A 143,742-nucleotide genomic window follows, 5' to 3' on the forward strand; every position below is an offset into this window, starting at 1 on the left:
ATAAGTCTTTTAAATATGTCATGTCAGTTACTCGTAGGTTTAAACTTGTAGGCATTGAAAGTTTGTTATATTTTTAAAATATTAAATATTTTTAGGAGAAAATTATTAGAGGATGTTATGAATTACTCTGCAGTAAATAAGTGGGGCTCAAAGCTAAATAAATTTAACTTATTTGTTAGTGGGCTGATGAAGAAGGGGTAGGGGTATTTTGAGGCGTATACATCAGGGCATAGTTTTGCTTTAATTATGAATATTTTAAAAGAATTTGCCAAATAAAGATGAGGCACATCACATCTGGGTGGGTTATAACCACCGCATAGCAGAATAGCTTGAAGGTGAAAATTCAGAGCAATCATTATAATCATCATGCTGCATCATATCTGTTTGTGACTTTTGGATGGTGGGTTCCCTGAATATTATTTGTCAAAAAAGAGAAGATCAAAAAGGGCCTAAGTTATTGGAGTGATTAACCTCAACATATTTTATATTTTATATTAGACGTTATGCACCTTTCTTTGTTGGATTCTGGGAGATACGCTTATTTAATTGTTCAATCAGTAACAAAGCCACAAAATTCGTGGAATATGATTTCGTTATCATCATTTTATGAAGTATATGCATAGCCCAATTAGTAACATGAAAATTGTCATGTGTCATACGTTTTTTGGTTTCAACAAAGATCTTTGAATTCGACATGTAGATAATTATGTGCACTGCTTTGAGCACCTAAGTTAAATGCGTCAAAGATAATTTCCAAGCCCCATCCCCATATTATTTAATTTGGGAAAAAGAGTGAAAACAAATAGTTGAACGTAAAGTTAATTGGTTTAACTCAAATTAACAAATTACTACAACAAATTGTAATCAAACACGAAAAATTACATTCTCATCTCCAATTACTTTGAGGGAAATGCACGGCTACTAATAAAATTCATGCACCTAATTATGATGAAACAACTTGGCAATTGATGTAACTGAGAAGAGAAACCTGTGACATAATAAGAAGAATTAATATAGCACTAGGGTTATATGCATGCATCTATGCAGGACTGTGTTAGTGATTTGATCACTTGTAGGGACCCTAAATTATGAAATGCTACCCAAACAATCAGGGAAAGAATACGGTTCAAGGATTGTTTTCTCTTTTAGAATGAGATACTATATCACAGTCCAAGTGAAGTATTTATCTAATGATCTTCATCATCATTTCAACATGTCCAAATCGAGTTAAGATGCATAACAAAAGATCAGGACTTATACATAACATTTCTAGCCTAATGGGTAAAAGCAGGTCACCAGAAATATTCGATAATCATAAATTTTGTGGAAGCAAATATATCACTTTCAAACGAAAATCTGAACAAACTGTTTTCTCTTACATTTTTTTTTGAAAAATACATAGTCAATAGTGCAATTATTTTTCAGAAGATTTTCTTGCTTTTTCTGTTCACCTTCGTCGTATGTTATTATATTTTTTTAATAATATCAACCATGCACCTCAAAAATGAGATGTAGGAGATGAAAATATGAAAAAAGAGAGAAAAATATATAATAAATAATACAATATAAATGAATAAATAAAATAATATAGAAATTTTTGAAAATAATTGTTAATATTTTTTTGTCTACAGGTGATGTTTGATTATTTGTATTCGTGGATTATGGTAAATACATATAGTTGTTACGAGAGTATATATATTTCATAGAAATGAAAGGAAAAAGGCTATTTCTTATTATTCTTATAAAATTAAGAATGATAGTTACACGTGCCTATTATTTGAGATGTGTTCAATTTCAATTTATTTTAGAAAGTGATACCAAACAAAATCCTATCCTGAAAGGAAAAACCGACATGATTGAGCTGAAAAAAATGATCACAAATGAAGGGCACATATATATTTTTTCAATATTTGAATGGGTATAATCTTCTTACACTAAATTTAAATTTTTTATTTAGAGTTTAGGATTTAGGATTTATATTTAATTTAAATTTTTTATTTAATTTACATATAACGGGTTATAATTTATTATTTTATTAACCGTTAAATATAAATTAAATAAAAAATTTAAATTAAATATAAAATTTTTAAACTTACACTAATATAAAGAAAATTATCTATATTAGAATCATTACAGTTCAAAGTACTGCAAATCATAAATGATATTTTCAAATTCAATATTTTTAAGTAAGGTACTTAAATTTTAAAGGTAACCCAATAAATAAGAAATGATAACTTCTTTGCCTTTAATTTATTGCATGATATTGTGAAAGGAAAATGTAAAATGGATTCCAATCTTTTCTACCCAAATACTAATCCATGTTCCACTCTCATTTTTTAAAATTTTTTCTTGACTTTTGTGTCTCTCATTAAACCTTAGTATTTCACAATAGAATGAATTGATTAATTTAGGGTAATTTTCAAGCGGACACTAAATTAAGAAGACGCGTTTTCCTCTATATTCTCACGTAATACACCAAATAGAAGTTGGTGGTGCAATGATTGTGAAATGGACACTGGTAATGATTGTGTAGTCTAACTAAAACCAGAGACCTTATACCTCGTTCCTAAATATTAGTTTAACGTAGTATATCCATATTAGGGATGAAAATGAGTTCATAATAACTTTGTTTATTTATTGCTTATGCATTCAAAGTGCAATCAAATAACCGTAAGTTGGAATTGTAAGAAACACAATTAAAGTTAGCAGTTGACAAATTTTAGTAATGTAAATAACTGAGATTAATACGTAAATGACTATAGATAAGAAATAAAATTAGTGGTGTAAGAGAGAAACTTACATTTAACATTTATCATATCGTAAGTTTGAATTTTTATTTGTCTTTTAAAATAAAGTAGATGTAAGGTAAAAATAAATAAATTTAAATTAAAGAGGTTGTTTGTTTTTACTTATAAAATTGTTATTCTTTTCTAATTTTTAAGTTTTACATTAAATAAAAAATAATATTTTATATAAACATTTTAAAATAAATAAAAATTTTATAATTATATATAGATTTTTTTTTTCTAAAACTAGACAGTATCTAAAATTCAATACAAGTTTTTATTATTAGGATTTAAGATTAGCTGCTAATCAAATGTCTAGTGTTATTGTTTATTGAGGGTAAAATCAACTTTTCAATTAGAGATATTTTGTTCTTATATCAACTCAATGTTTTGAATGTTAATTAAGGATAATTCAGTTGTTAAGAATTAAATTTGTAGTCTGTATAAAAATGTGAAATTTAAATTTCATTATAAATACAAAGACCTTTATGAAATATATATTGATCCTGATAAGCTTTCAAGACTCATCTTCCTCAAACTTTAACAACTAAGCCTAAAAAAAACTCACCATTTTCAGTTTTGATTAGCAGAACTATTTTTGGTACATGAATGAGAAATTAACATCTTCTTAGCTAAAGCTGGTGACAGATTAAACTTTTCAGTCACGTCTACAAATGAAACAAGCGAAACCCCAAACTTGAATCATCTATAAATATATCTAAAATTAATATTTTCAAAATTATAATTATAAATTGATATGTTAACATATTTTTAATATATTAATCATACATTTATAATTATAAATGATATATAATTATTTTAATTTAAAGTTGAAAAATATATTTTCTCCTTCAAAATTCTCTTCTCAAATATACACTTGATCATGCATTTTCATATTTTATAAATATTTGAATACTTTAATTTAGACCACTTATTGATATTTTAATTAAATAGAAAACTATTCTACATCTCAATTATAAAATACGACAAATAAAACAGTAAACTAAATATAATATAATAAATCAATTAAAAAATATAATACATGTTTTGGTATTTACAACAAACATTCTAATTTTCGAAATAACTCGAATACAACATAATAAACTTATATGTTTAGAGCTTACAATATCTAATATGTATTAAAAAAAATACAATATTAACAAACATTGATCAGTTATATATGGTGATTTGTAAAATTTAAAAATTATTATTATTATTTATAATTTGGACAATATTAGTTCTATGCTGTAATATGTACAACTATAGTTTTATTTTAAATTTAATATATTAAATGACATAAGGGTATAAAATTGGTTAGGGGTATGTTCGGTAAAACAATAACTTTAGATTTATAACTTTCAATGCTATAAAAATAGCATTTAAGAGAGTATAATTAAAATACTATAAACTATTAAAATAAACTAATTCATCAAACTGATTTAATTGACTAATCAAGTTTTTAAAATAGTCACATAAATTAAAAGTTAATTTTAAATTCCTTGTCAAACACAGTTTGAGTAATAAAGCATCCGCATCTCATACAATGATTATGAGTGTATAATTTTCTAAATAAATAAGAAACTAAAATAAAATTCTCATAAAATATATATAAAAATGCATCTAGGCTTAAATTTTATTTGTTGAATAAAAATGATTTTAAAATATAAACTCTCTATTAAAAATCATTTCTATTTAATATTATTATTTTTTTAAGAGTAGAGATCATAAAATATTTTAAAGTTCAAAAGATTTAGAACATATTTGATTTCTTATATTGTATTTTATTTTTAAAAATAGAAAACTATTTTTAAAATAAAAATTAAAATTACTCTTAAAAACTGATTTTTTTTTCCTTACAGTTCATTACTGTTACTTGTTCCAAAAAAAATGTTTACACAATAAAGTTTAAACACAAAATTTCTTGTCAAATAAATTAATAAATTTAAACATATAACTTCTTACTAAATACATACATCAACACTTTGTGTTCTATGCAGTGTTTGAGTGAGGCTTCAGTGATTTAAGAATTATTGACAAACCACGAAGCTAGAGAGGAATTGACATGAACCAATTTCATTTAATAGGAATTAAAAAATAATGTACTTTTCATACTAAACTTTGTCCTTTATGAAATTAATTTCAGAATCCACAAAAAAACAAATGTATTAATGTAAGAACAATTCCAATGATTTAATGCAAAGCCAAACACTAACAAAACAAATTGGCCGTACGGATAAGAGAAAAATGCCGCTTAGGTCAACGGAAACGAAGCATTTCAGTAATATTGTAACTGTCTAGTTACAAAATTTTAACCTTTATAAATTGAATAAAATTAATTTCAAGAAACTTCACAACCACTCATTTTCCAACTAATCAATATTTTTAAAATTAATTTTTTTTTAAATATGTAAGATAAACATATTAGTTTTTTTAAAAAAGTAGAGTAATTATAAAAAAAAATGTTTTTTTTTGTAGTGCCAAAAGTAAAATTGATTAGTTTTTCTAAATTGAACAAAGCACGTGTCACATGAGAGCATTACCAAAAAATTGACAATTCATGTAGTGAAAAGAGGAGTATTGGGAATTCCACGAATCTAAATCCAATTAACATGTTCTTATTACACGCATTGAAACATCATCTAGTCAAGGAGAGAACATTATATACATTGAGCTGCATTGATTTTTCTGGCTTCAACCATTAATCGCTTTCTAAGTAAAAGCAATGCAGTGTTGAATTCCCATTCTGCTACCACATTAATATTCCAAATACTGAAAAAGAAAATTGAAAGAGTGGGAGTGATGAACAAGTTTGTTAACGTAGAAACAACAGAAACAGTGACACTACAACTACACATACACAAAGTCTCTACAACATGGAGAATACAACTCCATTAATTCAACCAAAAACCAAAAAAACTGGTAATTAATTAGTTAAAAACAAAACAATATAAAATAAAATTCTCACAAGAATAATATAAGAAATTAAGAGGAAGAAAGAGGAGGGTGGTTGTGATGAGTGGGAGAATGCAAAGGGAAAAGGGGCAATAGCTCAGGTGGTTGAGAAGCTCTTGGACTTGGGTGTAAGTAAAACCCTTTCTCTGCAATCGCTCTTTCTTCTTCTTCATCGGGTGACTTTGGTGTTCGTGGACTTGCACGCGCCAAGAACTCCAACGGTGAAACAGGCGAAGCCATCACCATGTTCTCACCCAACAACGCTCTGCTTCGAACCAAAGAACAAGGTGACACGCTCATGTTCACCGCTCTCTCCGACACCCCGATGCTCAGCTCCAGCTTCTTCGCCGCCGCGTTGCGCCGCTCGTGCAGCTTAAAGTTCGGTTTTTTCGGCCCGATTACCTCTGCGGCGGCGGGGCGGTGGGATTGGGCTGCGAGGCGAGTGGGGAGAGTGAGGGGGAGTTTGTGCGCTGAAGGGTCTTCGGATGCTCCGGTGAGTTTCTGAACGACGGCACGGAAGTTTGATGGGTCGGCTTGGACGAAAGTTGTGTTGGGTGTTGTCGAGTCGGATCCGTAGGTGGAGTGAGAAGCCATAAGAGAAAGAGAAAATCGTAAGAATGAATAAAAATGGTAATTGGAGTGTGGAAGCGGGAAGAAGGGAATGAAAGTGTGGGGTTTTATACACTCTAATCAATCACTGTTCTTTCTTTCCTTTGCTTTTATGGGGTGCCGTGTCCACCAAGTGTCAGATATACTATACGGAATGGAGAGAAAAATATGAATCAGAAGGGGATGCAACTAATAATTCTTACTTTACTTTTGTTTAGTTAATACGATACACACGTGATTTAAGGCTCATACTCAAAATTTATTTAAGGCTCATACTCAAAATTTATATAACAACACAAGTACATTATAGTAGGTGCTAAATAGGAAAATAATTTAGGTGTGAACCATTATAATTTTTTTTATTTTTAATATTAACTTTTATTACACTTACTAACGTAAAAGTCTAGCATATATTTGGTTGGGGTAATATTATGTATATTGTTTGTGATTTTAACACAATTTAGTGTATATTTATATTTCACGTTTTATCATGATTTTGATTTATTTTTAAACTGCAATTGAGACTCATGTTCAATGTTTGAGTATTTATTAGCCGTCATCTAACATAAGTTTATTGTTAATATGAAAAGAAACGTAAATGCAAACACGTAGTTAAGGTTGTTTTAGATGCTGAATTACATTTGAAAGTACGTTTAAGATACTTATAGTGCGTTGAAAACGTGAAAGTTAATATTGGTAGCGTCTCAACAAATGTAAATTCAGTGGTAAAATACGTAAACTCAAACATACACTTAATCGCGTGTTTACTGTATAATCAGATGTTGAACTAATCATGCAATTAATTTTAATTAAAAAATAACCCAAAACATACTTATGGTGTTTTATTTAAGTTACTTTCATTAAATAGATGATGATATCGCGTTTATACAAACTAAGAAAACTTTTTTGCTGTGTAAGCCGTAAGCACTGAACTGTTACTAATGAAACTTGAAAAGGTTGGGTGAAAAGTTGTGGAAGTGTGCACTAACAATGCAGGTTTATAAAAAAACGAGGGACTTTTTTTCTATTGAATGAAACTTCGTATCTTTCTTTTATGGGTTGTAAGTAAAAATTCATTATCATGAGGTTAAGTTAGCTGTTTAATGTGAGTATTATTGAAGATTACAGCAAAAGTCACGTGAAAGCTTTGTAATGGAAATGGCGAGAATATGTTATAATTAAATTTACATTTAGAGTGTAATAATGAACAAATAAAAGAGGGGTGAAATTGGTTTGAATTTGAAAAAGGGGCAATGAATGAGGCATTGAATGATGAGTGATGCGGGGTCAGCGGAGCATTGAAAGAAGAAACAATATATGAGAAAGAGAGAGAAAGGAAAACTATTTGCAGCAGAAGAGAAGGCAGAGTCTGAGTTTTGGTCAGAGTCTCAGAAAACCTGATGTGCCTTGTGATTCTCTCTTTCTTTTCTCTTTTTCTAATTTTTATATTAAATTTCACATTTACTTTTTATAACTAATACTTCTTAAATTTATAAATTCTTTATTATTTTATTCAATTTCACTCCTTTCTGCTATAAACTTTATGAATAAAAAATAATGTTTAATTATAAATAGACTAAGAAGTCTCAACCATTAAAAAATATGCTTATATTTTCATATTGTGCTCATGGCATACATAGTGTAAAAATTGAGGTGGTTTCTCTTTCTGGGTAGTTTCCTTTCCTTAGTTTGCGTGAGGAATTGCACTTTGACATCACGACAAAAGTTGTCTGAGGACTTCCTTAATTTTGGCTTGGTTCGTCGCAGTTTCTTTGCTTTACTCTTTCTTCGTCTTAGATTGCTTTGGTGGATGCTTTGATCTTTCCCAATTGTGACCCTTTTTGACATGTTTAGTTTCTTGCCTTTACAGGACTCTTTTCCACCCTTTCTTCTTCTTTTCAACTTGTATGCATTTACAACCACTTCTATTGCTGTTTCCTTTTATCATTACCTATGCATCAACCGTTCCCATTTCGGAATTTTTGTCTACATCTTTAAAACTACATTTAATTTAATACCAATAACATATGATAATCGCACAATGAACATTGCATGGACACATTTTATCAAATACGCTTCATGAAAAACGTATTTCATATTGCTTATTTTTCAATAATTAAATTCATATTAAGCAAACATTTAAGGTACTAAATAAATAATTTTATATTTTTATCAACATATTGATTAATACAAATAAAAAACTCTTATTTATTAAACTATGAATCATTTCTTTGACAATATTACATAACTTGTAAACTCACGTATTTTGCAAGGTACGAAATTTAGTTTTATAAACAAATAAACATTGTGCTAAATAATCTCAAATTTAAAATATAAACAACTTAGTCAATCATTGACAATATAACAAATTTGATGGGGTATTGGAGTTAAAAAGTGAAGCCTTAAAAAATATAAACTACACATCTAGTTAATTAAACCAGATTTTCTTTGTGTAATTTTTTTTTTAATAATGCATAAAGTTAATATATAAAAATTTTATTCATATTCTTTAAAAGTATGTTTAGAAGGAAATTTTTAAAAGAGAAAGACGTATTTTTTTAATTTTAAATGAAAAAATTATATATTATTTATAATGATAAATAAATTATTAATATATTAAGTTTATTTTAATGTATTAATTTTTAAAAAAAAATAATTTTAAATATAAATTTTATTCGCCTCTCTTCTTCCTTCTAAAATTTTTCTTTCCAAATAACTTTTAATAAAATAAAGCACCAAAGAGATTTTTGTGTGTCAAATGTCTCTTAACATGTCGCTCAAGATAAATTATAGGAAATAGAAAAAAATAGTAATTAAAAAAATTAAAATACTCTACAAGTTGATTAAACAGTTATTATGTTAATTATATATATATAATGCCTAATTAAATTGGCTTAACCCATTTAATTTTTAAATTGAAAAATAAGCATTTTATCTTTAGAACGAAGTTGAAATATGTTAATTTTATATAGTTTTAGGGTCAAACAATTAATTTTATTTTTAAATTTTAAATTAAAAAATTATATATTATTTATGATGATAAATAAATTATTAATATATTAATTTTTTAATAAATTAATTTATATTTGTATATTAAAAAATATTAATTTTAAATATATTTATTTAAAATATAAATTTTGTCTTTCTCTCCTCTCGTTTTCAAAATTTTCTTCCCAAACAATCCTTAATAAAACAAAGTACTGAGAAATTCTCTGCGTCAAATAATCATATGCTCTCACAGGCAGCTAAAGATAAGTTATTTAATTTTTTGTTTTTACAATTCACAATAATAATAATAATAATAAAGAAATAATAAGAACAAAATTAAGATATTCTTACGAAGCATGTCTAACCAATTTGGCTTAACCCAAATAATCTTTGAACTGAAAAATAGGCATTTTTATCCGTAAGTTAAGCAACAAACAATTAGATAATGAAGCTGGAACATCTTAGTTTTATACAATTGGATATATTTTCATCTATCATGCTTACGACATTATTAGTATCTTGTCTTTATAAGAAATATATTTAATCACTTCTTAATATAGTTTTTCTTTTTCTTCGATGCCTCAATTGTCTCTGATTATGAATCTTTATGGATAGTTACAGGAAAGATGGATAGCCTTACTGTCCCTGTCTCGAGGAAAAGCCTAGCTGGTGGGAACCATACATAACTTTCTACAATGAGTGGCTATAATTAATCTTGTTTTGTTAACTTTAATCTTTAAGTTAATGTTTAATATTTAAATATTATAATTTTTATTAAAAACAACATTGGTTATTTCTTATTTTTATATAATTTATTTATTTTTAATAAAAATATCATTATAGTTGCTTAAATTTAATTTTAAGTATTGAGATTAATATTTTTAACTAAATTAATTAAAGGATAAGATCATGTTTCAAATGTTCAATCACAGCAAGTATTTTCTCAAATCTTCTTGCAACTTTATTTATAGAGAGAGAGAGAGAGAGAATTATGTTGACCAATCTGAGCATGTCCACCTATTCCTTACAAGCTTTTTTTATACCAATAACATTATACACTATATTTATCTTATCTTTTATTTATACAATATTTTATAATGTAAAATTATTACATATTATTTACATAATTAAATCATTAAATGTATTCATAAACCAATCATAAATATGTAATTTCATCGCAATACGGGTCATTTACTAGTTAGACTACACTGTTTTTATATACTTCAAATTTTTTTTAACTCCTATACTTGATCTTCATGAAAGGACAAGGTGCAAGAATATATACTTGATTAAATTTAGTAATGCAAATTGAGCAAACCAAACAAGGAATAATTGAGAATAAGCTGTCCTGTATTTGTCTGAAAACTGCATGTGAATCAACCTATCCATCAATAGCTATCCATATAGATGATGTTTAATTAAACACCGATCACGTGTACATTTCACAGCCTTCAGATAATTTGATCTCATTGTTCCAATTTCCGATCGAAGGCCCACTTTGAAAAACTTTTGCCATTGCTTAAATTAAGTGAGCTACGTAGTTATGATTCATAAGTTAAAACAATGCCCTAAATATTTATGAAATTGACAAAATTAACACTAATCTTTTCTGTAGTCAAAAGGGGCACTTATATAAAACCATAGTTTTCAATCCATTTAGAGTATGTGAATGATGCCAAGGGAACATTCAATCATAAGAGCCGTCTGTGGAGGACACTATAATTGCAAAAGAAGACTGGGTAACTAGGCTAATGTGGAGTGGTGTGTTAACTAACTAAGAGACCCTAATTCAATTTAATATTTTTCACATTGTTGCCAAACAAGCCACTAGATTGAACAATTAAAAGCGATTTTATGATGTGAACAAATAAAATTATCTATAGCAAATTGATGAACGAGTTTTTTTATATACTTGTGCTTTTTTATTTTTTGTTATCATATGCTTTTAGTTTTATGCTTTTGCTTTGGGTACGGTACAAGTGGAGGGTGTCTAGAACAAAGCATAAAATCATGGGAGCTTGGATTTTAGTGGACTTAGAACAAATGAAAGATTAGCATTTAAGGATAACGCAAAAGAGGTGTTTTGTATTTGAATTGCATATGGTTGATAATTAAACTATTGGTATAAAGCATCTTTCTAGCACTCCTCTTTTATTTCAAGTTTTTCAAGGTGAAGTCGTGAAGGATAACCTAAAACTATATAATATGCTTCAAATGACAGAAACTGGTTTAAAAAACAAATAACATCAACAAAAATTGAAGTTTACTATATAAATATGATATGACAATTCAATTCGATAAGGTCTCATAACTATAAGTATTTATTATGCAATGTGTGTGCTTTTGTTATAGTGAGATTAAATTGTTATTTAGTCATTCATAATTCACAAAATGAATAATACCTGTGAGGTACAATATATAGTGGGTACCTGTGAAAAAAAAAATAAAAAAAATCTGTTTTTGAGTTTAAATTAGACAAGGCCACTTTACCTTACTTGCTTTGCTCTTTTCCTAATAAAAAAGCGTCACATGATGAATGTTTATTTCAGCTTGAGATCCGCTTATTAGAGCTTTTCATGGAGAATTTTTCATTCAATTAGAATATATGCTTTAAAAAATTATAACAATAATTTAAAAAATCAAAAAATAAATAATCAAATCATTTTTTGAATAAATAATCTTTTTTTCCTAAAGGCACTCTTTCATAAAAAGCTTTGTCAGTTACATAAGATGTCAATTTTTCTTAAATAATAGATTTTTGCTTAAAATAAACATGTCAGTTTAAAAGCTTTGTCAATTTTCTTAAAATAAACAAACATTTTCACTTTTTTTAAAAAGCTTAAAGGCCAAGCCCCAGGAAGAAAACTCTGTTTTTGGTTACCCAAGAAGAAAGGTTAAAACAGACCGATGGTTTTTACAAGGTTAAAACAGACCTATTTGAGCCAAGGCCCAATACTTGCTTCTTTTGCCATTTGTTTTTATTTCGATAAAAAAAATTTAAAGATGTGATTCAAAATTAAAAATACAAACAAAAAAAATATAACCAATGCAGATGAAACAAAAAATATGAAAACTATAAACATGTGTAATTTATGAATAAATTTTTGAATTCAAGATGTTTAAAAAATGCTTTCCACTAGTGATCCAGCTAAAGATAGGAAAATCTTTACCTAGTAAACTAGTGTTTTACATATTTTACGGAAATGTTTCAATTTAATGACCTGTTTGTAGCACTTCAATTATTTTACTTTCCTCCTTTCTTTGTCATGGAGATATTTCTTTCTTTTGCTACAAGATTTTAGTTTGATTACTTGTTTCGGGTACATGAATTCTTTATGTAAGACATCCATGAGAAAGATGCAACACTGCAAAGGAAGACCCTTTTTTGAGGTAGATGTGATGGTAAACCAAAAACAGGGTTAGAGAGAGTGTGATGGTAAACCAAAAACAGTTATAGTGAGATTTTCTTGAACCATTGAACATTAACCATTTCAATTTATTTTAGTTCTTTTAATTATGGCACTCATTAAACATTTAAAAAATCACATCCTTTTCACTCAATGACATTGATGTCACTATGTGAGAAATTCTTTATTGAGGAATAAGATTCCCCTGTACCGAAAAGATTAAGAAACTCCCAGTCATGTATTTCTTTTTTTTTTTTTATGCAATGCTATTGGTCTTCAAAATACAAGGAAAAAATGGAAACAAAATGTCAAATTTATTTGATAAATAACATAATTATTCCCTTCATTTTAGTGACTAAGGCTAAAAATAAAAAGGTATACCCAGAAATTGAGTTCATGAAAGAAAAAAAAGAACTGCAAAAGACCTTCAAAGCGTAAGATCAGCTAAGTCAAAAGTTCTACTAACTGCTTTGCACCAAGACTCCACTTTCTTTTTTCTGACATCCTCGGCCATTATGGGACGAAAAACATGAGCATTCTTCAGCTTCTCCCCAGAATTGAAAATATAATCTTCTTTCCAAATCCCAATAGCTAATCCAGCAGCATAGGCAGCTCCAAGTGCTGTTGTCTCTATGTCAGCAGGTCTAACTACTGAACTTCCCAACAAATCTGCCTGAACAACATTATTAACAAAATTTTATCGGTTATGTGAAAATTAAAACAGCTTTTGCATCAACATATTAACATGAACATTTCAGTAACTATTAACATGTATCAGTTTCACAATAGGAAGCAAATGTTAGGAGTTACAACAGAGAGAAGCCAAATCTAACATTTTCACGGCCAATCACCCAATACTTTTACCAATATTTTCTATCACATAAAAATGCAAGGTTTACAGATCTTGAAAGGAAAATATTAGCACTAAAGAAGCATTACAAACCAGAAATCATAAAATGTTATTGTTAGGGCAAAACAAACATGCTAATCAACAAAGTTAAATATATTAGAGATATATGGAATTAGAAGAAAGAAAAAAGAATTGAAATTAGTCCAAACCTGAATCTGCATCAACAGGTTGTTTGCAGTTGCTCCACCATCCACTCTAAGCAAAAATTCCTTCTTCTTGGCTTCACTTTCTCCTGAATCTTTGTGCATTGAATCTAAGACATCTTTCACTTGGAAACACATGCTCTCAAGCACAGCTCGAGCAATGTGAGCCTTGCTTGTAAACCTAGTTATTCCAATACAAACTCCACGAGCATCATCACGCCACCATGGTGCAAACAGTCCATTAAAAGCAGGAACAAAGTAAACTCCACCTGTGGATTCAACCTGCAATGCCAAAGCCTCTATCTCTGGAGCACTAGAAATGATCTCAAGACTGTCTCTAAGCCACTGCACTGCAGCTCCAGCAATAGCAACTGAACCTTCCAATGCATAATTGGTTGGAGCTTTTGGACCAAGCTTGAAGGCTATAGTGGATAGAAGACCATGTGTTGATTGAATTATCCCTTCACCAGTATTTAGCAGTATGAAAGCACCAGTTCCATAAGTGGTTTTAGCCTCTCCTTTACGGCATGCTTGTCCTAACATTGCTGCATGCTGATCTCCTAAACATCCAGCAATAGGAAGACCAGCAATTGGCCATCCAGAACCAATATTTCCAATAACTTCAGAATTACTAACAATTTTAGGCAAAATTTCAGAAGGAATGTTAAGGGTTTTTAAGGTAGATGCATCCCAGTCAAGGGTTTTTAGATTCATCAGCATCGTCCGAGATGCATTTGAGATATCAGTGACATGCAATCCTCCCTTCACCCCACCAGTTAAATTCCATATCAACCAAGTGTCTATAGTTCCAAACAGTGCATCCTTTTTCTTTATAGCCTCCTTCACAGCATCCACATTTTCCATCAGCCACAGCAGTTTCAGAGCACTGAAATACGTGCTGATTGGCAAACCACAACTCTCCACAAAATGGCTTTTACCACCCGATAACTCCTTTTCCAGTCTCCTGTTTCAAAACAATTCAATAACATTGATCTATGAGACCATGGCAATACTGAAAACAAAAAAATAATATACATGGCACTGGATGTGTCTATAAAATCAATACACAAACCGATCCATATCTTGAACATCTAAAATACTTCATTTGAAATGAAATAATCTACAATACAAATCCTGTAAAGGGTGGCAGTATGCACAAATGATCAAATACTTACACGCAAAATGATCAGTACATGAATTGAATTCTTAATAAACTAACAAACATTTAGTACAAGTATACTCATGGAATAGAAATTATAATGATTACCTTTATTGAAGCAAGCGTTCACAAATCAGAAAACAACATTAACAAAGGGAATAAAGAAGGGAGGACCTGCAAATAGAAGAAGTGCGAACATCCATCCAAACAATGGCGTTGTAAAGAGGAGCACCAGTGGATTTGCTCCAAACAAGAGTGGTTTCCCTCTGATTGGTTAGACCAATGGCCTTCAACCCCTTATCAACGTTGAACCCATCAGCGGTAGCCTTATCCACAGCCTTGGCAACACAAACCTTCACACTCTCTAAGATCTCCATAGGATTATGCTCCACCCATCTGCAACCACACCCAGGCGAATAAAACCTACAAATTTTGACAAAAAACAAAAACAAAAACAAAACTTGAAAGATGGGGTTTGGTTTGATTACCCTGCTTGTGGGTACAACTGAGTGAACTCAACTTGGTGAGATCCAATGGGGCGAGACGAGGCATCGTAGATTATGAACCTGCTGCTGCTGGTTCCTTGGTCAATTGCGCCAACAAACACATTCTCCTTAGACATGTTTTAATCTCTTGAGACCAATAATACGATGATAACGTTGTCGTGTTCTTATTGTTGATCAACACAGAAGAGAAGACTCTCCGCCAGTTAACAATTTCCAATGAAACACGATCATATTGATATGATTAGTTTTTAATATTTATATTTATCATTGTTGACCCCTTCTTTGGAAATGTCGATGTTAATCCGGGTAATTCGGTAGTTACTTATCTTACTCATATTTCGGTGATGTTAAATATTACCTTAAATATTAATGGATAAAGTTTTTCTTTTGAAAGCTCCAAAGTCATCGCTCGTTTTTAATCAACAGACTTCCAAATTTCTCCAATGTGCTTCTCCCACGTGGAGTGTTCTCGGAGATAGATGATATGCCTAAACTAATGTTTGGATTCTATCACAAACAACATTTATCCGTTCATTCCGATACCCTCAAATTAAATTTTTTAACTTCAGTTTTTCTAAGTAAATAATTATAATTATATTTTAATAAAAATATTTATTATTCTTTTATATTTTCAATGAAATTAATATTTTTATACTTAATTTTAATATTAATGACCGAGGTTAATAAAATTGATATATTAATATTGTGTCAAAGCTAAAGCAACTGTCATGTTTTTTTTTTATTTTTTCCCTTTTTTACTGGAAGTTTAGTTAGATATGGAGAAATATGAATCATTTAAAATTTTTATTTGTTTATGTTTTTGGAGCAACACGGTTTTAAATTTCATTTACTTATAATTTTGTCTCACTTTTTGGGAGAGGAGTAATTGTACAGATTGAGCATATAATTTAATTAGAAAAATACTATTTGATTTAGAAATTTACAACAATTAAGTAAATTAAGGCAAGACTGTGTATATTTTTGGAACGAAACAATATATAAATTTAATAATTACCATTAGATACATAATAATTAGTGAAACCAATTATCCATGTAAATGAAAATGAGAGATAGAGAGAGAGAAAAAAAATTTGTGAAAATTGATGGCCATATGTTTTTGTAGGGTAGTGAATTTAATAGCAAGTCTGTTCCGTCGTTATTGGTGGGCGATTTTCAACTGCCATATGTATTCTTCACAAAAAGCTTCACCTATGGTTATGGTTGTTGACCTCTTTGCCTTCTACCATTCACACAGACCACGCTCGTGGATCTCACAGACCACACTTTTTTGTTCACCAATCAAACTCTTTCCATTGTATCAGGAAAATGCTGAAAATTATTTTCATTTGGTGTCAGAGTCTTATAAAATTAAATTTTCTATCTTTTTGTGCATTCTTTTTAATTAATTGTAAAGTCGGTCACAGAGAATAGTATTGAAACAAATAAGGGATAAGTTGGTTTGATTTTATAAGTTATTTTGTGTAATGCTTTGGTTGCTTATTTATCTATCTTTGTTAAGATTGATTCAGAAAATCATACCCAATTGGACCAACTAAATGTTTACAACTGCTGACTACTGGTCAATGAATCAAAAGTGAAATAAATAAATAAAAAATATATGATAAATAGAGATCGCCCTTGATTTTGAATACAATTAAATATAAATTTAATAAATTTTCTTATTTTTTTATTTTCTTAATTAATTTACTAAGAATGTTAGTTAGCAAAATCTTTTAATTCAACTTTTCATTCTTTTTTCTCTTTTAATTAGTGTGTATTTAATGTAACAACTGACTCAAACTCCCAAATTGAACTTAACCCGTCTTCTTAATGGACCCTTTTTTGAAAGAAAAAAAAAATCTGCAAAGTGAATACCTTGAATTCGAAACACCACTAAACTTAGCTTAATGTTTGATGAGTGACTTGGGAAACATGAACTTGATTAAAGTTAGTCAAACTAGGCATGCACACATGTTGAACAATATACCTGGCTTAACTAATTACTAGTAAAAACAAAAGACACAAAACTAAAAAAGCCCTAATATAAATTGTTTAAAAGAAATAATGTGCTTGGTCTATTTGTTTGTCTTTTGTGTTATGAATGAAATTTCATTTTCTGTCATCATATGTGGCAGAAGATTTGGAATGAAGAATAACAAAAATAAAAGAAATCGCGTGATGTATCTCATAACTTGTTGCTGTCACCACTCGTCCATTTGTGCATATGCCCTATACCATATCCAAAAGACCCTTTTCCAACAACATTTTTGGGCCCTCAAGTTGTGTGTACTACTGACAGTGTTTGATCCAATTGCAACGTAACCCACCAATCATGTGGGAAAAATGACACAATATCAAAAACAAAAACAGGGGTCACCTATGCCATACTGCACTTTAAAAGAAAAATACTTATTTGGACAATGGGACCCGAATATGCAGGTAATGCCCATCCCAACCATTATTAATTTTTTTAAGCCAAATATCTGATTAGATTAATTTATATGTATCCCTTTATACAAGTCATGCTCTGTGTTTCACCTAAACCTCATTGAAACTAGCTTCTAATGGAGAAAAAAACCACTATCGATATTATATAGGAGAATTTAAAAGTATTTTCTACACAGGGACTGAATATTATTTACACTTTATTTTGTTGTATATATAAATATTAATTAAATTAAATACAAACCTATAATGCTAACAAATATTTCATTCACTGTACTTATGTTTTTAAAAAATACTAAATAAATAAAAACTCTAAGATTATGTAAATGTACCTAGTTACTTAAATTTAGCTTTCCAAATACGAGTTGTTTAAATTTAGAGGAAATTAGGTGAGATTATAAATGATCAATTGAGATTTCAAATGGAATATAAAATAATATAAATATCTTTAATTAATTAAAACTGATATTTAAAAATAGATTCTTAAAGCAAAAAAATTATTTTTAAGATTTTAAATGTAAAAAAATGCTAAATAAATAAATAAAATCACATTATATAATCCACTCAAAATATATAAATTAATAATATTTATTATTTTTTATTAAGACAATCTTTGCATTGTAAAAGCACTTTAAAGTAAGTCACTTAACTTAATATTATTAGATATAGTAGATGAGTTTATTATTAAATTTTTTTTATATATACATAAATTTGAATTCAAAATTTTGTTTAAGCGTGTTGATATTCAAATTAATTTTTATTGGTTTCCAAGTCATAAACTTTGGAGGAGAGGTAATGTTCAAAAGAAAAAAAAAAGAAAAAGAAAAAAGCAAAGAAAGGGATTGTTACCGAAGAGGCGGGAGGATAGGATGCTTTGCACGCCATTCAACGCACGTTGCGTCAATGTCACTAAACTCCAATGATATTCTCTTAATTCAACAAAATCACAATCCTCTGTTACTGCGCACACCCAAACAATGAATCACACACCGTTCTCACTTCCATCACCGACACCATATCATATCCCTTCAATTCCTGCCCCCACTTACCACCTAACCCAAATAGAATATTCTTTTATGCCCACATCAGACAATATTAATACACTTATAATTTAAACTAATTAATATTGCTTTGAGTTGTAACAATTAAAAAAAAAATGCAAGTGATCATTGTTGGAATACATATATAGCTTATTAAGTACATATAAAATAAGTTTTTGATAACTTATTTTAATAAATTTTATAATCAAATTCATAATACAATGGCTTTATTCTTTTTCAATTGTTGTTTAAAGTTTTGATACGAAGATTAAAAATTGATAAATACTTTAATATGAAATGTGATTTATTATTTTATTCTTGCAGTATTTTTTTTCTTCATTAAAATTTGGATCATTGCATCGTTGAACATAGTGTGAAAAAAGTATACAAACACCATATTTTAGAGTGGTTTAAGAGTGAGATGATGCACCTTACTTTTTGAAACAGTGTCTTTTTTATCTTTGGAATGTTCCAACTTATCCACCAGCTGGATGTCTAAAAGCTTGGACTGTGAAGTCTCGCAAGTAAAATGAGGTGAATGCGGAAATATACATTTTTTTAGTTTGTGTAATATTCTTACACAGAAGATAATAAATTATCAATGGTAATTTTTTATTAAAAAATTCAATGTAATTTAATTCATTATTAGTATTAAATGTTATATTTTTTAGAAAATTTATTATATATAACTTATTATTTACATATTAAAAAAGTAAATTTAATAATAAAAATTATTTTAATTAATCTTATGACAACAACCACTTTCTGCAATTTTTTCTCTGTTCAGAACAAAATATTTAATGTATAAAATTCGTAAAAAAATGAAAACGTATATAAACTGGATGAAAGTAAAATATTTTAATAGGAACGGCGTAAAACTTGGGTACAGCATAACCTTCAGGCATTGGATGCACCCTAACACTCTTTCTCCCAATATAAATGAACGTGCACACAGAGCACACGCCTCGCCGCACTCGAGCTCGTCTATACATTCTTTGTGACTGTCTCTCGTTGCATCTTTCCGTTCAGGTCACCGGCGGAGGTAGTTTCCGGCGAGGATGGGTGCGGCTCTATTGTCGGAGCTTGCGACGGAGATAGTAGTACCAACGTGCGCCGTCATCGGGATCGTCTTCTCGTTGGTGCAGTGGTTCCTAGTTTCGCGCGTCAAGCTCATGTCGGACCGGCCCGGAGCTTCGTCTTCCCCGCACAACAAGAATGGTTACGGTGACTATCTCATCGAGGAAGAAGAAGGCATCAACGACCACAGTGTCGTCGCCAAATGTGCTGAGATACAGAGTGCCATCACCGAAGGTAACACTTTCTCGTTTAGATCTGAAGATCTACCTCTGAGATCTGCTTATGTTTCTCTGCGTATTCTTCTCTTTGAAAACTGATGATTTTTCCTGAGCCAACATTTTGTTCTTCTTGTTTAAGCTTCCTGTGCTTGTTCTTGACAAAGCCTTTCTCTGTCACTACGAGGATTCGCAATTTGATTTTCGTGGTTCCATTTGTTGAAAGTTGAAAAGAGTTTATTTATTTATTTATTTTTCATTGTCATGTCATTAGCTTTATCCATTCAAGCCAGGGCTTGTGTACTCTTTGTTTTGGATTTCCTTCTCTTATTTTGTTTTTTCTTTTAACATGCGATCCTTTCCTTTTTCGCCCTGCTTGTCGCAAATTATGTTCGCTAACTATTGCTTTTGAGTGCTACTACTTTTATTTTTAATAAATATTCTATCTTAAGTGGTGAAGATCTACAAGATTTATCATGATAATCTTGAGCCATTCCTGTAAGAAAAACGTTTCGGGGTTTATGCTTGGTTAGATATTCGTTTTTATGTGGACTTTTTGTTGTTATTATTGTTTAACAGGGATACAGTTCTGTCGGCGGTTATACAGTTCTACTTACTAATTTATTTAAATATTTGAAATATTCAGTGTGTTATTATCCACTGCTAGTACGTTCAGTACTATCTTAACTTTATTATTATTATTAAAATTTAATGGATGACATTCCTAGTACTAACTCCAACTTCTTTACTATGACTTAATATATTACCGCAAAATGTTTTGTCAACAGTTATGGATTCTGAATCGAAATTTTTCTAGTGCATGTGTAAGGAGCCGACATTACCATAACATGGCATGTGGTAGAGTGATGGCTCCATATATCATTCATTAATCCATAATGCTGATGTTGAGTGTACTTTCTTTAATTCCTAATGTGACATGTGGTAGAGTAATTGCTCAAATGGCACCTAGCTAATGACCTAATGTGCCTAATTAGAGTCTCGGATGGATTTTTTGGATTTTGTTAGAGAGCCTCTTGACAGTCACAATTTTCCTTCGTTTAAGTTTCTTGGGATTCAATACCCATATTAAGTTCACTGGCTTATGTTTGTCGTCGCTTATTGTATGTCCTGTGGCCTTATCTTGTAAACCCTGGCTGTTGAAAGTGTTTTATAAATTCAATGGATTATGTTGATCTTGTATTTACAAGTTTTGAATGGATTTACAGGTGCAACGTCCTTTCTTTTCACTGAATATCAATATGTGGGGATTTTCATGGCTGCTTTTGCAGTACTGATCTTCCTTTTCCTTGGCTCTGTGGAAAGCTTCAGTACTAAGAGCCAGCCCTGCACATATGATAAGAGCAAGCTATGCAAGCCAGCCCTTGCAACTGCATTGTTTAGCACTGTATCTTTCTTGCTCGGTGCTATAACTTCAGTCCTGTCTGGTTACCTTGGGATGAAAATTGCAACCTATGCCAATGCAAGAACAACCTTGGAAGCTAGAAAGGGGGTTGGAAAGGCCTTTATCACCGCATTTAGGTCTGGTGCAGTGATGGGTTTCCTTCTTGCCGCCAATGGTCTTTTGGTGCTCTATGTTGCTATCAATCTCTTTAAGCTGTACTATGGTGATGATTGGGAAGGTCTTTTTGAGGCTATAACTGGTTATGGTTTGGGTGGATCTTCCATGGCTCTGTTTGGGAGAGTCGGTGGTGGTATCTATACCAAGGCTGCTGATGTTGGTGCTGATCTTGTTGGAAAAGTTGAAAGGAATATCCCGGAGGATGATCCAAGAAACCCAGCTGTAAGATAAATTTTGTCCTTTTGAAAAAAAATGATAAATTGATGTGTATCCATCTCTATTTCAGCCTTTATTTTCTGAGCTTATAATGGTGTTGACTATTGATCCTTTCAATGATCTTGTTAGGTGATTGCTGATAATGTTGGTGATAATGTTGGAGATATTGCTGGGATGGGTTCTGATCTATTTGGCTCATATGCTGAATCATCCTGTGCGGCCCTTGTCGTTGCTTCCATTTCCTCATTTGGAATCAACCACGACTTCACTGCAATGTTATATCCCCTACTTATCAGTTCTATGGGCATTATTGTCTGTTTGATTACTACGCTGTTTGCAACTGATTTCTTTGAGATCAAGGCTGTCAAGGAAATTGAACCAGCATTAAAAAAGCAGCTTATCATCTCTACAATACTCATGACTGTTGGAATTGCAATTATTAGTTGGCTTGCTCTGCCATCATCCTTCACAATTTTCAACTTTGGGGCTCAAAAGGAAGTAAAGAGCTGGTAAGACAATGCTTATAAAAGATTCAATATTGTATGCCTTATGTTGAAGTTTATTATCTTCATTTGTGTCTAGTAATTTCTTTTCTAATTCCCTTAGAGAAACACAATAGACTGGCTTCTCTTTAAATGTTGAGTCCGGTGTTTTTATTTCACCGTGATCAACTCTCATGTCAGTTGTTTTTGCTGTCTTGATATTGGGAAATCTAGCTACTGACATTTTTAAAATTTCCAGGCAGCTGTTCCTTTGTGTGGGTGTTGGTCTATGGGCTGGACTTATTATTGGGTTTGTTACTGAATACTATACAAGCAATGCTTACAGGTAGCTGAATGTTAAGAAAGTTTTTCAATCTTTCCTGTTCTTCTGTCTCAATGGTCTTGACTTGCATTGTTTGCTTGCTTTTCAGCCCTGTACAAGATGTTGCTGATTCCTGCCGGACTGGTGCTGCAACCAATGTCATCTTTGGCCTTGCTCTGGGTTACAAGTCCGTCATAATTCCTATTTTTGCAGTTGCCATCAGCATTTTTGTGAGCTTTACTTTTGCTGCAATGTATGGTATTGCTGTGGCTGCCCTTGGGATGCTGAGCACCATTGCGACTGGGTTGGCTATTGATGCCTATGGGCCTATCAGTGACAATGCCGGAGGTATTGCTGAGATGGCAGGCATGAGCCATCGTATTCGTGAGAGAACTGACGCCCTTGATGCTGCTGGCAACACTACTGCTGCCATTGGCAAGGTACTATGATGCATTTTATTTCTGAGCAGGCTATCAAATTCTCTGGTTCAAATGGTATGTTACATAGATTGCTATGCTAATATCTAAATGCTGAAAGTAAGTTGCGTGTGATAAGAGGTTTGATGAATTTTCCGCTTTTGTCCTGTGAGATTATAGAATATGAAGCTAAGGTTACATTTGTTTCATTATTCTTCTGAGTATGTATTACTGAATTTTCTTTCTTTCTTATACTAGGGTTTTGCGATTGGGTCTGCTGCTCTTGTATCTTTGGCCCTATTTGGTGCATTTGTCAGCAGAGCCGGAATTTCAACTGTTGATGTGTTGACTCCCAAGGTCTTTATTGGACTCATAGTTGGTGCCATGCTTCCGTACTGGTTTTCTGCCATGACCATGAAGAGTGTTGGAAGTGCAGCTTTGAAGATGGTTGAGGAGGTTCGTAGGCAGTTCAATACCATTCCAGGACTCATGGAGGGTCATGCCAAGCCTGATTATGCTACCTGCGTCAAGATTTCTACTGATGCATCCATCAAGGAGATGATTCCTCCAGGTGCCCTGGTCATGCTCACACCACTCATTGTTGGTATCTTCTTTGGTGTGGAAACACTGTCAGGTGTTCTTGCAGGCTCTCTGGTTTCTGGCGTGCAGGTAATACTGTCACTTTGATTACATTATATGAAATTTGGTAGAAGCGATCGTTATACAATTTTGCGAAATTTGCTGAATCTTGTTCTGCTGCATTGATTTTCATTAGATTGCAATATCAGCATCCAACACTGGTGGTGCCTGGGATAATGCTAAGAAGTACATTGAGGTAATTTAACTGGTGCTTTTAAAGTTATCACTCTTTTATTATACGACTGGTTTTGGTTTTTTAACTGATGAAATCTCTTGTGGGTTCACATTTCAGGCTGGTGCAACTGAGCATGCAAGGACCTTGGGCCCAAAGGGATCTGAACCGCATAAGGCAGCTGTTATTGGCGATACCATTGGAGACCCTCTCAAGGATACTTCAGGCCCTTCACTCAACATCCTCATTAAGCTCATGGCAGTGGAGTCACTTGTCTTTGCCCCATTTTTCGCCACCCATGGCGGCCTGCTTTTCAAAATCTTTTGAGGGAATGAAATGCAGTTAGGGCAGAGGTTTCTTTAAATTAATACTATTTTTGTCGGAGGCTGCGGGCATTTTCTTTTTACCAATGTTCTTCACCTTTAGGGGTAGCTAGCTCTTCAACTATCAAGACTGGAAATTTGTTCCAAAAATCTAGATTTTGCCAAAGTGAATTTTCAATTGACAATCTTTAGAGTTTTCCGTTTAATACTTTGAAAATAAATAGTAAACGCATTAAAGATAAGCAGGTTAATAGGTGCAGGAGTTGCCTCAATTGAATTTCACGAAACTACAACACAACCTTCCGCGGCCTCGATGTGATTTTATGAATAATATTAAATAGCTGAAATTTGAGTTTCCCTCATGTGGGAACATTGTTATGAAATTTTGTTATATGACATGACTCAGAACTAGCAAAAAATAAAAGTTTAGTGTATTTTGTCTGCTTAAATATACTTTCCCTAATACAAGAGTCCAATCCATCTTTAAACAATATCTAGGATTGGATTCTATACCTTCAAACTAAAGAGTTGTGCGTAACATTCCTATGCCTTCTTTATCAATGCTTGACCAATATACGGCTCAGGTCAAGATTATTGCTTCACTCAGAAGTCTAGACATTAAAATGAGGTTAGGCCATGATTGTCAACTCTTTTAGTTTTTGAGTGACATGATTGTCTTAACTATAACTGGTCCAAATATACACGCCAATCCACGGGGATATAGAACCCAACACGGGTTGTACCATAAAAACAACCCAAGATAGGATGACTCCCGTAAGGGAGATCGTAAACATAAAAAAAATTAATTAAAATATAATGATAATGTAAAATTTGTTATACTATCGTCTAATTATGAACAATTATATTAAAAAAAATCAATACTTTCAATAACAATTAATTTAAATTTTTTCCTCACTAATTGATAGTGTAAATTTTTTTAAGCTAATCTATATATTCTATAAAGCAAACTTTTGTTTGGAATATTCAATTGCAAAATTAATTTTGACGCCAAAATTGATGAGTTAATTAATCAATTTTATCCTCAATTTTGTCTGTACCTTGTAAGATGCAATGCATATTTTAAACACTTTCTTAACTTAAAATTGTCTCAATTCGTGCATTATTTATCATGACGTCAAATATTGACAAACATTGAAGTAACTTTTGGTCCGAAACCTTCATTGTTTATCTCGTAGCTCTCTTATTCTATATAAAAACCATTGAAAAATCAACGTTCAATCAGAACATCACCTAATAAGCTACAAAATTATATTGTCGAATATGTTCACTGCTGTTAACATATTTTATTAAATTAATAATTCAAACAAAAATTGAAATATCTGTACATAAAAATAAAGTTTTTTTAATTATGTTTTTATAACTATTTAATTTTATCAAATTTTTTCATGCATAATTAGTATAATAGATAGTTATAATTTAATAGTCAAATTGATAAAAATTATATTTTATAAAAAATTATTAATTTTATAAAAATAGTATAATTTATATTGATATAATTTATTTTTTTAATATATATTTTTTATAAAATTAAAGATATTTTTTATTAAATTTAACTTGTGCAACCCACGGGATTACATTCTAGTAATAAAATTAAATTTAAATTTTAAAAAGAAATTATCACTCATAATTAGATTAGAATAGTGATTCATACTCTATAGGAATTTTTGACCCAACAGTGTTCATGGGTCGGGTAATTCGTCTAACTGGACCCAAACGAACGTGATCCAATTACATAAACCCATAGTATAAAATTATAATACTTTAATTAAGTTTTTGTTGGGATTTTATAATTTTCAAAATTAGAACACAAATTACAGGCGAATCTGCAAAACCCGAATTCGTTCCTCTCGCTGACTCTCTAATCTGTATCTGTGTGTTTGGTTGTGATTGAATTTGAGTGTGCCAGCACTGAGCAATGATGGCTTTGGGAACACTAACTAGACAGTTGCGGAATAAACTCTTCCCTCTGTTATCTCCCACTTCCAGGCTTCTACATTCTCACGCCACAAGTTTTGGTTCGTTTTCTCTCTCCCCATTCAATTCTCAATTCATTATTCAAAATAATAATGTCATGTCAAATCAATGCTTTATCTCGTTTTACCGTTTAGGATTCAAACAAGTGAACGAAGATGAAAAAGCACGCATGGTTGGTGATGTGTTTACAAGCGTTGCTTCGAACTACGATGTCATGAATGACCTGATGAGTGCTGGATTGCATAGATTGTGGAAGGATAGGTTACATTACATTTCATTCTGTAATCGTTTCGTTCTTATTGCTATTTCTGTTGGACTTGGGGTGATTCTGTGTTTTCTGCTCAGGCTCGTTTCCAAGCTGAATCCATTTCCTGGAATGAAGCATCTTGATGTGGCTGGTGGCACAGGTCTGCTCCTTTCTCACTGTGTTTTTTACTGCTATACAGGCTTTAGAAGATTGTAATGTGGAGGGAAAAAAAATTCAGTATAAAAAATAAATAAAATTTCTCTCATAAGTTACATAATGCTTCTTTATGTTTTAAGAAAACTCCCTCATTTAACTTCTCTAAAATTTGAGAAGATATTGTTTTTAACTTATGAAAGAAGTTTTATTTATTTTTTATATTAACTTTTTTTCATATGAGGACTTTTTTAAAAGTTTACCTAAACTGGACCTAAATAGATGTAGTTCGAAAAAATATGTGACGTGCCTGAAAGAAGTTAAGGAATTGTGGATTGGTTAAGAAATATGTTTTGGTTCATGAGCTACTTGTTTGACAAAACAAATTCTCCACTTGCATCAAGTTTGCTGGTTCATCTAGCTATATCTTTTGTAAAACCTTTAATTTGGAGCGAATGGTTCCACTTTTGAATACCTAATGGTTAGTGTCTGATGTTTTTGTTGTTGCACATCTGAGTACTTGGATCATGAGAAGCTGTTGTTTATTTAAATATTTAATTGGGGGTTATGTTATTGTTCATATATTGTTGCTGGGATGTAGAACTCATAAGGTGTATATGAGTTGAACAATGGTTAGGCATTGTCATGTCCATTGGGTGGGATTTTAACTTGTGTAAAAGTAGGTTGTATGTGCTTCATGTATATTTAAGTTTCTTTAAAGGAATATAGTTGTGGAATGTATTTGTGTTTTGTATAAAGCTTGCTTCTCCTCAGTAATATTCTCAGCAATTAAAGTGATGCTGCTGCTGCATGTGATCAAGGGTTTTTATATCAAGCCTAAATTTTGGTATGTTACAGGAGATGTTGCTTTTAGAATCTTGGAGAACATAAACAGAGTTAAGCAGAGAGAACTCAGACGTGTTTTTAATGATACTGTAGAGGAAGAAACTCGGATATATGTATGTGACATTAACCCTAATATGCTAAATGTTGGCAAACAGCGTGCCTTCGAGAAGGGTAAATGAGAATGCCCTAAAATGTCATCAATTAGTTCAACCTTTCATAAGGATTTTTGTTCAACATGTCTTCATCTCTTAGGAATGAATATTTTCTGTTTATTATAATAGGTTTTGGTGAAGATGGTTCCCTTGTATGGGTAGAGGGAAATGCTGAAAGCTTGAGTTTCAAAAACGATTCAATGGATGGTTACACTATTGCATTTGGGATAAGGAATGTTACACACATAGAGAAAGTGCTTAGTGAAGCTCATAGGTAAGTATTCTCTTTTTAAAGGGATTGCAGTAACTTGTACGCCTAGCTGCTGATGGCAATGAATTAAAATGTGTGGTGAATCACTGTCAATATTTATTGTTTCTTTAACAGGGTATTGAAACCAGGAGGCAGATTCCTTTGCCTTGAACTGAGCCATGTTGGTATTCCTATATTTAAAGAATTGTAAGTATCATTTGCTTTATTTTGCAAGACTGATACATATAGGTGGTTGACATTTGAGATAGAATATGGAGAGTTGGAGACTGAATGACTGATTATATGCATTCTAATCACATTTGACAAAAAAATGTAACTGAAGTATAGTGCAGTGATAAATATCTGACCCTTTAATTTGAATACCTTTGTCATATAACACAATCTAAGTTTACATTGAAAATAAAAGCTCCTTTGAACCAGCCATGAATAAATGTTAAGAGTGAAGAGATACCATAAAAAATACAGGTATTCCTTGCTGACCAAACTGACCGATGAGCTACATAATTAAATTTCAATTTAATGTTTACTCATCTTCTCTTGCAGGTATGACTATTATTCTTTCTCAGTTATTCCATACATGGGAGGGCTGGTAGCTGGTGACCGGGAATCCTATCAGTACTTAGTTGAGAGTATCCGGCGTTTCCCCTCACAGGTTATCATACTTCCATCATTTGATAGCTATCCATATTTTTTACCTCTTTATGGCTAGGAAAAAAGGAACGACAGTGCTTGCTTTTGAGAACAGACCTATTTGTGATTCCCAAGATTGCTAATTACAGTTTATTGTCACCCCTTTCAATTATGTCGGTGAGAGGTTTGAATTTGAACGGAGTTTTGAGTGAGGAAGATTTGTCCTAAGGCTAAACGGTCGATGCTGACCATCTCCTGTGTTATTTATGATTTAATTGAAACCTGAGAGTAGGAAGCAATTAGTGGCTTTGGTTATTAAGGTGTTGCTAATAGCTCCTTAGTCTCCTGCATTCAGCCCAATAAGGAACCGCTTGGGTGGACAATTTGGTAGGAGTAACTATTATGCTATAACATTTTACTAAAAGCTATAATTGACTACAGAATTTACAACCACCCTTTATCCTGTCAATCATAAAGCCAATTAAAACATTGAATATGAAAAAAATCTAGTCCCAATTTTTTTTACTCACCAATATCGGTCTGTTTTCTACCTTGGTGGATATTTTATTTTATATCTATAGATGTTGGAAATTTGCTTATGTATGCTTGTACAGAAACTTCTCTGATGAGAAATGAAAATTCTGATTTGAAGTAGTGTGTGTCTAAGTTATCATCAATCTGTGTTTTCTTATTGTGTTGATCAATCTATTGTAATTGATGGATTGCAGGAAAAATTTGCGTCGATGATTGCGGATGCAGGGTTCCAGAAAGTTGAGTATGAGAATCTAGTTGGGGGAGTGGTTGCCATCCATTCAGGGCTAAAAATTTGACATATTTATGAGCTTTACTCTCAATTATGTAATAATTCATGCATTTTTCTCGACCGTCTACGGGCATGAAGATCAAGTTTGATATTGTTAGAACTAGGAGAGGAGAGTTTCTTAGAATGTGTACTGTAATTTCTGCCGTTAGATTTGGTGTTTCCAATTCTTTTACCGGGACTTTAACAAATTTTCTCGAAACATGTATATATGCCTCTCATAAGAATAATATTAAATTCTTTTTTACCGAAAATTAAGTTGTTTTATTAATACACATGTTGGTTTCATACTTAGATTGTCATATGATCAACCGTTTTTCTTTTTATTTCAAAAAAGAAAAAACAACCCATTAAGATATACTGAAATGGAATTTATTTTACGTATAATAACCATTTTGATTATCTTTCATTTTTTATTGATATCTGTTATTTTTATTTTGAATAAAAGGAGTAACTACTGGAATTAATCTATTAGTAACTATCAGTAATTACATGTTTACATAATCACTCAAAGGTTTCAGAATTATTTTAAAAGAATACAATCCATCAATGATACCATTTTAAATTTGATGGATTGTTTCTTGCAATAGCGTAAAGGATATATATGCTTAGATAAGGTGAAAGTAGAGAGTGTAATACAACATGCAATACAAGTGATGGCATGATTGTTAATTAATAAATGCAACCACAAGTAATGATAACGCGCAATAACGTGATGATTAAACAAATGGGGGCAAAGATTGCTACATTGCGTGCACTAAGTTCGCAAGGCAACCGAAGTGGGTCCCATCTGCTCTTCCAAATGGATAAAGTCAAGAGAATCCCACCTCTTCTAAACCTACCCTACTCGCCACGTGTCTTCCGATTGTTGGTTCGGACAGAGGCTCGGTTATAAGCCATTCCCCAACCACCACTCTTTTTTCTCGCACTCACTCCCATGTTTTCAACTTCACCTGAAAGACGAGCCACTCGCCGATCGCTTAGCTTCGCTCCTTCTTCGTTTTCCATCTTCTACCGATCGAACTCATCATCGATCATGTCAGGGTACGGTTACTTCCGAGCTATTTTCTTCTTCCTTTGTTTTCGTTACAAACGCCTTCTATTTCTGTTTTTCTTTTTTACTCTCTGAATACCTTGTTTGAAGAAAATCCGTGATTCTGGTGTCTCTGTGGTTCGATCATCGCTTGTAATGAGTTACTATGCCGTTGCTTCTAGTTTTTATTATTATTATTATTATTATTATTATTATTATTATTAACTGTAATTTCTACTCGTAATTTATTTTTTCCTGCTTTTTGTTTGGTAGATGCATGTATGGATTATTTTTAACGCTTATGGCTTGTTTCATATGCATTTGACTTTTTCCTTCATACGCTGGTAGTTATATATGTTAAAAGAAATATGCTGTGGACTGTGGAGTATTGCTTTCGTTGAGACAAAAATGGTAAGTGCTGATTATGGCGTGGTTGCTGATAATTTTTTAGTTGATTTGGCGGTTTTTATTTTTTGTTTTTTAGATGAGGTTGATGTTGCAAATAGAACTGTTACTGGTTTCTAGAGAAGTCGATTCCTGCATATTCAAGTAAGCTGGAAAGTTATTCACTTATACACCTGTGTCTTATTTTATTGTTATTATTATTTTTTTTAACAGGGTGAAGTTGGTTGCATATATTCGTTTTTGGTTATTGAATGGATTACACTAGTGTTCTGCTGCAATTTTTATTATATATATTGATTACGAGAATATTTCCTGGATGGGGGGAGCGTGTTCTAGGAAGCAAGAGCAGGATAATGAAGATAGTCTTACCAGAGGACTATCACGAAAATATTGCAAATGTGGGAGCTTGAAATGGTGGACATCCTCTTTTTCTTATCCAGCTGTAGATTTTCACTTGCGAAAAGGAGAATGTCCATCACTATTGGACTTGTGCATCCAGAAAATAAATGAGGTATTGTTTAAAGATAAAGTTTGATTTGTCCAGATTCTTTATGTTTTGATCCACTGCAATCGTTTTCCAACAGGATATTGATAAATATAACACACTTTCTATGCTGCCAAGGGATATAAGTCAGCTAATTTTTAATAATCTGGTTTACTCTCGACGTCTTACCAGTACTTCCCTTGAAGCTTTTCGAGATTGTGCTCTCCAGGTAAATCATTTTAAATCAATTATGAACCTGGTTAATCATGTGTCGTTGGTCTAAAGGGTTAGAGCTTATATCTCTTTTTTGACAGGATCTTTACTTGGGAGAATATGATGGTGTTAATGATGCTTGGATGGATGTCATCTCATCCCAGGGTTCATCTTTACTTTCTGTAGATCTTTCAGGGTCTGATGTCACTGATTTTGGGCTGACTTACCTCAAAGACTGTGAAAGTCTCATTTCCTTAAATCTAAATTACTGTGACCAAATTTCAGATCATGGACTAGAGTGTATCACTGGTATTCTTTCTTTTCATGTTTGTGTCTGTTAAGGAATCACACTCTATGCATTTGCAATTATTCATTTATTTCCCATATTTGCACTTGGTTGTTAGTCCTTTGCTATCTTTCTTATACAATTTGTTCATCTCAAAAAGGAATAAAAATATTTTGCTACCATTCCTTGGGAAAATTGTGTCTAATCATTAGTGTGGAAATGGGTGTACATATTGCCTTATTTTTCACTCTACATGATAACTTATTGAAAGTCAGTCCAGCATACTCATGCTGCCAAATCATAAAAGTATCTCTTTTGGTTTATTAACATTAGACATTAGGGCTAATTTTAAGCATTTAAAAGTAATAAATTTATTTAAAGAGAAGACATTTATTACATTTTTATATTCTCAATGCAATAAATATTTTTTCAATAAAAAAATATCACTTTTAGTTGCTAAAAATCAGCCTTAGAAGTTAATATCTTCCATATCTTTTTTAATGTTCATAGAATTTTTTTGAGAAAATTTCAAAAAGAAATTCTTGGTAAATGATTTTAAATTTAAGAACATTGGTCATCCAAAGAGATCAATTAAATATGTATTTAGTCATTAATTATATTAAATATCATTAATCACTTGGGCTGGTTAATTCTCCAAACTGGAAATTTTTTAGATTTCTCTACTTTTGGCAAATTGATTTCCTATTGGCACCCATATTTTTAATTTACTTTTTAGTTAATATTGAAAAATGTGCATATGAAAATCTTATGCTGATCATCTACCTAATTATTTTCCTGCCATTGAGGTTTCTTGTAGAGAAAGGAATGACTTCTAAGACCCACTTAAATATTACTCCAATTTGACATAATGAATTCTGCATAGTGAGGATGAAGTGATTTTTATGCATTTATGTATAAAAGGCTGCATATCATTATTTCCGTTTACCTCAGCCATCTTCCTTAGTCTTTTTGCCTCATAACATAACATTTTCCAAATTTTCCTCAGCCAGGTGTCTTCCATATCACCATATTAATATTCTTGTGAAATTACTTCTGTCTAGAAGCTTTGTCCATAAATTGCTTTTACTGAAGATTTATAACAACTCTAATAAAATATTCCAGGTCTGTCAAACTTAACAAGTTTGAGTTTTAGAAGAAATGATTCAATATCTGCTCAAGGCATGAGTGCCTTTTCTGGTCTTGTTAACTTGGTCAAGTTGGATTTGGAGAGATGTCCTGGGATTCATGGAGGCCTTGTTCATCTTCAAGGTTGGCTCTGAGATTAATTTTGTGTGAAATTGAGCTTTACTAACCAATATTCTTTGGTGTACTTCAGCTACCCCAGTTATTATAGAACACTAAGAAAATGATTGCATTTTCTTGCTGCTAAACTTATTTAGTTCTTGAGGGAGCTAATATATCCCATGGTGATGTATTTTGTCTATCACAGTTGTTAGTTATTTCAACTTTCAATTGACATTGTGTTGATAATGAAGTGGAATGCAATTTACAGAGCACCCAAATGGAGTAATATTTTTTGAGCTACTTTTTGACTTTATACAGTAATCAATAAATGACCTCACTTTTTCCTAATATAAGGTCTTTTTCACTTACAATTATAGTAGTGATACAGGATCTACTATGTAACTAAGCAAAAACACTCATAAGAGGATAGTAAAAGATTGAAGGAATTCTATTACAGTATCTGTGTCACTGTAGCAAGTTGCATGAACAGCCATACATAATTGATTTCCATATAGCTTGAATCCAATGATTTGGTCCAAAATTTTCAGGTTTGACCAAGCTGGAATCTCTCAATATAAAGTGGTGTAACTGCATAACAGATTCTGATATGAAGCCTCTATCAGGTTTATTTCATCTTGCTTCCTTTTGATCACAGTTGCTGAAAATTTTTCCTAAGATTAATTGTCTAAATTTTCTTTTATGCAATTAGTGTGTTTCCACTACAGAGTAGTTCCTGTTCTGATTATTGGTATCCTCTATTTAAGGAACTGCACATATTCTACCCAAGTTTATTTACCTTAGTGGAAGTCTATGAATTGTTTTATATCTCTAGAAAGAACATGTCAACAGCTGTATTTGACAACATGTAATTGTCAGTTTGCCTTTGTGTTTATAGAAGTGATCACTAATCATTTCCATCTTATTAGACATATGGTTCAATAATCAACAGTACAATTTATCTAATTCAATTTACTTCCAGAGCTTGCAAGCCTGAAAAGTCTAGAGATTTCATCCAGTAAAGTCACTGATTTTGGCATCAGCTTTCTGAAAGGTATTGTGCCATGCCTTTCATTATTGTGACATTTGAGAGCAATAGGGATTATATGATTATTTTATTGCTGGTACTCTTATTACATGTTTTTGTATTCTGAAAATTTTATATATATCTGTAATAATCCTTCTTGTTGATACATTTCTCTTTTGGAAGAGTGAAGCTTGAAACAATTAGATTCAATCTAGCATTTTCATCTTCGAAGTATTTTCATTTGTATGTAACAAGATTTTATTGAACTAAGTTATAGATAAAAAGCTTTACAGGAATGTATAGTAATGTGTGCAAAATCAACTAATCTTTTTTAAAGATTTGTCTGATTTTGAAGATCAATTAAGTTCCTTTTTTATTAATTTCAGTTAGATATCCTATTTTAGTTGTGCTTCAATTTTTAAATGTAGACTCCAATTGTGTATAAGCCAGAATGCTTTTTTAAAAATTCATTTATAGCAAATCTATTTTTTTATGATGTAATAATTTGTCAAATATCCTTTTAAAGTTGATCTTGTTAAATTGGTTAGTAGAGAAGTTGTGCAGTTGAGTGTACTTCCTAGTGCTGATGTACAAGTGCCTGAGCTTACCAGTTAAAAGGAAATTTTGATTTCATCATTTTACATTCATGCATGTCTCATTTATTCTCAATTTTGTCTTGGTTCAGGGTTACGAAAGCTTGTCTTGTTAAATTTGGAAGGGTGCCTTGTCACAGCTGCATGCTTAGATTCTCTTGCAGGTTGAATTCCTTTTAAGACTTTCATGCTTATTCTATTAGTCTTGATATGGTTATATTATGGCTTGCTAGCGCTAACTATTTGCTAGGATATAATCTCTTGGTTATTGTCTTATTCAGCCATGAATGCTTTAAGCTTGCTCTTCTTCTCCTCCTTGATTGAAGCTGAGTTTTATGTTTATTAGGATGCCTTGAGCATATCACTCCATGCAGATTGTGATTTGATCAAGAAAAGTATACTAATTGTGAAACTTTAAAAAGAAAAAACTTCAGGTGTTGGAATGTGATTCCGAACTTTGAAAGACTTAAATGACTTATTTTGAATTTAGTTGTCTCAGGTGGGAGAGTAATGGGTAGGAACCCTAATTCCAGCAATGACAACAGTGTATTCATCTTTCTGGTTTATTCAGTATTTTTGAGGTTTTAATATTATGTGTCTGCCTGAATCATTCAATCAGAAAATATTTCAGCTTAATGCACATATTATGTTGAACCAACTGCTATTAGTTTTATTATTATCAGTGAACCTTGTTAAATGCAGAAAGTGTAATTTAATCATGTCTTTCTAGTCTATAATGATTTAATGAACCTGAAACATCCATTGAAGTTTTGATTTGATGATATTATGTTTTCTGCCAGAGCTTCCTGCGCTGTCAAACTTGAATCTAAATAGATGTAATCTTTCTAACAGTGGATGCGAAAAGTTTTCCCGTAAGTGGTTCAGAATTGTATAGCCACTTCTTTCAGGCTGTAATTATATATTATACACATTTTGTTTTACTATTTGACACCATAAAAATTATTGAAGCCTTACATTTGTAACATTAACCTTTTTTCTACAGGACTGGAAAATTTGAAAGTATTAAACTTGGGATTTAATGTCATTACAGATACATGTTTAGTTCACTTGAAAGGTTATTTCAAATCTCTCTCTCTATTTGCCTATTCATCCTGGATTACTGTGAATATGTTATATATGTAAACCATCTTTAAACTCTAAGTTGAGAGACAACCGCATATATTCTCTGTCTAAATGCAAGTTTTACATGCCATTTGGGCAGCTAGGGAGAAAAATCCAGCCTTTTCCATGGCTGCAAGATCTGGTTAATAATTTAAAGCAAAATGCTAAATTCTCCATAAATGTATATTAAAATTGTGGTTCCAAATTAAGTGGCAGTCCAAGTGAGCTTTGTCACCCAACTATTAAATTATATAAATATGCAACTCAAAAGTAAATTAAAAGAAAACTATTCACAATCAAATTTAATTTTATTTGTTTTAAATATTATGATCTTCCGTGGGTCTCAACTATACCCTTTTAAGTTTGTTTGTTCATGTAGTACTGCTGACTTGATTAAGTCATCATTTGGGGCTATATTGTACAGCTTTTGGAACACATTGCATTGCTCAAATGTAATGACTATTTGTAACAATCCTACAATTCCAGCAATGATATGGACTGGCTAATATCTAGTTGAAAAAATATTCTTAGTTTCTTACCATCTTATGGAGTGATCTTACTTGCACCTACTGTTCTTGATAAAACTGGTTTACATAGTAACACTATATTAACTTCTATGTGCAGATTGTTAATGTATTATTAATATATATAACTGAAAAAAATATAAAGTTGGTTTGCTAGGACAGAAATATGCATTATATTTGAAAGAAGACAATTGTATCTAACAATGTGATGCATGTTTTCAATCAGGATTGACAAAGTTGGAGAGCTTGAACCTTGATTCATGCAAAATTGGTGATGAAGGATTAGTCAATTTGGCTGGTAGATATTTGAATTCCCTCTTTTTCCCTTATTTCTTAGTGATGACTCACTGGATTAAATTGTTGCCTTAAGATATTAAAAAAATAAAATAAGAAATAAGTAATCTAGCACATTATCTACTTGGCATAATTGGTTGCAAATTGGCATAATTAGTAACTTGGCAAAATGCAATACAACAATCTTCAAATGAATCATTGATTTGAAGAACGATTGTGTTGCATGTGATTTGTCATTGGAAATGCACATTCCTGTCCTAGCGAATGTGTGTCTCATATTTTCTTCACAATGCTTTTAGGCCTTAAGCAATTGATCTGCTTGGAATTGTCTGATACAGAAGTTGGAAGCAATGGGCTACGGCATTTATCAGGTTTGTTATGCCATTTCTTACTACTTCCAAAGTTTGTTCACTTTTGGATGAACTTTGGCTTTAACTTAAATGAGTTTGGCTTTGTCATCCATTTTGAGAGATACTTTCTGGTACTAAAATTATGTTTGGTTATCTGATTTGGGCATTTATAACCACTTCCCTCTCTCTATAGTTCTGTGTTTTGGGTTGTATTCCTTTCTGTTGAAGTTAGCTATATCCCCTTTTACATTGAATGTTCTGGCAAACTTCTGATATTCTCATATGCTAATCTCTTGACTTGGTTAATTGCTGAGTAATGAATAGAACTTGTCAGGGAAAGATATATCCTTTGAATTGTGCTTCATACAATGTAAAGTGTATTATGTGCATAAGATATTTACCATGGACTACAGTATTTCTTTGATTAATTTTATTCTACTTGTAGGATTGTCTTGTCTGCAGAAAATAAATCTGTCATTTACCGTGGTTAGTAATAGCAGTTTAAGGAAATTGTGTGGACTCTCATCTCTGAAGTCACTTAATTTGGATGCTTACCAAATCACTGATGCTGGACTGGAAAACCTTACGAGTAGGTGTTCCTATGAAAAATTTACAATCCCAAGAATGGTTTGCTGCATGCATAATTTTTTAATTTGCTGTGCAGGTTTGACTGGCCTCACTGACCTAGATTTATTCGGTGCACAAATCTCAGATTTTGGGACAAACTATTTGAAAAGTATGGAATATTTCACCTACAATGCAATTATTTTTGGATATATTCTTTACCTTTTTCCAACAATATGATTTTCTTACAGTTTTTGGCCTTTTGTTTTTGTTTCTTTTTTATATATAGCTAATAGAAGAATGTCTGGTTATAACTGTTACAGTTAAATTGCATGAACCTAATTTTATCCGAAATGTAATTGGAAAATGCTTGTATCTTAATTTGTGATGCTGAGGTTACTGAAAATTCATGATTTTGGTATAAGTATAATTTGATCACTAAATCTCCATTTGACAATTGTAATATGCAGTTGTCATCTTTAACTCCCTGTCTCAGTCAACATTTTTGTTAGTCTCGTGTGAAATGATTATGCACCTACCGACTGATATTCACAGTAAATTTGATGAACCTCTCTTGTAAAATAGGATCCAAATTCAATCTTAATTCCCCTTGTGGTCAGCTGTATTATGTAGAATTAATTGCATGTTAGTGTTAGTTCTTTGATTGAGTCCATGTCAGTTATAATTTGAAGTCATTGGTTTGCTAACTATGTTTATTGTGAAACAGAATTTAAGAACCTGAGGTCCTTGGAAATATGCGGTGGAGGATTGACTGATGCTGGTGTGAAAAATATCAAAGAACTGTCTTCTCTAGTATGCTTAAATTTATCACAAAACAGCAACCTTACTGACAAAACCCTGGAGTTGATTTCCGGTACTTTAGCAGACCTTTGTTTTCTGAGAGATATGTGGTCTCATTTTGCTTGCTTTGTTTTCCACTTGATCAAGTTGAAAACAGCTGCTGGAAAATATACTAACGAAATCGTAAGGCTTGGGTTATAGATTAAACTTGAAGAGATGTTTTTCTTTTCAGAGGGTGATTGATTATGAAAGTCCTAAATGCATCAATTAGTTGGCTATTCAAGGAGCTTCTAGTTGGAAAATGTGTGATGATTGGATTTAATTCCTGCAGTTGGGATGTAAATTTTTTGGGTCTGCTGGAAGATAGGCTGAAATTAGGTTACCAATGTTGTGCTGGATGGTTACTTCAGGAAAAGCGGGGCTATCTTAATTTTTGTTGTTTTCTTTTACGTAATACTTGGTACTTATTATGCAATTTCCAACCGCGGGACCATAGCTGATAGTGAGGCTCTAGACACAAATTCCTGAGAATCATAGCTGCAACAAATTTCTCCATTATTTTATTGGTATTTTCAATAATGTAAAACAAACGGTTTGCATTTATTGCATTGAGTAGAGTTCTGAAACTTGCGTGGTTGTAGTTTAGCTATATATCTGTGATCACGTCATTCACATGTTTATGCTCACAATTTCAGGGCTTACTGGGTTGATTTCTTTGAATGTTTCAAATTCTCGCATCACCAATGCTGGACTGCAGTATTTGAAAACACTCAAGAACTTGAGATCTCTGACGTTGGAATCCTGTAAGGTGACAGCAAATGACATCAAGAAACTTAAATCAGTGTACCTCCCGAATCTGGTAAGCTTTCGGCCTGGATAGTCAGCGTGGCACTCTAATATGTGTATATGTATATATTATATATATGTAAGTCGTACTGACGGTGTTAGAAAAGCATGTAAAGGCAACCTCAAATTGTACATAAGCTATATAATAATGGTGTCATTCTGCTTGTGGTGCGAAGCTCTCTTTTATTTTGTTTTTGTTTATGTACAAAAACGACGCTATGGCGTATTTGCTACGTCTTTAAAATTTAAAGATGAAAATTTGGTGATTAAACTTTTTATCGAGCAGTATTTTGTACTCTCTAAGTAAATTATTGATGCTAAAATAATTTATTATTATTGTTTGGTTGAATTATACATATCTTTCATATTCTATGTCAGATTTTGATTTTTATAGTTTTAATTGTTGAAATTAAGTTTCATATGTCAAAATCTTATCTATTAATTAAGAGAAATAAACGATATTATTAATCTGTATAAATTAACAAAAAGATATATAAGATATTTAAATAAAATTTTAGAAAAAAATTAATTTGAAGAATTAAAATTAGGGGGATAAAATTACATATAAGTTAAAATACGAAGACAAAATGTAAAATTAAATCGTTTATTTAAAAAAAAAGTGTAATTAAGTTTTATAATTATTTTAATACCATATTGTTGAAACATTTAAAAGCAAGCTATTTGCACGGTATCCAAAAGAATGTTATATTTCATTGATATTGAACCAAAATATATCCAAACTGACTAAATATTATCTTCATTCGTATTTATTTTTTATAGAGAAGAAATTAAATATACTAAAATTTTAATTATCTTGTTAAAATTATTTAGTAATTTTTAAATTTATCTTTTATTAGTATTTTTTTAACTTTTGAGTTATTTAAGCAGTGTAAATGTTTTTTTTATTATTTTTAGAATTTTTATATAAACAAATATATTAATACAAAGATATTGACTAATGCTGTTCCAAACTTTTATATTAAGAGATAAATAGAAACACTTTTTTAGTTTTTTATAGATAAATAAAAATGGAAGATGTAATTGAGTTTTGATTGTCTTTAGTCACATGCAGGGATTTATCTTGATGGTTGAGTATAGCGGCTAGTGACTCGGCTTCCAATGGATTTTGAGTTAACTGAGTTTTAAAAAAAATGATTAGCAAGCATTAGTTTTATTTAAAAAGTAATAATTTTTTTTGTCTGTGTCAGATATTCGCAGAATTCAACAACGAAAGAGAATCCAAATCAATATTTATTTACATACATGCTTCAATATTTCACCACCTTTGACGTGTAAAAGAAAATTTAAGCAAAGACATTTCGTCTGTCTTGAGCATCTCTGATTCTGATATATCAATTCATAATATAATTGAATTTAAAGTCCATCAGTATTTATTAATGTTATCAATGGGTGTGAACAATTTTACCAATGATCCTATTTTATTATTCGAGAAACTGAAATTGATGTGAACGAGGACCCTGGCAGTGTAGGTGCCAAACAAGTAAAAACAGTAGCAGTAGCTGTGAACGTGGATCTCTATTGTATAATTTGTATGAAAATAAATCATCATATTCGACCCTACCTTAGGTCAGTAGGTCCCAGAGTGAAATGCAGCATTGATGGACCTTAATCAAAATTGCAACCAAAAATTGGAGCGTTGGTTCTGCAGAGACTGAACTGTCTACGAAAATACAGTGACTAGTACCACAACAGTCGTGGCGGATTCCTCGGGACAAAAGCATAGGAGGAAAAAGCCATCCATTAATTTAATCAAATTGAAATTTCGTTTGGACCCAAGAAAATTATATGCCAACGGTTGAAGAGTGGAACGATGCTTAAAATCATATGGAAAAGCATCTATAAGTCTACCGAACTTTTCAACATAGCACATAATTACTGTTCTTTGTCTTTCGTCCTTAGGTATCTTCTACTTTCTTTTTTGGTAGATGGAGAAAAGAAAAGAAACACGAAACAGAGGTAAAATAAATATCAATTTTTCTTTTATGCAATAAGATTAAGTGGCTATTTTTTATTTAAAAAATAGCAATTTAATTAAAAAGTGAGTGAAAACTCCTTAAATAATAAAGAAATAAAAAATATTTTAATATTTTATAAAAAGAACTTTGAACTAATAACACATTCTTTTGTTTACACATTTTGTTATTGGTCGATTTCATGAGAGTTTCACTAAAAAAATAATATATTACTAACATTTTAAAAAAAAATCTTTACAAATGGTCCCTTATTTCCTAAGTTTTTCTTGAAGTCGTTCTTGCAAAGGAGGTAAATACAATTCACTCTCATGAGAATAATTCAAGTCTTCCTAAAAGCTAACCACAAATTATTCTTATTCAACTTTGATAGGCCTCCTTAATCTCCTTCATGGATGAGTAGCATGGCTTGTAAAGAAACCACAGGAGGTATTCTCTTGAATTTGTATTCGTGCAATAGCATTTGAAACAACTCCAGCAATCTAGAACGAAAAAAACTAAAGCAGATTACTCGCTTAATCCTGATCCAATATGATTTAAATCTACTAGTTACAAGCTGCACATTTAAAAACTGTATTTATATTAGATAATATGGGAGCGATGAGTAGTAAGATGAAGACAATATTAGCATAGTAAGTTACATGCAAGATTTGGAATGTGGAACTAACAAAAGGCCACAAGTTAGGATCAACCAATCTAATTAAATAGCCAGAAGCTTTTAAGTACTCAAAAGAACTACATCTGTAGCATTAAACTTAAAAAGAATTTTTCACATCTATTGGCAAATTACAATGAGGTTTTGGCCTTCAGCCAAATGAGTTGCTCCAGAGGTCTGGCATGATGTGATTGTCTTGATTAACTTAAGTACAACACGATGGATCAACTGATTTGGAGAGTGCCCTGCATTAACTTAAGTACAGATTTAGTTCTTAAAATGCCCATCAAGCCAAGTATATAAAAGAAACTTGTCTTAGGCTTGACATGGATCATCTTTGAGCTTGATCTGAAGAAGGTCCAACTGAAGGAGCTGCCACATTGCTTGCTGACCCATTCTCAATAGGAGGAGGCACCCCCCACTTGCTTTCAGACTCAAGGGGTTCAAAGACATGAACTCCACCGTCTGACAGTCCCACAGCAAACTGATTTGGTTCTTGTGGATGTGCCGCGATTACAAGTGGTTGCACGTTGGAACTGCCACATTAAGACAATGTTAGTATTCAACAAAAAAACACGTTATAAAGATTAAAACATAAAACAAGAAAATTATAAATTTATAATAATGCATGATAGCTTCAAAAAGTAATTAATTATAGACCAATACAGTATAGAGATTAAAGCTTGTTAGATATTTTTCTGTGAATTTATAGTCTCTTCCTCAAATACTGGCAGCAGTTTTTGCATAAATACTTACTGTAACCATTAAAAGAAAGCTCAAATGAAAATAGTTGTGTAGCACGTTAAAATATAAAATAAAATATTCATAACATGGAACCAGTATTGTGCCATCTGACACAACTCTAAACAAAAGGATTACCTGACACTTGCAGGAAGATAAGCAGAAGGATTAATACGACAGCGTAATCTGAGGTTTGAAGCACTAAATACACAGATTGTTGCATCTAAAAAGCTGGCATATATCAGCTGGCTATCACATGAGAAAGTTGCATGTGATATTGGTGCAGCAGAATCTCGTGGGAGCCACTACAGTTGAAGCTATTGATATCAGAAAAAAAAAATGAAATTGTTTATTTACACAGCATGCTGAATTAAACTCCAGGAACTAACCTGCTTTAGACCTTCTAGTTTTGTTGCTTCATAAATGATAAGCTGAGTTTCATGCACAACCAAGAATTGTAACTGATCCTGATGAAACTGCACACGGGTATCTGATTGCGCTGATGGTGTCCTCCCAGGAGGAAGCTGCAAGAATCTAGACCTCTGCTTTTCCCATCCATCAGTGTTCCAGACACAAATCTACATAACAAACAGGAAGTAGCTCTCCATATCATAACTACGAAAATTGTATTGCCTTCGGTATAACTAACAAAAGGGGACCTATAGTTGATAAAACCCAATTAAGGATTCAAAACTAGGAAGTTCTTTCAGTGAAACTAAATCATAGAAAAGCCAGATTCTGAAGATAGATCTACACTAGACACCTTACCTGAGCATCTGCTCCAGATGAAACTAATACATTCAATGCATGAGAGAAAGCAAGACCAGTTATTCTTTTAGTATGGCCTTTGAGTTTACTTTTAACCTGCAAAAGAACTTTGCATTAACACCAAAAATCTCAAAACACAAGCATAAACTGTGTACAGAGATTTGTTACCTCATCAACCCGGACATTATATATTTGAATAGAGGAATCGTCCATGCCTATAGCAATAATATTGTTATCCTGAGGATGGAAAGCAAGAAAGGTTGCCGCAGGTGGTGGAGGCATGAAAGTTGTCATTGTCTGCACTTACCCAAGAAGATTGCAATCAGTTAGTTAGCATAATTCCAAACCATATTGTCTTGAATAATGAATAGGCTCATAGGTTACCTTAAAAGTCATCATATTGAACAGAGATATCTTCCCTCCTGATGCAGACATTACATACGAGTCATTTTTGGACAAAGCAAAGCAGGGCACAGCATCCTCAGGATTGCTATCAGCAATGTCATTAGACATCAGGATGCCACTTGTTGGTTGCCACAACTGAGGTTGCACAGTGGCAGTGGCCTACAGGATGAAATATCAACATCAAAGAGCGCATAATTACCATTACCAATTTCTAAATAAAAAATAGTGGTGGTGAAGTAACTACACAAGCTCTCACACCTTTCCAGATGTGTTTCGCTCACTACGCTGCCATTTCCAGAGCAGGTGAATGGCATTTGAAGCTAATGCCAGAATAGCACCACCAGAATTTGTATATATCAACCTTGATATCTGTCAAGAAAGATCAGAACATTTTCATTAAGGGAGAGGAGTCAAAGCAGAGAAACCTTGCAAGAAAGGTCACAATTGTTCGATCATTTTTATAACTTATTTTATAATTTTTTTACCACATTCAGGTATTGAAATAATTTTGTACAAAATGATAAAGGATTCATTAAATTACATGAAAAATTAGTACGGTAATTTCATACTCGACTACTTTAGCACCCTCATTTATGCATTAAGACATAAAACACGTTCTATCTAAATGGTAATGCAAACCGGAATCACGAGTTTGGCTAATAAGAAATTTTACATAGAACAGGACTACTTTCCCTGCAAAAGTAAAGCAAATGGAAGCAAGAAATCCCCAATTCTCCTTAGTTGCATTAAGTAAGTCTGTAAGATACTAGTGTTACCAGATAATTGGAAAAGGCTCCTTTAAAGTAAGCAAGGAAGGGTGTATCCAATCATATAGTGATTAAGATCGTGTTGCTTTTTAGATTAAATGAAGGGTGGATACACTCACTCAAGCGGACCCTTTTCCTTGGTAATTGTAGTTGACTACATGGGTTTGATATATAATTACATTTAATCACCAAAACTTCTATAAAGTTGCTATAAGAGTTTGTTAATAGAACTTCTATAGGAGGGTATATGATAATTTTGAAGAAAATATCATACCTTGGTCACTCTTACATTCTCCGGTAGCTTCAAGGATCTACATTGAGATGGTTCACTGATTTCAGTGAGCTTCCATATCTTGGACTTATCATTGGATTCTTCACTTATTCTAGGTTTAACATCACCCAAGTTTCGGGTATCCCCATTCTATCAAGATGAAATTGACATATAGTTAAATTTATAAACAGTAATAATCACAATAAGTACAATCATTCTTATTTCTCAGTAGAGGTAGAGGAAGAAGAAAATACATTTCTTAAACAAGAGTTCCACAGTAAGCAATAAACATTGAAAAAGAAAGGTAGAAGTAACATGCAAATAAATGACAAGTTCCACTAATACAAGGACGAGATCACGAACCATTCCTGCAATAGCTACTACAGACGAGGCCCTCTCAGCAAGTGCAGCACTGGTTGCGGCGGCGGCAGAAGCAGAAATTGGATTAATTGTAGGCTGCTAGAAACATTGTGTTAGATTAGATTTTACCAATAAAAGGTGAAGAAAGTATAACATCTATAAGTTTACCTTTGCCAAGGCTTCTGATGCTCTTGATGCATCATATAAAGAATTCTCTAGTGTACGCAACAATCGCATACCATCTCCATTGGCTAAAATTTTAATTCCATTTTCATTTGCAGAGACAGCTAAAAGAGTTCCATCCTTGTTGAAACGAATACGTGGGCTTGCCTAGAGTTTAGATCAGGCAACAATTAGCAAGCAACTACTACTTCTAGAGGCTAGCTCTCCAATTTACAGTAAAATAATGAACTTACAGGGAGACCTCCATCAGCATCAACAGTTGTCAAAAGCTGAACACTATCCATATCCCAAAATTTGATGGAGAAATCATCACCAGCAGCCAAATATCGATTTTTGGTAGTATCAAATTGCACAACACCCAAAGATCGTTTACGAAATCCTTGATAACTCCTTTTAACAGCTCCTTCACTTTCATTCCACTCAACAATAGAGGATTCCCCATCTTTGCTTGTCCCACATGAAAAGAGCCTGTAGTATACAGCCATAGCCAAAAACATTTGAACATTAAGTAATGAAAAAGAAAGTATAATTCAGCTACACTGCAAGATTCAACAAGATACACAGCCATGGTTGAGAATATATACCTTGTACCATCAGCACTATAAGCCATGGTTGTGCACCAACGACCAGGAGCATCATAATCAACACGAGATCCCAAATTGTCATACAACCATGCTTTTATTTTTCCATCTAATGCTGTTGAAAAGATGAACTACAACATAACACAATGTGCATCAGCAAGAAATCCAACCATGAAAATAGAAAAAGAACTTCTCCTTGGGGTACTATATTAACTTAGATGAAGGAATCATGCCAACAAGCTCAACAAACAATCCCCAACGATAAGGAAGTCAATCCGTACCTGAATGTTTTCTTTATAATGTGGGCAGACAGAATAAACAGGAGCTTCATGACCTTCAAAAGTATACTGCTTTGCACCCGAAGCAGCATCCCATACCTTAAATTACATAATTTAATTAACAACATATTCACCTCCTCCACTTCAGCAGTCCAAACTCATGTTTTGACAAACTTACCTTAATGGTCTTATCGTCACCACAAGTTATCACACTTAGTAGCTTATTTGGGTGGGAAAATGCTAGATCATTCACTCCACCAACATGAGCATCAATCTAGAAAAAAGGTTCATAAGTAAACAAGTACAAAAATACACATGTATATATGCGAATATATGTTTGTGTGTGTACCTCCAGGTGCTGTCGTATATCATCCCCACCGTGGTAAGAGTATATCTGAACAATGTGCCTTGAGTAAGCAACCCCTGTTCATCAAACAAACTCAAGATATTACTAATCGGTTCTGTTGACATCTCAAGGTGTATATTTTATCATTATCATCATTCCAAACCCAAACATTGAAAAATTAAACAATTCTCAACTTACCAAATAAAGCACCATCAGGACTCCAAATCACACGGTTGACAGAAACACCAGGATCTTTGACAAGAGCAGCCTGAATAGATATTAATTAGTTTTCTCTTTAGTCATTGCAAAATTACAAGTATTGCGGTTCTGCACAAAATTTTATCAAGAACATCCATATATGTAAAGGTAAAGAGACAACCTGAAAAGGCATTGAACATGCACTAAGATCCCAAACTTTGAAGTTTCTTGAGACCAACCGGTCCCTAGAACCCACCTCCCACAAGGCAATTTCCCCCACATTCGTACCAACTGAAATATTGCATCAGATGAAACTAAGTCAAATGGCAACTTGATAGCAAATACTTCCAACTTAAAAGAAAATCAACACTTTTAAAAGACCATGGAGGAGGAGCAGACCAAGTAGTAAAGATTGTTGGACTGGATGAAAATCCATGCTCATAGGAGATGAACCCTGATTAAGAGTTCGCACAACAGCCTTAGGTATGTCATCGGGTGTATTAAAAGCTTGACCATGTTGACCATGACCTGGGAATGTTGCTGACAACACATTGACAGGTAGATTCACCTGCATAAAGTGATGAATACCAGAAAACATGAGGTCAAAGCTTACATATGCCTACCTATGAATTGCTAATGATATGTCCATAAGTGAAGTCCAAATACCTCATCTGAAATTCCCATTGGCCTTGTTCTCTTAGCAACATGATCTGAGTCTCCAGATGGGTAGTCAACAGAAGGATTAGTAGGGGGGGTCCTCGGATGCTTCAAAGCAGCTTACAAGGCAATGTAAACATGTTAAAAATCAATGATAAAATTGGACATCGCCTATAAGATCTAAGTAAGAGGTTACAACTACACAGAGTTGGTGACTAAAAGAAAGTGAAAGAGTGTATTACCAGGGATTGATGGAGCACCGAGACCTATAGCTCCACCTCCAGAAACTGCAGCATGTGCAACAGTGGTAGGATTTGACATCCAACCAGCCAGGGAGGTCTGCACTGGTGCTGGAGTAGGTTGAAAAGGCTGTAAACAAGAAGCACAGCAAAGTCCAGCACCAAAAATAAGAATCGAAACATAACAGACGCAAAATACTAAAGAAGATAGCAAATCAGTTCAGTAACCCACCCCATGTGCACCAAGAGGAGGAAATCCCCCTGCCTTTGGTAAGGATCCTAGTAGTGGATTATTAGCAGGTGAAGGAGCTCGAGCTCCATTCGGTTGTCCACATGAGTGATCAACAAAAAGAGTTTTTATATCAGGATTTGACCTAGGATTCTTGCAAAGTTGATGCTGCCAATTTAAGCTGTAATTTATTTTAAAAAAGAAAAAAAAGAAAAAAAGTTCTTTGTTAATAGAAGATAATTCTTATCAATTGTCAGAAGAGTATCTTCAATGCAAAACCTAGCACCATAGCTACATAATGATCTATAACTTAACAGCAAAGATGCACAAAAACAGACAACGCACAGTCATATATTGCAGCATATTGAACTAGATGCATATGCAGATTAATGATATTAATCTTCTATTATCCTACCCTATTAATGATTAAGAAAATTGTGAATGTAAAAATCGAAATTACAAAATGATAGGATAACAATAACATTATGCAAGTATAAACTGTTATAAACACAGGAATCTTTAATATGACAGATGATCTCCATCAATTGTAAATAAAGATACTAAATGATTGCATTAGGTACCAGAAAACTATTTTCACGTTCAGCACCAATTTTTGTTCAATATTGAGAAATCAGTATGCTTAGAAATTGGAAAAGAAACTACCTTTGATTGATTAGGGTCCGTAACCTTGAGTTTTTAAGGTTGGGAAATTGCAATTTGTCTCGAAACAGGGGATTTGCTTCAATGAGCTTTTTGAGCTCCACCAACATAATTGCTCGTGCAGACTTAGTATCGCCATACTTAGACAATTGTTCATTTTCCCTACAATAACAGAATCTCATTAGCTACATTTTACAGAAGTTCAACAACGAAAACGGGAGTAAAAGTTTAGATGGGCACCTAAAGTTTTCCAATGTCAAAAGCTGTGTGATTTCCTTGAACAATTCTTCGTTAAATGTAGCAAACACTTTCAAATCCTTCACTAATATTTCTACAGCCTTCGACCGGTCATGCCTATCAAAATTTAACACAGTTCAACAGAAGCTGTATGCGAGATGCCTAGAACTAGAATGGCTAAGAGTCAACAACAAAACATAAACATGAACTTTTTGTGAGCTTACTTATCTAATGCCTCCAGATACTTCTGCTTCCTTATCTCAAAAAATATCTTCATAGAATACCTATTATCATCTACCTTTGTGAAACCAGAGAGGTATTTTTCAACCTCATCCCAATTGCCATTGTGCACTTCATCCTCAAAGTACTTCATATTAAAGAAAAACCCTGATTCCTGCTCAAGCCTGTTAATTTTTAAAAAAACAACAAAAAAAAGTAATTAGTTAATTAATGAATGGGGTAAAAACAAATGCAATAAATATACCAAAAATAAGCTAACAAAATAACAAACTAGCCCCACTTGTGAACAGTCTCTTTGAACTTTTCCTCATCCAGAAACTGCAAGATCAAGAACACCAATTCCCTACTAAGAGACGACATCTTAACCCCTCCCTCTTCGATTAGATACGCAATAAAATGAGCAACAGTGAACTAGATCTGCAAAAAAAAATTAAAATTGCACAAGGGTCAGCAAAATAAATCACAAAAATAAAAATAAAAAATACTAATAATTGAAATCCACACCGTCAGTGAAATCATCTAACCAGAAGCATTTATGGAAGAAAACCTTCCATATTTCCAAAATTACATTCAAAAAAAAAAATCGATGCGGTTTCTGTGGCCAAACAAAAACGAAGAAAAAACTAGAACGATTTGACTCTATCTATATATCCCAGACGATCAAGAAAGCAGCTTTAATCTAAGATGCATGAACCAAAAGTGTCAACCCCAAAAAAAAATAAAATTAAAATTAAAAAAAGTTAAAAATAAACAGAAAAAGTTACAGACTTTAAAGCAACAGATTCGGAAACTTGAAAGAGAGAGAAGTTCTCACCTTGAAAGCTAACACATCACACATGGGAAAGAAGGAACAACAAAACAAAGGATGCGAATATGAAACCACCCCACAAGAGAGTCACCCAAAAAGGCCAAAGCTTTCTCTCTCTATCTTCCGATTCTCCCACTTTCTCTCTCCTCACAGAAATGGACTAATCTACTCGCTTTCTCTCTAGAAACTTCAAAATATATATAGAGAGAGAAAGGGGTCATTTGAACTTGCAGAAATAGGCGTATTTTATATACGAGGCGACAGATAGAGGAGATGATAAGCAGTTCTACTTATCAATACGACTTATCTCGTGAATGATAGATTATTGTTGAAGTGAGAGCACTTATCATACAAGTGCAGTTAATTGCGGGGCCCACTAAGCCGGCTTCGGTTTTTTATAAACAATCGGCTCGGAATCTCGAGCTAACAGCTGTCCTTCAGCTCCAGACCGTGAGCAATATTCCTGTGGTGTGCAATCGCAGAGAGTCTATTATCTCCACCGTCAGATGTTCAGGTTCCGCTTATGTAGATGATGATGTGGAGAATCTAACGGTGGCTATAGGAGATTGAAGAATAGGGGAAAGGAGCGGATAGATGCTGAGAAAGCGACTTTTACTCGGTTGCGATCCCCCCGGTAACGACAAAGTTTCAGGAAGCCATGAAGCTTGACCCTATAAATTGCTAAATATTACGGAACCTGCCAACACGAGATGAAGTGGTACCTCGTTTTATCCCGTGACATGGATATGATTGCGATACGAGATGTTTAGGTTTGTTCCAAACGCGCGAGATATGTCGCGAGATGGAAGTTAATAAAGTAAGTGAAGTGAATTAAATGTGTGGTCAGAGAGGTGTGTAGGTTATTGTCCCTGTCAGGTGTGTACGTCTGCCTGTTCTTTTCCACGTAGCAACGATAAATTGAAGAGAAATATACTTTTTTTAGAAAATATTAACCTCGTCCCTTAAATTTAGTAATTAATACAAAAATAACAACATATTATCTCACTTTAATTATACAATATTATGAAAATTAAAAATACCATAATTTAATCAACTAATAACGTAAATATCATATATTGTATTTACAAATTTTCAAATATAGTAAGCAAGTATAAATAAGCTTTTAAATTTTGTAAAAATTGCATATTTTAAATTGATTTTTTTAAAATTTTGTATTTGACAGGTTAAAGAAATAAATAATAATCCATACTTTTAAACCGTCGTTTTCATTAAAAATGTTTTAAATGGTAATATAGTTAACATTTTTGTTAAGTATTTAGTAAATGGAGAAGAAAAAAATCATAAATATTTATTAATAAAAGTTTTAACCCATCGCTATTACATGTCGAGTACCGGGGATTTTATTATCCTGACTAACATATTGTTATTTTAGTCTTTTTAATTTGTGTATGGCACAAGAGCTCATTTAAGAACAATTATAAAAATAATTTTGATAAGAGGGATTAGAAGAATGTATTTAAACATGGGGGAGAGAGAGTATAGGCACTAAAAGTGATATGTTCACATTGGGAGATACAAAAATCTAAAGGATGGCCCTCTTAAAATCGTCCCTATCAAGAGAGTGTTTAAAAATAATAATGGCAGGAGGAACCTCATTGGTGCTTAACAATTTGGAAAATGCGTCCCCCACACATACTTTCTTGTTTTCTTCCCCCCTACCAACATTGTGACTTGTTTCCTTTTCTTCATTCTATAATAATGTCAAATCATCCATCCTTCTTTCCATTCAATGCCCTTACCACAGCATATTTCTTAAATATTTTATTATATAATAAATATAAGCTATATTACAATGTACCATTTTCAAAATAAGCACTTGTTTAATTTCAAGGAGTAAAAAGAGTGGTTAAGAGAGTTTAAGTAATCCAAAAGGGGCAAAAAAGCATAAGAATGAAATGGGCAGACTCCACAAAGGGTAACGGTCACCACTCACCTCCCCACCCACCCACGGCCACGACCTATTGATGAACGACAATGACATCGTACAAAGCCGGTAGTGCAACTTGCCTCCCCTGGGTCCCACTTCTCTCTCTCCTTAACCTCTCTTCCGCTACCTTTTCACAAATTAATTACCAAATATCTTTTTTTAATTTCTAATACCATTTTTTTATTTATTAACTTTTATTATTAAGCACCCTTTATATAAGTATAAAAGAAAACCGCAACAGCTGTGTATCTCAGTAGCTGCCTCTTCTTCCTGTTTACTTCCCAGCGCGTGAGACTCAATTTTCAACTTTTAATTTAACGTTAGTTATAATTTTTCATATGTATTAAAAAATACAATGAAAATTCTTTCAAATATGATATTTAATATCATTGATGTATTAAGTTGAGTTACAATTCCTGAATATTTCATACAAATAATATTAAATAAACATTTATTTATTTGAGGGATTGTGCGTGGTACTTGGAAAATTATTTATTCCTCACCTTAAATTTGTTATAATTATTTATTCTAGTTTTTATAAAAGTTTTATTTATTTTTTAATTCTTAAAAATAAAAAATTGTATAATTTTAACTTATAATTAAAATAAAACTAATCTTTTAATTAAAAATAAAATATAATAATTGAAGAGATAGATAATCTAAATTTAAATACTATCGTCAGCGTGATAACCTGAAGCTGTCGAGCGAAACCAATTCAGGGTGTGGACGGCTTAACTCGATCACATTTGAGTTCAATATCAACTTCAGCTCAATCCCATTTCTGACCAAAAATATGAAATCATAGCTCCAACACACCACGTGCATCTTACACACGAAATATATTATTTTTCAGTTTATAGAAAATTTAAATAATTAAAATTAATATTTTTGTTAAAATTTATTATTATTTGTAAGATATAAGAGTATTATAAATATTATATTTATAAATGACTTTTTTAAAATTTATTACAAGTTAATAACTTTTAAAAAATATTATTATCTTAAAATAATAAATATTTTGTTTGTTTACTAATAACTATGGATAACGATGAATGACAAGGATGACTAAAAATTACTTATACTCGTTTTTATATTTAACTGGATAATAGTTTCATGTTTATCGATGAGTATTTTAAACTTTTTCCATATACAAAAGCCTCTTTAATATATATTTAAAAATTATTATAAATATTAAAAAAAAAAAAAAGAGAGACAGAGAGAGAATGGAGATGACAGCAAATTATGAACCTCACTTTCTCGAGAAAAAGGAATTTCTCGCGGGTCAATATGTCGTGATTTATCAAGGTATAAAAGAGGTTGATAAATATCGGATCGGTGGTGTGATGTGGTGACCGAACAAAAAGATTGACTCCATTTGGTCATAAAAAATTTAAAAGTTTTTTAGTGATTAAAATTATTGTTAATATATTACGAAAACGACGCATCAATGAACATGTATCGATAATCATCACCACTGTCACTTCTATCGTGCGTGCATTCACGCTCTTGTGCCAATTGAGAACATATCTGACTTTTTCTTTCTATTTTGTCTTTTGTAAAATTATTTTAAATAAGACAGATATTAACTAATGCTATAAAAGTTTTAGTTCAAAAATTAAAAATTATTATCAATGTTTTTTTATGTTGTATTTTTTTAATATATTTAGCTTGATTTTCTGTGATCTAGTACTCTCGTATGCAAATAAGACCCTTTAAATAGTTCTATTTTTTTATGTTTATAAATAGTTCTAACTATTAAATAAATAAAAAAATTTAATATCTTTTTATTTAATAATTGTTTTACAAATTTGTAAATAATCTGTTGAAAAATATCAAAATACAGCAAAACTAATTTGTTTCATATAAAATTGATATTTATATGTAATTTTAAACACGGTTTCAAATCGTCAAATCTACTTTCATTTTCTGCCGGGTTCATTTCAAGATTTAAAAATATTTTATTGTTTAAATTATAAAGATTAATAGAATATATAAATATGATTTTTTACATGTTACTTTTCTTTTTCTTTTACATACATGTATATGATAAATATATTATAAAATAATATTTTAAAAAATATTATTTTTGAACGATAAACAAGATATTTATTTATTTAATATGGCGCGTATCTTAAGAAAAAAATATACTTGTATAAAATAAATGTACAAAAACACTTCTCTTTAAGTACATGAATGGACATGAATATTAAAATAATTTTAAAAGAGAAAAGTGAATAAAGACATCTTGAGTCTTACTTGCAAGTGAGTGCTCACAACTTTTGATTTATTTTAATCGATCTTTAAATCATGGGTATTATTCCAACATTTTTTTTCTACCATCACAGGATTAATTTAGGTTCCATCTCAATCGAATATTATTAAAGAAAGAAAAAACACTTTATCTCAAATTTTAACCATTCTAAAATGAGAAGAAAGACAAACTTATGAATAGGATCTTAAGTATTATAATGATTAAGAACAGGATGGTAACTTAATTTTCCATTATTTTTTTATTGAAGGATTAAAATTTTGTTATATAGTATACCTAGAGATTATCATTTTTGTTTGAGTGGTTGGTCGAGGCTCTAATATTGTTTGAATATTGAATTCAATCCATTATCTTTGTAGTTGATGTTGAGCTTCCAGCTTCCATGCGTGTCAACATCATAGTAAACTTTGTCAGTGTTTCCATTACATGGTTATGAAACAAAGTTGCGTAGAAAGAAAGAAAAGAAAAATCCCGGTTACATCACAACTTTATTATATCATACCTTAGAAAACAAAGAAGGAATATATAATCAGTCAATTACATCGGAATAACATTATACGCTAATTTCCTTTTCTTCGTGAAGGTGGAAATCAATTTTTGACTCTTGCTTTTATTAAAACAATTTATCAGTTAATTATTTATAAAAATAAAACTAAATATTCATTACCCGTACACTATATAATAAGATCTCAAGATTCTATGTATTTAAATTAGTCATATAATCACGTGGAATGGCTAATTTGCACGCAGTATGTGTTCAATTATTACTCTAAATGATTGTGTGTTCAATTATTTGAGGTTGAGGATCCTAATTCCTAAACTTGCTTCCGTAAAAAGAATATATTCTATTTAAAATATTTTAATTTCTAAGTCCACTTTTTGATATCTTTATTGAATTTTGATCATATTATTTATTATATAATTTGTATTTATTAGTGACATTATTTTGAGAGTCTAAGACAAATAAAATTTGTTCTATGATTTAAGGAACATCCACGCGTTCAAGTACTATGCTAATTAGTATTATATAGTGTTGTTTGTCACTTTGTCCTGAAATGAATGTCAGCAAGTGGAAGTGAGAAAGCAAAGACATATGCGATGGCTTCAAAATAGCGCGATAAAAACAGAAGCGGTGATTAAAACGCGATACAGTGACGGTGCGTGAAAAAATCGTGGCCGACCCTACCTTTTGCTTCTGTGTGGCGTACATAGAATGCGATGTCAGCTGGCATGGCAGATAAAAGTGTACGAACATCGTTTCGTGGAATAATTCAACATTTTCTTTGTTACTGTCATGCCCTAATTTTTTAAACTATTTTCTTCTCCCAATAAATAATTTAATATTACAATTATGCAACGTATAAATAACATAAATATTAAGGCTTTTAAAACGTTTAACGTAAATATCATAATTCAAATGTGCGCATAAATGGTTAAGTTTTTTTTAACTTACTAATGAGAGTTTGACTCTTAATTTTGTACATAAAAAATATTAAAAAAAGATTATACCCACTTCATTAGATTTTCTGTCTTAGAAAATTTTTTGCTTATTGAATTAAGAATAATTTTAGTATACACTCTGAAAATAAGTGCAATGTTATTTCCAGGAGAGAAGAAATAATTCAATAAACATACAATTCAAAAATATTTTGAAATTTTAAATTTATAATTTTTTTACTCATGTACAATTGTATTTACTTTGAACTTATTAAAGTGGAACATGTTCTAGTTTAGGTTTTATAAGTAGTAAACTTTTGATTGTTTTCCATTTTTAGATTTAGATGTTTTGGGCCTTGTTTTCCTTTTATTGGGTTAGCGTGCTTTTAATTTGAATCTCTTATTTGTGTGCCCCCCAAATTTATCAATGCTATTATTATGCAGTCAATATTTTTGAAGTAACGTAAAAGCGTTTTTTGTTGTTGTAAAAAGTAATGCCAATTACATAAAATAAATCAAAATTGTTTTTCTGAAAAAAATACAACTCCATTTTATTTTCAAATTTTCATTTAAAAATTAAAAGCAGAAAACTTTCTATTGTCCCAAAAAATATCTATGAGAAGCCGTCCAAAATGATATCATATAGACTATAAGTGCCATCTTTCAAATCATTTGATAACTGGTTATTTATATTTTATGATTAGGTCTTTTCTAAGTTGCAAATTATCAAAACAACCCATGCTTTTGTTGGGTTAAAAAGAGTAATCCACTCCAATTTATCATATTCAAATCAGTAAAAAGAAGTCAATCGAGTGGAGTGTAATTATAGCCATAAAATTGGGTGGAATATCATTTAGTGAAACTTGAGGGGGGGGGGGGGTAAATTTTACTATTTATTTATTTTACTATAGATGTGCAATCATGTAAGTTAATGCATTATATTTTCAATTGATAACGACTTTGCAGCTTATTTAATCTGGCATTAATCAAAACAGTATAAAATTAAGTTTAATAATAAAGTATAAATTAAACATCCCCACCGTATATACATGTATTTACATCCTCTTATTGATATAAAAAAAAGACGTATTATATTCTTAGACAAGAAGTTGGTTTATAAAGATATGGAGTAATCAATATTAACTATTTTGTTATTTTGTAATGCTTACGTTCTTAATCTCTTAACAAAAGTTTTTATTTAATTATTTTAATACAATTTAATAGTTTTCAATAAAAACATCTCACTGTTAGGCCAGCAAACAACTAACACCAACCAGCACCTGTTTTAAGCACTAAATAAAAATATGTTGGAAAGTGGATTAAAGAAGTGCAAGAAAGTGTGCCGACAGCAGATGTACGGGTTATTATATGTTATCCAAAATAACATATATAGCTAAGGAATATAGGTTTATTAGTTTAGTGAAATTATTTTATATTTATCCTTAAAGATTTACATAACAATAAATTAATATTTTGTAATTAAAAATAAACATTTTTTTTCATAGTATCGTGCTTTAGTTTATGTGTTCAGAGATGAATACTATACAGTGTATGTACTAACTGCAGCTGTTGCATGCTTGTATCATGAACGTAATTTTCAAGACTCGAGAGCCTTTTGCACCCTGTAAAATAATAAGTTCTATGACATAATTAGTTTTTTAATCTTAAAGTTTATTTGCATTTTTTTCTTAATTTTGAACAATAATATGTTTTTTATGATCAAATTTTTTAAACATATAGTTTTTAAAAATAAATAATATTTTTAGAAATTTTTTTCTGAAAATATAAAAGAAGTGTAAAAATAGAAAGCATTATGTTCAATTTTTGGAGACGGGGATTATGCTTTTGGGTTTCAGTTTTGTTTGAAGATATGTGGCAAAGGGAGCCCAAAACGTTAGGGAGATTTATTTTGTTTGAAGATATGTTGCCATGTTGACCAAAAATGTATATAAAAAAAACTTTTGCCGTCGACGTTAAATATTTAATTTATCATGAAATTAGTTTATTTGAAAAATTAAATTACACATACGTAGTTTTTTAAAAATCAAATCAATGTATATATATCATCACTTTCAAGAACGAAATTAAATATTTACACATTCTAAAATAATTATAAAATTTTGAAAACCACCCATATATATAGACTTTTCCTCGGATCTAACATGAGAAAAGCATCCTATGCTATTTGTTTGTTGACCCACCCTAACGTGCTCTGACCTACTCATATGAAGCAAGTCAAAAGCATTCTAAGTTTTCTATGACTAGACTTTCAATTCGGATCATTAAATTATAAAAATATTGGCCAATAATAATAATAATATCTATTTTATATATAGATACTTGTTTGGTAACATAATTACACAGGTTTGTTATTTTTAGAGGTGTTAAGAGATTTGCCCCTTTTCATCAATTCGATTAATTAACTTAAGGTTAATTTTAATGGGTTTAAATTTTAGAAATTAACTTAACTATACAAAATATTGAATTTATAGATTATGTTAGCATATGTAGTAGATTCCATAATGTTATTCTATATATTATTGAATTTTAGTTAACTTAAGTCAGGTTCAAATAAATGATTCTTTCAAAATTAGAATAAACTCATTCCATAAAACTTACTGAACACCTCTTATAATTAACGTCAATATTTGATCATCGATGTTGCTTTCAAGCTGAGCTCATAGTAGTTGTCACGCTGCTTTCGAGTCCAAGTAAAACCAATTCGTTTGCAGTTCTTATAAGATTATTTAAAGAATGAAAATAATATAATAAATACATATACTTCCATGATTTTTAATATAATTAAACAATTTTTTTAAAATTCATTTATATTATAAACTTTTGGTTTAGTTTTCAATTTTTTAAAACAATGATTTGATAATTTCTTGAAAGATTAGGAATATCTGTCGAGCTTTTCATTATCGCTGGATATCATTTTGATCATGACGAACACCAATTTGGATTATTTTAATTTTAATATATAAAAAGGTACGAACTAAATTAATTTAATATTCGTTTTGGGAGAAAATTTATAATAGAAAGGAAAAGTGACGGATTATAGCTAATATATATGGTATGAAACATTACTGAATTCAACGCACAAACATATATTTTTTAGAAGTTTTCCTTCCATTATATGTCATTAATTTGATTTCAATTTTACAAGTTATTTATTTCTGACCAAACAAATTAGAAGATTTTTTCAACTACTAATTGCTTGTATTTGAACTTCGAGAACACATCTTAGTATTCTGGGGTTTATATAAAAAAAATAAGCAACATGGGTTATCCCATTTTTAATATTAATGATATGCAGCAGTAATTTAGGAGAACTGCTTCAAATATGAGTTATCACACCTCACGTGAGTCACGTGGCCTATATAATTTATAGGCCTATCATGTGCACCAAAATTATCAACTATATATTCTATAGTTTCTAACTCGAGTTCCTTTTTATGCATATTCTCTGTTAGATTGAAGTTAATTAATTTGGAATATAATATGATTTGAAATTTACATGCGGACCAAATGATCATTTCTTAACCATCTTTGCTTGGTTTTGTGTTAATAAAAAGTGGAATATTAGGTTTCGCAAAGCTGATGATTAACGCTTGTTGATACAATAAACTAAATCATCATGTCCACAAACTAACACACCTTTACCAACCAAATGCAATTAACTAATTATTATTTTCTCTTAAAAACAAGTTTGACATAATTAGGGACTCGCCGGCCATTAATACTTATATTCTTTCAATTTTTTATAAAGAAATTAAATATCATCAGTATCGAAGTGAAGTACAGTTTTAGATGTTTCTTTCATATTTATAGTGTAATTTTTATATACGTATGTACACAAAAAAAGATAAAAATTAAATAATACTAATAATAATTTAAATAACGAAATTATTTCCATAATTATGCATGATTTGCCTGTCTCATGGTAGAGGAACCACAGATTCATTTGCTCACGCAAGTTGCATGGTGCTGATATGATACCACACAGAGAGTTGTGTTTAATCTCTCATAATTACACGGCTTTACATGAAATTGAAACTGATACGTATATTATGTTTGGCTTCCCCTCCCTGATTAGGTTGATAACACAAACATCCTTTGAATCAGACAGATAAAAAGACAAAAGACAATTGCTTTCATGAGCAGCAAGTGCCACGTAACTGACATTGAGTGTTGTGAAATCTGAAATAATTTAAGCTGGTTACAGATTAATTCATGTACTTTTTCACTCATGCTTGTATCAAACCGACATAATATTTCATAAATGATCTTAATCAAACATTTCATGGATCGAATTAAAATGAATTATGAATATTTTAGTTCATTTAGAGCAATTTTGTCAATTGTTGCTTATCCAATTTTACAGTGGTATGTCAAGAAAAAGAGAAGCAAGTTAATTACCCCACTTAAGCAAAGTTCTCAAAGCAAAAATGTGAACTTAGTAAAAGAAGAAACAAATTATGACCATATGTGGGAGTATGATCATTAATTATAAATGTTAATTCAGTGGTATAATATTATGATATTTAAATATGCATCCGTGAAGCTGTGTAAAGTGAAATTCAAATTGTGAAGCTAAGGGCAGATTGGGAAACGAATAAAACTAAATTTTGGTGGCCGGGGAGACAGTGGATGGTGCTTGAGCCATTTACTAAGCGTTGTGACAAGCTCTTCTGATTCCAGGAAAAAGTGACTTGTCATGTTGCTAAAGCAAGTCATGGATTACTTTTTGCTCTTATTTTCAATTTCATATTTATTTTGAGAAATGAGCATTAACTTTTGAAAGTTGATGAAATAACTTTAGTTAAAAAAAAAAAAACTAATAATTTAATAACACCGATTAAAAAAAATTGAAATACAATTTTTTAATTAATGTCTGGAATTATTTTCACATGTTTAAATTATTATTGGCACGTTTAAATTTACGTTTAAATAGTCATGAACCATATTTGTTTTAATTGAAATGCATTTGTTAGCAAAAAATATTTGAGCAGGTTTAGGTCGTATTTGTTAAAATTAACATTGGTTGAAACTTGAAAGTTAAAGTGTTAGCTAAAAATTTCAAAAATAAAATTTGAAAAGTTAGTTAATTAAATTTAAAATATGTAATAAAATTAACTGTTAAATTAAATGATAAATATAAAATAATAAATAAAAACATCATTAATTACTGTACCAAAATTAAAAATTTGATAATTATATATTTTAAATAATTATAAATTTATTTTTTCATTTATTTTAAAATAAATTTATTGAATAAAAAAGGATAACACGAATATTTCAATAATATTATTTTAATAAATTTATATCATAATAAAAATAAAATTTTATGCTTTTGTTAAATTATTTATTTTTTAAACGTGACAAAAGTTAAGGTGTTAAACTTTTAAAAATTAATTAAACAACAAAGAAAATACTAAAAACTAACAAGAATGAAAACAAAAAATTACTTTAAACTAATGGTTAAATATTAAAATTTTAAAAATGTTAATTAAAGTGGTTTTAAAAAAGGTTAATAATTGTTTGTTTTAACCATTTTATGATTTGGACCTTTGACAGTTGCAAGAGTTCAAACGTGCAGACTAATCGGGCATATTATCTTATGCTCAAGCTTAACTAAATAGAAAATACATGAAGATTAGAGGCTAATTGGGCGGCGATGGCACACAAAACCAAAGTCAATGAAAATATTATACAAGGCAAAGTCATCACGGATAATGATAAAATATTTCCAAACTCTCTTACTTCTCTTCAGTCTCCATTTTTAATTTCCTCTCAAGTGTCTCAAGAAAAACAGACTCCAATACTGATGTTAAATGAAGCTTTATTTTTAAATGATTGTTCGGTAAGATTAATTGATAAAATCATTATAATTAGTGCTTCCTTAATACCCTTTTATTTATCTCTCTCTCTCTCTCTCCCAAACAGGAGTATAGGACTCGATCAATGGGAGTAATAAGTTGTGGATATTGTACTAGTACTAGAATGTTATCCACAAGCAAAGTGCAACCCCAAGAATCAAGTGTCATAGTTGGGAGAAGTTATGGGATATCAATCATATGTAATTAATTTGATCGCAAAATAATGGAGGCCTCGCTTTTAGTTTAATCAATGAAAGCCACTTCTCAAATGTTGTACATAACGCCTGAATGGGTTGCCATACACACCAACTAGTTCAAGTTCTAACACTTGCATTTGCCACCTTCACCCTCAACTACTTACACCAAACAAGTATTGGGTGGCCCCACCTTGGCCACTTTTCCCTAACCCGTGATTGATGGGAGTAAATTTCCACAGGAAATTCTTATTCTTAGGTCTCACTCAGTCCTCAGAGTTTGATCACATAGGAACTAGTTTTGGAGGGAACATGAGCATGGGTTACCTACCCCACACACACCTCTGCGTACTTTTTCTTTAGTCACTCTCAAGATTCAACTAATAACTAATTTCACACAATAAAAAGAAAAACAGAAAAGCATATAGCCACACCCCAAAAAAGACCAAGTCACTCCACAAACTTAACCACTTTCTTTTCAGTTTCTCTTTACCATTCACCCTTTCTATATATAAATACACCACTCTTGAAGTTCAAGGTGGTATGCACAACACACAGTGACACACACATTTCCTTCAACTCAGCAACTATGGATTGGTTCTCATGGCTTTCCAAAACAGGCCTTGAACCATCCCTAGTATATGAGTATGGCCTTACTTTTGCTCACAACGAGCTTGAAGAAGAAGACATAATCTACTTCAACCATGAGTTTCTCCAAAGCATGGGTATCTCCATAGCCAAGCACAGGCTTGAAATTCTCAAGCTTGCAAGAAAAGTAAAGGGAAAGAGGTCATCACGCCCAGTGGCAAGGATCATGGTGGCGATCAAGAGGACAAAGAGGTGCTTAGCTAATTACATTCGCACGTTCATTGGGTGTGAAGAAGAATCATCAGCACTTGTTGTGGTGCCATCATCAAGGACAAGGCCTAGTGGTTATGGGACAAGATGGAAGAGTGCTGTTGTGAAGAGGAACAAAAGGTTGAGAGTGCCTAAGCAAGAGAGGCTCTTGCTCACAAATGGAAGTCCTACGGTGGTGCCTGCTTTACCTGGTCTTGATGGTTTCACTAGTCCTATGGTGTACCATTTCCAAAAGGAGGAAAAAATGGAAGGTGGTGATGATCATGATGATGGGTATTGGTCTGCTGCTGTTGAAGAGATCAGGTGGGATACCATGTTCCAAGATCTAAAGCCAAATTGAAACCTTTTATTTTTTCAAAATTTAATTTTTCTTTTGGGGGGGGGGGGGGGGGTGTTGTTAGTTCTATACTTATTAGCCCTTATTCTTAATTAGGTGGTGAGAGATGGGTTTTTTGGGTTCTTCCACCAGACAGATTTGAATGTGTTTTTTTTTCAGACTTTTGTTGCTTTTTTTAATAGTATTGCGGGTCACGCGGATGGGTAACTTTACCACCTGTCTGTTTGAGTAATGAGATTGTCTACTTTTGCTTTTGGATGTTCATGCCCTTTAGCTTTTTGATAGGGGAAAATTTGCATCAGATTAGCGTGTTTATGGGGAGAGAATTGATGATTTTCAGTAGATGTTTAGTTGTGTAGAAACTTTGAAGTCCAAACAGTTTGGGCTGGGTCCGCTTGACTTGGGTTTGTGCAATATAATGTAATGTAATGTCTTGTGGTTGACAATACACACATTAACAAAGTATATTTAATAGTTGATACTACCTTACATTCTTGTCTTTGAATTTTTTTTACCAAGTCTTTCTCCCAATCAGCAAATGATTACTTTACTTTATACTTCTTTTATCTTGAAGAGCCATGGGAACATCATTCTCATCTGAACCATGCAACATGCAGAAGGGAAAGGATGAAGCTGCCCCACGCCCTACACATGTGATGTCTAGTACTTCATAGGATCTCTTTTGGGCTAACAGTAACTTAGTTCAGAGGAGTTTGTGAGAGTTACTGTGGCCAAGTCTAATTAAGTTTCAATAATTTTTGGTCATACTCGTGTTAAGCTATTGATTTACCGTCTCCTAGTAATACTACTACAAGGAACAATTGACTTAATAATGTAAACGGGAAAATTGCTAAATGAATGAGTATGAAATAAAAATTTAACTGTAGAACGGGAATATATTAATATTATATTGAGAAATAGCTTGTCGTACACATTTCCGTTTTCATCCCTTATGAAAGCTACCAATGGATGAAGCTTTCCAATTTGTGATGTTGACGTTACCACATTGCCGAGTTTTGACAGTGACTAACTTCAACTCTTCGGAGATTTCAAAGAAAATTATAATAGAATTGAAGTAGGAATCATGCTCATCTCATGAACATCTTTCCGCTCTTTACATTCTCAATATTCCTTTTTCCTTGTTCTCATTTCTCATCATCTTCTAGTTTTTTACTTGTCTTAGTTCTTCAATTCCTTCCGCGGGTTGTTAACATTTAAGAAGAAGAAAAAAAAGAACAGGTTATAAAAAAGGGCATTTTTGAAAAATTATGCATGATTTAATAAATTTAAAACTATAAAAATTAATATGTTGAATTATATTAAAAGTTTATATATATATATATATATATGTACATTAATTATGGAGAAAAAACTTAAAAGTAATTTGTATGGGTATATAAATTAAGAATAATTTTGTTACTTTTAAATATTCGGACACCTCAATAGTAAGAACGTTTATAAATCGATTCAATTCCCGCTAATACATTAATAATAATAACTTGATTTAGGTCCAAGTAATTGACGTGAATTAATCTTTTTATATGTATAATCGACTCTATTCAAATCTTATGTTTATCTCTCTTGATATATATTAAATAAGTCTCATTTATTTAATGAAAGATTAGGAGAGAAAGATAAACACAATATTATGCGTTATCTTTTCATGCATGTTAAAATTTTACATGAAAGAAACCATTTCTCATTTGTTATATTTAATAATTGATCCCAATTAAAGCTGATGACAATGTAATTTAGCTCTCTTATGACGTTTTTCGTCTTAATGAGCTTCAACCCGTGTTTTTGCCAACTTCTTTGAAGACTTTTGAAGCTGTCTCTCTCTAACGAAAACTACCCACAAAATCACAGAAAACATTACTGCAACTGAAACCAACACCAAACCAATGAAGACATGACCGCTGTATCGCCTTAACAAGGGACAGTTATCCTTATTGATTTGAGCAAAGGTTTCTGAAACATAGGAACAATCTACTAAGCGAGCCAGGAGTGGACCATGTCGATGCAGTGTGTCACTGAGGTTGGAAGCCACCAAGAAATTGGAGTAGAGGGAAGGAGTCAATCTCCCAGTTGTAATGCATATACCAGATGGGGATACATCACACACAAATCTTTGGTATGCCTACCCATTAATTGAAAACCACGATGACGGTTACTAATATCATAGCATAATTATTTGTAACACCTTTCAACTGTAATTATTGTTTAGCAAAAGGAGAAGTCAATTGTTTCATAAGAAATGTTACCAATACACTCTTTAACGTATTTTATGTGATTGGTTAGTTTTTTTATCAAGTCAAAATAATTTTAAAATGTGATCAAATTAATGAAAGAAACTAACCAATCACAAAGAATATGTTTAGAAGAATGTGTTGTTAACATTTTTCATGTTTTATTCATAATCACCACTATTACATGCACGATTAGAGAGTGAAATAAAACTATTGTGGCTTACTTTTCTAATAAGCCAAATTAAAATAGCTTATTTAACAAATTGAAGGGAACTTACTGCAGGTGCACCCTTTAACTCTACTTCCGATGGACCACATGTTCGTTCAGCCAAGTTAGGGAAAAATGGATTGCACAAGATGGGCATCAATGGACCAGATTGATTGTAGTATAGATCTTTTAAAGAAGGAGGCACGTTGTTATTTGCTACATTACTCACAAATGTATTAACCAAATTGACCATTTGGAATGAGGTGTTTCTGGTCATAATCAATGTTTTTTGGGGTGCTTCCTCATTCATGCAAGGAAGAAGTTTGCTTAGAGCTGTTTGATCTCGTGGGTGCTGAAGCCAATCCCCCATTGCAACACATGTGTCAGCTACCCCGCTGCAAATGGAAAATAAAGAAACGAATCAACTACACTGCTTGAAGTTTAATATAATTTTAGTTTAAAGTTTGAGCATCTGAAATTAACTTTTATGATATACTAATAATGCTTATTTAACATTTTGGACCTGTATTGGTAGAAAACAACATCTTGTCATAATATGGTTAATGGTTTTATTCTAAGTGCTTATCAAATTGATGCACAAAAAATTTCCAAAACATAAAGCGATTTGAAAGGTAAGGTTCCCTTGTAGCCATTCTGTTACCTAAATCCAGAAAAAGAAATGGCTAAAAATTATGATAAGCCATGGTTGATTTGTGACATTACATTAATTGATGGAACTTACTTGTGAACAATTAAAGATACACCTCCCAATACAAAAGTGCCGGTGACAAGAATCCACCCTATGAAGAACAAGCTGCAGTAATTTTATTAGGCATAGAATTAAAAAAAACATACACACTCACACACACAGAAAAAGAAGGAAAACTAGTGGGAACATTGAGAATTTGGAAAATCAGACAATTAATTCAAGAACAGAATTCAAAAACGAAAAAAAGGAACCGAATCACTTACATAAAGACAATCCATTTCCAGCCCAAAATTGAGACAACTGCAGTGAACAATTAAATACAATATTGTGAGCCAATTTGCATTCTTTGTTCAGAGGAAATAATCATTCAGGATCTGATATACTTACTGAAGCCAAAAACTGCCAAGATAAGCATCAGAGAGCAAACAATGATGAGGCTATGATTTCTGAATTTGATAACCATTAGTTTAGTAGGCTGAACCCAATTTCATAACACAAGCTTCATAAAGGAAACAAATAAAGAAGGATTCACTCACACAGAATTCAGGAGTTCGTTTGAGACTTTTTCTGTTTCCTCTGATTGGCTCTTAAGGTTATCAGTTTGGTTGGACAATCCTTCAACCTTTTCAATGCTTTTCTTCACATCATCTGGAAGATTAAACTTGCCTATTTGTATGTTCTTAGCAGAATCAAGATTGGTCATTACTTCTTGAACAATATCAATTACTGTATTTGCTTTTGTGATCAGAACATCTGATACATCATTTGCTGCACTTTGGAATTTTCCCTGCCCAATGTAAAGGAAAACCCCTCCAAATCTGAAATATAGAAGTGAATATTAACATGGATTCAAACATGGTTTTCTACACAAAATTGGGGAGAGAAAAGGGACCTACATTGTCATGATCAAGAAGAGAGAGAGAAAGATAAGTGATATATTAAAAGTCTTTGGAGAGTAAGTTCTAGACTTGTTCCTGCCGCAGCCGCAGCAACATAAGCAAGTTATGATGATGAGGCTTATTCCCACTAAGATAAACCAGAGGGCAGCAATGACAAAGAGAGGAGTAGCAGAAAAAGCAACAGACTACACTCGAACCAATTTGTAGGAAGTGAAATAAAAGATAACATTGTCAGTGTGAAAAGAAGTAAAACATGCAAGAAGACTGAATATTATGATGTGTACAGTTATTGCAACACGTGAGGAGTAGTCTAATCTATGCACATAGCACATATCATTTGCGACATAATAATATTTATTATATTTTTATATTCTCCGTATAATAAATGTTTTTTTTAATAAACACGTTATTTTTACTTGCTTAAAATCAGCTTAAGGTTAATTTTTTTGTTTAATATTAATATTTAATGAAAAAAGGAACATCTTTATGGCTTATCGAACATATGAATTTGTGGGAAAATCAGATGCACGTGATTAGAAAAACAAGCTCACACCAGAATATAATGTTTATTGTTAATATCCCATCCATCCTTATAGTAACTGAAATGATTACTAGGGTCAATCCTGCGTGTTCTTTCTGCAGCTAATGGTAATGTTGAGTTATTTGCAAGTGTAGAACCGGTAGCATTTCCTCCATCGGTTCCTATGATAAACAAACCATTTCCCAAGTTTAACAAAAAATCATCATTTATAAAACAACATGGAGGGAAGGTAACATAAGAGAAAGTAGAAAGTTAATTAAGAACCAAACTCTCTAAATCAACATGGAAATAATTCAAACAGAGCCCTCTATAGAGGACACAAAATAAAATTAGAGGTAATTTTAATCTTAAAAAAAAAAAAGAACCTTGTAAGAATCTGATACTGCTTGCATGACAAGGAGAAAACAAGGTCCATGAAACAATCACAAAAATTGAAACAAGATATGGAATCAGGTTATGGTTAAGACGGATCATTGTGTCTCAAAATTAAATATGGCCAAGCGTGATGGTGATGATAGCTTCCCAATCGCAATATTGGTGGTGCAATTGCGATTGGGGTGCTCATTCATATGAATATTACTGTGTTGAGTTTATGGCAATACTATGATATTGTTTGTTTTAAAATGTCTAATGACGTTAAAGATGTTTCCCAATAGGGAGAAAGGGATAATGTGCTAAGGAAAACTGAACAATGAAATATTAGAGAAGCTGTTATCTAAACAACTCAACTAAATTTAGATAAAAGCAGATTAAAAAAAATTTGCTAAGGTCTTAAATTTAGTAAACGGCTAGTCCAATCCACGGTGATGCGGTTTTTGGTTACCACATATGTATATATATGTATGGTTTGCATTACTGCTTTATAATATAGGAGGGAAGAAGAATGATAGACTCCAATATAGTGATCATAAGAAACTTAATTTCTCTTATTTAAGGTGTTGGGTTTAAATTTTAACTTTCCTAATTTCATTTGTACCAGAAAAAAAAAAAGGGAAAAAAATGTTAGGACTCAACTTCAAGGAAAAAAAAAAAATCCTAACCTACAGTATTAGTATCTTTATTAACAACAAAATAATTTTTTTAACGTAATGCTTGGTAACTTGAAGAGAAAAAACAGAAAGGAAACAAAGTATAAAGATACTCTAACTCTTATAACTATTAAGAAAGACAAACACCACAAAAATTTATGCTTTTCTAATTGTTAATTTTTTTATGATTTTGTTGTTATCAACTCTTAAGGCTTATTTTTAACATATAAAAACAAGGTTTTATAAAAAAATATTTAATATTTTAAAATATAAAAGTAAAATAAATATTTTATTTCTTAATAAAAAATTTTACTATTAAATACTTTAAAATAACTATAGGAATAAATAAATTAATAATTTTTTCTATATAAGATCATCATGTTAAAAACAAATCCTCACAATTATGAAAAATTTTAATTCTGATCTTTAATTTTTTTAAGTAATTAAAAGTAAATTTTTAAAAAAATACTTATTATATCAAGAATATAAAAATACAAAAATAAATATTATTTCTAATAAATATTTACTATTTTAAAATATTTAAAATTAATCTTAACAATTAAAGTTAACGAAACTATACACAATTATTTAAAAGAGTGAAAATTCCTCAGCAATCACAGATATCATGATTTAAATGATAACTCAATTTGTAAATACTTAATGATTAGAATCTTCATTCTCCTTTCCAATCATCCTTCATTCATCATTTTCTTTTTCTCTTCATTTTCAATTTTTAATTTTTCTATTTCACTTTTTCTTTTTTAAGAAAAAGCGATAACTAATTGTTAATCTTTAAGGTATTGACTAAAAAAATTTAAAGTAAATTTTTTACCAAAAAGTATAATATATAAATTGATAATGTATTAAAATCATAATTTTTTATAAGCTTATTTATTTATTAATCAGTATTTTTATTAAAAATATATTATTTTATGGGTATAATTTTTATAAAATTTGTGTATTATATATATATATATATATATACACACACAGAGACAAGTTTGTACAATTAAGAGAAATAAGAAAAGAATAAACAATATAAAATAACATAATTAATGTGATGAAGAGATATAAAAAAATAATTCTTAAAAACCTATTGTATCAGTTTTGCAATTCTTATATTTTAATCCACGGCAGAAAATTAGCACAAGACAAATTGACCACACATTCATTACTCCATTGAAAATCATCTGAACAAGCAAATCGAGTAGACAAACACGCTCAAACAAACAAAAAACCGAAACAAGTATCTGTATTTGCATATATCAAGAGACAAATTGATACTTGACTAACATCAATCACTCGTAAGTGTCTCACGAAAAATGTGATTACAGGTATACACAGAGCAGAAGGCTTGCAAGATCATCAAGAGTAAGAGTAAGATAGTAGCTAGGAACGTCAAAATCTTCCATGAACCAAACACGTAAACCTTCATGAGTTTCTGAACTTTGACCTTCATTCTGCTATTATAATACGCGTTAACATCTTCAATCACCTTATCCAAGAATGCCACCTTTGACAATCTCAAGGACTTGCTCATGCCATTCCATAGGTTAGCCACCTCGTTATCACTCTTTAAATGGTTCACAATAATCCCTTTTTCTCTAAGAATCTTTGCATCTTCCTCGGAGTCTATAATCCCATTCATAAACTCAGTGTAGCGGGTAATAAATAAGGGCCCTGATGCAATTGATGCTTCATATGCAACTAAATTTCTAAGAAACACTTCACTATTAACGTCCAAAGTGAGTGTGGGTAAGTATAATGTGCATGTTTTCGTGTCAAAACTGATGTTTGATATGGTTCCATTAGTGGGTAAGAAATGAATCCCTGAGTTCAATAGTTCTGTAACAGAAGGAATAGTGATTTCCTCCACCGAGGGTGGCTTGTTCACGAGACCATTCGAGTTTGGATTCTCACTTTCTACTTTGTCATCTCCTTCACTTTGAGAGAAGAAGAAGATATATTCAACTGGTCGTTTTAGAAGTTTAGTTCCTGGAAGATTGGTTATAATTTTCCAAGGTAACATAACAAAGACTTTGAGAGGTCTAGATACTAGTACCTTTTTTATTAGATTCACAGGCCCTTTGTTTAGTTTTGAAAGCAGCTTCCATAGTTCACTCAAGAATTTCTTGACTTGGCTGTAGTCAGTGCTTGATTTTTCATTTTCTTCCTTTTCTTCTTCTTCTTCTTCTTCTTGTTGAAACTCAACTTCAATTATGTCAGGCTGGTGTTCTAATTTATTGGATACAATCATGTCATACAAGAAATCTAGCATGTGTGAACTCTTTGAGACTTGAATGTTTGGATACTCCTCAATCATCTTGAGAGGAGAAATCTCTTTGAACAGTCCTATAAACATCAAGATCAGCATGTCATTTGCAGCTTCTAATGATGAGAGTTTGAACTCCAACACCTTTCTCAACACTACTAATGGTATTTGATTCTCAAGCATAACAATGTCCCTCAAAATTGCATTATGAGCTGATTTCCTCCATGCGACCTTTATTCCATCTTGAATGGTGTAATAATCTTGGAGGAACTCAAGCAAGAAAGAAGCATCAATTGCCATCATCCACACCAATGTTTCGCTGTTGAAATCCAAGAACTTGTGGTAGCATGCCCGAATCCTTTGCTCCAACTCTGTCAATTGGTCAACAAGATTATCTAATTTGAGGCTTTTTAATTGTTTCTGGAGTCGTTTTGTTGCTGCAATCTTGTACCTTTGCATCTCATACAGTTCTGGACGCCAATAATGGTAAGGACCAATTGTAACTTGTTGAGGAATGTAGGAATCTGGATCACTAGCCATAAGGAGCTTGGGAACGCTGAAGATGGATACAGGCAATTCACCATCTTCATCAAGCTCTTCTTCGAGGGTTCTACGGATTTGGATGATCCATTGGAGTTCATCAAAGTTCGACTTAGAATCACGAGACATAGCCGATTTCAGAGATGACATTTGTGATTGTGTGATATTAATAATGTAGAAACTAACTGCAAATAATGATAGTGTTGAATCTTAAGCTATTATTTATCTTTGCTAAAGGTGGAGTTTTGATATAGAGGATGATATAAAATTTTATTGGCATAATCCCATAAAATTACTATTATTTATAGCAACCATATGAATTTTATTTGATCATTTTCCATCAGACAAATGTTTTTATCGTGCAGAATTTTTGTAGTCATTGCCACTCACCGATAAGGTAGGCAATAATATTCTTTGAAAGTTAAGTCACTTTAACTTAGAAATGTGAATCTCTTAAGTGTTACGTAGGTTTAATTTACCTTGCTTTTTGTACAATATAATATATATAGTAAGATAATAGTAAGTTGCTAAAGAATGAGAAACACGAGCAAATTAATTAAGTACAATCTCGTTGTCAGGAATTCTACGTTAGAATATGAAGAAAAAAAAGTGAAGTTTGTTTTATTGAAACTTTCTTTTGTTTCAATAATTTTATTAATTGAAAAGGTTTCTTTGATCAGAAGAAAAGGTAAATATGCAACCTCCCACTTTATTCCACTTGCTTTTATATAATATGTAAGTTGGTTTGTTGCCACTAATTCTCATAACTAAAGGGTCCCTTTCATGACAAAATCCTTGATGAGCATTCCCACTGTCGTGCTATTTCTTTGTTTTAAAAATCGTTGAACATTTCAATCATATACTGAAGGTATTTCTACCTATTCTGAAAATGTAATAATATTTCTCTATGATATACTTTTATCGCTGTATCTATAAAGCATTATTAATTACTTCAAATATTTTGAAGAGATTTCAGTTATATCTTTGTGGAGTTAACGCTTTTTGCAATGACGTCCCTTATTTAAGAAACTGGAGAACTTGCATAGAGAACAAAAGAAAAACTAGGGAATTTTCATTTCCAGTGAAAAGTTGAAAATGGTAAAAAAATCAACAAAATTTCTAAATCAAGCTAATAGACAGTAAGTCTAAAATGGTTTACAAGGATAACAAGCGTAACAGAGGCTTCTTGGAACGTTCAAAGATAAAACCCCTTCAAATTAATTTAATTTAAGGCCAATTCCAAGATCTAATTTTTACGAAGTCCAACAAATTATCACGATTAATTACCTTATAATTCTTATTTCAGTATCTATGAATCCAATAAAGACCAAACCAAAACAAAACAAATGACAAGGTGTTAGTATTATTTGATAGAGAAATTTAATTTAGAAAAATATAAACTTAGGATCAAATCAACATAAATTTGATTGGGTTCGGGGGCTTTAAAGTAGAATGAAAGGAACATTTCCTGCGTTGAAACCGCCGTCACTACATTCTAACCCAAGAACGAGAGCATGATGAAGATCAGTTTGATGGAGCCTAGCTTGGCTAGTGCGGTTGGGCAAGATAGAGTTTATTAAATAGACCATAGTTGTTACAATAAAAACATACAAAATCCGCAGAAAGATACATAACTGAACAAAAAAAAAAAAGATAAAATAAACATTGACTTGAGATGACTTTAAATAATAAGACATGATTAATCATCATCTAACTGGCATCACATCATGAATTTGGGTTTTAACATACAAACGACTTGCTACATTAATTTTCTTGAAATGATAACATTATCACCTTTAATTTGCGGATTGTAGTGCAGAGCGAAAAAAGCGACTACAAGTGTAGACCGAACAGAAGGCTTGCAAGGCCATCATGAGCAAGAGGAAAATGGCAGCTAGAAATGTCAAAAACTGCCATGAACTAAACACATAAGCCTTCATGAATTTCCAAACCTTAACCTTCATTCTACAATTATAATAATTGTTAACATCTTCAATGACCTTATCCAACAATGCCACCCTTGACAATCTCAAGGACTTGCTCATCCCATTCCATAGGTTAGCCACCTCTTTATCACTCTTTAAGTGATTCAGAATAATCCCTTTTTCTCTAAGAATCTTTGCATCCTCCTCCGAGTCTATTATCCCGTTCATCAACTCAGTGTAACGAGTTATAACCAAGGGCCCCGACGCAACAGATGTTTCATATGCCACCAAATTTCTGAGGAAAACTTCAGTATTAACGTCCAAACCAATTGTGGGAAGGCAAAACGTGCGTGTTTTTGCATCAAAACTAATGCTTGATATGCTTCCATTAGTGGGTACAAAACGAACACCTGAGTTCACGAGTTCAGTAACTGAAGGAATAGTGATTTCCTCCACTGAAGGTGGCTTGTTCATGCGACTATTCGAGCCTGAATTCCCATTTTCTTCTTTTTCATCTCCTTTTTCTCGAGAGAAAAAGAAATATTCAACTGGTTGCTTTAGAATTTTAGCTCCTGGTAGGTTGGACACAATTTTCCAAGGTAGCTGAACAAAGACTTTGAGAGGTTTAGACACAAGTACCTTTTTGATTGAATTCACTGGCCCTTTGTTTAATTTTGAAAGAATGTTCCAGATATCACTGAAGAATTGTTTAACTTGGCCTGAATCAGAGGTTGAATTTTCATTTTCTTCCTTTTCTTCGTCTTCTTGTTGAAACTCAACTTCAATTGTGTCTGGCTGTTGTTCTAACTTGGGTGCTATCACATCATACAAGAAATCCAGCATATGAACACTCTCTGAGACTTGAATGTTTGGATACTCCTCCATCATCTTGAAAGGAGAAATTTCTTTGAAGAGCCCTATGAACATCAAGATCAGCATGTCATCTGCAGCTTCTAGTGATGAGAATTTGAACTCCAGCATATTTCTTAATACAAATAATGGGATTTGATTCTCAAGCATTACAACATCCCTCAAAATTGTATTATGAGCTGATTTCTTCCCAGCATAATCTACCAAATGAGACATGCTTGAGGAAACCCCTGGTACCTTGGTTCCTTCTTGCATGGCATAAACTTGAAGGAACTCAAGTAAGAATGAGGCATCAACTGTCATCATCCACACCAATGTTTCCCCATTGAAATCCAAGAACTTGTGGTAGCATGCTCGAATCCTTTGCTCCAACTTCGCCAATTGATCAACCAGATTATTTAACTTGAGCTTTTGTTGATGTTTCTGGAATCTTTTTGCTGCTGCAATCTTGTACCTTTGCATTTCATACAGTTCTGGACGCCAATAATGGTAAGGACCTATAGCAACCTGTTGAGGGACATAAGAGTCTGGATCACTAACCATAAGGAGTTTGGGCACACTGAAGATGGATACAGAAAATTCACTATCTTCTTCCAGCTCTTCTTCAAGGGTTTTGCGGATGTGAATGACCCATCGAAGCTCATCAAAGGTTGATTTTGAATCATTAATTGACATGGTGGATCTTAGAGAAGACATGTATGATATCTTTGGAAAAACTTACTGAAAATTACAGTTTTGAATCTTTAATGTTATATTTGCTGTTTGAATGGGGAGTGAGGACATATATAGGAGGATATAAAGCTTTGACATAGCAACTGTACTGCACCTGTAATGTACTTCCTTTTATTACTTTCCATTAAACAAATAGGAATGCATTTCTCATGCTTAATTTAGTTAGTACACTAATTAACCATTGGCCAGCAACGTTGATATATAGTGACATTCGTTGAATTTGAAGTCATCTTAATTATATCCGAAGAGTAGGAACTTAGGTTAAACGTGGCTTATGTATGATATGATTGTTAAAAACAACTTGCCAAAATGATTAGAAACGGGAGTAAAGTATACTAGCTGTTCATTCCGAATGCTTAAGGACGTAATAATAAGCGCATGCAAGTTCTCGATTTTTCCTTGGCACAACAGCCGTAATAAATATTATTATTATTATCATTATTTTTACGTCCACTCTATGTCTTATATCTATTTTTTGTTTTACATTTTTTATGGAAAATTATTTTGGCACCCTAGTTTTAGATGTAATTGGCATGAAAAGAGAAAAAAATACAAAAAACGAGGAAAAATTATATAAATGATGAGATTAAAAAGAAAATAAATGAAAAAAAGAGATAATAAAAATAAACACCAAAAAAGAAAATGTAAAAGTACAAAAATTATATCTTTTATTACATTTTTTTCTTCTTTTTTATTTATCTCATATCTTCACCAATTTCACACTTATTTTTCGGGTTAGAAGTTATATTTTGACACTCTTAAAATGGGTGTGAAGTGAGAGAGATAAAAAAGAAAACAGAAATTTAAAATATGATTGATAATTTAATAAAATAAATTAATATAAAAAATAAAATAAAATATATTTATATTATAAAACTTCGCAATTTCACTTGACCCCAGCTTGCTTAGGGATATATTTGTGTGTGTGGAAGCTTGCTTATTTCATGATGAAAGCCTTTGATCAGCAACCTTCCGTCCACCACTTTCGTAGTTGAAGAATGGAATAGATAGAAAATTAAAAAGTTGGTAAAAGTAAACATATGACACCTATACATGGTTAGAAAATAGGAGAAAAGTGCTGACCACCAAATAAGGATGATTGATTGGAAGAAAGTGATCGATTGTTCACACTTTATTTATTAATTATAATATTAAAGTTATTTTATAATTTCTTTTTTTTTTTTTAATCTCTTTTCACAATTGTTGTACTTAAAAAGTCAAGTAATACAATCAGTCAATTTTCTACAAACGTTTCAGCTGCAACTTTTTTTAATGGTTATAGCTGAACTCTGGCAACTAATTAGAAAAGGAGACGCAGAAGAGATTAACAGTGGAAGCCTGTCCCTCTGTAAGTTTTGCTAGCTCTCTTTAATCAAGTAAGAGATCGATGCTGTGATCCATACCTTCATGAGAGTTTTATAGGTTCAAGAGGAAAAGAAATAGAAATAATATGTAAACAGCAAAAAAATTTGATATTGCCGAAATATATACATCATGCATCATGCATATATCATATTTTTATAGAGGTCCCCTATATTATTTTATTTCCACCATTTATAATTATACCATTGTTTGGTATAGAGTCCAATCAAAAAAAGAATAATGCAGACCTCATGCTTAATTCCAAAATTAAATTATTTTACGTATTAATTGTAAATATTCTAGCTAGTACCTTCGAATTTCGCAGGGTATTGATTTTCTTTTTGAACTAATAAAAAATAGATACGTACACATAATAAGATAACATCCTAATTAAGTTAAATTATTTATAAAGGTATATACAAATTTTATAATTATAAGGTAGTTAGAAAAAAAAATTTACCATGTTTAAAAATGGAAATTTTAATATTTAAATTTAATAAATTTTTTATTAAAAATAATTTTTATCCATTAAAATAATTCAAAATTAATTAAAAATTGAATTCAAGAAAAATTTTACATCATCATATATATACACTTTATAAGATTTATATTCAACATACATCCTGTGTTTATTTATTAAAATTATGACATGTAAAGTTAAGCTATAGTATTAATTAGACATTCAAAAATTAAAGTAAATAAATAATATTAAAATATTTTTTCATAAATATTTATCGTTCGACATGTATTGTAATATAAATATCTGTAATTATTAGTAAGGTTTAGATCTATTCAATTTGCACGAAAATCACATATTCAATTTTATTTTTGTTTAAATAAATTTAAATTTATTTAAAAAATTAGCTTAAGCTAATTCGTGATTAAAGTGTTGAAGCAGAATTTTAACAAAGTTTCACGTTTTTCTGTTGCCCCGAAAACCTTTACCTCTAAAACCATGTCTACCCACCATGGTAATCACCTATTTCCACATTTCATTTGGACATTCATTTACACAATTCACCTTATCATCACTTGAGGCATTTTCTGTTTCCCAATGCTATTGCTTCTCTAATAGATGTTTTTACTTGAATCACCAGTGTTCGAGTTCCAATTGTCATTGTTTGCATCAGAAGCTTGGTTTTCACTGCTTCCAGAGTTCCAAATGCTGTGCAAACTCTTCATAAGATTGAAATAACAGCCATAAACTACCCCTAGACCTGAATCCGTTCCAAAGTTGGTTGAAATTGGGACATTGATGTTCTCATTGTTATCATCGAAGCTACAGTGTTAAAACCAGCTTTCCTCCTTTGTACTCCATCGTCATCCCCTGCAGCATTTTCCTTTTCTCTTCTCACATCATCATTCATCGTTCACTTAACCATTCCCTCCGTTTTGTGGAGACCAAAGAGTCATTCCAGCTCAGAAGCACCAAAACTCGTGTTTTGATTTGTGGGTTTGGTTCAAAATGGCTTCTTTCATGGTCCCTTGTTAAAATTTGGTTTTTCAACCCTATCAAAATTCTGCTTCAACCCTTTGTTCGCGCTGGAGAGATCTATATCCTTGTTAATATATATAAAACTATTGAAATATTTTTATATTTAAAACAATTTAATCTTAATTTTTTCTTGCACCTTAATAAATTACTATTGTTTAATAGTAGTAGCTAATATATTTATATTTATTAAAATTTGAACTTAAAATTATTAATTAATTAACAAAAACTCTAATAATTAACCTTATTTTTATTTTTCTTTAAATACAATACACATTTTTATTTATTATTCAACTAATTAATACATTAAAAAAATGAATTTGTTGGTTACTTTGCATTCTCCATATATTTTATTTTGTTTTACTCATTTATGCCTTTTTTTCCTCGTAATTTTTCTCCATTTTCTTCATTTTGTAATTAATTCTCTTGTTATCATATTTTTTTATTAATTATTATTATTGTTATTATTATTATTATTATTATTTTGTATATTCCAATGGGAGAATAATTAAAATTAGTCATGATAATAACATAATTTTGACTTTTTAAAAGTGAGAATAATATTTTTTTTAATTTGGTTAAATATATTAGTGAGCTTTAAAAAGCTTTTAATAAAAGATTTATTCATTGATTGTTTATTAAATCTTTTACTTCTTATATTTTTGTAATATTTGTTGAATTATTTATAATTATAAAAAAGACTAATAATCAAACAAGTAAAAGCAGAATGTAAATAATATTTTTAATATACTTTTAATTATTGATTAAAATTTATTAAAAATAATAAAAATATAAAAGAGATATTAATTTAAGAATTAAAAATAATGAAATTTACGTAGTTTTTATAATTTTAAATAAAATTGAATTAATAATTAAAAATACGTTATTACTTTGTTAGTAGCTAAACTTAGTCACATCAATGACAGGTATCATTAAAAAATGAAGATCCGTTTAAACTGTTGAAGAATTTCACGCGATAGCTTCATAAATATCGAGTTGCGGGTTAGGGATGACTTTACAGCAACGCACGACACGAGCTTTCAGGCTGCGTCTTCTTTGCAACCACCGTAAGCAAGCATTTATGATTGGATCATCAATTAATATTATGTCTTGAATATTCAACCTATGGTCAAGGCCAAGGTTGTCCAAGGTTTGTCGTAGAAAAACGTTAGACTGACATAAAGGGGAACTACGAAAGGCCTTTTCAGGAGGTCAAATCTTATCCTAATTCTATTAACGTCTATTTAAAATATATAATAATTATGTATTAAAAACATATTACTTAGTGTATTAATAACAATAAATATAATTAAAAACTTAATATTTTAGTAAGTCAGTATCATCTTTAAGTTTTATCATATTTCAAACATCAAATTCTTTTATAAGACTGTCACATAGTTAACATCTTTATTTTCTATGGTAACTACATAGTTTAAACTAATAATTTTACGTAAATTACTCAAACTTCTGGTCCATGGTCTCGCTACGATGGAGTATTACAATTAACACTTTTACTGAGATACATCTTTTTTAAAATTGAAATTATTACACTGATCTTATATTCCTCTTTTCAAAATGATTCTCATCAATAATTATTAAAAAAAGAACAACCCTTAATTTTATTACAATAATCAATTATTGAGTTGTACCTGTAAATCGGATCCCAATCTAATTAATCTAGAAAAGAAACTATTCACCCACGAGTTCTGATAGTCTAACTGATGGTATAATGGCCTCACCAAGCTCGAGTAAAAGTATTAATCTGGCTTGTGATCACACCCTTCCTTTTCTTTCTTAATTATGTCCCTTTGTTAAAGACATGCGTCCAATGTATTTGGTTATAATTTCGCTCCTAAGGAGTTACATCATAAACTAAGATTTAGAAATATCGTTATTAATTCTGTCATGAAAACTTAATCAACAATATTTTAATTGTTAATTATTAGTTTATTTTCTGTATACATTGGCCAAATTGATAGGTGTGACCGATTATACATATAGTTGAAACATTATACGTGGTTTAATTCAAACATAAACATTGGAATGCATCCCATGCATGGAGACACAAAATATATACAACACAGCCAGAGTCCTGTAACTGGAATTGGAATAGGCTCCACAAGACCATTCACTAAAGATATCTTACCAAATGTTAGCATGCATCATAGTTGAATGTTTGTTTGTGGGTTTTCATTGTTCGCAACTCTAAAAAATTGATGCTACAATGTTATATTTGAAAGTGGGAGAAGTTTTATATGCTTAATAGGGTAATTTGTCAGGATAACTGGGCCATGTATAAATGTGACATGTGGTAAGACATGTGGCCAACTGTCATTCTAGTTTTATGTTTGGTTTGAGAATGGGTTTTGATGGGTTGGTATCGATCCAAATTCGGATCCGATCCGATCCTAAGAATGGCAACAAAGTTCCTTAGTTGTTTTTTAGTGTATATGCTGACTCGGATTGTGACTAGTTGGCAACTTCAAAGTGACCAAACTAACAATGCATACCCAACACACTATTTTTTTATAATAAATTTTAGAAGTGTCATAACATGGAACACGCGAACCACGCTCTGCCTCTCACATGGTCACTCGATGCTTGACGCGTGTTAAATAAAAGGGATCGACGGTGGGTATGCATGTAGCATTTTTGGCGAGTTTAACATGGATATATATATGAAAGTGGTTTCCTTGTTTATAATCAAGCACTGCAAATTGTTGCTGTTTTGGATATTTCTATATATTTTTTTGGTTGATTTAGTGCATTGCTCCACCCCTTCTACTCCCTCTCCAGATCAAGTTTTCATTTCCCTTATTATTATTTTTATTGTTTTCCTTCTCTCTCTCTCTCTCTCTCTCTCTCTCTCTCTCTCTCATAGTTCATGTAACCCCACCTCTTATCCACATCCATACATTCTTCCTCGCCAACCTCATATTTCTGTGCAAATTCACCATATGTTATACAATTTTATATAGCATTCTACTCCAAAACCGGTAGATTAATGGAGGAGTCAGGAGAAAATTGGCCTTCTGATCATTCTGATTTGGTAAAAGTTAGCAACATAGGACTCACTATTCATATATATAGGACATTTATATGAGTATGATTTTTGATCATATATACTGGGTCTTGGGTTTGCAGCTATTATTAGAATATCTAACTCTCTTGTTTGGCGTACATAGGAAGTGGATGATGATGACAACGATTTGTGTTCTGATGATGAGGAATTTGGTGGTGATGATGAGGGTCATTTATTTTCTGATACCGTAGATCCCGTCATGGACGAGTCTAAAAGCAAGCGTGAACTGTCAAAGAATTTGCTTGCACTTTCAGCCACCATACCTGGCTTCAAAAAGGTTAGTAAATTTAATTAACTTGTTCATATGATTTTTTTCTCTGCATGTTTATCATTTTTTTAAAAGTGGAGAGTGAAAATTCTTTGCCTTTTTTTTATATATATATATTAAAAATCTTCCAAACTCCAAATTCATCTCTATCTATGTTCTTCTCACCATGTCTGAATCAGAGAATCCTATTCATTTTTCATTTATATTTTCGTATTCAAAATTACGCTCATCTGCTTCACCTATTCAATTACGGGAATAGTACAAACTATATTGGACTAAACTATTACTTTACTTACTGAAATCATAAATTTTATTTATTTTAGTCTCACATTTCATATATGTTTCACTCTAAGGATTAAAGTATATATTTTAAGTTGGAGTGTAAAATTAATAACATTTCCAATTTAAAAAATTGGTTATAATTTACTCAATTATTTGTGTCTCACTTAAATTTTAAATCTGTCGTATTTATATATGTTAGCAAGGTTAAAATTAAGTATTTATATATGTTAGCAAGTTTAGAATTTTTTTATTTAATATTTTTTATAAATTGAATTATATAAATTGATTTTAATTTATACAATTAAAATATTTTATTTTGGTTTATTTTATAAATTCTAAATGTTTAATTTTACTTTAAGTGTTATAAAATAGTTTTTTATAATGTGTTCGATATGAAACTTCAAGTTGAAGCAATTGACACAAGGCATCAATATTATATCTTCTGAAACATACTGATATCTAACTTCTAAGAGTGTACTTTAAGCAACGTTAGCAGTGAAAAACAATTCTTGTCCGAGAGCTTAACATGGTGGCTTTTATTACTAGTCTTTTTTAACTTATAGTGTGGATGGAAGAAAAATAAACTAGAGAAATTGAATGAATTGGATAAGTGTATACAATAAATTTAAAGAAAGCATAAACATCTATCTTTATTTCGCTCACTTTTTTTTATAGGTGTATAAAATAATTTAAAGAAAGCATAAACATCAGTATAATTGAGAAAACAGTAGTTAATGTTAGTTTAAAACCGCTATTAAAAAATAAATTAATAAAAATAATTTAAGAAAATGGACACGAGGAAGTGTCTTTTCAAAAAATTTAAGAAAAAGCAGTTTCAAAAAAGCATTAAAATATATTACAAACATTTTTTTATAAAATAAGTAAACTTTATCCAAACACACTGCACTAACATAAGATGATTGTTATCTTAAGATTTTTAAAATGTTATATGCACGCCATAATTTTACGTTGTTTTCACTCTTATTTCAAAAATCTTAGAGAAACTATTCGACTATGCATTTCTATTTTAATATGAAAAAGCGTGTAATAAAATGTACGTGAACATTACAACGCTGATTCTTGTAAAATATCGTAATGTTCACATTCTTTACGACACTGTTCATGAAATTCTTTAAAATAAACGTACGTTTGTTCTTCAAACAAAAGATATTTTATCCCATAAGATAAAAATAAAATAAAAATGATTTTGATAAATGGATCACGCTTTGAGTTCAACCATATGTGCCCTTTTACCAAGAATTTTTCTTAAGGTTTTAACAAAGATATTAATTAGTTGACAAATAATAAATATTCTTTATGAAGAAATACGTCAAAAGTATATTTAAAATGGTTTTTTGGATAGGTTTAATTATGCTTTTCAAGGAATTTAAAGGAGATGGTGTTCCATTACAAGGCAGGGATTCAAAGCATTTGACCATGCTTTTGATATTAATTTGGCTAATTTAAATTAAATATTATATATTAATAAAAAATTTAACACTTTTTTGATACATTTATTTTATTTATTAAATATTTTTATGGTGTCGGTCAGCACTTACCTCTAAATTATTATTATTATTTTTTAATTTCAAGTGTAAGAAATGAGTATATTCACGACTAAGTGCCATTTTGTATAAAGCGGTATAAACTCCACTAACACTTTTCAAAAATTATGTGAAAAGGGGGGAAATATCCATTCAAGCTCTGAGGAGGAAACCAAAAACGATCTTTAATCTCTAACAAGTAATTTACTTTTGGTTAAATTAATTTGTGAGAATTTATATTTTAAAAAATTTAAATTATGTTCCTATAATATATATTTATTAAATTTACGATTGTAATCATCATTGATCACATAAAGATATTAATTATCAGTTGTTTGGTACATTATATGAATTGTTTCCACACTAAGAAGGGCAATATCAGGGATGATTGAAAAGGGTATATTGTATTTGTTTTATAAGAGATGAATAAATGAAATTAAAAGTTAAAAGGTTTGTTCTATATGAATGGGTAGATGGACAACACTTCGATACTGGACAAAGCTAGCAACTATGTGAAACAACTTCAAGAACGTGTGAGAGAGTTAGAGCAAGAAGTTGAATCCAATAAAGGCACAACATCATGCGAAGTGAATTCTAGTGACTACTACTATGGATCCAATGAAATTCTTCCCGAAATCAAAGTAAGAGTCTTACAAAAGGACGTACTCATCATAATCCATTGTGAGAAACAAAAGGGCATCATGCTCAAAATATTGTCCCATCTTGAAAATCTTAATCTCTCTGTAGTAAACAGCAGCGTCTTGCGATTCGGGAAATCCACTCTCGACATCACCATTATTGCTCAGGTAAACAAATATAATAAACATATCTATGCTTCAAGTCAATCCCATTTCGTCAATTAATATTAAAAATATGGATTATATTGTCCCCTCCTAAGATTTGAAACGTAAGAAATTATCATTACCTTGACGATATTCTTGACTCGAGTCCTATAATTTGAATTTAATTATTTATTAAAATGCAAGAAGCAAATAGGGACATTTTCTGACATGGGTGTGTATACTATAATAATAATATGTGCAGATGGGTGATGGATACAACATGACAGTGGATGAACTGGTGAAAACGCTGAGAGTAGCGATCTTGACACAGTAGCTTGTGCAAGTGTACGTACGAAACAAGTGCAGTACTAATTGTAATTCTGTTTTCAAGAGGGTCATAATTCTGGTTGTGGTTTCTCATCACTGTACGAGGAGACCCCATTTACTTTGCAACAATTCATTTTTCTCTTTCTTTTCCTGTATTATTCCTAAAGTGTCATGGGTCAACTTCCGATGCTAGATTCGGTACATGTTGCAACTCCAATCCATTCTAATTACTTTAAAATATAGTAAATTTTCATAAGAAACAAGTTATTACATCAAAATTATAAATGTGTAAAAAATGTTTTTTTTTTCTTGAATGTTAAGATATAAAGTAAGCGAGTTAAAAATAAATCAAATGATCTATAAAAAAGAGAATCATGATATAAATTATTTAAAATATTATAGACAAATAAATCATTAAACTTTCAAGTTTACTTTTCCTTAACATTAAATCAAGTACTCATTTCAAATGTTAACAATAAAAGATACGACGCTAAAAAATTTAAGAAAAAAGAACACAAGTCTAAAAAATAAAAATAATATCTAAAATATTGTTCCAAACTTAAACTACAAGTTTAAACTAAATGTATATATTAAAGTGTAAACTATAATTGACTGAACTTAGGAGAATGTTAGTATATAAAGTCTTACTTGATGGGTTAACATTAAAACAAATGATATATGAATAAGTAAATAAAAAATGAATTTAAATTACTTAAAATATTTTAGATAAATAAATCACTTGAACTTCAAATTTATTTATTATAATATTAGATTGGATTTTAAAAACTAGATGGGGTGTCTCAATCGGAGATAAAATGAGTCAAAATCGGCGCGCGAAAATATTTGAATAAATTATAAAATGAAAAGTATGAATGATAGACACTAAATTATTAGAAAGAAACTAAAATGAGGAACAAGTTAGGGCCACACATGATTATTATAAAAATTGAAAATGTCTTGAGAGACATTCTTCCATGCTTTGAAATTTGCAGGTACAAAATAAACACAACGGATAAGCAGTACCACGTAAGGTCCAGCCAAGCATAACTTCATTCAAATATTCCAATACCTACTCCCTAATTATTAATTAAGATATCTATAATATTTTTAATTAATTAAATTAATTAATTAAGATTCTTCTTTAAATTTAATCATGTCTCATTCTCTCATCCAACATCAATGTATTGGACCAACAGCTTTGTGGCGAATGATAAACAATTATCCACTGCTATCACCGATACGAGCATAGTAACTCTAGTTCAATTTGCCAATGCCCCTAACCATCGTCATCATTATTATTATTATTATACCATCATTTTGAATTATTTATAATATTTAATTCTTAGTTGCCGTGAGAAATCTCTTAGGTTATGTTTGACAATTGAGTTTAGGAGGGGAAAAGAGAGAAAGAGAAGAATTAGGAGAATTTAATTGTTGTTTGAAAGTTAATTAATTTGAAGAGAAAGGGTTAAGAAATTTTTTAAACCCTCTAAAATTCTCCTAACTTTAATTTTGTGAGTTTTCTCATTTTAAAAGATTTTTTAGTCTATTATAGTATTTTTTATATTAATTATTAAATGAATGAAATAGAAAAAATATTTTTTAAAAAGTGTGATGTTAATTTTTTTTTTAAAAAAAAATATTTTTTAAAAAATGTTAATTTTTAGAGTGATAATTTTTCTAAAAATATAAAAAAATAGAAATATAAATTTTAAAAATCCTAATTTTTAGAGGAAGAAAAATATATTAATTTTTAGAGTGATATTTTTTAAAAAATTATAAAAATAGAAATATAATTTTTAAAGATATATTTTTAGAGTGATAGTTTTAAAATATATTAATTTTTAAAAATATTAATTTTTAGAAGAATAAAAAAATTAAATTTCTGTATTTTTTGAAAAAAATATAAATATAAATAAAATATATAAAAAACAATAATTTTATTTATATAATTAACTCTTATCACCCTTCTCTCTATTTAACATCTTCAAACTTCTAAATAAAACTTTAAGCGCTTAGTCTTTTACCTCTAAAACACTTAATTTGATAAAAAATTATTCATAAGAGGAAAGTGTGTTAAAGTAAGGTTTGAGGATGGTGATTTAAGGGTGGTTGTGCATGAAAAAGTGAAAAACATGGTTTTGGGCTGTGCTTGTAGAGAGGTGGTGTGATTAATTTTAACATTAAAAAATATTTTTAAAATAAAACTATATAAAAAAAGTGAATGTATAAAGTCAAAAGAAGGAGGGATCGTCCAATTCCCACTGGAGTTTCTAATTTGGGCCAGACTGGAGTTTCTAATATAGGTAGGGATATTCAAGGCCCACCTATTCTGAAACTGATGATGAAAGAATGAACAAATAGTATATATACGGGGTAAGGAAGGATTTTTTCAAACCAGTTTAAGTATACAAAATTTTATATGTAAATTTAATATAATATAATTTATATTTAATAGTCAATGAAAAAATAAATTATAACATATTAGATGCAAGTTAAATAAAAAATTTTTACTAAATAAATTTTTTTAAAATTTATGTCGGTGTAAGAAAATTTTATCATATATATATAGATATCAATAATGTTTAAAAATATTTTATATAATTTTATATTATAAATTTGAATTATCATTTTAAAAATAAAATAAATATTTAATTTTTATATAAGGTATTTTTTTTATTTTGTGACAAATTTTAATATTTCTTAATTATGTATATATGAATTTTTTAAATTAGAAGCTTCAAATAATCAGATTTTAAAGAAAGAGACGGAAAGTCAATTAGATTCTTCTGTTTTCAAAAGTAAATTCTTATTTTAATTCCTAAAACATACATTTATTTTATCAATCTAATTTCTTATAAATGAATTTTATTAATTTGATCTTACAGGTTAAAATTCTTAAGATGAAAATTCTTATGTTTAGATGAATATATCAGTGTAAACTATTATGCTGAATTGTAGCATTAAAACGACATGGCATTTTTCTTATCATATTTTTCATTTATTAAAGAACATAAGCTTTCTATCCTATCATTTATATTCACTGTTATTGATTACAGCATATTACCATTGACATCCAGGTTTGTTCTTCTTCTGATCAAAGATGATTAAATTAAATATTGAAAGAGATAATCTAAAGACACTTACATCTAATTAACAAGGGAAAATAAACATATTAAAAAAGAATGATAGTTTGTCAAACAAAAATATCTTTCTCTGTTTTTCGTTTTTCTTTACTCTCTCTCTGTTTTTTTAAAATTGTACCTTGACCTACCCAAAAGCTTCAAAGACATGAAAAGCAAGGGGTCATGTATGATATTGACAGTACTTGGTTGTATAACAGTAATAGCCCTATCGAACACGATTCCCATTGGGCCTTTCTATATGAATCAGATCCAATTTATTTCACCACTTCACAAATGGACCCAAAATGAAAATTAGTTGTATTTTCTTCAAATTATTTGAACATTAAAAATTGATATTATGTCCTATTACAAATAATCATCGCTTTCTTTCACTTTTTTTTATACATACTTTTTAAAAATATATTAAAAAACATTTTTTTCTTGTGATACTTCGATGTTCTCGAAACATTTACCTTTGAGACAATGTGCAAAAGTTGCACATCATCTCCTAAAGTGACGTGTTAATGGTCTTCACAGTGGGACTTTTGGAATCTTCTTTTTTCTTATGCTGGTATGGAAAGTTTAGGGGCATACTTTTACTGTTTTTAACGTACATGAAGTGGTCATAAATCTCCATATATAGTAGAGAGTGCAATCTAACCAATACTTCAGTCATTTACTGAGAAATCTTGTGCTTATTTGCAAATATGAACTTTATCTTCGATAAGTTTATGATTACGAATTGTTGTTGTCAGAGGACATGGTTCACAGAAGATTGGTGCATGCATATGTCAATTTAGGATGAAGAGGGATAAGTAAGATTTCACCATTTTGTTATCATGTCCCTGTCGTGTCTTAACAATGAAACTGTTTTAAATTTTCAACTATTGAACACCAACCCAAAGTTAAGAAAATTTAATTATATTTAGATGATAAATTAAAATTGTTTTTAGATTATAGACAAAGAAATAGATATAATTTTATTGGCAAGTCTTCTAATCAACAATTAATTTTAGAAGTCCAAAATATCATCTAAGTAAATAGATATAACAAACACACTAATGATATATACTTGTGTTTCAGCTGGTTGGATCAATACAAACTTCTTTTACACTAATGCATTATCTAGAAATAAAACCTTTGTTTCTCACATGTATAACTGTAAAAAAAAATTGTGAAAATCAAGATTCGACCTACCTATTTTTTGTAAACCTCAGCTTTGAGAGGAAATGGGTAACTTTTTGCTTGGTGATCTGTGAGGACAGTGGAATAGAATAAAACACAATTATTCAATGGTTTCTCTAACTGGACAATCACAAGATGTGTGACAGTCTATAAAGCTGATTTTACCTATTAAATATGTTTCCATCTCTTAAAATATATTTATGTTAGCTATTATAATTTAATAAATTGTTAGTTTTAATCTCTTTTAATGATATGCTTTCATAAAATATATATAATACAAAAATAAATACTTTATAATAGCTAAATTAGTCATATTATTGTTTAAATATGATTAGACACTAAAGCAAAAAAAGTGAAAAGACTAAATTAAATTGTGATAAATTTTAAGATATTAAAAAACATATTTTCACTCTTCTTGCAAAGATTGTGGGAGTTTGTTTTTATCTCCATTAGCAAATGTCTATTTTATTTTATTTTTATCTAAATTATATATATATATATATATATATATATTGGAGGCAAAGTAGAGTTATATTTATTAAAATTTAAATTCAAAATACTAAAATAACTCATAAAATTAGATATACTCATGCATTATCTAAACATCATCTGCTTATATACAAGATATCTTTTTAAGATAAAGAAAAATCCATTAATATTTCATAATAAATCATGTTTTTCATTTGATTAAGTTAAATAGCCCAGCATTGTCCCTATATATTGTTGAACAATTCCTATATCATCTAGCATGTCGTCCTTATGTGTTGAACAATCATTGTCCCCATGTAATCATTTTCAAGACTATGAGGAGTTGAGATTCTCCTACTTAGTCCCGCAGTGTGTACATGAGCTTATGTGTTGGAATTTTTTAGGAAGTGCGCTGCATAGTAGCACCCACATAGCACTTAGCAAAAGACTAGACAAGAACGTCCAGTCATGTCCTCTCCTTTCTTTTGCAGTCTGCACCATTAGGCACTGGTCACCGTCTTCTGTGGTCCACTTCACCACCATGCTTATCCCCATCACATTGATTCATTATCACTAATTCTTATATGATTTTGATTAATTTTGAATAATTCTTTTACTTTATAAATTTCTTAGGTGGTCCAAATTAATAACTCGATGAATTTTCAGTTCAATATGTCGAATTAGCTTCTTTGATTCAAGTTTTAAAGTTTTGGTCGATATAACTATTTAAATTTGTATGACAGTAAGACAAGTATATTTTCAAACATATCTATGATTACACCATCGTATGAGACAATTTTTATATTCTCTCTTTAGGAATATCTTACATTGATTAAAAATAATATCATAATATTAATTATAAAATTTAAAATTTTAATTTTTAAGTTAATTTTTGAGAATAAATTAAGTTTAATTTTTTAATATGATATTAGATATTACTCAATTTAAATACTAAACTAAAAATGTCCAATCTTATTGAAATATTTATAAATGTCAAATTTTTAAAATTTCATATTCAATCTAAAATATATTAAAAAAAAGTGTGTTAAAATATTTTTTGAAAGTAAATTAAATTAAATTTTTAAAATTTTTAAATATAAATTTATCAATTATATCAATAAGAAGAGTAAGACGTTATTCTTGTTGTCATTGTTGGGCTTTGAGTGCAAAATAAATTAAAACAATCATAATACATCATTAACGACGTGTTTGGATAATGGACACTGGGCAAGTTGCAACCTCTATAATATGAAATGAAGACGGATTTCAGAGAAATTAAGTCACTTTCATATGATCACAATCCTTTAGACGTAATTCCCACTTTCCTGTTACATGTTACCAGAAGTCTTTGAAGTGTCAAACTAAATGTTTCAACTAATTAATTAACATGAGAGTTAGCTGATCACAAGACTTAACCCAACAATTTATGATAAGAGCTGTCATAAAATGTCTTAGACAACGGTTCTTCCATTTTATTAATGAATATGCAATCAAAATTAAGGTTTGTGTTAGTATGTTATATCAATTTTATTTTTATGAATATTTTGTATTTTTTCCAGTGACAAAGAATGTCAATCCCCATGAGCTATTTTTTGGTGCAATCCCCGTGAGTTTTCACCCTTAAAATATGTACCTGTCATTTTCCAGAAAAATATGATTGCAAATTTTGTCATGCAATAATTTTTGAGCAATCCGACAATGCTGGAAAAAACATAAAACCAAATTCGACCTAAAATAAAAGTGTTTAGCGATTATCGATAAACAGTGACCCTAAAGCACACTCCATAGCACACTCCACACACAAACTGTTCAGTAGACGTAATAATGAAATGAAAAAGTGCTTTACACTTTTCCTTCGACCAAAAGGAACAAATAACGAAACGTGAATTTCGTCCACGTAAAGTTAAAACATTGATTATTGAGGCTTTTTTTTTTTTTTAAATAATACAATTTAAAAATTAAATTCTCAATTTAATATATTTTAAAAATTATTTCTTTGTCCAATACTTTTTCTTACCACGTCAAACAGTATGATAACAATTTTTTTAAAATTTTACAAGGGATGGCTGATGAGTTTGTATTGCCTCTACATGTATACAACAATTTGAATGGGTAAGATGAAAAATATAGATCATAAAAGAGCAATACTCTTATTTTTTTCATCTAGTCAAAGTATGATATCACCATCGCTTGTCAAGAGGCGACATTGTTAGGGTGTTGATATGTGTCTGGAGCAGTGTTTTTATCGTAGATACACTATTTTATTTAGGTTACATGCCTGTATATATAGCACAAAATTAAATAATTTAGTGTAAATTATTGTCACATATGCAATGACAGCGTTATCGTACTGCTTGATATGATACTAATTTTAATTTATTATTTTATTAATTTTCATCTATATTTTACTGATTTATCAGTGATCACGTGTCAAATTTTGATATCAAACTGCATGGGACAATACTATATTCAAAAAATTGTTATTGCTAATGCAAGTGTGAGACAATGTCTGACATAGAAAAAAAATAAAAATAAAAGCACTAAATAAGAAAATAGTTTTTAGATTATACTAAATTGAGAATTTATTTTTTAAATTGTAAAAAGGTCAATTATTTACACGATAAAAGGTTAAAATAAATTTTTATCAATATATATATATATATATATATATATATAATCTTAAATCATAAAAAACATTTGACGTATATATGATAATTTAAAAACATATTCAATGCTCATTAAATGTACAAATTTTTTAATATTTAATCACCTCAATTTTTTTAAATAAAAAAAGCATGTAAACTTTCATTCGTTGGAAAATTGAGAACTTTTTTATATAACTTTATTGTAAGAGTTGTATATTTTTTAAATAATTCTACAATAATGACAAAAAAAATCATCACATCATTTTTATTACTTTTCTGTTATTTTTATTTGAACTTCGTTGTAATTCATGTACAAACATGTATATTCTTCTAATTATTTGCCAGAACCTTACTCTAGTATGATAATCATCAACTCTGATATTATTATTATTAGATAAAAAAAAAAAAGGAAAGAAAGAATTTTTTTTACATTTTCTATCTTTGAAAGTGCACTCACGTAAAAAAGAAAAAAGAAAAAAATCATAAAACTTTCATACAGCTCGATATCTCTTACGTAATTCATGAACTCTTAATATATATTCTTTTATTTTTTTTTATAATGTTTTCTACTGTTTTCTTCTTTGATGATGGATAACTAGTCCAAGCCTAACAATCGTTACAGGTTTGGGTATATATCAGTCCCAGTAACAAACTACTAAAAAAATTACTTTGATTTGTTCTCGTTCCAATTGGTTGTATGGACACAATCGTTTGTTTAAATAATTTTTTATTATAAATTAATAATTAAAGCTACTTAATTTATATTAAATATAATGCAATATCTATTATTATCAACAAAATTATGTTTTATCACTTTAAATCATTTTAAAATTAAAATTTTTGAATATAATTTTTATCATTAAAATGATTTTACAATGATGAAAGAACTGAACTTTGATATACAACTTTAAATTTATATTTTATATATATTAAAAAATATCTGTAAAGAGTAATAAGGACAATGCTACTCACACGTACCATTTTATAGTCTATGATTTAAGAAAAAAGTATCGAACAAAATGTGCGATGCAATAAAAAAATATAATAATTTGTGATAGAGTTGTTGTGAAAATATATTAGATGATAGAGAAATAGTCTTTAGAGCTGTATTGGAATGAGAGATTGGAAGACGTGGTATCAATGATTAGTGTACAACAGAGTAACAACGAGAACTGGACCCAACGAAAGGCATTCAAAGAAGCAATTATGATATTCATCTGAGGGTACATAGAAACAAATCCCTCCCCTTTAATTCGCGGTCCAAATATGAGAACATTGATGCATTTGAGGCACTTGCGAATGGTGATCATGGAAAGGACAAGCTGAAAAAGACTTTGCCTTTCATGCCAACTCTACGTCTAGTGCGACTGCAAATTAATGTCGTATATATAAATATAATATGAATAGCTGAAACATAACGTACGTTGCAGGTTCAGGCCTCAGAGACACCGTGCATGCTAGCTAGTTTAGTAGTTAGCTCCCATTTTATTACATTCCCTATACGTACTAAAGACCATTGTGGAACACAACAGGTTTATCCATCCCATTTACCTGTCCATTTATGCTTCCATCAATGCAATTCTCTGACGTATATATGCCATCCACACATGCATTGCCTCCTCCACTCTTGGCCCTTTTGCCCCCTTTACTGTACAAAATTTTCCTCCCTTCCCTTTCTCATCCCTCAAAAACTATTCCCTCGCAAATTTATTATTACTCTGTTAAAGTAAAAAAGTTATCTTCCAAAGTGTGTGGTTCAGTTTTCATCCTGACCAATCAGGTATGCAGCATTTTTTCAGACAAATTTTAAGTAATGTATGATAGATATTATTAATATTGTTATTTTCAGATAAACGTATGATAGACAAATTTTAATATTCATGCATTAAACTTTAATTTTAATTAAAAAAACAACACCGATAATATTTATAATATTACATTTAAATTTTATTTTTTTAATAATTAAGTTTTAGTAAATAGTAAGTGAATAAAGATATTTATACAGTTAACTAATTAAAATATATCAGAAATATAATTATATATTAATTGTTATAAAGGTAAATAAGTATTGTTGATATAACATTTATAATTGAATGAAGGTGTTGGTGTATTTAAATCAAATTATTTTTTGAAAGTAAAATAAAATTTTGTGTATAAATCAAAATAATGAGAACAACCCTATCAATTGTAGCTATGATAAGAACACCAAATAATAAAACCAAAATGAAAATAACATAAAAATATAATCCAAACCCGAAACAAATACAGACTATAATATATGAGAAAATATTAAGTTGCAGACAGCATATTCGATATGAACTCAGAAGAAAAAGACCAAACCAGACGACCTACTAACACCATCTCCAACAACATCTTAAAATAGACTATGTGGAGGCTTATAATTTGATAGTTCGAATCTTACTGAAATTTTGTGAGGTTACATATATACATCGTCATAAAATTGAAGATATTTGAATCACTAGTGCTAGTAACGCGCCTAACATGACTACAATGGTGAATTTAATTATAATTATATATTATGTAGTATTTCTATTTCGTTTATAAGTGACTAAATTTAACGTGAGAAGACCAACATTGATTGGCAGTTACCAGTCATAAATAAAGAATGTCGAAACATCTAGTAAGAGTGAAAAGAAGTATATTAACCTGTTTTAACATATTTTATTATATAATTTATGAATTTTGATAAGTAATAATTAAAATTGAGATTGTATCTTTTGAAATATACTTTTCATTACAGATGAGCCAAATTTATAATTCTACAGACCTGTGAAGGGTTTAAAAAAGATGTAATTCCGTAGAATTTGAAATTTTAACATGGTGATAGTCGGAAAGAGGACACCGATACGCCACGTGGATGTTTTATCTGAAAAGTGACACGCATTCAAAGCAGCTTTTTGCCTGTCCTCATTTGAGAGTCTCTTACTCGATTATTAGATGGCCCTTCATCCAACGGCTGCGATCAAACCACACGCTTATATCTCATTACATATTATCTTGTCTCTATTATATAAAATTTAATATTTTAATTCTTGAAGCACCGAGAAATTAAAAGTGAAAAACATAACCCCATTCTTTCTTTCATCACTTCCTGATCATTCGGTAACATGGAGAATTCATGGGAAAACTGGCTCTCTCATTGGGTAATGATTTTATATATATATATATATATATTCATTTGATAATATTGTGTATTAAACTTCATAGGACGATGATCTCGATTGATGTGTAACTTGTGTCCATAATAATATGGTGTTTAAATTAAAGGGATTATCAATGAACGGTGATTCTGGCACCGATGCCACCGTGAGTGGTGTATCCTTTGAAGAGATGGTAGGGTTCAATTGGAAGTGTTGGGATAGCTCCAATGCTTTGGGTATGGAGGCAAAACCAAAACATGAGGAATTAACAAGTAGTTGTACGCGTAAAAGGGGTATAGAGAAGCATGATGAATTGGAGAAGAGAGGAACGAAGAAGGCAAGAACGTCTTCTGAGGCACTATATCACATAATGTCGGAGAGAAAAAGGAGACAGGATATGGCGGAGAAGTTCATAGCACTTTCAGCTACTATTCCTGGCTTGAAGAAGGTGTGCTATTATTATGTTCTTCATCTTTCATCCATGTTTCTTTTCTGCCTATCATTAATTTTTTAGTCCATATGATGACCTGAACCCATCTTCAGTAGCTCGTAAAGCCTAATGTGTTCTTTTTATTGCATTTTATGTTACAATTTTTCAATACATAAACGTAATGGTATGACTGTTTCCGGATGAATGCATAGTTGAAAGAAAATTCTAGCCTGCGTTCATTTTTTACAATGAATTTTATGTATTAATTTTATTGATATATGAAAGTGAAGGTTAAAAAAATGATGATAAACTTTATCATTGGAGAGATACAGATAAGGGGAAACACCCAAGTGTGCATCACGTGTAGTAAAATCTATAACTTGACTCTTTAAAGTAGGAGGTTGCCTCAAAAGAGTGAAGTACTAAACTATAATAATTAATTATGATTTTAATAATTAAATAGGTAAGTAAATACATATATGCATAACCAATTATATCATTTCAAATATTAGTAGTTAATTTTTTAATTAATGATTATAATAAGCTTATTCTTAAAATAATCCCTCCCCATACCCCCAACTTTTTAGTACTCATAATTGTTGGTCTACATCAGTTTTTGTCTTCAACAGCACATTACTTAGGGCCCATTTATTTACTTTCGAAAGAAAAAATATTTTAAATGAAATGATATATTTAATTTTTTTCGAAAAGCAAAAATATTTAGAAAAATTACTTTACAGCATTTCCCACAGATTACAAATAATAACGATATAAAAAAAACTCTAAAAATTATATCATGAAATTATTTTTTGTTTAAACAAACAAACAAACACTTATTTAGTCAACAAAACAAGTTTTTATCTTTTGAAACATTGAATTTTGTTTAGTCTAAGTGGTTGTTGTTTTACTAAGCATTTTTAGATCATTAAATTTTATAATAAACACAGCGTGGACCTAAACCAAGTCGTCCCGGGACGTGTGACATTCTCATATAAAGATATATAGAAAATTATAAACAGAACTGTTTAATTTCCTCCTCTCTCACTCTCCCCTTCAAATAATTATCTTTAGAAAAAGTGCAACTTGAAATATATTATTCTGTAAACATTGTTTTGAGTTCAAAAGTGATTCTTATTATTCATAATTCACATTATCTCCCATCATAGGAAAGCAGCTTTTTTTTTTTTTTTTTTTTTTACTTTTTTTTATTTTGGCTTTTTGGCTTTTTGACTTTGGGTGAATATTTACTGTTAATGAGTATAGATAGACAAGGCTTCTGTGCTTCAGGAAGCCATCAACTACGTGCAACAACTTCAACAGCGCATATCAGTGCTTGAAGAAAGGACAAATGAGAAAAGTACGAAATCATTGATCATAATGAATTCACGTGAAACAGACTCTAATGGTTATTATGTAGCCGATGAAGTGCTCCCTGAAATCGAAGCAAGAGGCTTAGAGAAGGAGATACTCATTAGAATCCATTGTGAGAAACGAAAGGGTATCATGCTCAAGCTATTGTCCCTACTGAAAGATGTTCATCTCTCAATAGCCAGCAGCAGCGTATTGCCATTTGGAAACTCTATTCTCAACATTATCATAATCGCACAGGTAATTAATCAATCAAAGAAAAATACTAGAACGCATATGTTTTTAATGTATTTTTAGTTATCAGTTAAAAATTATGTAACTTTTATTTTAAAATTAATTCTTCTCACTTTTAATTTAATAACTTCTTTCATACTACGTTAAAACATGTATTTCTAACACCAGACTCGATGAAAAATGTAAATTTCAGTTCTTAAAACTAAATTTAAATAATTAATAATAATAATATCATTTTAATAAACAAATATTTATTATATTCTTATAACTTTAATGTATCATTTGATTAATTAAGCCATACTGCAAAAATATGAATATGAATATATATGAGATTGTAATTCAAATACTGGTACTATAATTATATGTATCATCCAATTACAAAGAAATATTTGTAAATATTGGCATAGTTATATTGCAGATGAGCGAGAAATACAACCTGACATTGAACGATTTGGTGAAGACCTTGAAAGAGGATCTTTTGAAGTTGTAAGAGATATATGCAACTATGATCGATCGAGTTGGAAGTTTTTATTGATCGAGGAGGTAACTTTTTTTAATTATTTTCTCTAATTTCTTGGAAACAATGCAATGGTGACAAGTAACCATACAGATCGATGTTGGGGATGGAACGATGGAAAATTGGCAAACCAGATGAGCTTGAATTGAACAGAGGGTTTGTGGCATTTATGTTATTTTTGTTTGTCATGTGGATGAAATGAAACGGTGTGTTTTGGTTGGAGTTTGTGGATTAAAATGCATAGTTGCGCATGGAAGATACTGTGGATACAATTTCCACCATCTTCTTCACATTGTACAATCTGATTCATTTGATAACTCTCTATCACTGCTGCGGTTAACCTATCATTCATTGGAAATTATTTTATTCTTTATTCGGTGTTTGGCGCGATGACCCAAGGATGAAGACTTTTTTCACGTCCTAAATGGTTCAAATAGGTAGAATATTATGTTAATGAATCAATAATTAGTTAAGTTGGATAAAATAAAAAATTCAAAAATGAAAAATAAGTAAATACAATTAAAGTAAATAGCTTTATATTATCTTAAATTCATTTAAGTAAGTTGGAAATAAATGTTTTAGTTTTTTTTCTTTTGTAAATATAACTTTTTTGGTAAATTGGTCTAATAATATTATTTATTTTTATTACTATGTATTATTATTTTAGGTGCTACACGCTATTATGTTGAAAAAAATTATTAAATTAAATAAGATGTAATTTTATAAAAAAAATATAATATTTTTTTATTTATAGGCATTATACATCATTAGAGTTAACAAATATTTTTTTAGTAATATATACTATTTATCGCAGATATAGTATTTGAATTAATTAATAAGAATTATTAGCTTAGTAATTTTTTAAAATTAACATATTAGTTATGTCAAAATATGGTTTAACAAATATATATATTTTCTGTATTATTAGAATATTTATAATCAAATTATTTTAAATAATATTTTTTATCAATCAATGTTCTAATTAATTTAAATATATAATATATTTAAAATGAATAATATTAATCATCATAAAAAAAATATTCTATCCTATATTATATTTTAATAAAAAAAATTATAAATACTGCCATGGGGTAGCTCGACTACGAATAACTGTTATAGTTAAGGTCTAGTGTTAATTAGACCTTTGTCGATGTAGTGCTTAATTGTTTTAGTTAATTAAGAACTTATTTTGTAAATCTTTTAGGAGTTTACTAATTCAATAAAAGTTACTGAATTCAAGCTTTGGGTTAACACACTATAAGATAGTTTTTCTCTTTTATTATTACTATTTTGGGTAACAATATAACATTTTTTCAAATGTATCATAATAAGATTAATGTCCGGTAGATTAATATAAAGAGTAAAAGTCCTTATTTTGTAAACTTCATTCTTAGATAATTAAAAGCTTTCAAGCATGCATGTAATTTGCATCCATTTCCAAACAAGTTCTACAGTAATTTTGATTAACATAAATATTAATCTATATATAAAACAAATCAAAGAGGTCATGATCTTTAATCATACAAAAGAAATGATTACACAAGAAGAAAAAAGAAAGCAAATTAACTCTGGTGTTATAATAGGGTTAGGTTTGTGTCATGTCCTTTGAACCTTGAATGAACTTATAATTATCATTTTCATTCAACGATCATCATCATTTATTATATCCTTGTGTGTACTAAGAGAATATATTTAATGAGAGGATTATATATATATATATATATATATGCATAAATAGTTAAAATTTAACCTGTTTAATTGTTATGTTAGTGTTTTAATTTAACCTTTTCACGTTACACGTATATTCAAAAGATTATTAAAACGAATAAAATGTGTAAACCATTTGGCAAATTTATGATAGGGAAACATTTTGGCAGTACTTGAAATAAAAGTTTGAGGTTTGGTAAGAATTTTTCATTTTCACGATAGGTTTCACACGTGTTGAAAAATGATCGTCATATATTAAGTGAAATAACATGAGGTTATGATTGGCTATTTCTTTTCTTGTCTTCCGTTCACACTCGTGCTTTCACTGCGCTTGTCATCTTCTCAAGTTTATTTTTTTAAAATCTCTATGGGTTGGTCGGGAGCAAAATTTTGAAAGGAGAGAGGAAAAAAAAAGGTATCTTTTATTTTAAACAAAAAATATATAATTTTATGATAATAAAAAAGTATTGTAATAAATGTATGTTATATCTCGTTTATTTTAAAAAATAAAAAATCTTTTTTTTTTCATTTCCTTTTTTTTTTTTCTAAAAACTTATAATTTGTTTTATTTGTTTTAATAATTAGTGTTTTTTTTTATCACGTTATGATATAATTTATAATTTTTTTAAAAGATAACCTATATGTATATATTGGTTTACTGTATACAAGTGTTTTTAAAATATCATTTTATTTACTTTTTTAACTAATATTTTAATAAAAATATTTTATAACTGCCTCAATATGTGAATGAATGAATATAATGCTAACCTTTAGAAGCAAATTTTATAAACTTTTGTTATATTTTTTCACATTTTAAATATTTTTTATCATTTTAAACATTAAGTATTAAATATATATGTATATATACATTTAATTAAAATTATAAATAATATTTAATAAATTTGTATTAATTAAATTTTTTATAATTATAAAAGTTAAAAAAAAAAAAAACTCTATATTGTAGAACTATAAAGAAAAATAAACAATGCCAAGTACAAAAGGCGTAGACATTAACTACGTGGCTTAATCGAAAACCTATTCATTGCCGAGTTCTATTCAATTTTATGCACATGTGTCTCTCTCGATCGACGAAATCGGAAAGCCATGATGGAACTTGAATTAGTTACTATTTTTCAAACCATTTTTATAATGTATATTTTTTTTTCCAATTAATGATATAATATATTATTAATTTTGATTTAAATATTTTTATTTTATTTTATTTGTATATTACTTAAAAATTTTACTAATCATGAAAAAAAAACAGTTGTAAAACTTATGTGATTTTTAATTTCTAAAATGCATCAATCCCTGTGCTAGCTAAGTTGGGCAGTGGGCACCACTAAAATAATAGAGAAAAAGAAGTACATAAGAATATATTGTACGAAATTATAAAGAACAAATTTTTAAAAATAAAATATTATAAAATTTAAAATATTAATAATATTAAATACTATAATTTTTAATAAAAATATTAGTTTTAACGTTTTAGCGTATGCCTTTAGATTTATATTAAAAAATGGTTATATTATAATTAGAAAAATCTGTTATCCCACCGAATACGAGGTGATACACTGCTGACCAGCACAAGCACTATTCGGGGCCACTGCCACTACTACTACTATTATTATTATTATTATTATTATTATGACATAACTAGTTTATGGAATTCTGCATCATCGTCTGGCAACTACAAATCAAGTTGATTTAACTTTATAATTTTTCATAAAATTATTGGTTTAATTAAAGTAATATTGCAATTAATATTCATCTTCGAATGATTCTGCTAATGTCCTCGATAAAATCAAACTAATGATGATATATTTTATTTCAATAAATTTTCTATTCTTAATTTCAGTTATTATAAGTAACATTTTATTTACAAGGCATCCAACGCAGTGTTGTGTTCATGATGCACATGATAATAATACTTACTCTCTCTCTCTCTATATATATATATATATATGATATTATTTTTTAATGTTTTTATTTATGTTGCATATCAATTAATTTTTATTTTAATAAAAATGTATTTAATATTATTATATATTATTAAAATAAAATTTTCATATTGATTATAGTACTTATATTTCATTATTTTTAAAAAAATCTCCCTCCCTTTTATTATATTGATTTTTAATGATAATAATATCAATTTTTTATTCAACTTAATTCTTAATATTAAGTTTAAATATTTAATGATAATAAATTTTATTAAAAAATATTAATTATATATTTATATCTTTAATATAATAAACATTTAAAAAAAAATATTTTTAAATAATTAAATACAACCTTAAAAATTAAAATTAAAATTAATAAAATCTTAATCATATTTATATCTTTATCTAATATTTGTATCTATCTTTTAACTATATTTTTTTATCACTTCGCATTTTTTTATCAAATTTTTTATCTTCCTTATATTTCTAAAATAAAATGGAATATATGGTGAAAACGGTAGAAAAAGAAAATGAAAATTTTATTATGGGACCTGCGACCAAAGTTTTTTTTTTTCGTTCCTCACAATCAGTAAAGAAAACGGGTAAGAAAAAGGATATTGAACAAATAAAAAATCTATCCTTGTTATAATATGTAAAATGTTATTTAACATAATTATATATTTTTTATTTTTTCTTTATAACAATAAAAGAAAAAACATATTTTTCTTATTATTTTAATATACTCTCTATATCCAAACAAATCATACAAAGTTCGTCGGAATAATAGCATGCTTTTTTGAAGGGAAAAACCAAAAAAGGAAACGTGCATGCCTTTGTGAGTTGTCTCGTGATCTACGTTTCGAGAAGGCTATACATCGTGTATACAAAATATACATGCCACTTGTTTTTATTACAAAAATATATATTTATAGAAAAATAATTTCAAATAATTATAAAAATGTTTAAAGATTATCTGACAAGGCTTTAAACTTTACAATAATAACAATTTAAAAATAAAAATCTAAAGAACTTGTATATTTATTTATTTAAATTGATTAATAAAGACAAATAATTATGAATTTTATATAAATTCATGGAGGAGGGTGGGGAGGGGGGAAGAGTCAATGATCGCCCCGCTTGAATCCGTCACTTTCCTTCATAAATAAATAGTTTTGTATGAAAAGATAATCTGTCTTTCAAGATCATAAGCATATTTGGCTATGGCAGGTAGTGGTATATGCTATTTTTTAAAAGAGAGAGAGATCGACATCCCTTTATTTTTTAACATATCCATTCGGAATAAAATGATATTAATTTCTGGCTGAAATTTAACTTTAAAATAAAAGTAAACACTCTAATACAAATTTAAAATGAAAAATATTATTAACATATCATAAGAGCGTTAAAACAAAATCTTCACACTCTAATACCAACAAAAATATTTAAAATGAAACAGATGCACTTAAAAAGGAAGAAGATAAGATTCAATCTAAGTTACCTTTATAGAACACAGCAATAGAATGTTGATGGCAGAGTGACTTACCTGAAAGACTGAAACACGATTCTCCAATCTCCACCGCCTGAGATTTTTTTGCATAAGAACACAGAGCAAAAGTTAATAATGTCAAAATTAGGGAGAGCATACATACATTACGTATGCTTCCTCCCTCTGCGGATGCATCATACCGCCCCATCGCTAAATGGTCCCACACGGCACCGTTCCCTATGAACAATATCAATGATCCAACGACTCACATTAAAGTTGCATGAAAAACGAGTAATATCTTGTCCCCATCCTTTACCTACACTACTATGCACTTGTGGAACCCTTATTGTAGACCTGTTAATAATATTTATATTATTGTTATTATTATTATTCCCTATGGGAGATAACATCCCACCCACACACAATCCCTGCATTCTAATGGAGGATTCATGGGTGAATCGGCATCTTCATCTGGTAAAATTATCATAATTTTACAATCTGTTGTTCTTTGAGTATCGTATATACATGGCTCGGTTTAATTGTTTCATGATTTTTCAATTGATTGTTGTAGGAAATGGATTATGAGGATAATTGTTTCTTCCATGAGAGTCACGGCGACGAGTTCCTCAGAGACATCCTACAGCAAACGCCTTCAGCTTTCTCTTCCGAAAGTGAAAGCGATCACTCATTTCACGCCGTTCAAAACAATTCCATCCCCAACGTCGCCGTTGCCGCTTCAGACGGCGCCGCTTTGAGTCAGACTCAGAGGCATGGGAACTTAATCAAAAGCAACAGCTCCAACTCCTCAGACGGTTCCAATTCCAAACGACCTCGTCGTTTCTCTTCTCCAAAGACGTACATTCTGTCGTTCGACAACTCAACTATGGTACCGGCCACACCCGAACCCTGCCTCAATTATGACCAATTATTGGGCGGCGATGGCGTGGGAAGCCTCAGGCCTTCTAAACGAGCCCACGAGAGTCAAAGCCCGGAACCCAAAGCAAGGCCCAATCAAGGAGCTAAGAGGGCCCGAAGCTCTTCTCAGACTTTCGATCACATAATGGCAGAGAGACGAAGAAGACAGGAACTCACAGAGAGGTTCATAGCACTCTCGGCCACCATTCCAGGCTTGAACAAGGTAATTTACTCAATTCAATTTTTCTTGTTAAAATGTACATGGGACAAATCACTTTAATTATTAATATAGTAAATTCTAGTTTAATAATAGCATATGCTAAAAGGATCAATATTTTAAATTTAATAATTGTTCTAGGTGCTCATTGTTTGGTTCTTGCTCATTTTCACCGTCAATCCTACCTATTGTAGCATACACACACGTTTTATATTTTAGACACCTAATCTTACTTTTCATAAATCAAAAACCTAAAAGTTATTAATTTTCTTTTTAAAAAATGTATTATTTGAGGCTTGAATTCAACTTATGCATGGATCAGTATTGAAATCCTATAGTGCAATTTATTTTTTGGTTTTTTTTTTATATTCTTATCGATTAATGACCGTTCCATGTTACTTTTATTCTAATTACATAATTTTGACAATCATGAAAGGAAAAGTGATTTTGAATTTTTACTAGATCGATCATTATTTCAAAGTCATTGCAAATGGGTCACTGGCCAATCTATCTGCAATATTCTATGATATATACTCATTCCGTATGTATTATAAAATTAATTTATCCCTATATTGTTGGCATTAAGACTCGGTCATAAATCTGAATCCTGCAACAAAATTTTTGAAATATGTTTTTACTTACGTCCAATTTGTTTACCATTCTTGTCCTTTTATGGTAAAAAGAAGAAGAGATAAGAAAAAGACGAAAAAGATTATGTGATGAAAAGGCACGAAATTTGCAAAATATTTTGTATGATTAGATTCTGTCTGTGGAGTTTTCTATGTCCTATATGACTTTCTAGTACGCCACACAGCGAAAAACACGTAGAATTGTTGAAATCAGAAATTTACAAAAGAACTTGGACCCACTAGAGAGAATGGAATGGAATGGTTTGTAATTGTAAAATTTCTATGTATAGACGGACAAGGCTTCTGTACTTCGAGCAGCAATAGATTATGTGAAACAACTTCAAGAAAGGGTACAAGAACTAGAAAATCAAGACAAAAAGGGGGGTGTAGTAGAATCAGTGATATTGATGAAGAAACACGATCTGAATGGGAATGAAGACACCACCTCAAGTGATACCACCTCTGATAATTGTAGCATCCTTCCCGAGATGGAAGCAAGAGTGTTGGGAAATGAGGTTCTCATTGAGATCCACTGTGAGAAAGAAAATGGCATTGAACTCAAAATACTCGACCACCTTGAAAATCTTCATCTCATTGTCACCGGTAGCAGCGTCTTGCCATTTGGGAATTCCGCTCTTTGCATTACTATCATTGCTCAGGTAAATAAATATTGTTATTTATTATGTATTTTTTATCTTTGAATTGAATTGATATATAAACTACTTAATTTGAATAATGCAGATGGGTGACGAGTACAAAATGACAGTGGATGAACTAGTGAAAAACCTTAGAAAAGTGCTCTTGAAGTCACATGTGCTATGCGACAGTGATCCGTACTAGTGTATCAAACAAAGTTGTAGGTATGGAATTGGAAAGTTTTGAACTGTGGCCATCTTCGAATTTGGTTCCTTTATGTATTGATCGTAACATTAAATAAGCAAAGTGTATGTTCGAGATGAATTTATCCTCCGAATTTACTCTGATATCTTCTTTTTTTCCTATTTGAAAACGAAAATTCTTGTTACGACATTGTCAAATCACCATCCATGGCATGTGTTCCCAATTAATTATAGAGCATAAATTCGACCAGACATTATTTACACATTGGGGCCACCCAAAATATTAAATGGACCTGACGTTAAGTGCAACGATATCCCTGTCCCACGTTATTGCTTATTAAATCTTGTAGTTGATATAATTGCTGGATATAGATCTTATCCGATGCGACTATCTTAATCAAATGGTCGGGCCAATTTAGATTTTTTTTATATTCTTGTTTTGATTAGAAAATTTAATGACAAAGGTAAAGAAATTTTTATTTAAGTTTTATCAGATGAAGATGTAATTATTTCACATTAAAAATAATTATTGTTTTTATAAGAATACACATAAACACTAACTAAACAAGAGAATAATCGTAAATTTAAATTATATACAATAAACGACCATGATAAGGCAATACTCTTAACACTCACCCCCAAGAATCAACCAATCATGATATTTTGACAGTAGAGTCAGTGGACGCCATTGATGAGGATCAGAGGTGCTAGTTAATAAACAGAGTGAAATACCGTGAAAAGAGTTCAGATGAAGTTGTAATTATTTTTCATTAAGAGTAACGAATGATTTACAAAGATTGTATATATGGGCTGTACAAGAGAATTATCATAATTCATAGTATAACAACCAATACCATGATTGAGTGAATGCTCTGACGTGATACTTCAATAAGCTGGTATTTTTAACGAGATTGCATTATTATTTGCTCACTTAAATATATGTGAAAAGCTATATCCCACGTGTAGCATCCAATTTCTGGTGCCATGTTGCTCTATAGTTGAACTCAAACTATTTAGATGAATCATATTTAACGAGACATAATTAATAGATGAACGAATTAAGAAAACTTAGTATCCCACTTTATGAGAAATAATAATGAAAAGTGGGGAAAGCTTATGATTGTAAGGTAAAATGATCAAATTATTTTACTTTGAGAAACCTAGGTTGGGTTTGTGGATTCTTTTGCAAAGAATAAAAAACATGGGGAATGGAGCAGAAATTAAATATCATATAGCAACAAATTCGAGTGTGACGTATGACAAGGGAGAATACAAAGCTTTAACGACAACAAAATTGATCTGTTTGATCTTTGATAGAATGTTTATAGCTCAAATATCATAAATATTTTTTAATTCATAAAAGTGGAGAAACTAGTTGCAATCATGATCAAGAAAGATTAAAGGTGTGAATTAAGAACCACACTTTGCCTACCTCACAAAAGAAGAACCCAAATGAGTCATTCAAATACCCTTTTATCATTTTTACGTGCTCTATTCATGGTCAAGAAATTGGATCGATATGCACAAAGAAGAAAATGAATGGTGGAGAGCTACAAGTCTTTGGGAATAATATTTCAACTTAATTAATTAGTATATATATTATGTAGCGGAATGAGAAAGGATGGTCGACATAGGATTGAAATAACTTGTCTCCTTCCTATGGATTTTTTCAATTTTTTTTTCTTGGATTCCTTAGCATTCTTAAATAGGTATTGTTTCTCTCTGTGATGTACAAAAAGTGGGATAGTTAAAAAAAAGTGATTTAAACAAAATATAATTTAAAACACCATTAAAAATTCCATGCGTGTCCAAGAACATTAGTCAATGAAAGAAAAAGAAAAAAATTTGCCCTTAAGGACAAAACATGTTAAGGGAACCAGAAAGAAGTGGGGCTATAAGTTAACTCAGTTAGCATCTTCTTGTTTCAGCTTCCTACTTTTTAAATGGACACTTTGCTCTTTCCAATTATAGTCTATTAACTTTTTAAAAACAAGTATCAACAATTGTTACAGTAAATTTTTTTAAAAATAATTTTTAAATACTGATTTAATTTTGTTTATTGTGAGTTATTGAAAATTATTAAATTTATTCAATATATAGTTCTGTGAGTTATTGCAAATTCACAGACTATTGTTCGATACATAATTTTGTAAAATTTTAACTTTATATTATCTTTGCACTTCGCCCTATATAACCAAAGCTGCATTGAGGAGCGGTTATCAAAATAGGTCGAGAGCCACCAATATAAATATACAAGTTGTTTTACCCGTATGTTATATCTACTAGTTGTTTTATACTTTTAATTATTTTATTTTATAAATGAATATTCAATTTATACTACTTTAAATTTATTTTTTATTTAAAATATAGTAAAAGATTTTCCGACAGACAAGCGTTTTAAATATAAAAATAAATAATACATACACATATATTCGTAAACGAATCTTATCAAGTGTAATAATTGTATGAATTTTATTTTATTTTTTACTCTATCATAATATTTGGACAGATTTTAATTTTAGCTTTTATATATTCCTAACATATAAAACAAATCATGTAAAAATAAAAAAGTACAATTTAAGAGTTTAATATTAATGCATTATTAGGGTAAAAAATTTTACACTGTTAATCAATTAAGTTGCATTGTGATATAATTTGTATATTAATTATTATATAAAAAACAATTTTTGTAAATATGATAACTTATATATAATTTAATAATAGTGTACTATAGGTGTATTAAATTAAAGTTATTTTGTTAGGCTATGATAATCTGATATAAGAAAAGTAAATATTTAATTTTTACTATACGATTTTTTTATGATTTAAATTTAATCACGATCATATTTTAATAATTTTTAAGTTTGAATGGTTCTTTCAATAAATTATACATGTTACAGTCATCAAATTACACATCAACCAATTAATTCAACTAATTCAAAACTTTAATAATAATCTAAAACGGATATATTTTCTTATCTCTCCCCCAATTTATTTTCTTATTTATAATCAAAATTAAGGACTTCTGTGAATTGAGAAAAAGAATGATTTTTTCAAAGGTTTATTTTCTTTCTATATAAATATTATTATTTTTATAAAAATATTTGAAAGTAAATTATAATTAAAAAAATATATTTTCTCAAATCAAACAAGTCATTCATGAATCAATTAATATAAGAGTAAGATATCATAATAAAGCATAACAAATTCATCTGAAAAAGCACATCATATACAAATTCATCTCAAATCAAACAACTCTATTTTACTAATTATTTTTACAATATGTTTTATAACTTTTTTTTTCCTTATATCTCTCACTACATATGATGAGCAAATGGCTCTCCAAAACTTCCAAATCCTTTAATTTCGACTAGTGGACTATTCCTTTATTTTTTTTAATACCAAAATATGCATGCTATATTAATTATAAAGCATCAGCAGCCAGTACATCTAGGAGTATCCCAAGCTGTTCCTTATTATACAAATAACTTGGAAGACATTAAGTTTACCAAACTGGGCGCAACAAGCCTAGCTATCTGCTGGAGGATTTGCAACCCTTCAAATTGGAACTAGATGTTCATTGCTGAAACTGAGCAATCATCTATAGAATGCATTAAATTATAAGATAGTGCCATAATTCATGAAATTATATTTATAAGTCATTCTGTTCATCAAACAGTAGTAGACTCTCCGTCATGAATATATTCATGATTGTAACTTAATTCCAGAGCCAAAATCACACCCTCACGAAGAGCTAGAAGTACTTTCGGAATTTTCGTATTATCAAATACCTAGTTTCATAATTGATACTGTAGTACACTGATCATTGTTCTACTTCGGATGAGTGCAAGAGAGCCAATCTCAGGTTTTTCACTAGATCATTCATTGTTACGTTGAATTTGTCACCCATCTGCATTAATTGAAGTTATAATTAAGGGCTTATAGCAGTGGCACAACATGACAATGTTATCAAAATATATATATGTCTAATAACAATATCTACTTGGTAGATCACAATTGTTGCTGGTAATAGACATCAATTGGATCTTAATTTTTCCTTCAAAGATTTATGATATATCGTTGTGTGTACCTGAGCAATAATGCTGATGTCAAGAGTTGAAGTCCCAAATGGCATCGCGCTGTTGCTGATTGTGAACAGATCAAGATTACCAAGATGGGTCAAAATTTTGAGCAAAATGCCACTTTGCTTCTTGCAGTGAATCCGGAGGAGTACATCCTTTTGAAAGACTCTTGCTTCCACTGTGGGGAGTGTTTCATTGGTTCTGTAGCAGTCATCAGAGTTCATTGCACTTGAGGTGATGCCTTCTTCAGTTGCAATGTGGGATTTGTGATGAATGAATGACACTGACTCAACCTTTGTCTTTTTGCATTGTTCTTCTAGCTCTCTTACACGTTCTTTAAGTCGTTTCAGATGACTGATTGCTTCGCTAAGTATGGTGGCCTTGTCAATCTAGACTTCATAAAACATTTCAATCTTGGATTATAAATTGTTCATTGTGTAAGAAATTCAAAAGCTCGTAGTTGGTTTTTATCTTTTTTTTTTTGGCAAAATTATTTTCTTCCAAACTAATGAAATGTCCATTGTATTGATTATGCTCATAAAAATTAGTCTTACATATATAAAATCTCATGAAAACAAACAACTTGACATTCCACGTGTAATATCATTAATGTGATATAAAATGAAAAGAAGAAAACGTTTAAAGAAGAAATTGCATTAAATTAAATTCTTCTTTTACACACTTTTTTTCATTTAGCTTGTGACAACATGGATCGTCGACTGATCTGATGTAACTCAATTTTATACAAATGAATCCCGTTAATTAATTATATTACGACATATCAAACTAAAAGATGAATTGAACTAGAATAATTCATTAATTCTAGAAACCAAATTAAAGTTGAAAAGGAAAAACCATTGACCGACATCATGTTAAATGTGATTAATTATTCCACTGTAAACATGTGACATCATGAATTACTAACCTTCTTCAAGCCAGGTAGAGTGGCTGATAATGCAATGAACCTCTCTGTCAATTCTCGTCTCCTTTTTCGCTCTGTCATGATATGGTCTAGTGTCTCTGCAGAGCTTCTACCTCTCCTTATTGTTTTGTTGACCTTTGGTTCAACCTCATGTTTTTCTGAGACCCCTTTTGAGGCCTCCTCATGGTAGGGCTGTTTTCCACCGTAGGTTTCCCTGATGGCTGCTACTAAGATGGAGTCATCGAAAGACAAAATGTAAGAGTTTTGGGAAGTGGGTGTGACAGATTTTTCAGGTGCATGTTGTGTGAACATGAAGTTGGGGATGTTGTTGCTCTTGATCACAGGGTTGCTGCACTTGTTGTTGACTATGGTTGTGCAACCACTGCCACTGTGGATTGAGTTATTTTGATTCTTGGGAGAGTGAGTTTCACTGTCAGAAGAGAAAACTGGTTGATGCATGATCTCTTGAAAGATCTGATCTTCATCATCCAATGACTCGATCTTGTGGTGTTGATTAAAGAAATCATTATCATATATTTCCTATGGAACAAAATAATCAAATTCAATCACCAACATGTATATATACATAAAACTATATCATATATTAATTTGCTTATCATATATGATCTATGTCGAATATAAATATATAATTTGATGTTGTGTGTGTGTGTGTGGTTACCATGTCAGAGAACCAATATTTGTGGCATGGCTCCTCCATTGGCAGAGAAGAAAGAAACTACCGAGACTTTGTTGTGGATCCAATCTTAAGGATAGAGAAGAAAAATGATGGAAGATAAAAGGAAATGGGGATGGCAGAAAACAAAGACTCGTTGAACATGCAACTTTTATTTCCACCGTTCGATTTCAAGCGATTTCACGTATTGTGCTTATCATTTGGAAATCATTACAAGTTAGGACCAAGGACCACATGGGGGGGGACAGTGATGTTACCTTACCATCCTTCTTGCAGAATGTTAAAAGCTCATTTGTCTCTCACTTCTCACGATTGGGACAGTGGAGAATTAAACTATAAAAATAGAAGATATACATAAATTTGTGTTTACTAAATTTAATGATTAAATAAAAAATATTTTATAGTATGTGTAGACTACAAGGTAAGCAGATAAACACGAATCAAACAGACTAAAAATATTTCAAGCATGTATTCATAGATATTTTAATGTGTAAAATTTGATATATCATTTTATCATAGTATTTGTATATATTTTTTACTATATGTTGTATACAACATATGATTTTTGTAAACAAATTAAATAAAAAAGAATAAAGTATAATTTGAATGTATTGAAAATTAAAATAGGCTCAAATGATGTACAAAAATATTTTATATCAATATTTTAAATTTTACACATTCAGTCTCTTTCTCTTTGTCTCTATTTTCACTTCTAGCATAAATTTTGTTATAAATTATGTCAACAAACTAAATAAAAAATATATATAGTTTCTTTTAAATTTATTTCATCATGCTCGGATATATCTTTATTATATAAAAATATTGTATTTTTTTTTCATAAAATCATTTAAAATTTACATTCAAATTTAAAATATAGTTCTTATTTATTTAAAGAATAATAAGTTTTTACTTTATTTTATTTATTTTATTACCTATTTATTTGTCTCATGCACCCTCTTCTTATATATTTTGTTAAAATTTTACCTTTTAAAATTTTAATTTTTTATTACAAACTAATAAATGTTTTATAGCATGAAAAGACATAAAATAAAGAGTACAAATATTATAAGCATGAAAGATAATAAAATTATAAATAAAAAATAGTAATTAATAAATACTTATGAATATATATTTTATATTTCTATTGAAGATTAATATACTGATAAAATAAATTTTTTAAAATTTATTAAATTTAATGTACTTTCAGTTATCACCAAATCACCAAGCCCAATCAATCTATACAAAATTATTCCAACTTAACTAATAATTGAGTTTGAGTTTCTAAGTATATACATTAAATACTACTTGTAGCTTAGAAAAGTGATATTACAATATCATATTATGATTTTTATGAATAGTGATCGATAAGTATCCTAAAAGAACCATTACGACGTGGGAGTTTGAAGCTTAATATACCAATTAATTCACCTTCATAACCCATGAAATCATCTCTTTTTCGTTTGAAAGAATAAAATGGAAACCAAATATTAAGAGTATTTCGAAGTCTGATGATAAAGTATATATGACAGACTACGGCTGATATGGGCCAAATTTCGCGGAAACCAAACAAAGCAATCAAAGTGCTATCAATTACAAGCCCTTTGGAAATGCAAAATGATTCCTCTGCATCGTATGTTGGAGAAAAGAAGACATTGACAGTCAAAATGAAAAAGCAATTCCCATTCGATTTTGTGTTGCAATTTGCATGTTTTGTGAAATCATCGACACAAACTGTCAATTCAGCATTGCAAGAGCTTCATCCGTGCTTGTAAAAGTGCCCATGGGTTTTCCCATTTCTTGTCCAACTCGAATTGTATGTATACATAACGATGTTGTTGAAGCATAACAAGAAAAACTCAAACTTTGTGGCGCCCTCCATTACTGTTCCCAAAGGGCATTACACAATTCATACCTATCCAATGAAAAAGTTATGAAAGCATCGAAAATTTGTCGTCTTCTTACGCTGGAGAAGGTATGTCGAGTCCTTTTCACCATTGCATTTGTCTTCTACGGAGCTTCGTGGTATCAAAGCATGGATTCTTGTAAATACTTTGTCTTTTGATGTTTCTGGAACAAAAAAAGTATTCTTGTACTGTGTATTTAATATGCATCATGAAATAAATAATTTTATAACAGTTAATAAAAATATACTAACTAAAAAATGATTAAACCAAAACAAATATCCCTTGACTTTATATGTAAATAAAATTACATGGATACGAAAATTGAGAACTTATCCTTTTGTTTATTGTTTATTGGTTATTGGTTATTGGTCAATGGGGAAGGGAGCAGGTGCAGAAGAAAGGGGAAGTGGGATTCTGTAGATCAATAGGGTTTCCAACCCTGTTCTTGTAGATTATATACTGTTAGTTTCACCACTTGATCTATTTTAGAATGTATTTGAGTTTGAATGGATTAACTTATATACAATTAATTTTATTAAAAAGTGAGTTTAAAGTGATGTGATTTATATTTAAATATTTTTAAAGTATATAATTTTTCGGAAAAATTAAACATAAAATTTTTAATTTAATACGAAAATTATAATTTATCACATTAGTCTAGAAGTGAGTTTAAAGGCAAAAATCAATTTTAATAAAGAGTGTCTGAATATTAACTATTTTTATAAAATTATATTGCACTGAAATAAACATAATTCTGTGACATTTCAATATAGATATAAATATGCACTTAATTACAAGTTCAGAACAAATCTAAGTTCGAAATTTTAATTCGTACGATTTTGTTAAGAGTATTTTTTTTTTCAATAAGAGTTTTGGGTTCTGAATTGTATGAATGAAGTTTTGGTTTCGGGCCTTTATAAAGAAGGGGCTAAAAATGGGAACCCAAACAAATGGGTTTGGGCTCCAGTTTGGAGCAACAAAACGAGTCTACTATTTTAGGCCTTTATACCAGAAGAAAAGTTTTTGGGTGTGGTAGATATCAATAATATATTATATTCTCTTTTTTTCTTCCTCATAAATTTTGCAATCTTAGTTGAAAAGGTTATGTAAAACTCAATAAACCCAATTACTAACCACATCTACGTGCCATTCCCTTCTTTCTTTCCTCTCCCATCCCCCTATGTTTAACACTGATTATTCAACTAAATAAGACCCGTTCTCCTTTGGTTCTTGCCTTAGGAGAACCAAAGGAAACAGAAATTGTTTTCTAGCATGTTGTTTTATATATATATATATATAATCCAACTCTCAAAATAATTTTAGAAAATATCGATACACTCTTAAAAAACAGATTTGGGTATATATGATAAGGGCGTCATCCAACACTTTCGAAACCAATTCTAATAACTGCAAAGTTAATTTTCAAAATTAATTTCTCAGAAAGCAATTGGTAAAGAGGGCATTCTTTTATTTTTCTTCTTTCTTTATTTATTTTTTCCTGGATAAATAAAGAGGGCATTATTTTGTGTATGTGCGAAATGCGTGAGATTATTGAGATCCTTTCCTTTGACCACCAATCATCTTTGCCTTTGGAAGTACTCAACTCTCCTCAATCCCACATGTCTCTTGGTATGCTTCTCAATGCCATTTTAATGAAAAGGAAACGTGGATATGGAAGAATATTCAAAAGCAGCACCAAAAATTGACCCAAAAGAGAACACACAAAAAGGTTGCATTATTTAGGCAAAGACTCAGTTCCCACAAAGCCATGAAACTTGCAATGAAGAGGTAGAAGCTTACACAAATTTGCATAGCACTAAAGTACGAAAATGATAAAGATATCATTGAAACACACTTTCTTTGTCTCTTATTCTTGGGATTTTCTAAGTTTACTTTCTCTCTCTTTCTTTTGCAAAATCCAAAGGCAAAGAGGAAGACCTAGCTACTCGCCACTCCATGCAAGCAAGGCCAAATCTCTTGGTCCAAAGAATGAGAACAGTGCAAAACACAAAAAACTTCGCGTGCATGCTTCACCCTCTACTTCTCTACTCTCTTAGGAAAACCCACCTTCTCTTTCTCCAATTGCGCTCGCACACTCACCCATGCTTCACTGTGCTTGTGGAGTATTGACCGACATTCTTTGTAATTCACAGAGAATGTTTACTCAAAGAATATTGTCACGTAAATTAATCATTTATTTATGAAATTAACATATAAGTCGTAGTTGCACACTATTTCGCTGATTTTTTAATATTTGGTATAGAAATATCTTATGATCAATTAATATTCTCGTTTATTCCATTGTTGTTATCTTACGTGTCATTTATCAAAGTAAGTATCATATACGAAAAAATGGGTACATAACCCAATTGTTACACTACACTAGCAAAGGGGCTACCTTGGAAAATGTGAAAACCTATGTGTTTGTGCGTGCGTGAGACTGAGAGAGTTGAGTTGTGTTGATTCTTTTGCATAGAACCTTGAGAAAGGCACATTTTTAAAGAGATTGACTTTGGATTCAAGTTTCAACTCCGGACAAATGAAGACGAGGGAGATAGTCTACCCGATTATGAAGATAAAAATTCTTTGATAATAATCTTATACACATTCTATTTTGATAAAATTTCACATAAATAATATAGAATTATAATTTATATTAAATTATAACCAAGGTAAAAGTAAATGTCAATTACGTAATGTTCGAATCTGAAGCTTATACGAGAGTGAAATTATCTTTGAGCTAGCGAGAATACGTTGTTTTGCACGCTTTTTGTTTACGATTTGATAACTCGAATTTCAAGTTTACGCACGTGAAGTTGAAAGAACATTGATTAATATTTGTCTAAATAAAAAGTAGGGAAAAAATGCTTAACATTTCTCTATCCAAATCCTTTAACTCGAACTAATACAAATTAATACATATCTTAAACATTAACTGATTGCTCTTCCAGTAACTATAATAAGTATTTACTAACCAATATGACAGTTTAAAGACAAACTATTAAGGTTGAATTTGAATAAATTTTTTAATAAGTATTTATAAAAATAAAAGTAATAAATTAAATTTTTTATAAGTTAAAAATAATTTATACTTTCCTATTTAATTTTTTTTAATTTTTTAAATTAGAAAATTTAATTAATTAATTGTTAAAATGTTTGTTTTTACATTAATTTTTTCTATAAATAGTTCTTCAAAAACTTACACAAACTGAATTTAAGTCTCATAACACAAGCATGAATGTTATATTAGAATAAATTTTCCCCAGCTTCATGATCGTACTCACATCCAATTACACTTGAGATATGTACCTGACATGCAAATTTATAACGTACAGATGTGTAAATGTAACACTAAGAACTGACGACCAAATATAATCTAATGATTCATAATAAACTAAGTTTATAGATGCGGGGTAATATACGTATAAATATACGTGAATGATATTACATTATACTTAATATTAGTGTAAAGAAAATGCTATGTATGTTAGTTATACGTTATACAGGTTTATTACTTTATGCAAAAAGTAGTATTTCAATCGAAAATATTCTCTGTATTTTAACCATAATTATTTTAAATATAAAACAGGTTATCTTAAATGCATGCAATAATCATGCATAAAATTATGTTACTGTGATCTAATTAACATTATGTAAAACGTATTTCCCGAGAGAGAAAAAAACAAAAGGACAGCATGAATGCATGATGAACTTTTTATAACTATGTGGTTGGCTGGTTGCACATTGCTTACCCATTTATCCAAACCATTTAAATCAAGGATAATTTTTTTCCCATTTAAGTTTGAAATGAGTAAATAAATAATATATATATATATATATATATATATATGTATGTATAATGATCCATAGCATGACAAATATCTAAAAAGAAATAAAGATGTAAAAGAAATGGATGAAGTAAAATTTAGAACTCGAATTTTTTCAATAAATTATGCTATGCAGATCAGAGAAAAAGGAAAGAAAAATAAATACAAACCTGATATAAAAATTAAATAGAAATTTTGTGATGTTAGAAATTAGAACATCATATATGTCAGCTGCAGCAAGCTCATCAATGGTATTCTGAACCCGAAAGTCCAAATCAAATCTTGCTGCATTAATTGGTAAGCATTGCATCGGGTTCTCTCCTATCTAATCCATCAGCTTTGCATAATTGTTTCTTGACCTCAGAAAGACATCGATCCTGACATCATGCATGAATCATCATGCAATCTGATTATCAGATCTTCCTTTGCATCGAGTGTTTTGTGACCATGCAGTCTTTCAACTTTTTTTGTGTAAAGTGATTATATTAAGGGTGGGTTTATTTTATAATTCAGGATAATTGGGTTTAATATATAAAAATCATTTAAAATGAGCATTTTAACTAATTTTAATAAAAATTTCATATTGATATATGTTTTTATTTTAAAAAGTATAAAAAATTTAATAGCAAACCAAACAGAAACTAATACATGCAATAATCATAATTCTTTATCTTTTATTCTTGTTAATTGTTTTTTAAAAAAAGAAGTAAAATTACAACCCTTGAGCTGGAAGCTTGTAACATAGTTACAGTATATAATAATATTAATTTAATTGAATATTTTACATTAATTTAATTTAACTATATAATAATATTAAAGCTTAAATATAATTTTTATTTTAATCTTTACATTTTTACAACTTTTCGATTATAATTTTTTTATTAACTTGATCTCACAAAAATTAATATCTGATAATTTTTTAATCAGTTACTTTGTTGTCTTTTAACAGTTACCACTTGACTTTTTACAAAAAAATATAAACACTAAAATAAAAAAATAGTTAAGCCTAATATTAATTAATAAAAATCTAAAAAAATAGTTTATTACTTTGTCACTTTACAGATAAATTCATTAAGAAAAATTCCAAAATTTGGGAGTAATACATTTCTCTTTTATTTTGTAATGGAATTATGAGAAACTTTGAATGAAACTATTAAGAAATTGTGGAAAGTGAAAAGTTTGAACTTATAATCCCCAAGTTATTTGCATGTACCTGGGCGATGGCCGATCAAAAAGAAAAAGATTTGTACAATCAATCATATATTACAATTGCAGTCAAACAATCTTTTCCTTGACGACACCCTGACGCTCTCCTCATCTCATCAGATCAGATTTTATACATAAAACTCATTCACTATCCCTTCTTTTCTCCCTCTCCCATCTCATTACCCTTCAACCCAAACACAGGGACGTAAATCATTATCAAATTTGTTTTTTCTTCTTCTACCTTTTACGTCAATTCTGCTTTATATCCTTAATCAATTCAGTACAAAATAAATATTAAAAAAATTGTAGAGAAAAAATGACAAATGAACTGGACTATAATGTTTCATAAATTAATAAAAAATAAAATCACATATTAATTAAAATAGAAGAGCAAAGAGAGTAGACCTATTCTTTATAAAAGGAAATCCACGTTCAAGAATGCAATTACTAATCACTGCCATGCACCAAAACTTTCTCGTTTCCTTCTCTCATGGTGTTATACTTATTCAACTCTTTCTATCATATTATTTATTTATATTTTTAAAAGCAATTAACCTTAACTAGATTATATATAAATATTATTTTAACATGGGTATTGGGAACCCTACGGGGTGCATAATTTAATACCCTCTGAAAGGTGTATCCCTACAGGGTAGAGGCAGCCTAGGAAAGACAAACATGTAAATACGAGGGATTACAGTCTTATCAAAATTGACAGCAATATCTACATTTCTCTGAAAATATAAAAATAAATATCAAATTATTTCATTTGATCAATTTTCTTGAATCAAGCCGATATAAATAGTGGTTGCACTTTCCAAATGCCTCGCCACAATCACCATCCATCATCACCATGAACGGCGAATTCTTCTTGCACGCGCCATTAACAACCACTTATTCGCTTGTTCATCACGCATCATCCCAATCGCACTTCCCATTTCAACAGCCTCACGACGCAAGAACTAGCGAAAGGACGCTCGAAGGAATCGCCGCGGTCGTCGGAGAACACGTTCTGTTCGGGCCAAAATCGACGCCGCGTTCTGGTTTCGTTTCAGAGCGTGGCGCGCCGAAGAAGAAAACAGAGAAAACCTGTGGCGCGTCGGCGAACAAGAGCTACAGAGGAGTGAGGAAGAGGCCGTGGGGAAGGTGGTCGGCGGAGATACGCGACCGCATCGGTCGGTGCCGCCACTGGCTTGGGACGTTCGACACTGCGGAGGAAGCGGCGCGTGCGTACGACGCGGCTGCAAGGCGCTTGAGAGGTTCGAAGGCTCGGACTAACTTCAATATACCCTCAGTGTTGCCGTTAACAACGTCTTCGGAAGCGAATGGGGTGAGTGGTGGTTCGGTGAAGCCGAAAACCGCACGCAACAGCGCTCGGAAGTGTTCCTCTGTGGAACAATTGTTCAGTGAGGTTCCCCAAGTTCGTAGAGAACGAGAGTGTGAAGTGAACGACAGTGTAGAGGTTGAGTTGAAGCTGGGTGTGAACTTCAGTGTTACAAGCACTAGAATGGTGATGTAGGTTTCTTAAAATTAATATTAATAATAGTGTATCAACATGTTTCTTAGGTGGCTCTTCCTTTGTTTCGTTTTGCTTGTGGTTTTTTGAGGTTGTAGTGGTTAATTTGGGTGTCAATGAATGTTCATAAACCTGGAATATAGTTTTGTACTTGAATGAGTGAAATGAGTGAAGAGCTTTGTTTATTAAGGAATGTGTATGTTGGCTTTATTATTGACATGCAAACGCAATCTTTGAGTATCATTATGGAAACTGATTGTTGTTTTGAAGCGCTCTAATTTAACCAATTTTGGTTCATTGGTGTAACATTAGCTTAGGTGAAAGTATAAGCCATGCTAATTTTTTATCGCTGTGAATCTATGACTTATTTGATCATGCTTATATGTTCATATATATCGTAATTGTATGGTAGATATTGTGATAGAGATGTAAAGAAGTGGCATTGGTATTTTGTGGCATAAAAAGTGTACAACTGAGAGATGTATTCGAGGACTTGCATTCGGTAGTGGCAGTTGCAGTTGGAAGGAAACTTCTTGTGGTCAGATAATAAGCAGTGATGAAATAAAAAAATATGGTGCCAGGCCTCTTCCAACACAACTTAGTACACCCAATTCTTTTATTATTCTTTTAGGATACGATTGAAAATTGGATTTTGATGACGATGATAGATGAGGGTCATTTTTTTTTTAATATAGGTTTTTTTTAAGAAATTATCAAATATGGCATCTTTTACAAAATGACGAAAATATGGTGAATGGATAAAAATGTTAAAGGGAAATTTTAATTGTCAGTGAGCTATAGAGTTCGTTATAATATAAAAACGTCAATCACAATTTTGAATAAAAAAATAAAATTTTGTGAAAGTAAAATTGTTAATTTTAAAAGTTAGAAAAATATGAAAGATTGGTTAAAATCGTTAATGTTGATTTTTGACCGTCAGAAAGAGCTTTGACTTTTTTAAAAATATCAACGATAATCTTTAACTAATCACATATATTAGAGAATTTTATAAAATATTAAATAACGTTATAAAATGTCATTAACGATTTTAGATTGATGAAATTATAAATATTATAATATGTCTTCAGAATGAGTCGTTCTTAAAGGTAAAAGTGTAAATCAAAAAGAAAAATGAGTGTAGTTGTTGTAGTTTATTTCAATAGTGAGATTATATTGAAGGTGTGACATTTGTACGTGAGAAATCAACATTGTGAATATTCCATATAATATATCATTTGAAGATTTAAAGTATTGGCTTTATTAATATGTTCATGAAGTTAAGTTTTCAAAAATAGTATAAAATGTTATGTATCGATGTCCAGTATCAATATTTGGAAATTTTATTCAATATTATACAATTCAAATAACTAACGATGAAGGTGTTCAACAAATGTTTCAGATACATCAGTCATGTCTTCCTCCAAGTGGTATGACTGAGTTTTATGTTATTTTCAAAAGTATAGAAGTTGAAGCAGAATTTTTGAGCACAATGGTAGAGATAGAGATAGAATGGGAACTTAATAACAGCGAAAGTGATGAGTACGAATTTGAAGAAGAATATAGAAGTGGTGAAGACAGCAATAAGGATCTTGACAATGATATTGATGAAGAGGAGTCCCATATGGGTGGGCAACATCCTTTTGGAGAGCCACCTTTCATGTGTGAATGAGATCTTAATGCTATGCATGCTACTGAGTTTTCAGAGTATGCAAATTTAGGTATGTGATATTTGAAATTATGTTAGTGTGATTAATTATATTTCTGTTAATTAGTTTATGTTTGCTATTGGTAGGTAACATAAAGATAAATGGTGAATTGTATATTGGAAAGCAATTCAGTGACAAAGAAGTTGTTATAAGAGCCGTAAAGTATTATAATATATCAAAAGGAGCAGACTACAAAGTGTTCAAGTCGGAATCAAATACATTTTATTGTAAATGTGTAAAGTATGACTTAGATTGTAGGTGACTTCTCCGATGTAGTTTCAGGAAGAACGAGTATTTTTGGAGAATCTGAAAATACAACGGTCCACACACCTGTACTGTTGGAATCATTTCTCAAGATCACAGAAAATTGGATACAGACATAGTTGCAGAATGTATAAAGCCAATGTAATCCTTCTTTTAAAATAAAGTAGTAATTGGGGAAATTCAGTCTCGCTTTGGGTACACAATAAATTATCGAAAAGCGTGGTTGGTAAAACAAAAGACAATTGAAAATGCATTCGGTAAGTGGGAAGCCTCATTTGAAGCTTTGTCGCAATGATGCATAGCAATGTGTGATGCTGATAAAGGTTCTGTTGTAAAATTAGATGTTGTACAGGCTTATCGTAATGATGAATTAGTTCTTAATGTTCAAATATTTCAACGAGTGTTTTGAACTTTTGGTCCTTGCATTAGAGCATTTCGCCATTGCAAGCCACTTATGCAGGTTGATGGGACATATTTATATGAAAAATACAAGGGAGTTCTACTAGTTGCTGTTGCACAAGATGAAAATTAGAATATACTGCCGATTGTGTTCGCTGTTGTTGAGGGTGAGACAACATATGCTTGGAGTTTTTTCTTAGAAAATTTATGAAAATATATCATTACTAAAGATGGCGTTGGGTTGATTTCTGATCGTCACGAGTCAATTATAGCAGCAATCAGAAGAAGTAATGGTCAGTGGGAACCTCCAAGAGCATTTCACATGTATTGTATCAAGCACATTGCTGCAAATTTCTTGTGTAGATTCAAGGCTCCTAACTTGCATAAACTTGTTGTTCAGATGGGTAATAAACTTGATTTTTGTATTTAAAATAATGCTATTAATATATTACTAGATGACCTTTTTTATGCTAATGAAATTTGACTTTCTTATTTACAAGTTACTTAAGAAATAAGCATGAATTTAATATTTATTATCAACGAATACAGGAGCGTGGACAAGTTTATGAAGATTGGCTTAGTGAAATACCAAGAAAAAAGTGAGTTTTAGCATTTGATGGCGAACATCGATGGAGTCATATGACGACGAATCTCGTTGAATGTATTAATTCTGTTTTAAAAGGTACCCGTAATTTTCCTATCACAACACTTATAAGAGCCACTTACTTCTGACTAGCACAATTATTTGCACATAAGGGAAGCGAGGCATATACACGGAAGAATGCTAGACATTTGTTCTCAAAAAATATTACAAGTCATCTTCAATCAAACGAGCATGGCTCAAGAAACCTTCGTGTCACGCAGTTTGACAGACGCAATGAGGCTTTTCATGTTCAGGATTTATCCAACAACGAAGAATATCGAGTTCATCTGAGACAAAGTTATTGTGACTGTGGAAACTTACAAACTGATCGATATCCATGTCGCCACGTAATTGTTGCTTGTTGTAGTCAAAATATTGATTGGCGTGTTTATGTGAATGAAGTCTATACCATCAATCAAGTATACAAAGTTTACAAAAAAGAATTTGGAGTTGTAGGGAATGAATCAAAGTGGCGCAAATACTGAGGTTCCAACCTTTGTCCTAACCCCGCCTTAAAGTGTACTTTGAAAGGATGTCCCAAATCAACTCGTTTTGTTAATGAAATTGGTACGAGACAAATGAGGCAAGCACCACGTTGTACTCTATCTCGAGGCGAAAACCATAGTTGTACCCGTTGTCCTAATGTTGCTGGCCCTAGTTCATAAAGATTAATAGTGATGCTTTCTTGCGTGTTTATGTTGTTGTTATTGATTAACATCCATGTTGTAGTCTTTTATATTCTGTTATGAAATTGGTGTGTTGTACTTTGATAACAATAAACGATTGTGTTAATTTGCTCTAATCTTTGTCAATTATCTTTAAATGTAATCAAATTTTGAAATTTAATCAAAAGTTTAGAAATTTAATCTAAAACATCGTTGATTTTCAATTTCACAAACTACAACTCATAAGTTCATAAACCTTAATGACAAGTACAAAAACAACTACGACACAAATTACAGAAACCATCATGACAAGTACTAAAACAAATACAGAAATTACTATCATCATTTCTCTTTTTTCTTCTTTATTAATGAAAGACTAAATCTATCAGGAGGATGTGTAAACGGACGTAATATGCGAGAAAGGAATTCCCTTTGTCTTTCAGGTTGAGCTACATCCTCTACACCACGTTGAGTGTCTATGTCCTCATATGTTGCATCCATATCTGGTATAGGATCTAGCTGTAGGACATTTTGTGATGGGTGGGTGTCTGAATATTCTTGAGGAGTGAAATCCCACAAGCTAATTGGCATAAACCATTGCACAGGTAGAGCATCATACACTGGTTCTGGTCAATTGATCAATTGGATTTTTACAACCTTATTTCCTCTCATTCTTAGCTCATTAATCCTCTTTTGTGCCTAAATTAGTTTGAATTGAATTATTTTATGATGTTTGAATTTTATTTGGGTTTTATTTAATTTTTTCAGTATTTGGCAAATTCTAATACTGTTTTGGTTTCTGGACCATATCTTGAGTTGTAGAACTCATTTCATTGTGATTCTTGATTTGTAGGAAAGCTAAGAGAAAGACGCACAATTCCTATGAGAGGTTGAAACTAATTCTGATGATAAGAAGCTGAAATTAGGCCTGGAAAAAGTTGGAACGCTACACTCGTAGTTTCTAACCTTGGTGCAGTATTTGGGCCATATCACCAAAAATACCACCAAAGATCTTCGTGAATTCATCATGGATACTGAGCAGCAATTACAAGCATAACTTTCCCTCAAGAATTCGAATTTGAACAAATAAGAATTCCAAATACAGCTATTGAGTAAAGGATTAATGTAATTGAATAATTATTAATTAGGTTTTATGTTTTAACCCTTAAGATCCTGTATTTAAATTAGGACAGCAGGCTGTAAAAGGGTTGGTTGGGACGTTAGGTTAGATTAGGTTTATGTTTTAGGGTTTTCATTTTTCTTCTTTGTCTTTTCTATTTTTACCTTTCATTTTCCTCCATTAATAGAGGCTTAGACTTCCTCCTAGTCCAACAATTGAAAAAGGACTAAGACACTCTTGAAAATCGATTTCGCAATTTATTCAACAATAAATTCGATTTCATTTCTTCCTTCTTTCTCCTTTTGCTAATTATGATTTTGAATTGAAGTTCTTCGTTTGGATTGATAATTGTGCAATTGTTTGTTTACATATTATTCAGTTGATGTATATAATTAATTCTTGAAGGAGTGTTAATTAGATTTTTAGGTTTGAGATCTAAGATTCATGGCATTGGTGAATTAAATTAACACAAATCGATTAGGTTCTAGAGGTTTCTGAACTTTGAGCGAATTGTATGTTAATCAAATGCATGAGGGTTCTCGTGTGAATGCTTAATTTGAATTGAGGTTTCATTCGAATTTAATGTTAATTACTAATTTGTTGGTTGATGTATCTTCTTAGAATCCGATGATAGAGTGGTCGTAGTTCTTCTAAATTCTTGGATTAGAGCCTTTAATTCTTGTTAACTTTTGATTCTAATTAGTGTTATTCTATAAATCAAACCCTCTCTAAATTTATAATCATATAACATTATCATCATTGGGAGACGACTCGAATTGCACCTCTTACTACATGATTTTTATGCAATTTGGTTTTTATTAATTTGTCTGAGCGCGACACTCGTGATCATCGATACACATCCTGCTCATTTACAGGAACATCTTCCGTGGTTGCTGATTCATTTAGGTCAAAGTTTGGACTCAAATTGTTTTGGGAAGGTGAAGATGCATCTACCACAAAATCATATGTTGGAAAAAAAATCCATGAGACCTATTGCTGGTACTACTATAATCAACTGACCTTCGACCTCTTTCCTGCCTGCTTGTTTGCCCACATTGAATAGGTTATGGTTGTGCTGATTGTTCATCCCATTGAAAAGGTTGTCACTCTTTCCTTTCAGGTGACCAATAATACTCTTGATTTGGTTGTACAGAAGCTGATGGAATGTCTTGTGGCTGGATAGGTGATACATCCATAGAAATGTCTTCATGCTTAGAAAGTGACAGCTCTATAGGCAACATTTCTTGTTCAGGTGTTGGGTTTTCCATTTGTGGGGATAACCATAGCCATTTTATTGCATATAATGTGTACCATGCCCAATATTCATTAGAATGATAAAAATTCTGAGTTTGGACTCCTTGCAAAATATGTTCATGTCGATGCTCCCATATCGTCACCCAATCGTGATGTATGATTGTCCAGTCCTTTGGTTCTTTTGCTCCACGTAGGTTCCTGTTATGTACTCCTTGAAGTTGTTGGGGCTAAAGAGGAATAGGCTGAGCATATCCAAATTGACATATAACAGTTGACTACACTTGTTGTTCACGCCTCACTTCATCTAGAGTTACTGCATTAATTTCATCATTCACATATGGTCTTCACAAAAACTGCAATAAATATATAAGTTAATATTAACACCTCATTAATAAAGGGTTTCATGATGTAACATCTTAATAATATTTTTTAAAACTCTTTACCTCATTAAGACCCATTTGATCCAATGCTAATCTAATATTCTGAAGATTCTTAAACGGAGTTTTTGTTGAATATCACAATCATCACCATCTAAGAGCAAGTGGAAATATTAGTAGTTCTTCTGGGATTGAAGCCATGGGAGGCGATGTCATGCCCACATCTACAAAAGTATCAAGCAGCCACAAATTTCTTTAGTATCATGTCTAGAAGCTTGATCTAAGCCTCTAAAAAGAAAGGCCAAGCATGTTGATCCCCAACTATAATTGCCAATTTCATTCACATCTATTAACAACTACAGGAGTTTTGCATGTACTACTGAATTACTTTTATTTAGCATCAGAACATGTCCTAACAAGTAAAGAATATACCCACGAGCATGTTGTTGTAACCTAATGTCAAAATTACAAGGAAGCAAACCAAGGTGCTAGGATAGTCACTTTAATTTAATTTCTGATCCGTCAATGTTGTTTGAATCAGGTCAGCCTCCTATTAAATTTTCACACATATTATGTATAACAATAGTAAAAGGGTTTGTAGAACAAATCACTGCTACACCGCTGATCTTAAGTCCAAGTAACATGTATAAATCTTCCAATGTAATTGTGCATTCTCTACATACTAAGTGAAATGTGTGTATTTCAGGTCTTCAACGTTCCACTAATGCATATATCAGCGACCCTTTATTTGCATGTCACAAAATTAAGAAATTCGATCAAATCTACCATGTCATAAAATTTTCATAATTTTAATCTTTAGAGGTGTTATTGACAAGTGACGAGAGCGTAACATTTTCATTACCTGTTATAAATAATTAAAAAAATCATTATTACTAAAACAACTATCTATATTACATAAATAGTAATAAATATTTAAAAAATTATAAAATTCTTATAAAATCAAACTTTATTATAATAATATAATTGACAAAAATATTTACAACAAAATTACAATGTACTTCAAATCATATATAATCAAATTTAAATTAGCATAACAAATAAATGATAACACATTTTAAAATAAAACTTACGAGCTTTTTATTTTAGGCTTTTTTCAACACAAATTCAGCATTTTTTTAATTTTAATTACCATAACAATATAAATTATTATAAAAAATCCAGATTTACTTTTACTTACAAAAAGAAAATCAACTACTATATATTCTTAATGTTATATTTTATTTATTAAAAATTAATCTATAATTAAAATACACATAAAAAATATATTAAATAATATAGAAAAACTTACATTTAAATTTTAAATTTGTTCCGAAATATGTTTCCTTGAATCAACGGTTGTATCTTTAACCATTTTTTCTGCAATTTTAATTTTTTAACCTCTAAATATAACTTTTTCTATTTTTTCCTCCTAATTTTCTACTACCTCTCTCGACCTTCTCTCTATTTCTCCAGAATCTCACTTCTTCTTCAACTTTGTCCCACTCCTTTTCTCGCATGCAGCAAATATATAAGCTTAAAATCACCATTAGCGTTTTAAAATGTTCAAAATCGCCAACGTTGACTTTACAAAGTCAAATTCCCTACATGGCAGCATACAAAATCGCCAACAATGAGTTTACTATCGCCTAGACCCGCTTGCATCGATTTAATGATACAACTTTTGTAAAGCTGCTTTTGACCAAGCTAAAAACGCCTTTGGCGATTTTAGTCTCTGCTTTGAACCCTTGCATGGAACTATTTACGTAAAATCGCATTTGACATTTTTAGTTACGCCATATTCTTGTAAATGTGCAAAAAAAATCATATTTTAGTATTTACCATTTATTAATCTCATATTTAAATTGCTTTCTCCGATTAGATGAAGGCACATTCTATATTTTTATTTTTTTAGTTTACTAATTTTTAACATATATTTAATATGTTTTAAAAACTTTATGAGAATTATATTTTAAATTTTCAAAATAAAATTTTAATCATTTTTAAATTTCATCATAAAAAATATTTTTTTTATTCTCCCATCTTAAAATTATTCCGAAGGAAAATAAAATGAGTATTTTAAGAAAAAAAACTAATTGTAAAAATTCACAATCTTTAACATATGTAATTATTAGATTTAAGAAACATAATTAATTAGAAATTTTCAAAGCAATTAATAACTTTAATTTTTTAAATATATAAAATAACTACTAAATAACGATAAGGTTGTATATTATGTTTGAATTGTTATTGATGTTTAAAGTTTTGTAAAAAAAATCAAGAAAGGAATTAATATTATGAATCTTATAGAAAGTTACTACCAAACTTCTTATTAAACCTCTTATCTATTGTATTTATTAAAAACTCAACGTTCCATTATTCTCTATTAAACAAGATTAATAATAAAACTGAAATATTATTAAAAATTGAATCAATCATAAGTAATACACATTAAAAATATGTTCTATTATTTTCCTTAGTAGCCATGGTGAGCTAGGTGTTTTATAAATCTTTTTTTAAGTCGATATGATGACAAAGTCGAAGGCATAGGAGTAAAGTTTGCTTAAAGAGGCAAAGAAAAATCTGGCTAGGGAGGACTTAGAAATATCTAGAATTTTTATTTTTCATGTATAAAATTAAATTTTAAAATCTTATTTTGAGATATATTACTTTAAGAAATTTTTAATAACACACTATTTTAAATATACTTTAACGACATTTTTTTTATAATTTATTAACTTTAAAATAAATAAATAAATTATAAAATAAAATATTTTTAACTTAAAAAATAAACTATATGCATAAAATATACTTAAAAGTGTATTATTAGCCTTTATTCTTAAATTAACTCGTTTGTTGCTTAGAAGATTTGAGCATGACATATGAACCTAAGACTTTTTATATTTGAGAAATTATTGTTTCATTTTCCTTTTTTACAAATAATTATAAAAAAGTTTTAATTTTATTTTCAAAATTTATATTTATTATTTGTGTATAAATATTTTAAAATAAAAATATCTATCTAATTATTAGTTTATGGAAATAAGCCCATCATTAATTTTGATCTATTTTGATGGTGAAAATCAGCCTGGAATCCGCCTTACTTTGATGGTGAAAATATAAAGAAAATGTGTGTCAGCTGCTTCCTCTTGTTGCAGATCTGAGTAGCCATGGCACCAGTAAGGATTTGATATGTATAGCACCTTTGATTGACTGATTGCACCCCTAAATAATAAATTTAAAGTAGAAAAGATAGCACTGTCACAACTACACTTTCGAGCTTGAATCAATTCAAATATTCATACTATGCCAAAAGCAAAATTCCCCTATTTATTCACATAAATGATGCCAGCTACAAGAAAAGAATGCAATGTTACAATATCATGTCATTAAACTTATTATTTATCTATTTTTTATTTTTAAATGAACAAAAGAATATTAGTCAAAATTAATAATTAATATTATTTAAAAATTTTACATATAAAAAAATAAGAACAAAATTCTTATTGTTTCTGAACAGATAAACACGAACTACAATAACGTTCTTTTATGGGTATTATAATGTATTGACGTATTCATATAACTTAAAATAGTTCTCTCATTTCTATTATTTGTAAGGTTAAGTAATTAATGAAATAAATTATGTTAAAAGAAAAATATAGTAACAAATCATAAAAGATAACCAAGAATTAACAAAAAAAAAAAAAAAGAAAGAATAACCTAAGATACTATGAGATATTTTTAAATGTATTTTTTTAAATATTTGATTTCGTTTATATACAATCTTAGACTATCTTTTCAAGTTTTTACAAAATTGATTACGTATCTATCTTTCAGTCTAAAGAATAGAGCTTTATTAACAACTTCTTTCCTGGTAAAGGAAAAAATGTAGTGAATAAATCTTGATTTTAAGTTTTAAATAATAATTTGAATAGGAGAAACCTGATAACTCAAATCATAGTTTGAATAAAAAGAAAATTATATATATTGAATTTGAATATTATTATACTTATTTTTAATGTAAGTATTTATTATGCATATTGTTAAAATAAAATTTCAACTATCGTTAAAAAATAATACAAATAATATGTATGATATTGTCCATAACTTTTATTTTGTTTTTAATTAACATATTTAGAATACACATTCGCATATTAAATTCATTTAGATTATTACATTATCAAATTTATTTTAAAATGAAAAGATGTCAACCTTTTTTTAATCAAGCAAGACATTATTCTAACGGTTACATTATCTAAATTATTAGAACTTGAGGTTATACAGTATATTATGTATACAAATAAAGTTTATTTGAATTGATTTCATAATTTATCAGAGTCAAGTTGTATTTTAAACTTAAAAGATACTTATGAAAATATTTATAAATCAGCCACCAACTATCTATAACTATATTTTAAGAGTATATCTTAATTACTTTTTAACAGTTAAATACAATTTCTTTTATATATATATATATATATATATAACGTGAAAGAAGGAAAATCCTAGGAAATGATGAGTTGATGACAGTCACCATCTACGTTGATTGTTGACATTTTTTCCCCTCTGCACTTTATTTTTTTCATTAGAATGCAGGGAGAAAAAGAAGATAGTAATTAAAATAAATAAAATGATAAGAATTTTGCGACAATTGTTGCAACTAGCAAAAAGTTCAAAGCGCAAGCCCAAGCCTCACTTGCGAGTTATGGTCAACTAGAATCTGAAAAAAGCCAGTAACGTGATTATTGACCAACCAGACATTAGTCAAGGTAGGGTTCATATGATGCTCATGACTGTATGTCTGTATAATCATGTACTAGTGTGTCTGTCATTGGGCCAACCCAAAATGTGCCACTATTCCCCATCAAGTGTTCGACTCCAATAACTGAGAATTGGGAGACCGGACTCGGATGAAAGACGACAAACAAGATTTGAATCTAAATACAATTTTCATATATATCAGCAAAACACGTTATTTATACAAGGAGAGATTAATCAATTTTGAAAACATACTAGTTCTTGACTGAACAAGTTTACTAACTCATTAAGCACCCTTTTTAGTTATTTTTCTTTTTCACTGCATTGGATAAAATCTCATGCTAATACGTTAGTCATTGTGGGAAATGCTAATCATATTTCACTATAAACTTGAGAGAACCAAAAAATCTCAAAATCATATCAAACGCAGACAACATTGCTACAAGAACCAAAATCCTTGAATTATCTTATAGTAGATCATGTAATTACATTTATCAGTAAATATTTCTATAATGAAAGAGGAAAGGGATAGGGATGGCCCCGAAGAATCTTTGAACAATGTAGAATCAAGTAAAAGAATGGAACTATGCCTAACGTAAAGGATCTCTACACTACCCTCAGTATCATGAATCAAAAAATAATTTCTGTAGAATGTAACTGTGGGAAAACTAAATGGTTTACCACCTAAAATTACATTAGCACAACCTAGGTTAGTGCCATGTGTTGGACTTATTGTGAGTAAACATGTAAGTAAGCAGAATATTCCTTATTAACTTAATTCAGGAATGTCGTTGGAGTTTAAATCTTCCCCTATGGGTATATTTAGATCCGGAAGCAAGAATGAAGATTCTTGGTTACTAATCTCTTTCTGCTTTGAGGAAGCAATTGCTATACGAACAAATGATTCATCATTAAGGACCTTGTCTTGGACTGTTTGTGCTGGATGGCAGTGAGCCTCCACAAACTGTGGTGGGTAAAGGATCGCTTTCCCAGTTTTGTAGGTCTGTTGTGACGTCAAATCAAGCTGTTACAAGAAGTCAAAGCATGATTAGATTCTAATAAATCATAGAATTGTGTCCATACCAGTTATTTCAAATATTAAGAAGTCTCGAACTTCGTTATGTAACAAAGAATGAGATAGAAGAACAAGAAAAGGGTAGAAGAACAAGAAAGTTACCTTTATTTTCTTTAAGCTTTCGTTTGTTGCTTTTTTTTTCTCCATGGTGAGATGCAAGGATGCAAGTTCCTGTTTAAAATTCCAAAATGGAAACGAACAATAAGAAAGACGTAACTCTGTGTGTGTGTGTGTGTAGAATATAAAAATTAGTACAAATCAAACATTTTTCAAAATTTTCTTTTCTTTCAACAGCAATTTCTCCTCCTGTTGTAGTTCAGCCAGTGTCTGCAAACAGGACAAAATTTAAAAACAATAAGATATTGCTATTTTCACTAAGAATTAGCAACTAAGAATAAATACATACATCTGTAGAAAAAAAAAATTATAAATACCTTTCTCTTTCTCGACCTTTTAGCTGTGGTTGTTTCACCGGGATCTACAGCCTGCAACCAAATATAGCAGAGCTTATTATTCATCACATTACAAACCAAACTCTTGGAATATGCAGAGTGAAAGAACATGATGATATGATGATTTCTAATTCCGGTTGAACAACTCTTTGTCTTCGAACTTGAGTACCAAAAGTTTTTGGGGTGACAAAGTTGAAATATATCATTACTACATACAAGCAATAAACCAGACAGTATTATTGCTTTGAGAACATTAAAGATTACTATTGTATGACAGAAGAAAATCAGAGACAGGAAAGCTGCAATTCAATCACCAAAAATTCGTTTTCTTATAGGCGTGTCACTGTTCAAATAATTATTAAATGAACAAATAAGCATACATTAAGATTTTTCTGAATATTAGATCTTTTCCTCCTTTGACTGAGACTCGTTAGAGATAGAACTATGTAATATTTACAAACAAGCACCAAGTAATAAAGAGGTGATCAGATTAACCCCGCATCCTCATGAATGGCATTAGCATAAATGTCATGTTTTGTAAAGTTTAATTACATATTTTTTAATTCATTCAAGAAATTACTAAAAAAGAAACTCCTATAGTCCTATATAATATAATCAACTTTAATTTCTAAATACTCCTCCTGTGCCAATACTCAATTAATATCTCCCATTGTTATCTATTTCTCTCCTCATTTCACATCACATTATCTATTACATCTAGTTTTTTCCTTCTTCTATTTCTATCTCTTTCAAGATTAGGGTGTCTATTAAATACTTTCCTAAACTAATATAATTAAGCAATTTCATTATCGTTGCTTATAATTTTCTGATGGGAAAAAGCAAGAAGGGAGGACTTCATCTGAAGGCTGAAGATGGTGAGGTACACCAGGGAACATACCACCATCATGTAATTATAAATGCAAATTCCCACCCGTATCTGTTTGCACAGCACAATACGCGTCCAATATATCACATTCTATCGTACCCCTTGTTTGTTTGGAAGGAAGGAAGGTGGGAGGAAAGAAAAAATTAAATTAAATTAAATTGAAAGAAAAATAGAAGGAAGGAAAATTTTAAAATTTTATTTTTAAAATTAGACTTTTTATTCCTCTTTCTTTCCTTTTTTCATTTAACCAAACAAACAAGAATGCATATCATCCGTGTTTTCCTTGCTTTTTATTTGCTTCCTCCCTAACCAAAGGAAGCAGTAATGAGTAATGACACATTGACGCTACTCTGCAATGTTCCGTACTATATCACGAAAATCCCACATTGTAAGCCATAAGATGCCATCATTTCTAAAATAAATACATCATCCATTCTACTGGCACGTACACCTAGGTACTAGTGAGAGTTAAAATATTTTTCACACTAGGACAAATTTTTAAAAAGTAAACATAATTTTTCTTTTTTATTATTAAGTAATAATTCATACTAATTTTTTTAAAATAATTCAAATTCACTCTTTATATATAAAAATAACATAAAATTTCTATTAACAATAAAAACTACTAAAAGAAGTGTACAAAAAAAGGATTGATCATAGCATTTCTCTCATAAAAAAAAGGCATTGCTAACGCGAAATATCTTAATTAAAAAGACCCTTATAAGTCCCAAACTCAATTAAAATGTGTTTGTGTCATTAATTTGGTGACAACATTTCCCCATATGGAAGCTAACAAATTGTCTCCACCAAGCACCCCTTTTTCTCCAACTTCATTATCCTTTCTAGGTGGTTTAGTTGCATCACATCTTCAGTTCTTCATACTAATCTTTTATTATCATGGAGGATAAAATAAATATAAAAGTGAAGCCAAAACCGGTTCATTTCTTTTCCTATCAGAGTCTCCATATCAACTCGGAATAAAATATACCAAAAAATTTGACCAAAGATTCTCACTTTGTAGACCCCACTATTAGCGGGCATAAAAAGACTATGTTATCCTTTGGAATAACAGAGCCAGCTAAAAACCTGCATATACACTATCCCGCAATAAATATTATTATTATCCTTGGGAATATCATGTTCGCAGTAACAATAATAACCATTTTTCCAAGTAACAATTCTTAAAGTATTCATCATCCGAAGTTGGGAAATAGCAATTACAGTGATAAATTAAATAAAATTACATTATTGTTTTATTTTTAATCATTTATTCATTTAAAAGTAACTAATGAAAATTATTTTGGTTAAGAACCACGAATTTTTTTTTAACAAAATATATTTTTATATTTAGTTTAGTATTTGCATCTGCTGTTATTCCGGGGAGTTACGAATGAATGAAAGTACCAAACGAGAATGCACCCGCACGGAGCGGTACAGTGGGGAAGATTACAGTGGATTATGTTATGGATGAACCTCGCAGCGCAAACACCCAAAAAGGTACACACCCACTAATAACACACACAACACCACCATAGTACATGCCACCAGAAAAAGCTGGTGGGGACTTTTTGATATTACGAAACTACCCCTTATACTCGTAGGGAGGCAACAGTTAGAATCGATGCTGCTAATAATTAATTTATACACTTATTATTTCTCTATAAAAACTTAAATTAGTTTTAAATTATTCCCTTTTTTTAATGATAATAAAAAATAATATTTTAACATATTTCTTAAAAAAAATTCCAAAGCAGTAAGGTATAAAAATAATATAAATTTTTTCATATTATATTAATAAAGTCATTTCCAATTGAGATAATAATAATAATAATAAAAAAACTAATCAGCGTAAAAACCTAAAAAGGAAAATGTAATTATGCAGAGAGACGAAAATGGCCCTTTGGCTTCGGGCGTTTACGGTAATATCCGCGGCTGAAGCGCCGAGGAAAAAACGCGAATAGTGGACGGAACGGAAGGCGTTGACGGAGATGGGAGGCGGCGAGAGGCACAGATGGGAGGGTAAAAGTGGAAATAGAATGGTAGTTTGGTCCAATGAGAAGGAAAAGTGAAAAGTGTCAGAGTGAGAGTACAAAGAAGCAGAAAAGGGAGTTTCCTACTGGGTGTTGGTTTGTTGAACCATGGTACTCGTAAAACACCGCAAAAATTAAACAAGAAAGAAAAGAAGAGGGAACGAACCTTAGATCCCGAGGCTGAGGCATGGAGAGATGGTTCGGCGTCGGTCCAGGAGAGGGGGGTGGTGGGGCTGCCCCTGGTTGATTGGGGTTTGTTGTGGTGGGGCCGAGAACGTGGCTGACGAACGGTCCAGTGCAAGTTAAGACAGGGTTGGGGGTGGCGGATGCGGAGGAGTAGGTCCGCCACGAGGGTGTCGTCGGCCAAGGCTCTCGTAACCCAGTCGTCGTCGGAGTCCGACATGAAGCAAGAAGAAGAAGAAGAAGGTGGTTCGTGGCGTGGTGAATGGTGATGGTGATGGTGATGGTGAGAATGTTGAATTAAGAAGAAGAAATTGAAAGGGTTATATATTGTTGACAAACCTAGGGAAAAGGGTGGGGTATCGCTGCCTGGCCCTTTTGTCTTACGTGGCAATCCTTAACTTTCTTCGCTTTTTCAATTTGATAACTTCTCTCAATCTACTCTCATATATACGCGCATATGTAACTACTGTTACTGTAGCTTCTCGGTTTCGTTATTGTTTTTCATCAAAACAATTATACTTTAATTTTTCACCTTTTTAGTAATTAAGATTTGACCTTACAAATAAATTCTGATAAAGATGTAAAAAGTTAAGATAAGATATGATATTTTTTATCTTCTCCATTATTTGGCGTATATTAAGTATTTTATTAAATAATATTACATTGCCTTGTTTTCTGTTCTTTTTATTAACATTATATCGCACTTATTCTTCTCGATATATTTTAATTATTAACTAAAATTTATTATAAATATTAATTTAAGAGAAACATTAAAAATTCTAACCAATGTGGGAAGGTTTAAAGAGAGAAAAAAACGTCATGTTTTTAAATTTTAAATTAAAATAATTATTCATCATTTATGATGATTAATATATTAATTTATATTTTTTATTTTTATTAAATATTAATTTTAAAAATAAATTTTATCTTTTCTTGAAAAATTATAATTCTCAAACAAAAAAGAGAAATAGTAGTGTCAAGTTATAGTAAAAAATATATAATTATTATGATAATAATTTAAAAATTAACACTAAATGTTGATATATTATAACAATAAAAAATGGCATGGACTGGTTTTAATGATTTATTTTTATAATATACCTTTTAATTTATTATTATTTTGACGTGGTAATATTGATTTTTTTATTAAAGTTTGTTTAAGTGAAATAAAAGTATTATAAACAACAAAAATTTTATATACTTAATACAGTATCAATGTTCAAACTTTAAACTGACTTAAACTAACACAAAATTTCACTAATTGATCTATGCATTCAAAGATGAAAGATAATTTATTATTGTTTTGAAAAAAAAAATTATTATTCATAGTAAAATTAATTACGGCACAAAATGACAATAGCCTAAAACACTGTCGATTTATTTTATTTAAATAATGTATAGATGATTTGCTAAAATATTTTTTAATTAAAAATATCAAATTTATCTAATTGAGTTTATTGTGTGTTTAGTTTGTTTATTGTATCAAAATTTATATATTAAATATGAATATTTATTCTTAAATAACAACTTTTTAAAAGTTACGTTAAATGTGAGCATTTTTATGATATCATTTTTTTTCTCGTCATGTGACTTCTTTCACATTCAATAATAATAATTTTTTTTAAAAAAAATCATGTCTTTAATCTAATCATATTTAATATAATAGAATCTTTTATTATTAATAATAAAAATATTATTATTTTAATATATATATATTGAGGAAGTATACGTCAATAATTTTGATATATTGTTGATACAATTTTTTTACATTATTTGATAATTATAAAAAAAAATTTAAATATATATTTAGAAGAAAGTTAAAAACGCATTTTACATTATTTGTTACAATGATTTGCACTTTCATCTATTATATATTGAGGAGATTTTATGAATATTTTGATAGTTGATGCTATTTTTTCATTTTTCATATTCATTTAAAAAACCAGGACAGTAATTAGAGAATGTTGGTTCATCAGGTTGTTTTTTAAAATTGCGATTATTGAGTCATTTATTTTTTAAAATTTCATATTTTTAAATAAAACTAAAATGAGGAGCTTTACTCTTATTTTATGATTTAGTTTTAGTGCAATTTGAATTAGTTCTAAATGAATATAACTAAATCTATCTTTTGTATGCTTGTCTATTTTTAATTGTTTTAATAATTGATTTTCTCAATTTTTTCTAGTTCTTTGACAAGAATATTCGCATTTATGAATTTGTTATCTAGTTTGGAGTTTTTGAATTTATTCACTACTTTGGAGAATCATGATTTACTCTTTTAGTATGCATCGAATTCTTGTATAATAGGTATTAACTAATTTGGTTGAAATTATTCAATCTCACTTACTGAATTATTTATTTATTTTTTGATAAGTGTTTTTTATAATATAAATTATTAAGTGATTTTACTGATTTAAACATCTTTATTTTTTTATTAATGTTTCAACTCAGAATATAAAAATAATATTTACACCAAATAATGTTTGAATTTAAAATACATTTTTAAATCTGACATGTTCAAGCAAAATATTCACTTACACTGCAAGATAAATATAAACTTAACTATTGTAAATAAGATTTATTTTGTTATAAATATTTAAATAATAGAAATAAAATAAATATTTTAAATATTTGTCAGCGTGTATAAATATAAAAGTTTTTTAACAGTATAGATTTATTTGAATGGAAGAGAATTGACAGTATAGATTTAGATTTACGGTGATTTATTCTTTAAAATATCACAGTGATCTGTATGTACAACAAGTAACATATTTTAAAGATATAAAAGTATTATTATTACATTCCAAACAAAAACATGAAAATTCATGTTATTCTATCCGAATATCACATAATTTAATGTATTAATAATAATATTAAATATTATAAATATTTATTATATTTGTTTCAATACACATTATTAAAACTGCTGTAAGAATTAGTTAACTTTTCTGTAATAAAAATATCTGAAAACTTTTCCTTAATAACTTTTTCTGTGAGTAATTTTTTAGGTGAGTTTTCCTTAATAAAATAGCTAATAAAAACAAATTATCTAATATAGTTAAAATATTAGATAAATCCGTCACAAATAATCCCTTAATTTTACCATGCCCATCTAATTTCATATATTTTTTGAAAAACTCGTAAAGGAAAAAAAAAAAAAAAATTGTTTTTTTATTAATCTTTATCATGCGCACAGCATAGTGAGTATCAAAGTCAGGGAAGTGTTGAAGCCGCTATGAAATGAAATCAGTGTAGCTAAAACCCTAACACACTGCAAAACCCTTATGCCATGGCTCTTCTTCTCCATCTCCGTCTCCGAACCACAATCAAATCCAACACTTCTCTGCTCCGCCGCCTCTTCTCTACCTCCAACTCCGGCTCCGGCGATCAAGCCCCTCCCAATTCCAATTCTCCGTATTCTTCCTTTTTCGGAGAAGTCAAGGACAGTCTCAAACAACGGTCCGCCAAGTCTCAAGAAGCTTCTCTCGATGAGATCCAGAAGAACGTGTCGCAGTTCCGAGCCTTAACCTCCGCTCCTTCGCCGCCGCAGCAAATCTCGTTTCAGAAGATCTACAGCAACCGACTAGCGCAAGAAAAATCTACCGATTTCAACGTGATTCGCGAAAGCTTGCGGAATTTTGGCAATCGCAAGGGGGCGACGCGAACTTCCCCGGAGGCGTTAAAGAAGGTGATCGGCGGGACGAATGCGTTGCCGGAGTTGGTTTTTGGGAGGGAGTTGAGGGAGAGGAAAGAGGGGGATGGCTCCTCTGCGACGAAGATGGGGTTCGTGAGGACTTACAAATACGAAGAATTGGGAGAGAAATTGAGGATGTTGAGGCCACAGGGAAATGCGAAGGGAAAGGACTGGTTTTCTCTTAGCAAATTGAATGAGAGGTTGACGAGGTTGAGGGAGATTGAGGAGAATGAAGCTACTCGTAATTCCAAGGGCGCTGTATATGCTGAGGTGAGAGATTGTCTCGTGCGACTGGATGAAGCTAAGAAGGACGACTCGAAAAAAGCTTCAAGTTAGTAACAATTTTGGTCATGTGTTGTTATTACTGATATATTACTATGTTGTATTTTTGTTTGAAGGAAGTAACTAATGGAATGAATTTTTGCAGTGCAGAGACTTAATATATTGGGCCAGTTGGCTGCTAGAACACCCTACTCCCTTGAGCCTCCTAAAGAGCATCTTGTTGAAAGGGCAAGTATGCTTTGCTTTCATAAGTTTCCTAATCCATTTTGATTTTGAGTTATTGTCTCTCCTTCCTGTTTTGTGGATCCATGTGGTCGATTCACCTAGTGGGATAAGGCTTTGTTTTTGTTGTTGTTGTTGTCTTTGTCTTTCGTTTCCGCTTTGCTGATGTGAACCTTCATTTGATTGTTACAATACGAGCAATTTTCAGATGTCAAGTCTTCTAGCTTATACATTCAATGCTCTCTGTTTTTTTTTTAATTGCTAATTCTAGTCAGGGTTGTAGTTATGGATGGACATTTGATGTATTGAAGTTATTTTATTTTTTTAATGAAGTGATTCTAGCCTTTGATGCTGTTGTTTGCTGTTGGCCTGTTCAGTACTTGGAAATGGCTGGTTGGTTGATGTTATTTCACATTATTGAATGAACATGTACTTTTGGTTTCAATTTTAAATGTCTGTAGCCTAACGTCTAGTATTTTGTTAATGTTAATTAAATTGGATGTCCTATATTGACGCTTTTATGTTTGTTCCAGTACTTTCATCCGGATAATATGTCCTCCGCAGAGAAGATGAAAATTGAGCTCGCAAAGATTAGAGAAGAGTTTAAAATGTCAGAGTCTGATTGTGGTTCTGCTCGAGTTCAAGGTAAAGGAAATTATTCATTAACTGATTTTTGCAGCGTTTGATAAATGGGATTTTGAAGGAGGAAAATTGGTTTGCATTACTCATCTGTTCTCCCGCTCTGATTGAATGTGTGGATTACTTGTTGCAATATAGGTCTTAGTGAAAGTTGAAGGTGTAATTTCAATGCAGTGCTTATGACAATGTAAATACTTAATAGACATTTGTTAAGAAATTAACACTATCCCTTTGATGTTATGCAGTTGCACAACTCACAACTAAGATTAAGCATCTATCAGCAGTTCTACACAAAAAGGTGAGTTTCCCCGATGAATGTCATTTTTCCTGAATATATTATTGTGTTTATGATTCATGATTAGAATACTTATCAATTTATGATTTGGATGATCAACTATTTGATGTGCAGACATTGTTACCTTATAGTGCCTCCTTCGTTATGGACCTTTTTATTCTGTCATGTACTTGTTGTGAATAAGTTTATTGCAAATCTAGTTTGAACGTGCTCCTTTTGCATTTAGCTAGTGTTCATAGACAGTAAGATTTATTATATTTTTAATTAGATTTCTCCTGGCCACAGGATAGGATAAGTGAATGCATTACTTTATTAGGAACAGGTTTTGAAAAGTTGTCATCAAGTATAAGTAATTTTTTGTGCTCTACAATGAGTTATAGCCATATGATTTGATAAAATATTCTTGCAAAGTAAAACACATCCATAATGGGTGACCATGGTTGGTTGGGTGTTCTATTAGTTAGAATTCTAAAAAGTGATTTGGCTTGATTTTATCTGTCTCTGGGGCTTTATTTGTTGTTGTATGTTCAGTCATAGGTAAAAGCAGAGAATTTGATATCAGCTTCCATATCGTATTTGTTCAGACGTTAGCTGTAATTTCCTGTATTGTTTGTGTTTCACTTTTTTACAGGGTGGCAATTTAATTTTTAGCTTCATTTGATCCCTAGTGTTGATCAAATATGTCTAATCTTGTTGACTGTTTATTGTGCTCATTCATTTATAGTATTATCTGTTCTATCTTGCTGCTGTTTATGTTATTTGACCAGCCTATCGTCACCAGTTCTTTGAGTTATTATCTGTGGAACACGGCAAAATATTGTGTAGACCCAGTCCATATTTACTTTGTGAACTTAACCGTACAGATTTGTTCTATGCTGTGTGACCCTGTTATTTTTATGCTGGTTCCATGAATTCTCCAAAGTAAATGTAGACTAGTAATATAGGCTACACAACTAAATAGATGGTGAAAATCTGGCATAGCATTACTATTTAATCCCTGATTCAATTCATTCTACGATGATTTAGGATGTTCATTCTCGAAAAGGTCTCCTAGCAATGGTTCAGAGGAGAAAGAGTTTGCTGAAATATCTCAGACGAACTGATTGGGATTCCTATTGTTTTGTTATCTCCAAGCTAGGTCTACGTGATAATCCTGATTATAGTAATAAAATTCGATCCAGTCGATCTGGTCTGGCGGCCAGTTCATAGGGGGACACTTTTCCAGTGATATGATGAAAAAAAGAGCCCCAACATAAAACAAATTTGGAAAAAAAATCCAGCTGGTTGATGGAATGCTGAATGGGTTGTGCAGGTTTTATCCTGTCCTACTAGCCTGGTCAGTCAGGGTGTGACTGTTTTAGACCAAACTGGTCAAGTGGCTGAATTATTCGTTTCTAAGGTCTCTGGTTTTTACAAATATGATGCACATATCAGTTGCTGAAGAAATGCGTTATTTTCTTTTGCAGTAGGGAAGATGAGATTAATATTATGATCAGCCCATTTTATTTTAATTTTAATCAGCCTTGGGTTGAATTTATGACATATTTTAATGTACCGTGCCTTGTTTATTTTATATGTTTTTGGTTGTCTTCACTTGAATAATATATCAAGCAGTATCATATTGGGAAACAGATAATTTGCTTATGAAATATTTTTTTTCGGTTCATTTTGTAAAAAGGATCGCAACCTATTACTTAAATTGCGGAATGTTTTCCCTGTTATATACGAGTCAGCAATCCGGAGAACTGGACGATTTATATTATAATAATTTCAAAAGTTGACTTTTTTTTCAATTGTTTTGTCTCCGTTTAAATTTTTCATGGAATTTAAGCAGTTGAAGAAAAGGAATTAAAATTGGTTTAGTACACTTCGTAGTAGTTTAGAATTATAATTTCATACGGGTAAGTAATCTTTTTTTGATAACCTCTGAAAATGAACGGCACGCATGGTTCAACTTCTTCGTGTTAACTTTAGCCTCTTTCATTGGAAGAAAGCCGGGGTTGTTGATCTTAACATCTACATATTTTTAATGATTTCTGAAATAAATTGTTTTTCATTACTTACTGACCTGTTTGTTTGCGCCTTTCCAGAGAAATATTATTTTATATTTAAAAGAAGTTTTAATTATACGAATTATACTTGTTTTTGGTTTTAAGATACGAAAACCTCAAAAATATTTTTGCCGTTTCAATGTTTAAATAAATCCAGATAGTTATTCTGGAAATTATTACAAAATCGTTTCAATAAAATCTTAAAACAGGTCTCTAAATATTTTGGACTATTTGTTGTTCTTTTTTTTTTTTCTTTTTTTTTTTTGCATGTATGCCGTTGATTTTCAATGTATTGTATTTATTCCTCTCAAAATTTTTAATACAAAGTAGAAGAATATACAGTTTATCTGATATTAGTACCTGCATATCGTATTTATAGTAGATGAAAAGTGTTATTATTTGACCTTTCAAGAATTTCATATAGCTTTAGTCTTTTAATCATAAAAAGTAATGTTAATATTTTTATATTAGTTCAATTTTTTAATTATGAAAAACAGTTATAGTTAGAATAAATTTAGCAACATTCAGAGTTTTTGCTGCAAGGCGCTTGTTATAACATTGCTAAACGAGAATGATTTTCCCCCCTTTTTTGGTTTGTTTAATATTAATAATATAATAATTCTTATTTTAATAACTTTATATCAAATAAATTAAACGCTTCTATTAGTCTGAAATCTGTCATTAAATAATTGATAAAATAGAATAATTAAAATATCACATGGTTTTAGACGAGAAGTAATTCATTAATTAGTTATTTAAATTTACATAGGGAGCGACGATATGCAAGAGTAAAATATGTATTCATTGTTTATTTATTTCGTATTAGTGTTTCTTGTACTATGTAGCATTAGTGTTACCTTAATATTTCGGAAGCCTTGCCTCTCACGTGTCTTCACCTCCTTATCATTATTACACGTGTCAGCCATAAAAAAATCATGCTAGAAATGTTAGTTCTATATATATATTAATATCTCAAACAATTTGCATTTCCCACGTGAAAGATTTTTCCCCCATATTTAAATGTATCACATGGTGTAGGAGAATAAATGAATAAAATTACTGGCAAATTATTCGAACACAATTATTTCTATTAATAATTAGATGAAAACTTCATTTAATTAAAAAAATTAAGTTAATAACTAGGTATACCCAAAAGGCAGTCAAATTGCAATTGAGTTTCAAATTAGCTTCAGATAAGGAAATAGCAATGGCAGCTTCTGCAGCAAAGAAGGTGTGCGTAACTGGTGCAGGAGGATTTGTAGCGTCTTGGCTTGTTAAGCTTCTTCTTTCCAAAGGTTACGTTGTCCATGGAACTGTGAGAGAACCTGGTACGTTTCCTTTTCTTCTCTCTCCCTTCATTCATTCTTTTCTCTTCCAACTAATTTGACCCATGAATTTTTTTACTCATCCGAGAAGACCCTTTTAGATTATTGCAAAACTGAATCCAAAAAACTAATTTTTTTTAGATATCAAATTTAATCAGTCTTTTCATTCACGATGGTAGTTGTTATACTACTTGTAATTCATTCATGTTATGTTTTTCATAGAAATGTGACGCTGCTTGCTTTTTTTTTTCATTCTTTTGATCTAAGGATTTGTTTGATGTGTGTATCTGAATCTGAGCAGGTAGTCAGAAATATGATCACTTGCTGAAGCTTGAGAGAGCTTCTGAGAACCTCACACTCTTCAAGGCTGATCTCTTGAATTATGAATCTGTTCACTCAGCAATTTCTGGATGCAGTGCAGTTTTCCATGTTGCTAGCCCTGTACCCTCAACAGTTGTACCCAATCCTGAGGCAAG

At 30.5% G+C, this 143,742-nt stretch overlaps 15 protein-coding genes and 1 pseudogene across 32 annotated transcripts in view; 10 read left to right on the plus strand and 6 right to left on the minus strand.

Moving 5' to 3' along the window:
* Positions 1-5,495: 5,495 nt before the first annotated feature.
* Positions 5,496-6,372, minus strand: LOC113857257 (VQ motif-containing protein 11). Its single transcript, XM_027489056.1, has one exon. The coding sequence runs from the start codon at positions 6,330-6,332 to the stop codon at positions 5,769-5,771; it is 564 nt and encodes a 187-aa protein (XP_027344857.1). The 5' UTR covers positions 6,333-6,372; the 3' UTR covers positions 5,496-5,768.
* A 6,580-nt stretch (positions 6,373-12,952) lies between these two features.
* On the minus strand, positions 12,953-15,689 carry LOC113857149 (glycerol kinase). 2 transcript variants are annotated; one of them, XM_027488911.1, is made up of 4 exons: positions 15,443-15,689; positions 15,129-15,350; positions 13,802-14,759; positions 12,953-13,415 (listed from the first exon to the last, which is right to left on the minus strand). In XM_027488911.1, exons 1-4 carry the CDS (start codon positions 15,574-15,576, stop codon positions 13,170-13,172), a joined length of 1,560 nt encoding a protein of 519 aa, XP_027344712.1. In that variant the 5' UTR covers positions 15,577-15,689; the 3' UTR covers positions 12,953-13,169. The 2 variants fall into 2 exon arrangements, with proteins under 2 accessions (XP_027344712.1, XP_027344713.1); XM_027488912.1 differs by having other exon boundaries at positions 13,106-13,333; positions 13,840-14,759; positions 15,443-15,682.
* Positions 15,690-19,866: 4,177 nt separating this feature from the next.
* Positions 19,867-24,818, plus strand: LOC113857037 (pyrophosphate-energized vacuolar membrane proton pump-like). Of its 2 annotated transcripts, XM_027488705.1 has the most exons (8): positions 19,867-20,256; positions 21,464-22,038; positions 22,162-22,541; positions 22,774-22,860; positions 22,946-23,276; positions 23,511-23,921; positions 24,028-24,087; positions 24,184-24,818. In XM_027488705.1, exons 1-8 carry the CDS (start codon positions 20,004-20,006, stop codon positions 24,388-24,390), a joined length of 2,304 nt encoding a protein of 767 aa, XP_027344506.1. In that variant the 5' UTR covers positions 19,867-20,003; the 3' UTR covers positions 24,391-24,818. The 2 variants fall into 2 exon arrangements, with proteins under 2 accessions (XP_027344506.1, XP_027344507.1); XM_027488706.1 differs by lacking the exon at positions 24,028-24,087 and having other exon boundaries at positions 19,935-20,256; positions 23,511-23,767; positions 24,354-24,390.
* A 1,233-nt stretch (positions 24,819-26,051) lies between these two features.
* Positions 26,052-29,720, plus strand: LOC113857247 (2-methoxy-6-polyprenyl-1,4-benzoquinol methylase, mitochondrial). 2 transcript variants are annotated; one of them, XM_027489046.1, is made up of 9 exons: positions 26,052-26,097; positions 26,306-26,422; positions 26,516-26,642; positions 26,727-26,788; positions 27,640-27,798; positions 27,909-28,053; positions 28,165-28,236; positions 28,594-28,702; positions 29,409-29,720. In XM_027489046.1, exons 2-9 carry the CDS (start codon positions 26,323-26,325, stop codon positions 29,508-29,510), a joined length of 876 nt encoding a protein of 291 aa, XP_027344847.1. In that variant the 5' UTR covers positions 26,052-26,097; positions 26,306-26,322; the 3' UTR covers positions 29,511-29,720. The 2 variants fall into 2 exon arrangements, with proteins under 2 accessions (XP_027344847.1, XP_027344846.1); XM_027489045.1 differs by having other exon boundaries at positions 26,075-26,097; positions 26,225-26,422.
* A 695-nt stretch (positions 29,721-30,415) lies between these two features.
* Positions 30,416-39,559, plus strand: LOC113857276 (internalin A). 9 transcript variants are annotated; one of them, XM_027489079.1, is made up of 18 exons: positions 30,448-30,544; positions 30,882-30,944; positions 31,152-31,449; positions 31,523-31,651; positions 31,737-31,944; positions 33,044-33,190; positions 33,715-33,789; positions 34,146-34,217; positions 34,742-34,753; positions 34,876-34,947; positions 35,584-35,655; positions 35,787-35,858; positions 36,656-36,727; positions 37,023-37,094; positions 37,519-37,662; positions 37,738-37,809; positions 38,365-38,511; positions 39,134-39,496. In XM_027489079.1, the coding sequence occupies exons 3-18, from the start codon at positions 31,255-31,257 to the stop codon at positions 39,316-39,318; spliced, it is 1,746 nt and encodes a 581-aa protein (XP_027344880.1). In that variant the 5' UTR covers positions 30,448-30,544; positions 30,882-30,944; positions 31,152-31,254; the 3' UTR covers positions 39,319-39,496. The 9 variants fall into 9 exon arrangements, with proteins under 9 accessions (XP_027344879.1, XP_027344881.1, XP_027344886.1 ...); XM_027489078.1 differs by lacking the exon at positions 30,882-30,944 and having other exon boundaries at positions 30,416-30,544; XM_027489077.1 differs by lacking the exons at positions 30,882-30,944; positions 34,742-34,753 and adding an exon at positions 31,018-31,082 and having other exon boundaries at positions 30,426-30,544; positions 31,275-31,449; positions 39,134-39,559.
* Positions 39,560-41,841: 2,282 nt separating this feature from the next.
* LOC113857112 (protein TOPLESS-like) lies at positions 41,842-50,117 on the minus strand. 3 transcript variants are annotated; one of them, XM_027488854.1, is made up of 26 exons: positions 49,905-50,117; positions 49,371-49,507; positions 49,075-49,254; positions 48,854-48,967; positions 48,617-48,775; positions 47,957-48,134; positions 47,728-47,854; positions 47,495-47,604; positions 47,228-47,396; positions 47,010-47,119; positions 46,829-46,898; positions 46,634-46,707; positions 46,463-46,558; positions 46,288-46,383; positions 46,010-46,137; positions 45,659-45,893; positions 45,411-45,572; positions 45,246-45,338; positions 44,886-45,032; positions 44,103-44,213; positions 43,824-44,003; positions 43,608-43,736; positions 43,440-43,535; positions 43,061-43,249; positions 42,810-42,976; positions 41,842-42,466 (listed from the first exon to the last, which is right to left on the minus strand). In XM_027488854.1, exons 2-26 carry the CDS (start codon positions 49,448-49,450, stop codon positions 42,262-42,264), a joined length of 3,405 nt encoding a protein of 1,134 aa, XP_027344655.1. In that variant the 5' UTR covers positions 49,451-49,507; positions 49,905-50,117; the 3' UTR covers positions 41,842-42,261. The 3 variants fall into 3 exon arrangements, with proteins under 3 accessions (XP_027344655.1, XP_027344657.1, XP_027344656.1); XM_027488856.1 differs by lacking the exon at positions 49,905-50,117 and adding an exon at positions 49,615-49,737; XM_027488855.1 differs by lacking the exon at positions 49,905-50,117 and adding an exon at positions 49,595-49,816 and having other exon boundaries at positions 41,957-42,466.
* Positions 50,118-62,214: 12,097 nt separating this feature from the next.
* LOC113857292 lies at positions 62,215-62,823 on the plus strand. The gene has a single exon (XM_027489106.1). The coding sequence runs from the start codon at positions 62,215-62,217 to the stop codon at positions 62,821-62,823; it is 609 nt and encodes a 202-aa protein (XP_027344907.1).
* Positions 62,824-73,059: 10,236 nt separating this feature from the next.
* LOC113857229 (putative UPF0481 protein At3g02645) lies at positions 73,060-74,733 on the minus strand. Its single transcript, XM_027489027.1, has one exon. It carries the CDS (start codon positions 74,731-74,733, stop codon positions 73,060-73,062), a length of 1,674 nt encoding a protein of 557 aa, XP_027344828.1.
* Positions 74,734-80,515: 5,782 nt separating this feature from the next.
* Positions 80,516-84,088, plus strand: LOC113857279 (transcription factor NAI1-like). Of its 2 annotated transcripts, none has more exons than XM_027489087.1 (4): positions 80,516-80,699; positions 80,830-81,003; positions 83,294-83,626; positions 83,865-84,088. In XM_027489087.1, the coding sequence occupies exons 1-4, from the start codon at positions 80,649-80,651 to the stop codon at positions 83,934-83,936; spliced, it is 630 nt and encodes a 209-aa protein (XP_027344888.1). In that variant the 5' UTR covers positions 80,516-80,648; the 3' UTR covers positions 83,937-84,088. The 2 variants fall into 2 exon arrangements, with proteins under 2 accessions (XP_027344888.1, XP_027344889.1); XM_027489088.1 differs by having other exon boundaries at positions 80,516-80,693.
* A 10,561-nt stretch (positions 84,089-94,649) lies between these two features.
* LOC113857231 lies at positions 94,650-97,080 on the plus strand (annotated as a pseudogene).
* A 5,226-nt stretch (positions 97,081-102,306) lies between these two features.
* Positions 102,307-115,539, plus strand: LOC113857138 (transcription factor bHLH18-like). 3 transcript variants are annotated; one of them, XM_027488894.1, is made up of 4 exons: positions 102,307-102,489; positions 102,770-103,336; positions 104,250-104,618; positions 104,701-104,914. In XM_027488894.1, the coding sequence occupies exons 1-4, from the start codon at positions 102,451-102,453 to the stop codon at positions 104,797-104,799; spliced, it is 1,074 nt and encodes a 357-aa protein (XP_027344695.1). In that variant the 5' UTR covers positions 102,307-102,450; the 3' UTR covers positions 104,800-104,914. The 3 variants fall into 3 exon arrangements, with proteins under 3 accessions (XP_027344695.1, XP_027344694.1, XP_027344696.1); XM_027488893.1 differs by lacking the exon at positions 102,307-102,489 and adding an exon at positions 102,594-102,672 and having other exon boundaries at positions 104,701-104,991; XM_027488895.1 differs by lacking the exons at positions 102,307-102,489; positions 104,701-104,914 and adding exons at positions 102,607-102,672; positions 115,528-115,539 and having other exon boundaries at positions 104,250-104,631.
* On the minus strand, positions 108,546-110,262 carry LOC113857139 (transcription factor NAI1-like). The gene is made up of 3 exons (XM_027488896.1): positions 109,806-110,262; positions 108,889-109,269; positions 108,546-108,708 (listed from the first exon to the last, which is right to left on the minus strand). The coding sequence occupies exons 1-3, from the start codon at positions 110,259-110,261 to the stop codon at positions 108,622-108,624; spliced, it is 924 nt and encodes a 307-aa protein (XP_027344697.1). The 5' UTR covers position 110,262; the 3' UTR covers positions 108,546-108,621.
* Positions 115,540-118,286: 2,747 nt separating the features above from the next.
* On the plus strand, positions 118,287-118,952 carry LOC113857232 (ethylene-responsive transcription factor ERF084-like). Its single transcript, XM_027489029.1, has one exon. The coding sequence runs from the start codon at positions 118,287-118,289 to the stop codon at positions 118,950-118,952; it is 666 nt and encodes a 221-aa protein (XP_027344830.1).
* An 11,949-nt stretch (positions 118,953-130,901) lies between these two features.
* Positions 130,902-134,978, minus strand: LOC113857233. Its single transcript, XM_027489030.1, has 4 exons — positions 134,742-134,978; positions 131,642-131,692; positions 131,310-131,378; positions 130,902-131,156 (listed from the first exon to the last, which is right to left on the minus strand). The coding sequence occupies exons 1-4, from the start codon at positions 134,976-134,978 to the stop codon at positions 130,902-130,904; spliced, it is 612 nt and encodes a 203-aa protein (XP_027344831.1).
* A 2,982-nt stretch (positions 134,979-137,960) lies between these two features.
* Positions 137,961-141,554, plus strand: LOC113857119. The gene is made up of 5 exons (XM_027488868.1): positions 137,961-138,783; positions 138,880-138,962; positions 139,490-139,601; positions 139,841-139,893; positions 140,917-141,554. Exons 1-5 carry the CDS (start codon positions 138,048-138,050, stop codon positions 141,097-141,099), a joined length of 1,167 nt encoding a protein of 388 aa, XP_027344669.1. The 5' UTR covers positions 137,961-138,047; the 3' UTR covers positions 141,100-141,554.
* Positions 141,555-142,905: 1,351 nt separating this feature from the next.
* The window catches only part of LOC113857174 (cinnamoyl-CoA reductase 2-like), a 3,132-nt gene continuing 2,295 nt past the window's right edge, over positions 142,906-143,742 (plus strand). The window contains exons 1-3 of one of the 2 annotated variants that reach the window (XM_027488955.1): positions 142,906-143,032; positions 143,147-143,269; positions 143,568-143,737. In XM_027488955.1, the coding sequence (XP_027344756.1) occupies positions 143,149-143,269; positions 143,568-143,737 (291 nt within the window). In that variant the 5' untranslated portion in view covers positions 142,906-143,032; positions 143,147-143,148. Of the gene's footprint in view, positions 143,270-143,567; positions 143,738-143,742 lie in introns of both variants that reach the window. The other variant, XM_027488954.1, reaches the window with a different exon arrangement.

This window comes from Abrus precatorius, unplaced genomic scaffold (assembly GCF_003935025.1).
Source record: "Abrus precatorius isolate BTA unplaced genomic scaffold, Abrus_2018 Scaffold153, whole genome shotgun sequence".
Taxonomy (NCBI): Eukaryota; Viridiplantae; Streptophyta; class Magnoliopsida; order Fabales; family Fabaceae; genus Abrus; species Abrus precatorius.

Excerpts from the sequence above, each read along its gene's own strand:
- LOC113857292 (XM_027489106.1), top strand. The coding sequence starts at position 62,215 with ATGGATTGGTTCTCATGGCTTTCCAAAACAGGCCTTGAACCATCCCTA.
- LOC113857138 (XM_027488893.1), top strand. The coding sequence starts at position 102,595 with ATGGGAGATAACATCCCACCCACACACAATCCCTGCATTCTAATGGAG. Across the intron at positions 103,337-104,249 it reads CCATTCCAGGCTTGAACAAG|ACGGACAAGGCTTCTGTACT; the intron begins GTAATTTACTCA and ends TTCTATGTATAG. Across the intron at positions 104,619-104,700 it reads GCATTACTATCATTGCTCAG|ATGGGTGACGAGTACAAAAT; the intron begins GTAAATAAATAT and ends TGAATAATGCAG.
- LOC113857276 (XM_027489076.1), top strand. The coding sequence starts at position 30,438 with ATGTTTTCAACTTCACCTGAAAGACGAGCCACTCGCCGATCGCTTAGC. Across the intron at positions 30,545-31,274 it reads TCATCATCGATCATGTCAGG|GAAGCAAGAGCAGGATAATG; the intron begins GTACGGTTACTT and ends AGCGTGTTCTAG. Across the intron at positions 31,945-33,043 it reads TGGACTAGAGTGTATCACTG|GTCTGTCAAACTTAACAAGT; the intron begins GTATTCTTTCTT and ends AAAATATTCCAG.
- LOC113857232 (XM_027489029.1), top strand. The coding sequence starts at position 118,287 with ATGAACGGCGAATTCTTCTTGCACGCGCCATTAACAACCACTTATTCG.
- LOC113857112 (XM_027488854.1), bottom strand. The coding sequence starts at position 49,450 with ATGTCGTCTCTTAGTAGGGAATTGGTGTTCTTGATCTTGCAGTTTCTG. Across the intron at positions 47,605-47,727 it reads CGGTGCTCCATCAATCCCTG|CTGCTTTGAAGCATCCGAGG; the intron begins GTAATACACTCT and ends TTGCCTTGTAAG. Across the intron at positions 45,894-46,009 it reads TATAGTGCTGATGGTACAAG|GCTCTTTTCATGTGGGACAA; the intron begins GTATATATTCTC and ends TGTATACTACAG.
- LOC113857247 (XM_027489046.1), top strand. The coding sequence starts at position 26,323 with ATGATGGCTTTGGGAACACTAACTAGACAGTTGCGGAATAAACTCTTC. Across the intron at positions 26,789-27,639 it reads TGATGTGGCTGGTGGCACAG|GAGATGTTGCTTTTAGAATC; the intron begins GTCTGCTCCTTT and ends GGTATGTTACAG. Across the intron at positions 28,054-28,164 it reads GTGCTTAGTGAAGCTCATAG|GGTATTGAAACCAGGAGGCA; the intron begins GTAAGTATTCTC and ends TTTCTTTAACAG.
- LOC113857279 (XM_027489087.1), top strand. The coding sequence starts at position 80,649 with ATGGAGGAGTCAGGAGAAAATTGGCCTTCTGATCATTCTGATTTGGTA. Across the intron at positions 81,004-83,293 it reads CCATACCTGGCTTCAAAAAG|ATGGACAACACTTCGATACT; the intron begins GTTAGTAAATTT and ends ATGAATGGGTAG. Across the intron at positions 83,627-83,864 it reads ACATCACCATTATTGCTCAG|ATGGGTGATGGATACAACAT; the intron begins GTAAACAAATAT and ends TAATATGTGCAG.
- LOC113857139 (XM_027488896.1), bottom strand. The coding sequence starts at position 110,261 with ATGCATCAACCAGTTTTCTCTTCTGACAGTGAAACTCACTCTCCCAAG. Across the intron at positions 109,270-109,805 it reads CTCTACCTGGCTTGAAGAAG|ATTGACAAGGCCACCATACT; the intron begins GTTAGTAATTCA and ends TATGAAGTCTAG. Across the intron at positions 108,709-108,888 it reads ACATCAGCATTATTGCTCAG|ATGGGTGACAAATTCAACGT; the intron begins GTACACACAACG and ends CAATTAATGCAG.
- LOC113857037 (XM_027488705.1), top strand. The coding sequence starts at position 20,004 with ATGGGTGCGGCTCTATTGTCGGAGCTTGCGACGGAGATAGTAGTACCA. Across the intron at positions 20,257-21,463 it reads ACAGAGTGCCATCACCGAAG|GTGCAACGTCCTTTCTTTTC; the intron begins GTAACACTTTCT and ends ATGGATTTACAG. Across the intron at positions 22,542-22,773 it reads CAAAAGGAAGTAAAGAGCTG|GCAGCTGTTCCTTTGTGTGG; the intron begins GTAAGACAATGC and ends TAAAATTTCCAG.
- LOC113857257 (XM_027489056.1), bottom strand. The coding sequence starts at position 6,332 with ATGGCTTCTCACTCCACCTACGGATCCGACTCGACAACACCCAACACA.
- LOC113857229 (XM_027489027.1), bottom strand. The coding sequence starts at position 74,733 with ATGTCAATTAATGATTCAAAATCAACCTTTGATGAGCTTCGATGGGTC.
- LOC113857233 (XM_027489030.1), bottom strand. The coding sequence starts at position 134,978 with ATGTCGGACTCCGACGACGACTGGGTTACGAGAGCCTTGGCCGACGAC. Across the intron at positions 131,693-134,741 it reads CCTCAGCCTCGGGATCTAAG|GCTGTAGATCCCGGTGAAAC; the intron begins GTTCGTTCCCTC and ends ATTTGGTTGCAG. Across the intron at positions 131,157-131,309 it reads AAAGCTTAAAGAAAATAAAG|CTTGATTTGACGTCACAACA; the intron begins GTAACTTTCTTG and ends TTCTTGTAACAG.
- LOC113857119 (XM_027488868.1), top strand. The coding sequence starts at position 138,048 with ATGGCTCTTCTTCTCCATCTCCGTCTCCGAACCACAATCAAATCCAAC. Across the intron at positions 138,963-139,489 it reads AAGAGCATCTTGTTGAAAGG|TACTTTCATCCGGATAATAT; the intron begins GCAAGTATGCTT and ends TGTTTGTTCCAG. Across the intron at positions 139,602-139,840 it reads TGGTTCTGCTCGAGTTCAAG|TTGCACAACTCACAACTAAG; the intron begins GTAAAGGAAATT and ends GATGTTATGCAG.
- LOC113857149 (XM_027488911.1), bottom strand. The coding sequence starts at position 15,576 with ATGTCTAAGGAGAATGTGTTTGTTGGCGCAATTGACCAAGGAACCAGC. Across the intron at positions 14,760-15,128 it reads CGCACTTCTTCTATTTGCAG|GAGACTGGAAAAGGAGTTAT; the intron begins GTCCTCCCTTCT and ends GTTTTGAAACAG. Across the intron at positions 13,416-13,801 it reads ACCTGTTGATGCAGATTCAG|GCAGATTTGTTGGGAAGTTC; the intron begins GTTTGGACTAAT and ends AATGTTGTTCAG.